The sequence below is a fragment of the Ursus arctos genome, unplaced genomic scaffold, assembly GCF_023065955.2.
Source record: "Ursus arctos isolate Adak ecotype North America unplaced genomic scaffold, UrsArc2.0 scaffold_15, whole genome shotgun sequence".
Classification (NCBI taxonomy): Eukaryota; Metazoa; Chordata; class Mammalia; order Carnivora; family Ursidae; genus Ursus; species Ursus arctos.
Genome location: NW_026622819.1, coordinates 41,411,550 through 41,530,242, shown reverse-complemented (window position 1 = coordinate 41,530,242; position 118,693 = coordinate 41,411,550). Strand labels below are relative to the sequence as shown.

Genomic DNA, 118,693 nt, shown 5'->3' with positions numbered 1-118,693 from the left:
TCAGAAAAGTGACATCCCATCACCCTTGTCACATTCTATTGGTCAGAAGCCAGAACAGATCTGACCCACACTGGAGAGGGGATATACAAGAGCACAAATGCCATATCAAGAGAGGTGGCACCTCAGAGTTTATCCACCAGGTAGATAAGTGTAGAGAGGACTGAAATTTCTACTCCTGCTAAGACAAAAAGAGAACTAAGGTTGAGCCATTGGATTTTGGAACGGGAGGTATTGTTACCCTTGACAAGAACAGTTTCAGTGAAGTAATAAGGATCAAAGTCTGCCACAGTAGATTCAGGAGAATGGAAAATGAGAAATTGGAGAGAGTGAGTAGAAATAACTTTTTCAAGGAGTTTTGCTATGAAAGAGAACAGAGATGAGAGAAAATTTACTCTGTTTATATGTTCATTAGAACAAGGCAATAGGAAGGGAAATTTTAATGGTCCGAGAGAGGGAAGGATCATGTCAAATCAAAGCTTGTGTAAGTAAAGGAAAGGGGATGAGATCAGTGTTCAAGGTAGAGACTTAAGACAGATGAGGATGGCTCTCTTATTTTCATGGGAGAAAATCCGGTATATGGATTCAGACACAGTCAGTGGATAGATTTAACGGCCAGAGGATAAGGAAGTTCTCTTCTGATTGCTTCTACTTCCTCAATGAAGTAAGAACAATGCCAACAGCTGGGAGTCATTGTGAGAAGAGATAAGAAATAGTCCTCCTGAAGAATGGGAGAGGAACATAAACAAGTTATAGATTTCCCCAGCAGTGCTAGGACCTACTTGAGGTTTGTGTTCATAAATTTGAGATGCAACCAGTTGGCAAATCTGTGTATTTTTCTCTCACCACATTCAACTGCTTGAGTACAATCTCAAAGTAGAGGCAAAGGTGCATTTAACCAGTGTTAGATGTGTCATGGCTTTGAAAGTTAGACACAATACAAGGAGAGGGACAAGATCGGTGTGAGTGTGTAGCAGAAGTGACAGCAATGACTGTCCAATCACTAGGTAAAAATGGGAGTGAGGATACGAGAGGACTAGGGGCAGATAGGTAGCAAAACAGCCCCGGCAGACTAGAGGCCCTGATGATAAAGATCTGGTACAGTCTGCAAGCTAGTGGACGTAAGATGGACCAATAGGAGTGCGTAAGCCACCCAAAGAACAGGATGCTTACAGTAGAGATTTTGAAGGTGGTCCAATCTTTGGTGACAACAAAGTCTAGGGTATGATGAGGGCAGTGGGTGTCTAAGGCAGGGTGGAGGGCAAACTATTTAGAAGCAGTGACCTGCAGAGGAAGTGGCGACCTCAGCAGAGCCACATTTTAATTAGGGCAAAGAAGTGAAAAGAATATTGCCACGCAGGGGACTTCCCTCTTCCTCAGGAAAACCTTTGCTGACCCCTTTGCAAGAGTATCTGCTTTATTACACAGAAGTCTTCAGAGCACTGACTACAGTTGAAATGTTTTACTTATTTATGAGAAGCCCTGATAAATATTCATGATGTCCAACTAAGCTCATGGAAAGCAGGCACCACACTGCCTGGAACCAGTGGGTTCTTAGCATCCAGCAAAGTGCCTGGCACATGGGTACTCAACCAGTATTGGTGGCGGGAAGGAAGAAAGAAAAGAACAACAGACTCTTAGAGCAACTGTGGGGAGTCTCCGTGTGAGTGGAGAAGTGCATTCATCCTCCCATTCATGTCTTTGGTCTTCTGTTCTTCCAAAGGAGCAGAGAGCCGGCATCACCCCAGGCCAGGGGGTGCAGCTGTATTTAGGTTCCTGAGGCTGCTAAGGCTCAAGCAGCCAAGAGCTGGGCCTTGCAGCTCCTACGTGCCAAAGCTATTCTTGCTCAAGCTTCTGCCAAAGTCGTGGAGGCTCCTAACCCCACACCCACAATAGCGTTTGGAGTTAAAGAGTGAGGTGTTCACCCGCCTGAGGCTCGGGCCACTTCCACCAGCAGCCAGTCCCTGAATGGTGCAGCCCAAGGAATGCCCCCAGGGCTCCCAGGCAGGGCTCAGCCACTCTCCCACCAGGACTCCTGTTGTCTGGAGGAGACCAGTGGGATCTCGTAAGTATCCCTTCCTCCCCAAAAGGAGCTCCTGGGTCTAGGATCTTGTACCTCGAGACTTTTGTGAGAATTCTTTCCTTCTTTTCAGTAACTCAAAGAGCGAAATCTGAGCTCTTCTCCATTTCAGACAGGCAAAGAGAGGTGTAGGGAAGTTGTGTTAGGGGCAGAAGACAATGCTTTCAATTATAAGCATAATTTTGTAGGGATCCTTTCATTCAACATTATTGAGGACCCAGGCATCATGGGGTTACAACAATGAACATGAGACACCATTATGTCCCTGCTTCTAAGGCTCTCAGAGTTCATGGAGGAAGATATAGCCAAAATCCCACAGAGAATGGCATGAGTGAAGTCAGTGTTCTACAAGGGTTCAGAAGAGTAAGGTATTCTTTCCAGATGGTGAAAGCAGGGAAAGCTTGTGTTAGAGGTAGCATCTAAGCTACTCTTTGGAGAAATGGTGTTGCCAGACAGACCAAGCCTTTCCAGCAGAATCAAAGAATCTCAGGTTTGACTTTGATCTGAGTCAGTAGAACACTGTGGAAATGAGCACCTGTTTTGGAGTCAGATGAAAATGACTCCAGATCCCAGCTCTGCCACTTACTAGCTGTGTAACCTGGGACAAGCTACTAAACCTGTCTTAGCCTCAATTTTCTGATCTGTCAAATGGGTATAACAATAGTTTCTACTTCAGATGATTGTTGTTAAGGACCAATTAAGTTAAGCCATGCAAAGCACTTAACACAGTGCCTGGCACATAGTAATCGTTTGCTGAAAAGGTTAGCTAATTCTAGCATGGGTCTGACCGGCTGCCCAGACAGTAAGTAGCCTGAGGACCATCACCAGGCCTCAATTACCTCTGAATCCTCCCAAGCCTAATCCTGGGCACAAGGAGCCAGTAAATGTTTTCAGAATGAATGATTGGACAGAGGAAATAGCCTCTTTATCAATCTCTTAAATTGCAGGTGAGGGAAGATTTTTAGGGGAATGAGTGTGGTTGAATCTTAGAAGGAGTTTTAAAGAAGGTTGTGTTAGTGCCAAAGGTTTTTAAAGAAGATAAACTATCATCTGTCCTTTAAGGCACTCGTCGGCCTAAGGTTTGTCTCTAGAGTGTTTGAGCATTGACTGTAGTAGGAGCAATTAAAGCATTTTATGTGAGGGAAGAGAACGTTGAGCTAGATGACCTCTGAGCTTGCCAGACGACCTGTGCGAAGACCATAGAAAAATGCACTCACTCCTATCCCGGCTCTGCTATTTCCAGGGTAGCTATGTGACCTTGGGCAAGCTCTCCCATCTCTGAGCTGTAAGTGGAATTGTCAGAATAAATCCTATTGCTTTTGGAGGTGTTGAATAGGTACATGACACACTGGTTATTAAGCATCATGTGGGTAGCACTTACACCTGGGATTTCTCCCTCAGAGCCTGTGCAGGGCAGGTCTGAGTCTGGTGCTGGCTTCCCATGGGTTTTCTGTCACAACCTGACCCATTTTATGAGATCACAAGGAAGGCAGAGGAAATGTTCTTTATCACCTGTCCCCAAAACACTCCAAGTTAAGATCAGGCCTCCTGTCCTGGAACCCTGGGTACAATTAGATCCAGGGTTGCCATCTGTGCCAAGGAAACAAGAATGAACAATGGATTCAGGAGAGTCAATGCACATCAAACTCACTTCTGCTTGTGCCAGCCAGAGCCTGGAGACACAGCCCAGAGAGTGAAGTAGGAGCTAGGCCACCCCCTGCTCCCACCAGCATCACCTCACCTGACTCAGGAAACTAGAGGCAGTGCCAGGATGGAGACCAGGCACTGAGTTTCCAACACAGGGTCCATTCCATTGACCCACAAGCCGCACGGGGGTGGGGGTGGGGGTGGGGGTGGGGTTACAAATCCTAGACTCACCCTCCCACTTTAAAAAAAATGGTTAACATAATTTTATTTGCAGTTACCAGAAACGCAAATGTATATAGCTGTCTAGTATCCTGTGAGTCTCCAGTGTTCTGATGGAGCCCATGACAGAGGGGTTAGGGCCCCTTCCTTATCATATTTCTGCTTTCCTCCTGGCCACTTAACTGCTCCAGATCTGGTCTACTCTCTAGTGTTTTATTTCGGTCCACGTGAGACTAATTATATACTCGTATCAATAATAATATCAAACTGTAGAATTCATAATCCCTCTGTATACATTTCTTAAATATTCAGGTTTTTTGTTTTGTTTTGTTTTCATAGACTTAATTTTTTTAGAGCAGTTTTAAGTTCATAGCCGTATTGAGCAGAAAGTACAGAGTTCCCATATACCCCCTGCCATAACACATTCTCAGTCTCTCCACTATCAGCATCCTCCACCAGAGTTACCATGTGTTACCCAAAATCCATAGTTTACATTAGTAAACTTGGTGTGGTATGTTCTATGGGTTTGAATAAATGTATGACAGGTGTCCACCACTGTGTTATCACACAAAATAATATCATTGTGTTAGAAATCCTCTGTGTTCTACCTAACCCTCCCTCCCCCTCACTCCTAGCAAACAATGATCTTTTTACTGTCCCCTTAGTTTTGCCTTTTCCAGAATGTGATATAGTTGGAATCATACAGTAACTAATCTTCTCATATTGGCTTTTTCACTTAGTAATACACATTTAAGTTTCTCCCATGTCTTTTATGGTTTGATAGCTCATTTCTTTGAAAGATTTACTTATTTTTTAGAGAGAGAGAGTGCACAGCAGGGGTTGAGGCAGAGGGAGAGAATCCCAAGCAGACTTCCTGCTAAATGGGGAGCCTGACACGGCTTAATCGCAGGACCGTGAGATCATGACCTGAGCTGAAATTACTAGCCAGATGCTCAACTGACTGAGCCATCCAGGTACCCCAAAAGCTCATTTTTTAATAGTGCTGAATAATATTCCAGTGTCTGGATGTACCACAGTTTATCTATTCACCTACTGGAGGACATAATGGTTGCTTCCAAGTTTTGACAATTAGGAATAAAGCTGCTATAAGTATCCATGTATAGATCTTTGTGTTGACAGAAGTTTGTAGCTCATTTGAGTAAATACCAAGAAACATGATTGCTGAATCATATATTAAGAATATATTTAGTTTTGTGAGAAACTCCCAAACTGTATTCCAAAGTGGCTGTACTGCTTTGCATTCCCACCAGCAATGAGAGTTCCTATTGCCTCACATCCTTGCTAAAATTTGATGTTGTCAGTGTTCTGGATTTTGGCCATTCTAATAGGTGTGTAGTGGTACCGCCATGTTTAAGTTTGCAATTCCCAGATGATAGAGGATGTGGAATATCTTTCCTATGCTTATTTGCCTGCTGTTTATCTTTCTTGGTGTGGTATCTGTTCAGGTCCTTTGCCCATTTGTTAATTGGGTTGTTCTCTTTTTTATTAAGTTTTAATGGAAATAACAGTCCTTTTTCCATTATGTCTTTTGCAAATATTTTCTCCCCATCCGTGGCTTGTCTTCCCATTCTCTTGACAAATGCATTTTGGGGACACCTCAGTGGCTCAGTCAGTCAAGTGTTCAACTCTTGATTTCAACTCAGGTCATGATCTCAGTGTCATGAGATCAAGCCCCTTATCAGACTCCATGCTGTGCATGGAGCCTGCTTGGGATTGTCTCTCTCCTTCTCCCTCCACCCCTCCCCACCCACGCAGGCTCTCTCTCTCTCAAAAAAAAAAAAAAAAAAAAATATATATATATATATATATATATATCAATTTTTGTCTTGTGTTTTCATCCTAACATACCTACTCAACTCTCTTCCTTCTGCTCACATCCCCATCTGAAGCTAGGTCCTGTCAGCCTGCTAGTAATAGGCCTTGTGGCCATGTACTGTATGGGTATCCTGGTAGCTGTGCCCATCACTTCTGCCACAAGTGAGAGCCTTCAAACCTCCTTGTGAACAAGACATCCTTTGCTACAGTTCCACTGCCATGTTTTGTCCAGTGTCCTGCCACTTTCTTTATGTGCATCCCAGAACAAGGCCACTCAGTCATGCCCCACCAGCCAAGAACTTATTTGTTTTTTCTCTTTGCAGTTTCTATCACAAAAGTAGTGTCCTTTGTCACTTTCCACACACAATTTTAAAAATAATATTAAGTATGCTTTTCAAAATTCGTTTTTACAAACCATACATACAATGTTTATAAAGTATATAATATTTACAAATACATACAAAAGGTCTGGATTTGAGCATACCACACTGTTAAAAGTAGCTACTTTAGAGGAAAGAAGTAAGGAGAATTAAAATGGGATGTGGCAGGGGAGGATATGAATAGAGATGTTCCTTTTATCTGTACCATTTAACCTTTTTATAATATGTGTTCATCACTGCTGTATTTTTTAATTAAATGGAAAGAAAGTCATATTCCTTGTTATATTTCCCTGAAATTCTGATTAGCCTATAGGAGTATGAGCCCCTGTACTCCTGGTAAAAATCACTGTACCAAGGGGTAGCATGCATGATAATCTTAATCACTAGCACAAAGACCAGCAATTTGTGTGCTCTCAAGGAAGCAGCAGGGTATAAAAGGAAAATCACTGTGGTGGGAGCCAGGATACCTGAGGTCAAGTCTTGACGCTGCCCCAGCTAGATGTGTGGCTTTGGACATGTGCCCCGCCCCCTCTGGGACTGAGTGTCCCCATGCGTTCAGTGAGTACATGTGACTCATTAATCCACTTTGGCCAACAGCTCCAGGAGGATGGTGCCCTGTGTCTCTTATTCAATAACATGTACCCTAGTGCCTTGCACAGCTGCAAACACTCAGTGGCCTCACTAAATGTTTAGTGAGTTGTAAACAATTTTTGGAACCCTTCAGGGAAAAGGAGGAGGCAGAGTGGGCACCAGTGTGTGTTGGCACCTATCATTTCTGCCATACATCTACCATTCATCTTTCCGTTCAGCCTTGTGCTAAAGAAAGACCTTGCTTTCTCCCCATAATATACTTCTGAACCCAACAAAGACCCATTTCCTGCATTCTCTCCCTTAGACTTAATGAGCCCTTTAGGAACCATGGGGGTATGATGATGCAACACTGGCGGCCAGCCCCTGTACCTGGCTCTGGGACCATGCCCCCGGGAGTGGTACATTGTCCTTTCCTTGCTTGGAATAGGATAGGATGGTGAGTCCCAATGAGGTCCCAGAGAGCCTCTGGCCCAATGTTGATATCTGTCCCTCTGGAAACATATACCTAATTAATATCAACACTTTTGGATGTCCTAAAGCAGTTCTCAAAGTTGGTCCCCAATCCAGCTGCTGTATCAGTGTCACCTGGGAACTTGTTAGAAATGCACATTTTTTGGCCCCATCCAAGACCTACTAAATCAGAAACTCTGGAGATGGGGCCCAGCAATCTGTATTTTAACAAGACCTCCAGATAGTTCTGATGCATGTAAAACTTTGCAAAACACTTCCCTAAAGAAATGACTGTGCCGTGTTGACTGTAAAAGCTTCTAGGAGCAAATTAATATATAAAAAATTGACATTTCCTGTGCTTAACTGGAGAATTTTCTTTAATCCTAAAAGGAAGACAGCAATGGAACAATAACCAAGACTCAAGGCTTGCACATGGGTCCAGATGGATTCTTACAGGGTCAGAGCCAGGAGCTTCTATAACCCAGCACCCTAAAAGAGCAGATGGAGAAACTGATCCTTCCAGACAGGGAACGACTTGCCCAAAGGTACACAGTGAATCCTAACAGGCTGAAAGTCACAACTCTGGGCAAACATGTTATATAAATGCTGTCAGCTCCTAGTGCTCCCGGAAAAAAGAATAACTGCTAGTTACTCTGAGTGTAGATGAACTGATTCTTGGTGGCTAGAGTTTGCAGTCACCTCTCCTGGCAGTCAGGGGACATTTTGATAGCAGGGCTATGGTGTCTTTGCCAGCTCTTCTTCCTCCCCCTCACCCCACTGCCCACTATTCTGTAGTCATTAGATTTCAAAAGATTAAATGATGAAGCTATTATATACTGCTTTCACAGTGTGAAATAAATCACTCTCAATTCAGTGGATATTATGCTGGGGTAAAACATTTACCGGCAATCATTTGTAAGAAATACATTTTGATATCCCATTTTGATGTAATTGTGATTTGGGGTACTCTGTGAACATCTTTACGCAAAGCTACTCGTTCTGTTAATCGTGGACTTGGTTAAACAGAAAGAGCACAGGTGCAAGGCAAGCTGGGACCAGAGTGTAGGACATGGGTGGTGGAGACCCGCAAGCTCCAGTGGCTGTGCAGTAGCCAGGGCTCAGAAAATAGAAGGTGCGTGTAAGCAGAAAGGGTCAGGCTGAGGAGGCCTTGGGCGAGTCTGAGATGGCTCATGACCCTGAACACCAGGGGATGCCAGCCAGCGTGCAGTGACTCAAAGTCAGGTGGACTCCATCTACTTTCTAGAAGATAAGTCCATTCACTGAGAAATCAGGGTCCCATTCACTCATTCATTCATTCACTCTCTCACTGAACAAGTATCAGCCGAGTACCCACTCTAGACCCAGGAAACATGCTAGGTGCTAAGGAGACGGGGATGAAGAACACAGTCGTGATCCCTACCTTGATGGAGTTTTATGACCTAGCAAAAAAGAAGTATAATTATGAATTAGGATAAGAGCTATAGTGGGTTGGGGAAAACCTGTCTAAAGAGGTAAGGTTTAAGCCAAGATCTAAAGTACAAGTAAAAGCAACCACTTGAAGAGGCGTGGGAAGAGCTTCCTTAGGGAATGGTATCACAAATGGCAGCAAAGTGGGAAGAGCTCAGAGTCCAGAAGCTGGTGAAACATTCCGAGGAGGAAGAGATATAGAGGGAAAGAATGGAAAGGCAGGCAGGAGCCAATCATGTGTTAGAATGTTATTTCAAGAACAGAGAAAAGCCCCCTCCTTAAGCAGAGGAAGGGCATGATAGAACCAAGAAATTTTATAAAGAACACTTGAGCTGCTGTGTGGAGCACAGATTGGAGGGGTAAGAATGGAAGCAGATTCATTTCATGGGGGAAGGGACGGCCCATGCTGAGCAAATCTTCAGTGTCCAAGTCAAGTCAGTTGGAATTTGCAGGGGGACAGAGCCTTCCTTCTCCAAGCACATGAGATTGGACAGCAGGTGTTGGGATAGGGAGGACAAGGCAAGTCCTCTTGACTCCATAACTATGTGGACACAAAGGTTCTGGCTGAAAACATACCTGGACAAAGGTGTAATGAGCCTGCCAGGGTCATTCCTGTCCCTTCTGGAGCTGGAGGAGAATTGAGGCTATCACAAGGCTTCCTCGCCATGGCTGCAGGGTAGCAAGGGCACCCACGTAGGAGAGGTGAGGTAGGGGAGGATAACACAGCACATTAGGTGGCCCCATATTCTCTCTGCCGTCCTTCTTTTTATAACAAATAATCTCCTCCCAACACCTGGGTACATCGTGTTCTTCTTCCTGGTTGTGGATCACCTGGGCTTCTGTGTGTTCCTTATGTTTGTGACAGATACCTGTAAGTAAGCAGAGCCCTGGAGCAAAAACACAGATGGCAGAGATAGCCCAGCTTAAGCTTTGAGCAGCTTTCTCCAAATCAACCAAGTTAGTGAAAGCTTAAACAATTCAGCCTTTGCTTTGGAACTTCCAGGTCCCTACCTCAGAGCAGCGGCAGATAAAACCAAGCACACCTTGAAAATATTCTCTCTCTTGGAGACCTTCATCTGGCTCACAAGACTCTGGGTCACCTGGCACTCACCTACCCTCCAGCCCAACCTTCCACTTCTCTTCTATATGTGTCCTATGCTCAAACACAGCTGTGCTATCTATTGTTCCCAAATATATCCTGTCTTTTCCCACCCCTGAGTAATTACTTATGCTATTCTTCCCACATGCAATATCCTTCCTCCTCCACACATCTCCAGGCATCTAAACACCCATCCTCCTCTGGGTATCATTCCCTGATCCACATAGCAGAATTGCTACCTTATTTTTCCCTTCTTAATTCAACTATATATATATATATATATATATATATATATATATATATATAACTATATATATGTATATATACACACATATATAAATATATACACATCTATATATACATATGTATGTATCTATATATACATATATGTGTGTATATATACATATATAGCTTCTTTTAAATATAGTTATGTGTCCACATTCCTTTTTTATAACTAGCTTGTGAGCTCACTGAGATTAGAATATTTCCTCTGGCACTATTAAAGCAAAGTATTTGCTTATAAATATTTGTTAGGTGTGTATTTTCAGCAATAGTTCTTCAGGCCCTGGTGCTGAAACAAACTTCAGTGATACAGCCTGCTATAACGGCAGCTACAAGGTACTGCGTACATTTAGTTCCACTTTTGTAAATATCTATGTCTGCCTGTGTGTACATACAAGTGCCTAACTATATATAGTGTCTAAAATAGTAACAGCAGTTACCTCTCTGAGATGAACCTACAGGTGTATATTTTATCTTCATTTTTATTTTTTTAAAAGATTTTATTCATTTATTTGTCAGAGAGAGAGAGCACGCAAGCAGGGCGAGTGGCAGGCAGAGGGAGAAGCAGGACCCCCGCTGAGCAAGGGGCCCAATGATGCGGGATTCAATCCCAGAACCCGGGGATCATGACCCACGCTAAAGGCAGACGCTTAACCAACTGAGCCACCCAGGCGTCCCTTATCTTCATTTTTAAATCATTATGGTTGATTTTATCCCTTCAGAACACAAAACCAGCACAGCTCTTTCTTAAACAAAATCAAATGGTAACCTAAACATTATCGAGTTAAAGATCCCTATAAATCTCTCCCCTGCAAAAACACACCATTAAAAGTTATGTGAATCGTTTTTCAAGGTTTTTTTTATGAATATTCAAGTATCCTATGTAGTAATCATTCTTTTCAAACTATGATATTGATGTACCATTTACTTTTTTTTCTTGCTTAATGATCCACTCTAAATTCATCATAGATGATTTATTTACCAAGTCGTTATTGACATTTGGGTTATGTCTATTTTAGTTTATGTTATTGCTCTTATAAACAAGACAGAGAATCTCTAGAGATAATTTTGCTTTGTTTCTTTGTTTTCTAAATTTTTAACCACAAATATTTTCTATCATCATAAAATAAAACCTTTATTTTAAAAAAGTGAAGTATCTGGGCTACCTCTCTGTCTCTGTTCAGAATTTCATTAAATGCTCTCTTTCAATTTATTCATTCATTCAACAAATAGATCTTAACTATCAACCATGTGCTGGTCACTGTGCCAACAATACAGCCCTAAGCAAACTGGACACCTACATCTAGTGGGAAAGATCAACATTTAACCATACTAAGCCAGTGTAAAATCACAGCCTGTGATAAACCCTATTGAGGAAATGGACTAGGTGCTCTTATCTAGTGGAGAGGCTTGATCGGGTTTGCGGGGCATTGTGTCTGAAGGCTGAGCAGTCACTAAGAGAAGGTTGAGAGAGAAGGGGAATGTTCTACAAAAGAAACCTCCAGTGGCTTGGCCCTTCTGAGGGCTGAAGGTTGGCGGGAAAGGCCGGAGGGCATGGGGGCGGGGACTGGCTGGTCTAGCTGAAGTTCACGTCATCCTTTCTTCTCTGTAGCTTATCAACAGCCAATGGGACCACAGGGACTGCAGGGCAGAGCGCTCTTGCCTCCCATGCCCACCGTGGCTGGACGTCCGCATCTGCGCAGTGTGGACACTCCCTTTTCCTGGTGTCCCTGGTGTTCATCCTGAACTTCCCTGGCCTTCGGACCTTCTCCATGCTGGCCAGCTCTCTCCTGCTCGGAATCCTCGTCCTCATCTTCCAGCAGCTCTCCCAGGCAGGTGCCCCACCCCAAGCCATCCTCTTAGTAGATGGGGGGTGGGGGGCGTGCGCACACGCACGCACAGGTGTGTGTGGAACAAAATTCTGGAAACATACTCTACAGACTGTAGATGATTTCCTCTCAGAAGGAAATTTCAGGTTGGGATGTGTTTTTTGTGTCTGCACTGTTTGACATATATACAGGATCGTCTCTCAGAACATTTTTTCCACTGTTTTCTTAAGAGAACACCTCTTTATTTTTTTTTAAGCCCAAACTGCATAGAATGAATGTATTTCTGCCACTCCAACTTTTCTGTACTCTGTTTATATAGGTAACAATTTACATTTATGTCCCCAAACTCAATATAGCAGATTTACCAAACAATCTGTGAGAAGTCTTGAGGCATCTCTTACAGTGTTTCATATTGCAGACACAATCAAATGTTAGAATCCCACACAGCTTAGAAAGCGGAACAAATGTCCACAAAGAGGATGTGGAAGATGTTAACTGTAAATACAGCAACTTTCTGTAACAGCCACATTAATTTGTGCTGAGTATCACATTGTAAACATTTATAGCCAAACATCATAGTTCGTTGCTTACATATAGACATTTTACTGAGTTTTACTTACGTTTCAAAAATTGGTCACGTGTTTGCTGTTGTTGTGTCATATGACATAGCTTTTCCTATTCAAAATAATAGGAACTTGATTTTTAGCATGTTTGCACAGATCATGAAATTTTAGGAGCAGATTACTGATACCAAGAAGGGGTCCCCCCCCCCCAGCAAGTAGGTATTTTGTTATCAGGGACAAACTAATAAGGACTCTTATTCAACTCAACTAAGTAACTGGGGGGAAAAGGAGAGTGTAGGAGAATGATCCTACAGGGAACTTTCATGGAATAGCCAGGCCCCAAGAAGGACCCCAAGGCAGTCAGGCTTTGGGAGTAGCACAAACCCAGGAGTCAGGCCACTCAGGGCTTCTGAGGCCTCTGCTCTGGTTGGCTCTGTGTATTGGCTTTCTTTCTCTTGATGCGAACCAGCTCTGTCCACAGGTCTTAGGTTTTAGATTTTACCATTTCTGGCACTGGAAGGAAACAAATCTGAGTTCTCGCTGATCCCAAAAATCCAGGGAAAGAATTCACTGGTTCAGCTTGGGTCAGGTGTCACCCCTGAACCAATTAACTGTAGTGGGGAGAAGCACTCATGGAAACTGTAACTGATACAAAGGGGTCAGGCCACTTCAGAGTGTGGAAGGAGGGTTGCTGAGCAGATAATCCCATAGATATCCTCGACAACCTTGAAGAAAGAAAAAGGAAATGGAGAATAAAGATTGGGCGTAGTCTGTCCCTAGCCTTCAATTTCGCTCACCCACAAGGCACAAAACCTTCCCCCAGACATCCAGCATGTGTAGAGTCAATCAAGGAAAGGCCTGAAATGTGGATTTGAGTCCTAGCTTTGCAACTCACAAGCCATGTGACCCTGAATAAAATGCTTTTTTAAAATCAAGCTAACAGTTCTTACCTTATTAGGCTGTTATGATATAAAACTACTTTGTGAAAACCCAGTGGTTCTCAGACAGGCAGCAGAGCAAGTTAAGAGGGTTCAGGTATAGACTCTAGAGCAGTGGTTCTGAAGTGGGGGCAATTTGCCCCCCAGGGACATTTGGCAGTTCATGGAGACATTTTTGGATGTCACAACTAGGACGGTTCTGTCTACTGGTAGCTAGGAGATAGAAACCAGGGGTGCTGTTAATCATCTGCCAGTACTCAGGACAGGTGACCTGAATTCTATTTATAGCTCCCCCATTTCAATTTTGAAAAGTTATCTCACTTTTTTGTGCCTCAGTTTTCCCATCTGGGAAATGGGAGTGATACTAGTACCCATCTCCTAAGGCTATTCTGAGGGTCAAACAGATTAAGAGATGTGAAGAGCTTGGGCCCCTGTCTGGAACTTAGTACCATTAAATGTAAGCTGTTACCTCCCCCAAACCTGGCTAAGCAGCAGAATCACCTTGCAATCCTGTTTAATTACAGATTCCCAGGCCCTCCTTTAGTTGTAGTGGATCTGAATCTTTGGAATTAGAGTCCAGGAATCTTTGGGACTTTTTGTTTTTTGTGTTTTGTCTTTAATTACCCAGCTGATAGTGATGATGGGCCAAGCATTGGGGTGACTGCTCTGAAGCACTGCTATGCCCATGGTCTTGGGACCAGCAGCATTAGCAGCCTCTCAGAGCAGGGCCGTGCAAACTCCAGTGTGCGTACAAACCAGCTAGGGACCTTGTGACAGTGCGGGTTCTGATTCAGGAGATCTGAGTGGGGCCTGAGAATCTGTACTCCTAACATGCTCCCTACATGAGGAGGTGAGGCCAATGCTGCTGGGCCTCTGACCACACTCTGAGTCACAAAGCTCCAAAACACCTTATATACATGCATGTTATGGGGTCTGAGCCCTATAGTAGATGCAAAGCCTGTCAAATCCCAATCGGGACTGAGCTCAGATAGCTGCCCCTGTTTCTTTTTTTCAGTAACCAAAAGCAAGATAAGGAAAGGTTACTGCATGTGAACTCCAGATGGTCTCTATCTCTTGTGGACCACCCTCCCCGCCCCCATGCCTGAGCAACAGTGAAAGCCCCTACTCACCTCTTCAGGTCGCCCTGTCTGGAAGGTCTCTCTGCTCCCAGAAAGAATAAAGTACCTTCAGAGGCTCCTGGAGACCAGTTTGCTGTAAATAACCTAGAGATCATCTTGTTTGCAATTGCATTTTTAAGGTGTTCCTTTTCATGGCTGGTGTCTCTTGAAGAGCATTGTTCTTAAGCTGTCAGGCCTCACCAGACTCCAGGATTCCGTGTTCTTACAGAGGCAGAGACAGGACTGGACGTAGAGATCATTTAATTCACTGGTTTTTTAAAACATGTTTCCATACTTCTGGTGCTGTGTGTCATGAGTTTAGGGGGGAGAGGATTAGGTGATACTTGTTCATTTTCTTAATTATGTATTTGTATTAATGCATCCTCTTCTACTCATAGCAATTTAGAATTGCATTATAATACTTTTTAAAATCAATTTTGTTTTAAAACATTGACTTATGGAGAAAAATTAAATAGGTGGAACACACGTATGATGAATGACTGAAGTTTCAGACATGCTGTTTTAGTTCAACTTCCTTGCTTAATGGAAGGAGAAACCAAAGCTAGAGAGGTGCCAAGCCTGGATTTTCTTATCTTTAAAATGAAGATAATAATCCCTAATCTGTAGGGTCATGGTGAGAATTACACAGTACATTTAAAGAATTTAGCATGTGCCTGGCACCTTATAAAGAACTAAGAAATATTAGCGGCTCACATCTGTGTTAGAGAGGAACTTCGTCATAGGATCACTTCTCGGAGCCTCAGGCTCACCATCTGTATCGTTAGGACATCAGATCAGAGGGCTTGGCATCTGTGCCCTTCCAACTCCCTCATTCTCTCACTGACCCCAGGTTATTGGTTACAGTGGCTGAGGGCAGAAGGCCAACTTCTACCCCCACTCCACCCAGTTCCCTGGCACACTTTACACATGGAGAAACTGAGTCCCAGACACTTGCCTGGTGATTTCTGCTCTAGAACTCAGCCCCCCTTGCTCTCAATTCTGTCCTGAATTTCCTACTGCCTCCGTCCTCTTAAACAAAGTCCATCCACCAAGGGTGTGGGCCAGCAGAAGGTTGAACACAGTGTAGAACTCTGCAGGCTGGCTGGCTCTCTGTGTGCTAGATTTCCATTGTGTTTTCTCAAGGACAGTTTGATCATAACCGTTATCATCCCTCCCCCCCCCCCCCGACCCCTCCTGGGTTTCTCTGCCAGGAAATCCCAGACCCCTAGTGGCAAACTGAAAGACCTACCCTTTGTTCTTCAGGACAGCCATCTTTGCTTTCCAAATTATTGGGGTGGTAAGGTTGGAGATGGAGTGAGGATCCCCACCCCGATGAGAGTGAGGAAGCAGGATAGTCTAGGTGAGGGGCACTGGCTGTGGAGTCAACACACATGGGTTTGAGGCTGGCTTCGTCTTTTCAAGCTGTGTGATCCTGGGCAAACTATTTAACACCTCTGTGAGCCTCAGTTTCCTCATCTGTAAAATGGGCTTATAATACCTGCAAAGCAAGGATGTTATAAGGGCTCAGTGAGATAATGTAGGTAAAATAGCATGTTGTTGGCACAAAGTAAGTCACCATCATTATTACCTTGTTTCACCAGTCCTTCACCAAATGTGAGTGAGAGAATACTAACATGCTAGAGAAAAACATCTGACAGAAAGCTGTGGGATGTTGGGCAAATCTTCTCTTTTCAATGAGCCTTTTTTTACCCATCTGTAAAATAAGAGAACTGAAAATCTCTTTATGACAATCCCAGCCAACAAGTCAACCTACTTAAACACATGGTCTCCATATTAAACATTTACTATTTACTTTGCTATGTCCTTCATCCACGCTTTTGGGTGCTAGAATATTTTAATGCAGCCTGAGAAAAATTACTTAAAAAGCCAGCACTACAAGGGAATTTAGCAATGGTTTTCAAATATATTTTTTATCCTCAGAACCCTGTGAATGAAATCACAAGAGGAACACAGTACTTAATACAAACCAGCTACATCATATACCTCAGAAAAAATTATACACACACACATACATACATATATCTATGTGTGGGAATATATATATCCCACACCCACATATAGAGAGAAGATGGTGATAAAGTAAAGTGCTAACCTTTGGGGAATCTGGTGAAGGGTATATGGGTAGGGTATAAGGCTATATTCTTGCAACTTTTTCATAAGCCTGAAATACTTCCAAATAAAGATACAGATCAGAATTTTATCCCCCACTTGAAGTGGTGCTCACATCCATTCAAAGATAATGAAACCAGGGACTAGAAGTGACAAGGCTTGTCTAAGCACATAAGGCACTGAAATTCCAAAGCCAAGGCTTAAGTCCTCCCCTTCCAGCCTACCGATCAATGCATTTCTCCTCTCAGATGCCACTTCTCATCTTCCTCTTTTCTTTCAAACAGTATCTCCGTTAGTTCTCCTTTGACAGGAATGTCACTGGGTCTCCCTGCTACCAACTCCTCCACTGTTCCCTCCTTCCCTACACACACACACACACACACACACACACACACACACACACACACTTCCTGAACTCTTGTCCAGGGCTTATGCCCCCATGTTGCTACTCTGAGACACAGAATCACAGGTCACAGAGAGCTGGAACTGGAATAAAGCAAGACTGTGTACTGATTTTTCTAGACACAAACACCACAAATTAGGAAACATTTCTTCAGTAAAATCTATATTCTTTTTCCATCCTTCAGTCAGGAGTTGCCTATTATGGTGTGTAAGGTAGTCTCCCCTCTACACTCCAAGCAAAAGAAATCCAAAATTATCCTGCAGGCCATACACCTGTTCTTGCTGGAAGGTCACCTTCCAGACCTGAAATTAGGGATGGTGCTCTCCCTAGTGGGCTGTGTGCAGAAGCACAACTCCTGCAAAGACACCAGCTTGTACATTCTGAGATTTTTCTGTAATGGCAATCACCATCATCATCATCATCATCATCATCATCATCATCCATGGGCCACAAAGCTGCTCAGAGGTAGAGCCTTTCCTGAGCATGGAAGAGGACACTCAAGTATGGATGGCTGGACTAGAAGACCTTTAAGGTCTTTTCAGTAACTGATACTGTTGGAATTCAGTAGTTCCTTGTACCTAGTGGTGCCATGTCTTTGAGTTTGTTTTTCTCTCTCAAGCTTTATTTTGGCTACGATGAAGGAATTTAGAATAAGAAACAGTGGGTAAATGGGTTCTCTACATAACTGGGGGCCACTGTGTAATTATGGCCCCTGTGTTCACAGGTTTTGCCTCTGGAGAACAAGATGCAGAACCATACTCAGTTCCCACTCATCCTCTGTGGAAGGATGTTCGACATCACCACCCTGGACATAGCCGTGGGCTACCTCAAGTTTGGGGCCACCACCCAGGCAAGCATCACCCTCAACCTCTCCAACTGCCGGTGAATGAGTTCAGGCTTCAGAGCCAAAAGGATGATGTGCAGGGTGGGCCTGGCCTAGCTTCCCCTTACCAGAGGGGAGTAGCAAGAGCATGAATGTGGATCCGGTCTTCAGCGTGGAGAAGAGATGCCAGGAACCTGCACCCTGGAGAGAGGTGGAATGGGTAGATCAAGAGATCTGGATTCTTGTCCAGCACAGCCATTAATTCTCTTATGTTCTGGACAGGGTATTTTCCTCTTCCTATGTACTTCAGTTTCCCCATCTACCCAACACAGGGATTAGACTAAATGCTTTCTAAGTGCCCTCCCAACTTCGACTGTTGTATTAACCCGATCTCTTTCATTTGCAAGTGACTGAAAACCAATCCAGTCTGGCCCAAGTTTTAAAAAAAGAGAAGAGAAGTCCATGCTTATAGCTAATTTCAGGCACAGCTGGATCCAGCTGTTTAAGTGGTATCAGCAGAACTCTGCCTGTCTTTTATCTCTCAGTTTGTTTTCCTCTGCATGGGCTTTATCAAGTAGACTGTTCACATTACCGTATACAGTAGCAGATAACTGCTGACAGCCTCTCGGTTATAGGCCATTCTCCCATCAGACCCATGTAAAGAGAATTTCTTCTTTTCCAAAAGGTCCATAAAGTCCTTGGAATGAATTCTGATCCCTGCAGCTGGAGTCATATGTCCGTTCTGAACCAATCCCATGGTCAGTAGATGAAATATACTGACTGGCTAGCCTGGATCCTGTGCCTTGCCAGAGTGGGTCAGGAGCACCCTGAACCTAGCGGACTGAGAGTGGGGATGGGGTGACCGCTGCTAACTGATGGGGTGCTGCCTGCTGGATCAGTTAATCCATCCAAGGCACATTAACACAGATCAGAATCACAGTCAGATCTGAGGACCACAGATTATTTGAGAGACATTCTTAAAATTTTTTAGTAAACCGAGAAGGTGATCATTACAAAGGTGGTAAATGGGATATCACTAGAGGGTGGTTAACAGCTTCTTTTCTCTTTTGCTTGCCATCTTGACTTCCCAGAAGTGCTCAGGTTCTCAGGTACTTAGACCCCGCCTTGGATTCTGCTCCCTGCTTTACCCTTGCAATAACATCCTCAGGAATATTCTATATAAATTTAATAAAGAACTTAGCACAGTGATGATCACACAGAAGCAACTCAATAAATTTTCATTATTATTATCTTCCCCTGTAAATACAATCCCATGCATGTGATTCCCTTAAAAAAAAAAAAAAAGCTAACCAAGATACATTTTTTCTTTGTGCGTGACCTCTAATTGATTTTTGGCTACTGTAAGTTATGGCCCTAAAGAACAGAAATTAAGGGACACCTGCGTGGCTCAGTCAGTTAAGTGTCCGACTATTGATTTTGGCTCAGGTCATTATCTCAGGGTCACAAGACTGAGCCTCTCCCCCACCCCTGCCTGTTGGGCTCTGTGCTGGATGTGGAGCCTACTTAAAATTCTCTCCCTCTCCCTCTGCCCCCACCCCCACTCGCACTCTCTAAAAAAAAAAAAAAAAAAAACAAAAAAAAACAGAAATTCACATGCTTAATCTAACGTATAAATAATAAAAATTTAGAAACATGTGATGCAATAGCTTGGATTTCATTTTGAATGAGTAATCACACTCATCATTAATACAATGAAAAGAAAGGATACAGGAATTTACTGAGCGTTTCCCAAGTGGTTTACAGGTATGATCTCATTTGTCCTTAACATAGCCCCATGTGCCAAGGGAGATAACAGTACCAGGTCAAGGAGTCCTGACACCATTTGGCCACATTATCTAGCCTCGTGGAAAGGCTGACACACACAACCAATTCGTGTTCCATGTGAGAGGCTTTGGGACCTGGATGAGCACCAAGTGTTATGAGAACTCAAAAGGACAGTTAATCTTGACCAGGGAGCAGAGAGGCTTCACAGGGGCCTCTGACACTTGAACGATGAGCAGGAATGTGACAGATTAGGAATGGAGGAAAAGGCATTCTTGGTGGAGGGAAGAGTGCGTGCAGAGGCACTGTTGCCAAGGGTATGTCTCACGCTCACTCAGGGGCTGGCTCTCATTGTCTGGTACGGTTGCAGTGTTGAGCATGGGGGGTGGGGACCAAGGCAGGGACTGTTTGAGATGAGGCGGTGGGAAATCGCACTTGAAATATGATGGCTTTTAATCCCAGGCTCAGTTTGACACTCTTTCTTATCGTCAATGAGATACCATTAAGGTCTTTTTGAGCATTATAATAGCATAATCACTCATCTTTTCTCTGCCTTATGTCCACTAAAAAGTAGTGTGTTTTTTTTTTCTATTCTTGATAAAAAGAAGTCCCATGTGTTTAACATTTTATGGTCAGAGACCATCAGATCCAGCCCCTGCCTTTTAGCAGGTACAGAGTATATCCCCATTTTACAGATGAGGCCAGTGAAGTTCAGAAGTAAAGTGACCTATACTTAAAAAAAAGTTTTTTTTTAAGTAGTTAATGATAGAGGATGAATTAGGTTTTAGAGCTCCTGCAACTCTACCTAGTTTTTCAAGCATCCACATCATATACTCTGACCTCATGCAAATTTGATTATGAAAGAGGGAGAGTTCTATTTTTACAAGGCTGGCCGTTTCACCCATCATCCCCACTCATTGGATAGATGGCCCTGAAGAAGGTGAGATGGGAAATATGAATCCTGCACTTTCTCTGTAGATCTCAGTCCCTTCATAGACTGAGGCTCTTGCTTCTCTTTCTTGAGTAGGACTTTAATGCCTAGATATATTTGTATTATATGGCCTCTAAACACATTGCTGTATTTTAGGGTGTTTAAGGGATTATTCAGAGCAGTTTTGACAATTCCCCATTTCTGCCCCTCAATCTGGCAAAACTGGTTTCCCTGCTGTCCGGCAGCACGCTCTCCAGAGGCTGCTGGTATCTACAGATAGATCTCTCCTGATCCCCTTTGCCTTTCAAAGGTTGTACCAGTCTGTCAGGTTCCTCTCTCTGGGGAGTATCTGCCTCATACCCCTGCAGGACACACAACCGTGGAGATCATGTGCCCTTCACTGAAGCTCTGGGCCTTCACAGTAGACCCAGGCACCCTCACTGCTGTGGTCTGTCTGACATGTGAGTAAAAGGCAGGAAGCCTTGCAGGCCCTGAAAGTTTCCAGAAGTCAGGCTCCCAGAGCTTCCCCAGGACAGTATAACATTTCAGGCAGAGAACATGTCTGTGGAATTAAGCCAAACCTAAGGGGAGCTTTGGTGGTAAGAAACAAAATACAACTCTAGATGACTTAAACTGAAACAAAGGGATTTGGAGAAGCAAACCTTGAAGAAGACAGAAACCAGGGAGAGCCTGAGATTAAAGTCAGAGGAATTAAGAGAATGCCTCTGGGATGAATTTCCTTCAACCCTTTCCTATCCTGTGCTCTCTGCTTAAGATGCAAATTCTATGGAGATAGAGTTCAATCACACAAGCCCATTCATTGGATGAGGGAGGTTGGGGCATTCTGACTGACAGTGCCTCCAAGACCCCCATGAAGTGAGAGAGGGATGGCACATCAAAGCAGAAATAGGGTTCTGATTATCCTTACAACTTTCTCTTCGATGCATGGGTTATTTAGAAGTGTGTTGTTCAATTTCCAAATATTTGGTGGTTTTTCTGCTATCTTTCTGTTATTGATTTATAATTTAATTCCATTTTTGTCAGAGAACATTCTTTCTGTGTGATTCCAATATGTGGGTTTGTTTTACAGCCGAGAATATAGTTTATCTTGGTCTGTGCTCCATGCGCACTTGACAAGAATGTGTATTCTGCCAGTGTTAAATGGAACATTCTATAAATATTAAGTAGGTCAACGTGATGGGTGGTGTTGTTCAGGTCTTGTAAATCCTTACTGATTTTCCACCTTTATTCTGTTAATTACTGGGAGAGGAGTATTGAAGTCTCCAAATACTCTTGTGGATTTGTCTGTTCTTTCAAATCCATCAGTTTTGGCTTCACATATTTGGAAGAGTCATTGTTAGATATGTGCTCATTTATATCATTTAGATTTGTCTCTTTTTTTTAAGATTTTATTTATTTATTTGACAGAGAGAGCAAGAGTGGGAGAAGGAGAAGCAGGCTCCCCGATGAGCAGGGAGCCTGATGCAGGGCTCCATCCCAGGACCCTGAGATCATGATCTGAGCCGAAGGCAGATGCTTAACTAACATAGCCACCCAGGCGCCCCGCCATTTAGATTTGTCTTGATGAACTGACACCCTCATCACTATATAATGTCTCTCTTTATCTCTGGCAATATTCTTTGTTCAGAATCTACTTTGTCTAATATTAATACAGCCACTCCAGGTTTCTTTAAATTGGTGTTTGCATGGAATACATTTTTCCCCTTAATTTTAACAGATTTCTGTCTTTACAATTAAGTGGGTTTCTTGTAGACAGCAGTTAGTTGGATCTTGCTTGTAGAGTCAGTTTGGCTATCTCTTACAATTGGTGTGTGTAGACCATTTTTATTTAATTATTGATATGGTTGGATTAAAATCCATCCTGCCATCTTGCTAATTGTTTTCTATTCCATCTGCTCTTTGTTTGCTTTTTCTTCTTTCCACTTGCTTTTGGATTGAGTATTTTTTAAGATTTCACCTTATTATATTTACCTCTTTCAACTTTTTTAGGAGTTGCCCTAGGTTTTGTAATATACATCTTTAATTAATCACAGGTTTTTTTCAAATAATATTATACCATTTCATGTGTAGTATAAGAACCTGATAATAGTGTACCACCAAGTCCTTCCTCCCATTTTTGTGCTGTTTTGTTATATATTTGTTTTTATATATGCTATAAAACCATAATATATTGCTACTGGTTTTGCTTTAAACCAGGGATAGCCAGACTTTTTTTTTTTTAAAGGCCTGATGGTAGATATTTTAGGCTTTCAGCCCATATAGCCTATACCTCAACTATTTAACTCAGCCATTGTAACTCAGAGCAGCCATAGACAATACATAAATTAATGGGCATGGCTGTGTTCCAATAAAAGTTTGTGCATGAAAATAGCCCACAGGCCATAGTTTGCTGATCCCTGCTTTAGATAATCCAGTCTCTTTAAAAATAAGGAAAAAATATCTTTTGTATTTATCTTTCCTTTAACTATTTCCAGAGATCTTTATTTCTTTTTTGTAGATCCATAACTTCCTGTCATCATATTCCTTCTTCCCGAAGAATTTCTTTTAACACTTCTTATAGCACAGATCCACTGGTAATGAATTATCTCAGTTTTTCCTTGTCCAAAAAAAAAGTCTTTATTTCTCCTTCATTTTTGAAAAATATTTTCTCTGAGTTGAGACTGTTTATGTGTTAGCACTTTCAAGATGTCATTCATTGTCTTCTGGTTTGTATGATTTCTGATGAGGATGCTACATTTCTTATATTTCATCCTCAGTAGGTACATGTCTTTTTCCCCTGGCTGCTTTCAGGTTTTCTCTTTATTTTTGGTTTTTATTAGTTAGAATATGGTGTGTCTAAGGGAGTGAGAGTGTGTGTGGAGGAGCAGGGGCTGTTGGTGTTTATCCTATTCTGTCTTGGTGATTTTCTCTGAATTTCTTGATCTGCAGTTGTATGTCTTTAATTATTTTATGAAAATTCTTGGCCATGATTTCTTCAAATATTTCTGTTGCCACATTCTTTCTTCTCCCTCTGGGATTCCAATTACTGATATGTTAGACTGTTTTATATTGTCTCATAGTTCTTTGATGTTCCAGGGTTTTTTTCACTCTTTTTTCTTTTTGTATTTCAATTTGGATAATTCTCATGGACCTATCCTCAAGTTCACAGACTCTTTCCTTGGCTCTTTTGAGTCTACTGCTAATCCTATAAAAAAAATTCTTTATATCCTATCAAAAATTCTTCATAGTATTTTTTTTACTATTTTTATAGTTTCCATCTCTCCACTGAATTCTCCATTTGTTCACACATTTTGTCCAAATCGATTTCAGAAATGCCATGAAGTACTCAGAAATAGTCATGCTCTCAATTCTTTTGGCCTTCTGGGATGGTGGAGAGCAGTCTTGGAGCTGAATCAGTTTGTGAGAGTAGCCTTTTGTAGAGGACAACCAGGATAACAACCTAGAGATTCTCTGCTAGAGTCACAGAATCTCAGAATTCTAGAAGCTTATCATCATGGAATCTTGGACACTAGGGTTCAAAAAAAATTCATAGGATTTTAGAGTTGAACTTTAGAACTTGAATACCTCCAGGGAAGGGCATTCACCAGCTCACAAGGCCGCTGAGTTCAAAGGGAAGATGCTGTCCTCCCTCAGGCGGGATGATGGTGTTAATGCACCAGTAGAGGGAGGCCAGTCCCTGATCAAAGTGTCAGTCACAAAAAAGTAGGGTCTCTCCTCTCCCTGACCTTCACCCCCACATATACCAGGAATGACATAGCCACTGATTGAAAGAAGAGAATCTAAGGAAGATCAGTAAACACTTGTCTTCTCTAAAGTGTCAGATAATGTTACTGGGTATGGAGTCTTAGTTCCTTCTCAAAAGGAAGGGATAAAAAACAAGTCTATTCCCTAACCTTCTTGAACATCTCTTTTTATTAAATTTGCTTTTCCAAGTCTTTGTTGATAGTTGGAGCCAATAATAAGGCAGATTATTATTATTAACTAGAGGTTATTTTAACCTCACTAAACCTCAGTGATCTCATCTCTGAAGTGGAATCCATTCCTGTTCTGTTTCCTTTTTAGGCTTTAAAACGCCATAATGTAAACTTTAAAAATGCTAATGATATATTAACTGAGAAAAACATATAGTAAGACAATGTATATTATGCAGTGCCATTTGTAAAAAATGAATGTGTGTGGGTGTGTGGGTGTGTGTGTGTGTGTGAATTGGTGAGTGTGTGTGTTTTGTATGTGTGTGTCCCGAGAGGAGGATAACAGTTGATCTCTAGGTGGTAGAATTGTGTATACACTTTCTACGTATATTTTCCAATTTTTCTACATTGAATAGATTTTTTAGAAAGCCAGATTACATAAAAACTCAAAAGTTCTATACAAATATAAGGAATGATTGTCATTGGTCCATGCAGAGCCCCTCCCTGAACTGAATTTATTTATCTTCCCTTTTTACTTATACCAGTGATTCTCAATCAGAGGTGATCCCTGCTCCCTTTTGCAACAAAAATAACATATATGTGTATATGTAGGGTGTGTGTGTGTGTGTGTGTGTGTATATATATATATATGTATATTTGGTATATGTTGTACGTATATAGAATAGAATATATTCAGCCATAAAAATGGAGGAAGTTCTGGCATTTATGACAATGCAGATGGACCTTGAGGACATTATGCTAAGTGAAATAAGTCAGACAGAAAAAGAAATACTCTGCGATCCCACCTATATGTGGAATCCAAACAACAACAGCAAGAACAAAAAACAAACTTATCGAAAAGAGATCAGATTTGTGGTTACCAGAAGCAGGGGGTGGGGAATTGAGTGAAGGTTGTCAAAAGGTACAGATTTCCAGTTTTAGGTAGGTGAGTACTGGGGATGTGATATACAGCATGGTGACCATAGACAACACTGCTGTGTGGTATATGTGAAAGCTGTTAAGAGAATAAATCCTAAGAGTTCTCATTATAAAGGAAAAAAATACTTTTTCTTTTTCTTTTTTTTTTTTTTGTATCTATATAAGATACAAAACCTTCATCTTTACTTATTGTGGTAATCATTTTATGATATGTAAATCAAATCATTATGTTCTTTACCTTAAACTTATGTAGTGCTATATGTCAATTATATTTCGTAAAACAAAAAAACCCCAAATATTCTGTAGTCATTTTGACTCAGAGGACATTTTGTTATTAATACATCAAAACCCACAAACATCAGCTTTTCTTTCCATGTGATGGTTGAAGAGACTTGTTTCTTTCCTCATTCCTGAGTGTGTCTCACTCCCAGGTCTACCCCAGGGAGTATAGGAGAAAAGTATGGGGAAGAGGAAATAAAGCTAAAGAACAGGGTGAGAAGTATTTTCTACATAACTTGGTAATTTTACAAAAGACCAGAAGTTTATTGATTTGTATTTCAGGCTTTATCGAATTGCAGCCTCAATATAGCCACACTGAAGTTGTCCCACGAAAATAACCTGTGCCCATAAAGTATTATAAGCAGGATGAAGAGATCCTCTCTGCGGTCCAGTGAAATGTTTTCTAACACTCTGCCACGCTAGGATTCTGTTACTATAGGTGAGTTCTCTCTAGGGACGTTGGAAATCAGGTATCTTCTTCAGCTACGGGATTCTGTGGTCATCCTGATCCCCAAGCTGGACCCAGTCAGGTCCGTGAACAGCAGTGCCCTGGTCCTCCTCATTCTACCCCTCCTAGAGATCACCACCTACTACTCAGAGAGGGTGAGCGCCTTATCATCACCAGGGACACCCTGATCAGCATCCTGGGCTTTGTGAGCTTTGTGGTAGGGACCAGCCAAGCCCCAGACAAGCTGATCCAGCCAGGAGACACTCTCACCTTTCCCAGCTCCACTGGCACTGTGGAAGAGTGACTAGTTTTCAACTTGACACTTTTCCCTTCACTCCTTAAACTGACATTCTAGACTTGTTTGAGCAAAGATCCTCCTTTCATTGCTAGTAGCTATTTTTATGAGACCTCCATGGCACTGGGCAGAAATGGGGTCAGAAGATCTGTGTTTTAATCCTCAGCTCTGTCATTTACTCCCACCTGATCTGGGCCAGGCCACATACCCTCAGGTACCTCCATTTTACAAATGTGGTTAAAGAATCCAGCATCACCCACCTCAGAATGTTGTGGAAAACAAGTGAAGGAATGTGGGCAAGCATACTTTGAAAAGATAAAGTGCTCTACCAATGTCAGTGATTCTTACTGTTTTGCTGTTTCCTCCTCCAAGGGCCAGAAAGGCAGGATGGGAACCTACTTTTCTTCGAGCCAGGCTAACTTATCTCTTGTCCTAATAGCTGACAAGACACTGAACTGTGATCCAGGAGACCTGGTTGTAGCAACCCCAGGAGCAGGCACCATTGATCCAGGCTTGCTGCGGGCCAGGCAATGTACAAAATGCATCCCACACATTATCTCATTAAGTCATCCTCAGAACCCCATAAAGTAAATGGTATCTCCTCCATTTTATAAGAGAGAACGCTTAGGTTATGGTCTAAGTCATATGGTTAGTAAGTGGCAGAGCCAGAATTTAAACACTGGCCTAATAGGCACTGAAGCCCATGCTCAGAACCATTACACCCTGAAACTACCTCAGCTGCATGACTTCAGTGATTTTTCTCTGGGACTCAATTTCCCCATCTGTAAAATGGGAGGGTTGGCTAGATCTCTGAGTACCCATTCTAAGCCCTCTTTGCTCTGCACACTTCAGTCTTCTTAACAAGAGGCTGGCCTCCACCTCTCCTGCCCCCAGTTGTTGGGGCCAGTTGGGGCCTTGTCTTCAGCCTTCAGCCTTCTGTAGCCCCCTGAACTAGTTGCTTTCCCTGAGCCTATCAAGTAGAGACAGGAATGATAATGGGTTTGCAATCATTGGTCACTTCAGCCAGATGAAGATGGAGCTGAGCACTAGCTTAACATCTAAATAACATGAGCAGCAGCTTGACTCAGGGGAACTGCACTGAGTGGAGATTCGAATAGAACTGGGTTTTTAGTTCCAGGACTACTTTCAGCTCTGTAGGGGAGTGAATATGTGGAAGGTCTGCCTACCCAGCATCCTTTCCCTCGTACTAGAAACAATGCCCTTATTTTGCCTTAAGGAACCACCCTTTCTCTCCCAGTCCATGGTGAGTTCAGAAGGACAGTCTCCACCTTGACTCCAGGAGTGGGCACATGACCCAAGCTTGGTAGTCAGTGTGGTCACTCCCCTGCCCATAGTTTTTTGTTCCAAGGTGGTCATGTGATCCAGGGGCTTTGATCAGTGATACCAGGAAAGGGGGATCTTTGTGCTGGCATTACTAAACCCAGATGCTCAGCAGAAGCACATCTCAAGCAGAAGAAAATGAAGTTTCAAGAGATGGAGAAGCCTGTTGATACCACTGGAGTGCCTTCTTCCTTGGGTGCCTGATGCAGGTGCACCTTGTACTTCCCAGTTCCCTGGGCCAGTTTTCTTTTTGTTTAAGTCACATTAGACTAGTTTTCTGACATTCACAACTAAAGAACCCTGACTGGGTCTCTCAGTAACCTTGAGCAAGTTCTTTCACTTCTTTCTGGGTTGTCTTACCTAAAATGAGAGAATTGAAACTCTAAGATCCATAATAGCATCAACAGTCTATAATTCTATATTATAATTAAAATGGAATCTCACTATCCATCCATCAGAATGACCATAATTGAAAAGACGGACAGTACCAAGTATTGATGAGGATGTGGAGAAACTGGAACTCTTGTGAACTGCTAATGGGAATGTAAAATAGTTGCAATCACTTTGAAAAACAGTTTAGTAGTTTTGATAAAGTGAAACCTATACTCACCATACAACCTAGAAATTCTACAGCTCTAAGTATTAATCCAAGGGGCACTTGGGTGCCTCAGCTGGTTAAGTGTCTGCTTTGGCTCAGGTCATGATCTCAGGGTCCTGGGATCGAGCCAGCATCAGACTCCCTCCTGCTTCTCCCTCGCCCTCTGCTGCTTATTTGTTCTCTCTCTCTGTCAAATAAATAAATTTTTAAGAAGTATTAATCCAAGAAAAATGAAAACACATGTGTCCACACAGTGATGTATTTGCAAATGTTCATAGCAGCATTACTCATAATAGACTCAAACTGGATACAGTCCAAATGTCCATCAATTGGTAAATGGATAAACCATGTGGCATGTGCATGAAACGGGGTATCATTCAACAATGCAAAGGAACAGACTATTGATACACGCTACACCATGGATAAACCTCAAAAATATTATGCTAAGTGAAAGAAGCCAAATGCAAAAGACTACATATTGTGTGAATCCATTTATGTGAGATGTCTAGAAAAGGCAAATTTATAGAGACAAAGAGCAGGTAAATAGTTGGCTAGGGCTCAGGGAGGTAGAACTGAGGATTAGCTGCAAATGGACAGGAGGAGACTTTTTGGGGTGATGGAAACGTTCCAGACTGGCTTGTGGTGATGATTGTACAACTATAGATTTACTAAAATCATTTATTTGTACACTTGCAATGGATGAATTTTATATGTAAATTATGTAAATTATAACAATGAAGCTATTTGAAAATGGGATTCCTTGGTTAGTTTCTCACAGGAACATTAGAATAGGAGAGAAAGATGCCTCCTCCAGAAATTGCCTCTTAAAAATTTCCTTTTATGGATGCATGGGTGGCTCAGTCAGTTAAGTGTTTGCCTTCAGCTCAGGTCATGATCCTGGGGTCCTGGAATTGAGCCAGACTCCCTGCTTCTCCCTCTCCTTCTGACCCTCCTCCATGCGGTGCTCTCGCTCGCACTCTCTCTGTGTCTCTCAAATGAATAAAGAAATCTTAAAAATTAAAGCTCAAAAATGTCCTTTTAAGTTTACATTTTTCTTGCAACTCTTTTTTTGCATCAGGAAACGATGCATTAGAGATGTAGGTTGAGCGGGATGGCCAGGAGAGATCTAGAACATTCAAGGATGTTGTGTCCAAGTTAACCAACTCAGGAAGGTGTGGAAATGTTTGAAGCTGAAGGCATCGTGGTTTAAACAGCTGCCATTGCTCTGGAGAAAGGAAATCATCAGTTTGACATGTGTTTTATAGCTCTAAGACTGAGTAATGTCACACATACCATCTCTCACATGACTGCATTCGAATCATTGAGGCACTTGTAAAAACGTAGCTTCCTAAATCAACATTAAGGGGTGGGCCCCGCGAATCAGTATGTTAACCAGCTTCTGAAGTGGTTGCCTGCCCATTGAAGCTTGAGGACCACAGTCACTAATGGCTATTAATTAGGTGGGAATGGCGATATTTCTCAGGGAACATGTGTTGACATCAACAGGATTCTGGATGGGTTACTTCCTGGGGAACTGCATAGTCCTGTCCCCACAGGAGCACCCTGCCTGGGTAAATACTAGCTGCTGGATCTCTCTCCTTGGACCCTAATTACCTTCCTCTTTTTTTCGTCCTTAATCCTCACCTTTGAACAAGGAATCACAAGCGGGTAGAGGGGAAAAGATACCTCTGAAGTTAAATTTGAGAAAGAAACTTGTCCCCAGTTCTGCAACACATTTTTTATTGAATTTATAGCAGAGAACTGCATCCAAGAAGACGGGTTAACCACAACCTAAAACCCAGCAGTTAACCTCACTATGGGAGGATTTTGTCGACCTGCTTCCTTCTTTGTCTGAATGGATGGGAGAGTGGCTTGAAGTTAGACTTTAGTATGTGCATTTCTCCTTGCAGAAGTGCAGGAGGAGAGCCCATCCTGAGAGGGGAACTGCAGGGAAGAGACAGTGCAGCAGAGGTATCTACTACGTGTGGGACGCGGCACTCAGAACGGAAAGGAATGCAGAGCTCACCACCAACACACAGCCCTGCTCCCCCTAGAGCTGATCGTCTCCTGCTCTGATGGGATGTGAGTATTCAGTAGACTTCTCACACCTCTTTTTCTTCCAGCACTTCATCAGAGCCACCCTGTACTTTAACATATCCTTTTCAAGTTTGGTTTTTGTTGCAAAAATAACATATATGTCTTTAAAAATTAAAGCATTGAAATTAAAACGTGAAGTTCCCACCCCTGCTTCTAGCCCTGTGTCTCCACTTACATGGCTACTATTATCAATTCTTCCAGACCTTCACCAGCACATACAAACATGGTATGGGATGTGTGGGTCTCAGTCCATGCATGCTGCTGTAACAAAAATACCACAGAGTAGGTGACTTATAAATGACAGAACTTCATTTTTCACACTTCTGGAGGCTAGAAGTCCAAGACCAGGGTAGTGGCATGATCAGCTGAGGGCCTTCGTCCAGGCTGCAGACTTCTCATTGTATCCTCATGTGGTAGAAGGGACAAGGGAGCTCTCTGGGGTGTCTATTATAAGGGCACTAATCTCACTCAGAAGGGCTCCACCCTCATGACCTAATCACCTCCCAACGGCCTCACCTCTTAACACCACCACACTGGCCATTAGGATTTCAACATATGAATTTCAGGGGGACACATACAGACCATAGCAGTGTGTGTGTATGCATGTGTGTTTTTCTATGTGTGGGTGGGTATTTGTGTTTGTATGTGTATGTGACTTCTTATTTTTAGAAAAAAGGGATTATGTTATACTTAGGTGAACATTTCCTATTTCACAATAATATACCCTGGACATCCCTCCACATTAGTATGTACAGATGTACTTGAATCTTTTTAACAGCTGCAGCAACATTTTACTTGATAGAATTACAATAGTTTATTTAATCACAATCCCCTTGATGTACATGCAGGATGTCTCTGATCTTTTGCTGGGACAGATAATGTTACAGTAAACACTGTGGTGTACAGCTGTGCATGAGTCTCTGCAGGATAGACTCTTAGAAATTGAATTGCTAAGTTAAAGGGAATGTGCTTTTCAAAGTTTCAATAAATATCACCAAGTTAACTTCCAGTGCTATGTCACTGTTATTTTAGTGAGCCTATCTTTGATCAATAGAGAGGTCTTACAACGGTGTCCCTTGCATTATGGCTCCTAATGTTCAAGTTTTATTTCTCCTGTGTGATGAGCATTTCTTTCTGCTGCCCAGCAGCCATCCTCCCTTCTTCTGGTAGTTATTTCCTGATTTTCCTTGGGAAAACCACTTCTGCCACCCCCCCCCCACGTACATAGTTCCAAGGCTGACACTGTCCCCCACTCCAGGGGTGAACAGATAACCCAATCCTGGGCCATCAGAGTTACAGGAGCTGGTTCAGGCCTGTGCATGTGTCCCAATCTGGTCAATAGCAGCTAGTGCCAGGACTATTGATAGAGTGACTGAGAAAAAAGGGAAGTAGCCCTAGAATCATCCCTCCTTCCTGTCCTCCTACCAAAGTAGAGCTCAGTCCAGTGACCTCCAACCCCAGCTGAAAGGTCGGGCCCCAGATTCAGGGCAGAATCCATCTGCCTGGGCCTGTTTCCCCGTATATAAATAAGGAGGTTGGACTCTGTGTTCTCCAAGGTCATTTTAGCTCACGTGATTATGCACAGAGAAGCACAGGGACTTGTCTGAAGTGCAGGTATTTATCTAGGTAAGAAATCATTTCCTCCAGAATAGCTGTTCCTCAAACCAGACCTAATAAAACAAGGACATCATTTCATGATGAGAGTATTTACCCAAATCAGTTGAAAACTTAGGTCCACACAAAAACATCCACACAGATGTTTATAACATCCACACAGGTGTATTCATAATTGCAAGAGCTTGGAAGCAATCAAAATGCCCTTCAGTAGGTGAATGGGTAGATAAACTGTAATTCATCCAGATAGTGCAATATTATTCAGTACTAAAAAGAAATGGTCTATCAAGCCATGAAAAGACATGGAGGAACCTTAAGTATTACTTGGGGAAAGAAGACAGTCTGTAAAGTCTATATACTGAATGATTTCAATTACATGCATTCTGGGAAAGGCAAAACTATGGAGACGGTAAAAAGATCAGTGGTTGCCAGGGGTTAGGGGGAGGGAGGGAGGAATAGGCAGAGGATCTTTAGGACAGAAAAACCCTCCTGTATGATAATATAATGGTGGCTACTTGTCATTATACATTTGTCCAAATCCACAGAATGTACAACACCAAGATTAAACTCTAATGTGAACTATGGATTTGGGGTGATAATGATGTGTCACTGTAAGTTCATCAATTGTAACAAATGTACCCCCCTGGTGGGGGATGTTGATAGTGGGGAAGGCTGGAAGCTTTGAGTGTTTGAGGTCAGGGGTTATAATGAGAACTCTGCTTTCTACTCAGTTTTACTGTGAACCTTAAACTACTTTAAAACATAAAGTGTATTAATGATAAAAAAATTATTTTCAAGACAGTATCAGGTTTGGGTAGACAGTTCCTGAACTGAGACCCATATTTTAGGTTCTTCTCTTGGCTCCATCCCAAACACAGTGTGTCTTTGTGTATGATCGTGTCCTCTCTCTGAGCCTCAGTTTCATGATCTATAGAATGAAGAAACTCGTCTGTGCTTCGGGTTCTACAAGTCTGTAACATCTAAGAATAAAAAGGGAGGAAGGACCGAAGGAAAGAGAGGGAGTGAGAAACGGGCAGAAGATGAAAGGGGAGGTAGCAAGAGGAGGGAAAGGGGAAGGAAAATGGGACAAAACAACCACAAAGTCATCAAGTGGTAGATAAGGAACTAAGGAAGAAGGCAAATTGAGCCAGATTCATCAGTAGTATCTGCTTTGGGTAGATAGACAAGGAAAATGGGTTGGCCCAGAAGCCACATCTGAGTCTTTAGTCTTACCTGAATGAGAAAAGCTCTAATGCCCCAAGGGAGACTGTTACATTTATTTGATGAGCAGTAAGTGAGAGGTAATTGTATGTACAACCCTGTGCTAGGTACACTAACCCAGCCAGGGAAAAGAAATGCCTCTATGTAAACACTACAACTTAAGGTCAACAGTTTGCTTCCGAAGTCAGACAGATCTGAATTTGGTGATTGGCTGTATAAGGTAATCAGGTGAATAATGGCCCTAAAGATATCCACCTCCAAATCCCAGAATCTGTGAATGCTCCTTTATATGGCACTTTGCAGACATGGTTAAATTAAGATACTCAAGATGAGATTATCCGGATTATCTAGGTGGCCCTAAATGAATCACAAGTATCTTTCTAAGAGGGAGGTAGGGGGAGATTTGATGACAGAAGAGAAGAAAAGCATGTGATAGAGGCTGAGTCAGAAAGAGAAGCCACCACGTGAAGATGCAGGAAGGGCCAGGAGTCCAGGAAGGCAAGCAATGCAGCTCTAGAAGCTGGGAAAGACAAGGAAATGGATTCTCCTAGACCCTCTGGAGGGTACGTGGCCCTGCTGACACCTTGACTTTAGTTCACTGAAACTAATTTTAGGCTGGCATCCAGAACTCTAAGAGCGTAAGATTGTGATGTTTTAAGCCACTAAGTTTGTTGGCAATGTCTTAAGGCAGCCAAAGGAAACTAATATAGGCAGGCGCAAGGAACTTTACCTCTGCAAGCCCTATTCCATCTGTTGAATAGGAACAATAATACATTCATTCATCAGATATTTTTTGAGAGCCTACCATGGACCAGCCCTAAGCAGTGGGGACTGCAGGGGACCAAGGCCTTCCCACTTTACAGAGCTGAAATTCTAGTGAGAGGAAGCGAGTACATAAGCAAGACAGTTGCAGATTGTGTAAAACAACATGAGGGTAAACAGTGGGTGTGGGATTCAATAACTAGGTGGCAGAGGGAGGTCAGGGGAGGCCCTTGGAGGAGAAGAAACTCCAGCTAAGACCAGCAACGCAAAATGCAGAGGATCAGTGCAGGCACAGGGAGGAGCAAGTGGAGGAAAGGACAGAGTTCTGGAGAACAGAACGGCAGTTGGTGTGTGTGTGGGGGGGTGTCCTGTTCTAGGGAGAGGGACGAACAAGGGACTTTAGGAGGGCAGCAGGGGCCTTGCGAGCCATGGTGTGGAGTCTAGATTATATTCTCAGGGCAATTCGGAGCAGTGGGAAGTTTAGGCAGGGAAGTGGTGTCATCACTAGTTACTATGAGGACGTAGATTTTTAGGTGGGAAAGAGGGAGGCAAGGAAACTCCTTAGGGTGCTCTTGCTGTCTTCCAAGTGAGAGGCGCTGCTGGCCTGGATGAGGGAGAGGGCCACGGGGGTGAAGGACTGCTATAAGCATTAAGTAACATGAGTGTTAAGTACCTGGCACGTAGGAAATGGCCAATAAGCGGAAGCTCTCATTATGGTATTATTATTACCACCACCATCACCATCATTATCATTATGAGCTACTGAAAACAAACTGGGCTGAACACACCTCACACTGGGTAGGGTAGTGTGAGCAGAGCTGACACCTGCAGCAGGGGAAAGAGGCCCCATTGTGTCCTCATTCCTGCCCACCAGAAGCCACTTGCTGAAGCCTCTGACCTTCTCCCCCTCCCTGATTCGCACGCCCCCTCAAGTTCAGAAACCTAGAAATGTGTCAGAATCCATGCCTGCTGACACAAATACATTTTTAGGCCATCTAGGAGTTCTGAGGGATAGTTTTAAATGTTCAAAATGGCATGGTAAGGCTGGTGGACCTTTGGAGATTAGACCTGATACAGTATTTTCATGAAAACTCATGGTATCATTGCCCGGGCCTTTGTCCTTATCTCTCTCTCTCTACACACACACACACACACACACACACACGTGTGCATGCGTGCGTGTTTGCACACACATGCACACTTCTCTACATCTCCACCAGCACCCCAGCAGCCCAGGCCCGGATCCAATCTCTCAGTCTGTAGTCACTTCCTCAGAGGTCTCCCTGCCTCATCTCTTGCTCTTGGGTGACCCATTCTCCACACAGATCTTGCAGAGCACACTTCAAATAACATCCAGACTCTTTACATGACCTGCATGGCCCCCGCCTGCCTCTGCCCTCCTCTGGCCTCCGTCCCCTGCACTCCGTCCTCTGGCTCCCACACTAGACCATGAGTCATCTGGCAGGTTGTCATGGACTGAATGTTTGGGTCCCCCAACATTCAGATTTTGAAACCCTAACCCCCCTCCCTCCCAGCATGGCTGTATTCGGAGATGGGGCCTCCAAGGCAGTAGTTTAGGTGAAATGGAGTCACAAGGGTGGGTCCCTGATCCAATAGGATTAATGTTCTTATTAAGAGACACTGGAGAGGGAACGCACTCTCTCTCCATGCACGCACACCAAGGAAGACCATGTGAGAACACAGGGAAAGCAGCTTTCTGCAAGCCAGCAGGAGAGCTTTCCCCAGGACCTGAGCCTGCCAGGCCTTGATCTGGGACTTCAGCGTCCAGAGCTGCGAGGAGGTAAATGTCTGTGTTGAAGCCACCCGGCCTGTCGTATTTTGTGGTGCGGCTTTCACTGAGACATAGGCGCTTGTTGTGTTTGTTCATTACCTTCTTCCCATTAGGGCCATAGCACTTGGCACATGGCAGGGGCTTGGTAAATATTGGTTAAATGAATGAATGAAACTTCTCATCTGTGCTGTGTTTCAAGGAGTCTGGGAAGTGGTGAAAGCTGCAGCACTGGGAAATCAGGAGACCTGAACTGGGTCATAGTCTTGGCCCCGCCATGGCCCCACCATTAATTCACCGTGTCCCTTCCCTCTCTGGGCCTCAGTTCCCTGAGGGGCAAGATAGTACAACTCAGCCAGATGACCTTTCGAGTTCCCTCTAGTGATAAAATGGTAGAAGAAAAGTAGCTCCCCTAGGGGCACCTGGGTGGCTCAGTCAGCGACTCTTGATTTCAGCTCAGGTCATGATCTCAGGGTTGTGGGATCGAGCCTTGCTTTGGGTTCTGCGCTCAGAGTCTGCTTAAGATTCTTTCCCTCTCTCTCTGCCCCTCCCCCAGCTCGGGCGTGTGTGTGTGTGTGTGTGTGTGTGTGTGTGTGTGTGCGCGCGCGCGCGCGCGCGCATGCGTTCTCTCTCTCTCTCTCAAAAAAAAAAAAGCTAGCTCTCCTATCTGGGGCACTGATGGTGATCTAGGCACTGTACTTGTCCCTTTTCTCACTCCTGCCTAGAGAGGTAGAGACACCCTTGTCAGCATTTCACCAAGGTCCAGAACAGTGACCCTCCAGAAAGGGGGAGGAGTGCTTTTAGCATTAAAAACATTGTCCTTTATCCTGGGATTGTATCCTTCCAGCTTTTGGGGATTGAAATATTCTTTCTTTTAAGAAATGACCTTTTTTTTTTTTAAAGATTTTATTTATTTATTTATTTATTTATTTATTTGAGAAAGAGACATAGAGAGTGAGAGAGAGAACACAAGCATCAGGCAGAGGGAGAGGTCGAGAAGCAGACTCCCCACTGAGCAGGAAGCCCGATGTGGGGCTTGATCCTGGAACTCCAGGATCATGACCTGAGCCAAAGGCAAATGCTTAACTAACTGAGCCACCCAGGTGCCCCAAGAAATGACTCTTTTGAGATACTTACAGAGAAAAATGAGAATTTGGCTATCTATGCCAGTCCCTAAAATTCATCTGGAAATTTGATAGCTGCATGAAATCCCGAAGTCTTCAACCACATAAATTATGTGCATGGAAGGATTTGTTATTGTTACTGTTTTTATTTTGGAGTTTCTGGTACACATTAAGCATCATCAAGGCACACGGGGATAAATTACAGCTCCAGAGGCACATTCCAAGAGGCCTGGATTCACATCAGAGCTCAGCCTTTAGTGCCTTAGGCAAGTCAAGTAACCTCCTTAAGCCTCATTTCCTCATCTGTAAAGTGGGGGTGATAATGGTGCCTTCCTCGTGTAATGCACTTAGTCTCGAGTTAGCACACAGAAGAGACTCACTGTAGTGAGTTATGATTATTGCCACTGTTGTGCAGAGAGAGTCATAGTAATCAGCCACAGGCTGTGAAGACCTACCCTGGGGGAACAAGGATGGGCAATGAATTCCCATCTGGGTAGGAGTTTTAGTGTTGCTTCTACAGTCTCCAACTTCCTACCTGAAGGAAAGCTTTGTGTTCGTTCCCGCCAAGTCCTACAATGTCAGGCAAAGCACTTTCCAGCCTCTAATCTATTAAAAGCGGACAATGACTTTTACCCCATAGCCCAGTGGAACTCAAACTCTGGCCAGCGTCCGAACCACCTGGGGAACTTGGTCAAAATGCAAAGGCCCAGATTACCCCCTACTTCAATGAGTCAGAGTCTCTCTGTGCCTTCTTACCTCCCCAGATGATTCTGATACACGCTAGCTTTCAAAAGGGCCGTCAGAGAGTGAAAGAAACAAGGCCCTCTGTTTACTCTAAAGGGTCATAAAAGATTATTATCATTATTTAAATCCCATTTGTTCCACCCACCAGGGCAATGCCAAGTGAGTAGGCTGTGCTCACACAAGAGCTGTGTACTCCAACCCAAGGGAGGCTGGGCCTGCAGCTCAGTGGCCAGGGGAGATGAAAAGCACAGGCCCTAGGGTCCTCAGTGCTTCTGAAGTCCCCTACAACCTAGCACCCATTTCACAAAGTTGGGGGAAAGAGAAACCATACCTTTCCCAGCTTCATGTAAGAGCCGCAGTGGAACCGAGAGCTACCGATGCCTGGGCCAGTCTTAAAGGGCTTGCTTGGGAGGCCCCCACCTGGAAGGAGCCCTCTTGCCTGCTGACAGGTGGTATGACATGTGGGATGTCTGCAGGCAGTGCTTTGCAAGTTTCCTTGTAGCTGAGGACGTCTGGGAACAGCCCTAGCAAATTCCCATATTCCAGCAGCTCCTTTCTCAAAGGTCTGAAGATTAACTCAGGCTTCTCACAACCTGGGGAGGAAAACAGGAGATAGCCCCATATCTAAACATCTCAAGCTCCTTAACAATCTTACTCATCCATCTTGTTGCCTAAGCGGGAACAAAGATCTGTTGGTGGGATGAGAGCCGAGATTAGAATTGAATTACAGAATCTCAGCGCTGCAAATGAGCAGACCGAGGATGAAGCCTGCCGCCCAACAGACCAGGAATGCTGCCACGTAATGCTGCCAGATGAGTGAAGAGAGGACATTCCTCAAACCACGCAAATGTCTCAGTCAATTCAGGGCAAGAAACTTGAAGGGTGGGGCCAGGATTCAAACCAAGAGGTCAGTGTGGTGGTCACAGCCACAGACTTCAGAGACAGAAAGATCTGGCTGGGGTAGATTTGGGTCTCTGCCAAAGATGAGCGGCGACCTCGGGCAAGCTATTCTATACCTCCCTAAGCCTCAGTTTCCACATCTGTAAAAACAGAATGACAACGCTACCCAGAGAAGGAGCCAGGCTTTTTGGAGCCTGAAGCTTGTATCACTTGGGTGGGGGTGGGGGTTACTGGTAAGGGGTGGAGAGGGCCTCTTTAAGAAAAGGAATACAAAATTACAAATTCAAAATTGCACACAGGACCTTGGAAGAGGTCCCATGTAAGGGAGGGGCCGGACAAATCTGTCTTGGATGCTAGTTAGCTGAGAGATCATTGGAGTAAAGCTCTTGGCACTCAAGATGATGGTACGGAGAGAGGTCTGGCTTGAGTAAAATGCTATAATTTTGAGGAAGGAGGAAATCTTGGCCCGTTCATCTGTCACTGAAGCAGAGATAATGACAGAGAATGAAACACTAGAGAAACCCCCGCAAGGCCTTCTTTAGCTGCGGAGTTCTATCCTGAATGTCATGTGCGACCTTAGGCAAATCACGTGCTCTCCTGGTGTCAGTATCCTACCCAGTGAAATGTGACTGGGGGTTGTACAATCTCTGCCGTTTTGCCAAAGAACTCCCACTGCTTTCTCCCTGGAGCCTCACAAAAGCTAAGAAGCAGCTGGAGGTGAGTGAGTGCTTGCTCCGTTTTCCCCCAACTTTTCCCAGGGAAGGGGATCTCCCAGAAGGATGCCTTATAACAGATGTCAGCCAGTGGGAAGTGGAGCCCCTGACTTGGGATGAATAAGGAGATGGGGTGTGGAGGTATTCTCTTGGAGACAGAAATAGGGTGTTAGTTAAAAAGCCTGCCGAGTTGGGCACCGATCCCTACTCTGTCACTTTCTAGTTGTGTGAACTTGGGCAGGTCCCTTTAGTACAGAATCTGATTTTTTCATTATTTAATTTATAGGATTAAATGAGAAAATACAGGTAAAGCACTCAGGAGAATGTCTGTTCCTTAGTGAAGTGCTTCATACGTGTTAGTTATGAAAATGAGGGGTATGGCAGTCACTGCTATGAGGTGAGGTGGGTGACTCCCCTCTCAAATCCCTTCCTGCCTCTTCTGCTCCCCCTTCTCTTGCACCGAGCTGCTTCTTTGGGCAGGAGGAGCATACTCTGGGGGAGGTAGGCGGGGCCTCATTCCAGCTCGGCCAGAGCATGCTGCGGCATGGGCTGCTGATCTGGGCTTTGCACCTGACGGACACCTTCCTGCTTGCCTCCTTCCAGAGCAGACCTCCTCAACACCCAGGGCCTTTTCTCGGAAGCAGTCATGCCTGTGACAAAGAGTGCCAGGGAACCCCAGGGCACTGTTGACCTCAAACTGGACCTCAGGTCCCCTCCCAAAAGTGCCAAGAAGCTGCAGAGCAAGGACTCCAGTTTCTGGGATGGACGCCCTTCCGAGTCACCAGGCTTAGAGAAGACCAAGGGCATAACGTGAGTGTTTTTTTCTGCCACCCCAATTTCTGCCTCCGAGCCTGCAAGCTTGCACTGACAAAACCCTGGCGTGGCTGTGTCTGACCTCCAACCCATTATGCAGAGGGGAAAACCAAGGTTAAGAAAAGTGCAGGCAGAGACTGAGTCAGGCTGAGAGCTTACAGAGGCAGGAGCGGTGACTCAGAAAGTCCTAGGCTCTCATGGTCCTGCACTCAACAGGCGCGGATGGGAACACTAAGGCCCAGTTACCCCAGGCCACGCACTGGGTCATTGGCAGGATGGGTGCTGGAATCCAGTGCTGGCCCTAAGTCAGTTTTGTTCCTGGGCAATCCTGATCATTGGCAGAATCCCTACCTTCTCCAAGCAGGTGAGATCTGAGCTTAAAACTGGACCTCACTGACAACCAGGCATTGACTCCTCTCTGCCTCCTTCCTCCAGTTACTCTGGCCTCTACTTTGGCCTGTACTTCAGTTGTGAGGACATCAAAAGCACAGCATGTGGAAGACTTTCTTCCACCTCCCTGGGGTGTGGGGGGGTGGGAGAGGCTTGCAAACCATGAGCAGGAAGGGTCTGCAGAAGGAGTTTAGGTGGGGAAGCCACGCTACAGGGCTCAGCAACCTCCACCTCGACCCCTTAAGCAGAGTGGCCGATTCACTTAGGAAATGTGGGTGAGTGGCCTGCTGGAGAGTCCTGCTGCTTTAAGAAGAAAATGTTGACAGCACTGGTAGAGAGAACACCTGCACTCAACTAGTGATTCTGCACCTTCCCTTCCCCCAGCCTCGGTGTCCCCCATATGCAAAACAGGGGGAAACAGGTGGCAGTGTGAATTTAAAGAGGCCGCCTGTGGGAATTACATCTGTCAGGAGGGGTGTGCAGCAAGGAGGGAGAAGTTACCACAAGGGCTGGCGAAGTCCCTTTCCATTGTCAGCACACCTAACAGGGTTCAGTTGCCCTCGGGAGCTAGTCCTGGGGGCTGTGAATTCCTGACGCTGAGAATGAACTCTCCAGGCCTTGGGGCCATCCACTAAGGAGCAGGGATATTTCTCAATCAGAGGCCTTGGGGGAACCAACTAGCTCTTGTGTCCTAAACTGACACGTGATTTGGTGGCAATTTCAACTACTGAAGAATCAAAGACATAAAGCATGAGAGAACTAGAAGGGCCCTCCCAGTTTGGCGCTGAAGAGAAACAAGTTGGGCAAGCATGGAACTCAGGTCAGCTCACCCGGGTTCAGAAGCCCACTTAGCGGCTAACCGGCTCAAGCAAGTAGCAGAACTGTCTGCCCCAGTTTCTCCTCTGTGAAATGATATTTCACTCCTCCCAGGATGGCCGCAAAGGTGATTTGCGCATAAAGCCCCCAAACACAGCACCCTTACAAGCTGGCCACTGCGAATACCTTGAAGGTCCAAGGTCACCAAAGGAGTTGGGGCTAAAATATGGGTCTCCTGCCTCCCAGCCCAGTGCTCTGCCCAGCTCCCCACACTAAGTTTTTAAGTTGGCTGTATGGCCCAAAGTTAAATTCTGATTTCCTGAGTCCTTTGTTTAGAAATTTCTAAAGTGACCTGTTGACCCTCTCCTTGTTGCAAAACAAGCCCATTATTGGAGGGCTGTAGGGCACAAGTGCTCTGTCAGTGATGTTGACACCCACAGGGAGAGAGAAGGGCCCGGGAGTCTCCACCCACTTTCTCCCTCAATTGTTCTCTTTAACCCATAACAAATTGATGGGCAGATCCTCAGAAAGCTAGAGGATCTAGGGATTAACATAAAGATAAGGGTGGTTGGGGCAATCCTCAAAATATCATTCCTCCCAACATTTACAGAGGCTCAGAAAAGTAGACCTGTTGCCCAAGATGACACAGCTAGTTAAGTAGTGGCCTTGGGATTTAATCCCTGGTTCGTCCAACCTCAGAGACCAGGCTCCTTCCAGAATACCTCTGGTGCCCCTCATAGTCAGTGTCCTCACTGAAAGGCTCTCCCAGGGAATTTCTGATGTGTCTAAAGTTGTGGATATAAACCCAACACTCACCTTGCTTGAACCCGGTCCAGGTACAAAGAGGTATAGTAATAGATTGTTCTGGGATTCATCAACACAGAGGGTACCTCCCTGGAACTTGTCCCTGAAGGTGTCCTTCTGACCACCTTCCCATCTGTCTTAAAGAGGGGGTCTAAGTTTTTATTTTTGTTTTTGTTGGGAGAAGACATGCCTTTCCCCAGCTTGAGGTCCTGGCCTGAGGGCCAAAAAATTCCTCTGGAGCCAATCCCCAAATGACCCTGTCTCAACAGACCCCATCAGGGGACCCAAGTCATCTGACCTTTTTAATTCAGAATCACCATGAAGTCTCTTTGCTGCTGGCCCTTTCTCTTTTCTTTGAGTTCAATCCTGTCTCAGCTACTAGTTTTATGATCTTGGGCCATCCCCTTTCTGAGTTTCCATTTCCTTCGTTACAAAATGGGATTTTTCCCCTTTATGTATCTCTCTGGGCCTATTTCTGGGAGGTGGTCCCATAGACGTGGGGTGAAGAACAGGGTCTGTGAGGCATTTCTGAGTTCAAATCATGACACCCCAGTATATCTTTGGACAAGTCATTTAAAAAAAAATCTCTATGCCTCAGTTTTCTCATCAGCAAAATAAAGGCAATAAGCTACTTCCTAGTCTTGACAAGAGGATTAAATGAGGTAATACAGGTAAAGTACTTAGCATAGTATCTATTATATAGTAAATACTAGCATGGCATACGTCGAGTGTTAGCTGCTAAAACCGGGACAGTTTTGGCAAACTGAGATGGTTGGTCACCCTATAGGAGACCCAGAGGTTCTGGGTGTCAGTCAAGGCTACGAGGACTGAGAGATGGCCAGGAGCCCAGTTATCCAGCTGAACTCAGGTGCAAAACCCCATCACTGGCATGCCGTGAGGGAATGCCTATTGGACCTCCTCACCTTCATGCACCTACACCCTCGTGTCTCCTTCCTCTCCTTTAGAGCATTCCAGACCTTGGTTCACCTGGTGAAAGGCAACATGGGTACAGGGATCCTGGGACTACCCCTGGCTGTGAAGAATGCAGGCATCCTGGTAAGAGGGGCTGCCGCAGGTGGGGCCAGCATGACTGGGTTGTAGCAGGGGAAGTGGGAGGAGAAGCTCTCAGAGTTTATAATGACTAGCAAGAAGCAGTCGTTCTGGGAGGCAGCTTGGTCCAGACTTGAAGTCTAGACATCTAGCCACGGTTTGAGTTCTGGCTCGGCCACAGACTTTGAGTGGTCCTGGTGAGTCATTTGTCCCTTCTCTGGGGCTCAGTTTTCTCCCTTGTAGAACGCAGGGGTTGGATGATGACGAGTTTTCCGGTTGTGCCCAATGAAGTACTAGTTCTCAGGGGCACCTCAGAGGCCACCAGGGGTCAGAATCCCTAGTCCTCCACTCCCACCACAATACCCATTGTAACTGCTTTATGTACTTTACTGGCATACTACTTGACATTATATTTGAAAGAATAGTTGCTGCTGCCAAAAAGGACTTGCAAACCAGTTTGCCAGAAAGTTCCTTGAGTGCTAAATGGTATCTGTGCTACCAAATCTCTCCTTGAAGTGTTCTTCATAAACCCATTCTCTTCTCTCTTCCCATTTCCCTTGGCTCCCCCTGCCTTCAGATGGGCCCGCTCAGTTTGCTGGCCATGGGGTTCATCTCCTGCCACTGTATGCACATCCTGGTCCGGTGTGCCCAGCGCTTCTGCCACAGGTGAGGAAAATAGCATCTTCATGTCGATTGTTTTGGTACTCAGTTCTCAGGGATGTCCCAGAAACATCCTACATAAAACAAGAGTGTACTTCTTTCTTCCAACAAGGCTAAGAAAAAGAGAAAATCATTTGGGACAGAGACCTAAGGTGAGGCTCTGCCACGTGACTCATTAGGTGATCTCAATCAGGCCACTGTGATTATCTGCTTGGCTCATCTGTAAATCGGCCACAAACAATCCATGCCTCACCTTGTCTCAGATAATTGTGATGAGAATCCATTGGGGATCATGGATGTGAAAAGTACTGTAGCCATGCAAAGTGTGCTTTATTACCCTGGTTATGTAGTAACCACCCCACTTGACAGGTAAGGAAAACAAGCCATCCGGGAAATACTGCCAGGTGTCTAAGTCTGAACCAGAACTTGGGTCTCTGCCCAGTGTTTTTTCTACTCCAGCTGGGTCCTGCCTTGCTGTGTGTCTCCTGACTTTTTAGTACAGGACCTGAAGTTAAACCCCATCTTGGTAACTATGTATGAACTTTCTCCTACAGGCTTAACAAGCCCTTCATGGACTATGGCGACACGGTGATGTACGGACTGGAAGCCAGCCCCAGCACCTGGCTGCGGACCCATGCCCACTGGGGAAGGTACCTTGTTCTTGCTCTGCCCGAAGAGGAGTGAGCGACAGGAGGAGGAAATGCGGCTGGCAGGGATGCCTTCTTCCCTGGAAAGCTGGCTCAGGTGGCACAGAATGTTGGGCTTTCCACATGGAAGGGGTTCACTGGCAAACTTCCTGATCCAGTCCCCCTCCTTGTATCCTCCCAGTGACAGCGTGCTCATTCCTTTGTTATGCAGCTTTAATAGTATTCACTTACTTATTAAACTATATTTATCCTGTCGTACTATGGACCAGGCCCTGGAAATACTGTGGGGAGCAAGGCAAACAGGCTTTGTTCTCACAGCACACATAATCCAGGGGGAAAGACAAGCATTACACGGTTTAGGAGACAGTCACTTAATAACCACTGGGATGAGTGTGATGAAGGAAGGAATTACTAGCTGCTATCGAGCAGGTAAGGCTACGTGTGTGGGCTCATGTGGGCTTCCTAGGACACGACAGTTGAGATGAGCCCTGAGAGAAGGAATTCTTAAGGGTAAGGAATGACCCAGGGGAAAGTGGGCAGGAGCCTGGACAGCCTTCCAGGAATATGAAAGAGCAGAGCGTGAAGGTCTGAAGCAAGACAGAAGGCATGACAGTTTCAAGATAGAGTGACGGGGAGCTTGAGGGCAGAGTCAAGGAGATGAAGCTGAAGAAGGATCCAGGGGTCCATGCAACCTGTACATTTTAGACCCTCCTAAAAGTTTTTGTTTCTTTCTTTAAAACAAAGAAGAAGCCACTGAGGGTTTTAATCAGGCAAGTGATCATATTTGCATTGTTTAAAGATCTTTCCGGCTTCTGTTAGGAGAATACATTGTAAGCGAGCAATCGTAGATTAAGTCAGACCCATGGGGGCTATTGGCAACGTCCACGCAGATAGCAATGACAGCTGGGACCAAACTGGTAGCAGTGGTAATGGAGACAAGCAAATTTGGTTATGCTTTGGGTCCCAGGACGGTGGGAAAAAGGAAAGTCAAGGTTGACTCAGATTTCTGATGACTTTTAGTTTAGACAAATTGGGTTTGAGGTTCAAGTGGAGATGTCAAGTGGGTAGTGATATGTATAGGTTTGAACCTGTCTTCATGCAGGGCATACAGACCTGAAGTCATCAGCCACGAAGCCAGGGGGCAGAAGACGTTCCTTAGGGAGAGAGTTTATAGTAAGAAGAAAAGTGTAAAAATAACACAAGATGTTTAGGACCCTTTGCTGAGCTGACGTCCTCCTCCCGCGACTCCTGCCTTTTGCTTTCAGGGCTGACACAGAACAAGTCAAGCCCCTCCATCCTCGGTACTTGGGACTAAATCTGCTCTTCGTTTTCAGGCCTGGGCCCACCCCATCTATATACTTTTTTCTGAGTACCATCTAGGTCAAAGTCTCTCTTGAATTGTGATACTCTAAACCATTACAGCCCTGCTGTGTGCCCTCTCATGAAATATAGTCTGCAGAGCAGTGTGGCTCTGACACCTCCCTTGGCCCAAAGCCCATTCATGTACTGAATCAATAAATACAGCCTCTGAGCAGACTAGGAAGCCTTTGGGACAATAACCAGAATTTTCCCAGTGTGTGCCTGTCTCTTACTCTTTGAATCCTTCTACCCATCATTCGACATATAAAGCAGCTTTTCCTGCTCTTTTTAGGGACCTAGCTCCACTAATCATCTCCTCTCCTATAACTTGAACTTCTTTTGGGATCTATGGGCTCTTCCTCTTAACATTTAAATTGTTCACATATCTCTATCTTGAAAATAGTAAAATAAACTCATAAAATTTCCTGGACCTTGCACTGTCCTCTAGCCACCATCCTATCTCCTGTTCAGCAGCTGCTTATTCAGCAGCTAGCCACTGAACACCCGCAGTGTGTCAGGACAGGTTGTGACAATGGCTCTATGATGATGAACAGAATGGGCACCATCAAGACTGGAGCTCACACTGAACTCTGTGAAAGAACAGCACACCCTCTGACTTGACTTCTGTTCATCTGGTTCACACCTCTTCCGTGGGTCACCTGGCTTTTCTGTCCTTAGACTTCTGTTGAAGTTCTTTCCACCAGTGTCCTAAAAGACCTCCTTATTGCACCTTCTTTGCCCTGGAGAACCTCTCAACAGTGTGGGTACAATTGACTATTCTCTTCTTCCGATGTTTTCTCCTCCCTTGGCTCCAATTAAACCCTTCCCCACCCCTGGTTTCCCACCTACCTTTGTGGCCAGCCCTTTGCTTTCATTGCAGGCTCCTTTGTTCCTGTCTGCCCTTTAAACATTGGTGTTCTCTAGGGTTTGGAACATGGCCTTCTCTTCTTCTCCCTCTGCACACTCCCCAACACTGACCTGCCTTCTCAAGGCTTTCTCCATTACTGACAAACCAACAGTTCTTGACCCTCATACATAGTCATCTCCTGTAGGTGCCTCAGGCTCAACAATTCAGATACTAAATGTGTCAGTTCTTCCCCTTCCCCTAAAACCTGTTCCTTCCCTCCGGTTCATTTCATTGTCCGAGCCAAAGCCTATCAGGAACCTTCGATCATTTCTTTTCCTTTCCCAAGTTATGTTAAGTTCTAGCTTCCTAGTACCTCTTAAAGTGCTTTAATTCTCTCCTCCTAATGACCATGTCTTTGTCCAGGCTGCTGGACACCTCTGTTATTGTAGGAATCTGCTATGCGGTCTACCCATCCTGAGTCTTGCCCCTTCAGTGGATTCCCCACAGCCAGAGAAATCTGCCGAATCCTCCTCTGCTGAAATGCCTTCCTCACTCCTTCCTCTCCATCTCCTCCTCCTCGTCTTTTAAAAAATGTCTCTGTTTCTTCCCCTTCCCAAGGGACTCCTGCTCGGGTACCTGTTTTTCTATGAAGGCTATCTGTTCTCTAATTAGGATAAAATGTCCTTTTCACCATGGCCCTTAGTGCCATATTCTTGTTTGGTCACTAATCTATGAACCACTCAAGGAGGGGACTATATGTTATTTGTGTTTCCTCAGAGCCTAATATGGTGTCTGGCAGATGGTAGAAAAAATTTTCATGTTAATGATAGCTAATGATAGTGCCTACTTCCCTCCATCAATTAGTATCAATTATGAGGAATGCCACAGAGCCAGGTGTAGGGGGAAGTTCCCGACCATGAAGAATTCCTCCACTTGCTGAGCTGGGAGTGTGAGGGTGGTTGAGAAACATTTTTTTTTTTTTAAAGAACTACTGTTACCTCGCTTCTTACTGCCCCATTGTCGATTGCGTTAGCAGAAGCCAGGATGCTGGTACAGGGTCACCAACCCCTGGGGACAGAAATAGAAATGACAAACCAACTCTTCTTTTATAACATGTTTTCTTTCTCTCTCCTCTCTTCCAGGAGTATCGTGAGCTTCTTCCTTATAGTCACCCAGCTGGGCTTCTGCTGTGTGTACGTTGTGTTTCTGGCTGATAATTTAAAACAGGTAGAGTCTTCTAGAGAAGGTGGAAGGGGAAAGGATGTGGAAAAGGAGGGTCCTCTGTTCGTTGTTCAGCAAATCTGGCTCCTTCTTTTGGGCTCCTAGAGTCCTCATCAGTACAACAAAGGAAGTTAAACTAGATGTTATGAAAGAATCCAGACTTCCCCAGTTCACTTATCTGTTCTACAAGTGGTTACTTTTTCCCAGTATCTTGGACCTGTTCTCAAAGCCCGTCACTAAAACTGAGCTGAAAGAAACCTTGGATTTTGTCAGTTGTCTTGCCTTGCGTCCTAATCATCCTTAACTCTCCTAAGACTGATATGGGCTCTTTTGGGATGATACCTAATCTTGGACCATCTTTATCTACCTTTAGCTGCTTAACCTCTGGTTTAACAGTTGTGGTCTCCAGGAAGTTGTTTTGATCTAGCCCAGAAGTTATCTTGTAGCAATTTAAGCAAAATATTGTGGGTAATAACAAAGGCCATCCTTAGTCAATCAGTAAGCTTAAAAAAGAAATTATTTTTTAGAGCTCTTTTTTTTTTTTTGCTTATAGTAATACCAGAAATTTAGAAATGTAAAGAAATGAGAAAAAAGGGAAAAAACATGCATTCAGAGTTAGCTGCTATTGTGTGTCAGAAACAGGGAGCATTACATAATGCTTTCCCCCATTTATTTCTCTCCGTGGCCGTATCACTGTAGGCACTGTGGCTATTCCTGTTTTGCAGATGAGAAAACTGAAGCTATAAACTTTGTAATGTATAGAAGATCACAGAGCCAAGGTTAAAAATCCAGGCCTTTTGACATCAGAGCTCAAGTTCTTGAACACTATGCTATATTACTTTTCAAAATGAAACAAAATTGGGGCACCTGGGTGGCTCAGTTAGATAAACATCTGACTCTTGATCTCAGCTCATGTCTTGATCTCAGGGTTGCGAGTTCAAGCCCCTGTTGGACTCCATGCTGGGCACGGAGCCTACTTAAAAAAATATGGAAGGAAGGAAGGAAGGAAGGAAGGAAGGGAGGAAGGAAGGAAATTATTATTAATTCAACCACTCATGGTTATTGTTTTAAGTTAGAATTAGCTGGTTAGCATTTTATAATGTCCTTACATTTTTTTTGTCCTTACATTTTTTAATGTAATTTTTACCAGTTTCATAATATTTCATCACACAGACTGGCCAGGACGTAGTCTCCAACGTTGGATATTTTATTGGTTTCCCTTTGTTTTTCTACTATAATCTGTGGAAGTCTTTGTACACCCCTTTATTTCTTTGGCATATATTCCTTAAAGTAAAATTACTGGGTCAAAGAGTGATTGTTTAAAAGCTCTAAAAACATGTCACCAGATTGCCGCTTGGAAATCAATCTACTATCAGTAGAACGTTGTCATCTGTCTAGAGACAAGGCAAGCATTCTCTCCAAGAGTTCGCAGGCTAAGTAGGATGTGTTCTAAAGCAAACGAGTTAGCTCTGAATATATTTTGGTGCTGGGTCAGGACACCACTAACAACACTCTGAAGGCAAGACCGCTTCATGGTGAACTTAAGGGACAGAAATGTGTGGGGGCCGGGAAAGATCATTGCAGCAAGGGAAGGCTCCCTTGCAGAGGTTTGTCCAAGCTGGGTGTTGAAGGACAGGTTGGAGAAGAAGGGGTGGCAGCCAGGAAGGGAGGAGTGAACACATGGAGATAGGAATGTACAGGCCTGGCTCAGGAGAGGCAATAAAATTGGTTGTAGAAGAAGGTGTGGACTTTGGGAGAGGAAGAGCCTTCAAGGTTGAATGGGGCCCATGATGGAGGGCCATGAATGCCGGCTAATGTTTCAAGTACTTTTCCTATTGCAAGGAATCAGAAGGTAAGGAATCAGAAAGAAATAAGACTTAATGGTTCATTTAAGTAATCGTGGTGTGTTCTTAAGTGAAAAGGAGATTTCAAAATAAGAGCATATGCTGTAGTTGCAGTCTTGTGTAAAAAAGAAAAGGATGAGTATAATACATGTAATTTGTAATATGGTACAGAAAACGCATAGATGAATATATTCCAGGACATTACCCTGGCTACCAATGTGTACTGAGATCATCACTGTTTTTATATCATCTTCTTGCCCAATTCTAGTGTCTAATTGTTCTGCGGTGTTCTGCAGTATTGCTTGCACAGTAAGACTGTACCCATTAAGTCAGGCTGATTCTAAATAAGGGTAGTACCATCCCTCTCCTACCCCATCCCGCCTGACTTTGCCAGGGGGTGTTTGTACTGTGTGCAGAGGGGTGTTTCTTGTTTATCACAAAGATTGGGGGATGCAAATAGCTCTTACTAGGGGGTCCAGGGATGCTAAATACCCTTCACTGAATGGTCCAGTCCTCACAAGGAATAATTCTCCCACTCAAATGCCAGCATCAGTCCAATTAAGGAACAGTAAGTGATGGGTTTTTTGGTTATAACCAAAAGAAAGTCTAACTAACTCACTGTGAGGCCCTGGCATGTGAGACAAGCTTTTTGTGAGGGAGTTTGATTATGGGCCAGGCACTAAGCTAATCAAGTCGCCGGTAGATGTATTGAATGTTCCCCTTGCTTTTCCCATTCCTTCCTCAGGTAGTGGAAGCAGTTAATGGGACCACCAACAACTGCCATTATAACGAGACAGTGATTCTGACGCCCACCATGGACTCTCGACTCTACATGCTGTCCTTCCTGCCCTTCCTGGTGCTGCTGGTCCTCATCCGGAACCTCAGGGTCTTGACCATCTTCTCCATGTTGGCCAACATCAGCATGCTGGTCAGCTTGATGATCATCACCCAGTACATCGTCCAGGTTAGTGCACACCACACACCTGACTCCCCCACTGGGCAGAGCCTTTTATCAAGAATAGCCTGATACCTCCCTAGGGCCAGTCCCGAGGGTAGGTGTGTACCTCACTCTTCGGTCTCCTACCCTCGTACCACTATTTCCACAAAGATGTCTCTGTGCAATCTCATTCTTCTGGATAGGTCCTCTTTTATGTTGCTCCTCCAACCCTTGTCAAATTCTGACCTTTGAAAGAAATTTTGCTTTGCAAGGAAAACATCTCAGTTGGTGAACCACAGACCATTCCTATAATGGTTGGATAGCAGCAAAAGGCAAATGAAAAGCAGGATCTCCTACTAAAGCTGAAACTTACCAAGTTACCCGTAGTCTCACATCCTCTAGGCTACAATTTCAGGTGTCCAAAATTACCCATAGGAACTCAAGAGAGAACAATAATAATACTTAGTCACAGAGGCATAGTCTCAGAGGAAAGCAAACCTATCATAATGCAAATTACAACACCTTCAAGGTTGAGTTGTGGATTTTGATTTTCTCTCAATTTCCTACTTTTGTATCCTTTCTAATGTTTGTTTGCTGGACAAGACTACACAGAAATTAAACCCAGAAGGCCCTTAGCATATCTCTCATACCATTCAGATGTTTTTATCTTTCAGAAGTCACAAGAAAAAAGTTATCTTGTCCATGGAATTTAGTAAAAATAACAAATTAGTCAAATATTTTATGGTAACTACAAATAGGTCTTATCTTCCTTAAGGCAACATCGATAAATTCTACAAAATTGAATTTCCTAATAAGACAGCTACCTTCGATTCATTTTTGGACCATTCCTGAAGTCGCCCAGTTAGAGAAATGGCTCGGTAATTACTGTCCCATTCAGGTCACAGGGTATATAACATATTTATTCCACACACTTTCTTTCCCTTCAGTTTATAGCTCATTGAAGAAAAGGGGACTTTCATATCTAATTACTTTGGACTCCCAAGAATATGACTAACTACAGTCACAGCAGTTTCTGTCACCCATAACCACTGGTACATTCCAAGTGTCCATGGGCACTTTAGGCTGGTACCAACCTGTGGTGTGTAAGGTTTTCTTCTGGAGGATTCTGGTAATCCCCCCATGAGGTACTGACCCTTCAGTACTTTGACAATACCTCAATGTTTCTGTCCTCTGGCTCTTCCATGTTGTACGTGTTCAAATCAACTTTGATGCCTACTTCATTTTGAAGTTTTCTGAATTCTTGGCATTCCTTTTGTTTTGTTTTGTTTTAATTTAGGTCTACTCTTGGAATACTCTCCTCTTAAATGAACCAAAGCACCCTTTGAGAGTTAAGGTCTTATTTCACTTCTCTTTCCTGTAGGAAATTCCAGACCCCAGCCAGTTGCCGCTGATAGCAAGTTGGAAGACCTACCCTCTCTTCTTTGGAACAGCCATTTTTTCATTTGAAAGCATTGGTGTGGTAAGGTTTGAATTGGGTAATCTTTCCCCTGTGCTGTGGGTGGCCTTCTGAACAGGAGCCGGGAACTCTGGGTTTCTTTGTTTCCGTGTGCACACAGGAGAAAGTAACCTCTTGTCCCAATACATCTATTAGACATTTATCTTCATACCAACATGTGTTTCCTAATCTTTTAAATTCAAGGCAAATGGAGGTATACAATTTACAGGATTTAATGAAACAAACAAAAGGAGTTTTAAGCTGGGAAGTACGATATATTTACGATGGTTTATTACATAGTTTGTGTTTCACACTTGAGGAAGGATAGTGCTGTGTATGTAATTTTGTTTACTTTTAATTTGCATATAGTACAATTCACTTTGGTGGGGGGGAGTGTGTACATTTCTGTAAGTTTTTGAAATGAGTAAAGTCACAGATGTGCCACAGTCAGGACACAGAACAGCTCCCTCACCAACAAAAATTCCCTCGTGCTGTCCCGTTGTAGTCAGTTTCTCACCTCCCACTAACCCCTGGGAACCACCTTCTGTTCTGTCTCTATCGTTCTGTCTTTTCCAGAACGTCACATACCTGGGATCATGCAGTATGTAACCTTTTGAGACCGCGTGTAAGATCACCTGTGTTGTTGCATGCATCGGTAGCTCCTTGCTTTCTATTGCTGAGTGCCCGCCTTACCGGCAACACCATGATTTGCTTATCAGCTCACCTGCTGAAGAACAGTTAGGTTGTTTCTAGTTTTTGACAATTATGAATAATGCTTATAAGCAAGCATTTGTGTACAGGATTTTGTGTGAACCTATGTTTTCATTTCTAGGAGTAGGTTTGCTAGTCACATATTAATGTGTGTTGTTTAACTTTATAACACACTGCCACACAGGGTTTCATAATGGCTGTACCATTTTGCTTTCCCGCTGGAATGGATGAACATTCTACTTGTTCTGCATCATTGCTAGTTCTTCAATGTCCTGTCAGCGTTTTTTTTATTCTGCTATTCTAATAGGTTCATAGTAGTATTTGATTGTGATCTTAATTTGCATTTTATTAATGACCAATGATTTTGATCATCATTTTGTGGGCTTGTCATCTGTATATCCTCTTTGGTGAAGTATCTGTTCCAATCTCTTGCACACTTTTAAAAAACTGAGCTGTTGAGTTTTAAGAATTCTTTATATATTACAAACGCAAGTCCTTTATTGGATATATAATTGCAAATATTTTCTGTAGTCTGTAGCTTGTCTTTTTGTTCTCTTAACAGTGCCTTTCATGGAGCAAATGTTTTAAATTTGATGAAGTCCAATATATCAAAATTTTCATTTTATGGATCCTGCTTTTAGTGTTTTATCTAAAAACACTTTGCCTGACCCAAGTTCACAAAGATTTTCTCCTATGTTTTCTTCTAAATATTTTGTAGTTTTCATTGTACTTTTAGATCTATGATCCATTCTGAGTTAATTTTTGATAAAGGTGTTTGTATGTTGTAGTTCTTTTTTTAATAGGTTGCCCAATTGTTCCAGCATCATCTGTTGAAGAGACTGTCTATTTTCTGTTGAATTGCCTTTGCATCTTTGTAAAAACTTTAACAGTGTTGTCTTTCAATCCATGAACATGGAATGTCTTTCCATTTATTTGGGTCTTCTTTCATTTCTTTATTTTTTTTAATTATTATGATATGTTAGTCACCATACAGTACATCATTAGCTTTTGATGTAATGTTCCATGATTCATTGCTTGTGTATAACACCCAGTGCTGCATATAGTACGTGCGCTTCTTAATACCCTTCACGGGGCTAGCCCATCCCCCCACTCCCCTCCCCTCTAAAACCCTCAGTTTGTTTCCCAAAGTCCATAGTCTCTCGTGGTTCATCTCCCCCTCTGAATTCCCCCCCTTCATTTTTCCCTTCCTTCTCCGAATGATCTCCCTGCTATTCCTTATGTTCCACAAATAAGTGAAACCATATGATAATTGTCTTTCTCTGCTTGACTTATTTCACTTAGTGTAATCTCCTCCAGTCCCATCCACATTGATGCAAATGTTGTGTAATCATCCTTTCTGATGGCTGAGTAATATTCCATTGTATATATGGACCACATCTTCTTTATCCATTCCTCTGTTGAAGGGCATCTTGGCTCCTTCCACAATTTGGCTATTGTGGACATTGCTGCTGTAAACATTGGAGTGCATATGGCCCTTCTTTTCACTATATCTGTATCTTTGGGGTAAATACCCAGTAGTACAATTGCTGGGTCATAGGGTAGCTCTATTTTTTAACTTTTTGAGGAACCTCCACATTTTTTTCCAAAGTGGCTGTACCAGCTTGCATTCCCACCAACATTGTAAGAGCGTTCCCCTTTCTCCACATCCTCTCCAACATTTGTTGTTTCTTGCCTTGTCCATTTTTGCCATTCTAACTGGTGTAAGGTGGTAACTCAATGCGGTTTTAAACAATGCTTTGATGCTTCACATCACTCCCACACATTCACAACTTAGGGCAGAGCCCAGGACTTCACTCACAGATTTAGGGGACCACTTTCTCCAGCATCCTCTTATCCATGTTTTCCTGTATACTCACCAGCTTCCAGGGGCTTCTAGTTTTCTGGTTTTCTGGCTAGAAAGCCAGAGTTATAGCCTCCCTATAGTGCTATGCACTTCCTGTGACTGAGTCTGACTGGGGTTAAGCACTGAGAGGAAAGAGAGAGGGAAAAACTAAAATAAAAATAAATGAATGAATGAATTAATGAATGAGTGAATGAACAGCGATTCCTTCCAGGGCCTGCTTCATAGATATGCAACCTATGCAGTCACAAAGAGACCTGCCTTTGGAAGGGTCCCACAAGGTTTAATACTCTGCTTTCATCATATTGAAATTCTTAATTTTTGAACGAGAGGCCCTGCATTTTCATTTTGCATTGGATCCTGAAAATTATGTACCAGAGCTGATTTAGCCCCACATTCTTTGGACTCCCAAAGCCCCCTTTGCTAGTTCTTTTGCTCAAAGAGAAAAATTTGTGTTGGATTTTTAGGTGCCTGTGTGACCACCACAGTCACTGATATACCAGGATGCTGCTTTGTGACTGGGACTTGCCTTGGGAGTGTGGTCTTGAGAGTAAGAAAGGAAACAAAAAAACTAGGGGCCCCCTCCGTACTGTCTCTCTCACAGGGGCCTCTATTCTATGTCCTCTGGCCAGAAAGAGGGTTTCTCTTGGACTTTTTTCTGTCTCCATCCACTGCATAGGATTCTAGGATTTGAGGTCCTCTTGAGTCTAAATTGGGAGATACAGGAAGAAAAAAAATCAAGAAACCCGGTACCATAATGGTCATTTTTACTGGTTTTGATCAATCCACATGCTATCATATACTTTTCAGAGTCCATAGCTAGTTGTTTTATGTATTCTTCCCAGGGCTTTTAATTTTAATCAGTAAGAGAGCTATGGTGGAATGTGCCTACACCATCTTAATGAAAGTGCAAGCTCTTTATATTTAGAATTCCGGATAGTCATGGCAAAAAGCAGAGTGCAGTGGTTGAGCAAATGACTTTGGAAGCAGGATATGTTGGAATCTTATTTTGGCCATGAGTTACTCTCTGAACTCTAATTCCCCAACTAAATGATGGTAGTAATTGTTCAGTAAGTATTGAACACCTACTATGTACTAATGATGATTAGTATCAGTTCACATTAGCTCTAGAAATCTTCTAGCCCAGTCTCCCAACTTTACAGAAGAAGAGCCTAAGCCCTGAGGAGGAAAGGGACTCGAGCCAGGTCACCAGCTGGTAACAGCAGCAGTTGTGGCTAAAACCAGGTGCTCCTTACTCCCACTCCAGGGACTTTAGCACTTTTTGTAAATGGCCATTTATCAATTTGATTGACTGTGGGAGGAGAAAAGGAGAAAGCCAACTACCGGGTAAAAAAGGTAATTTTTAGCCTAGAGAATTTATGCAGTGAAAATGTATTGCAGGGTAGGAAAGCTCAGGTTGGATTTTTCACTCTCCACATAATCCCCTGGACGTTTTCCTGAGCACCAACTGCTACTAGGAAATTGCCCTTAATCTGGAGGAAAGTCGAAAGGCACAATGATGACCTTGACATGGCATTCCCTTCAAGTATTTTCCATTTGCATGGGGGTTGACATGCATATAGGACAAAAAAGGAGTTAACGGTACAAGGGAGTAGACGCTCAGGTCCAACTGAGTAATAAATATATCCAATGCTGGAGATTGGGAAGAAGCAAGTACTTGAACTTCGGAGGACAGCCCCAGTCTGCAGCCTCACTCTGCAACTTTCAAGCTGTGTAACTTGGGGCAAGTTACTCCATCTTCAGAGTCTTGTTTTCCTTGTCTGTAAAATAAGAATTATACAAGCACCATCTTCATAGAGATGTAGTCTTCACAGTATTAAAAAATAGGAATGGTTGACATTTACTAAGCCCTTACTGTATGCCATTGGTGCTCATATAAATCTCAAAAAAATTCCAATAGCTAAATTTTCAGATAAAGAAACTGAGGCACAGATCAGCCTAATGATGCATGCAAAGTGTGCTTTAGCCCATGGCCTGATCAAGGAGAAGGAGAAGGTGGAGGGGGGCTGTCAGCCAATAGAAGCCTAAGGAGGAATTTATGGTATGAGAAGCCAAAAGGTTGGTTCCAAAAACAGAAGTGACCTTGGGATGCCCAGCAGGCTCCTGGTAGTCTGTCTCAACTTGGATTCTCTCAGAGCCAGGTATACATCTGGGGAAGAAGGAACCCGAGAACATGTTGTATAGGGAAATGTCCTACTGGGGAACCAGGAACCTCCAGTCCCAGCTCTGCCACAGTCCGCTGTGTAACCTGAGTCGCAGCCTTCCTATCTGAGCAGAGAGCAGCGAATGCACTAGAATTGGAAGTCTCAAACTCAAATGCCTTTAGAAGGCAATGTGAGTGAAGAAACCAGGTGTATGTCCGTATGAGGGGGAGATGTGGGCCCGGTGAATGGGGTAAGAATAGTTTGCCCAAAGGCATTCACCTTCAATTGTCTAAAAGCCTATGCTGGCCAAACAAAATGCATCTGCTGGCCAGATCAGGCTGTGTCAGGGGCTGAGCTCCTTGGTCTGCACAACCTGAAGAAGGGCCCTTCCAGCTCTGATGGTCCAGGGCTCATCTTGTGATTCCAGGTCTTCCTTCCTTTCTTCCCTTTTTTCTCATCTATTGTGGTAAAATATACCTAACATAAAATTTACCATCTCAACCATTTTTAAGCATACAGTTCAGTGACGTTAAGTACACGCCCATTATTGTGCAACCATCACCACCATCCATCTTTTGGTCCTGCAAAACTCTGTACCCATTGAACAATAACTGTTCATTTGCCCCTCCCTGAGTCCCTGGAAACCACCATGCTCCTCTTTGACTCTCTGAATTTGACAACTTCAGGTACCTCATGTAAATGGGATCATGCAGTACGTGTCATTTTGTGACTGGCTTATTTCACTGAGTGTAATGACCTCAGTGTTCATCCATGTTATGGCATGTGTCAGAATTTCCTTCTTTTTAAAGGCTGGTTAATATCTATTATAAGTATATACCATCTTCGTGTATCCATTTATCCATCAGTGGACACTTGGGTTGCTTCTGCCTTTTGGCTATTGTAAATGATGCTGCTATGAACATAGTTGTACAAATACCTATTCAAGTCCCTACTTCCAATTCTTTTATGATATACTCAGAAGTGGCATGCCTTTCTTTTGTTCATGTTCCTCTTTCTCCTTCTCTCTTTTTACACTATGATCCTTCTGTAGGTTCTGCCCCTAGAAAACAAGATGAAGGATGCCCGCCGCTTCCCAGCCATCCTGTCACTGGGAATGTCCATCATCACTGCCCTATACATCGGCATTGGGTCTCTGGGCTACCTGCGGTTTGGAGATGACATCAAGGCCAGCATAACCCTTAACCTACCCAACTGCTGGTAACTTCACAGGCTCCCATGTGGTGGGGACTCAGGGCTTGGTGGGAATGTGTGGGTGACTCCCTCCTCCCTTCCATAGATGGCAAACTAAGGTCTAGAGGGCCTTCACAGTGAGAAGCAGAGCTGTCTTTAAAACCCTGGGCTCTGGTTTCTCTGTCCAAGGAGCTTCTCCTTCAATAGCCTGCCATTTTGAGTGAGGCCTTGATAGCTCAGTATGAAGAAGGACATGATTTAGGAAGAGAGAGAAGTGACAGTTCTTGGTCACCTAAGGAGAGAAGGGAGGGGCCCTCAGGGAGAACAAGAGACAGAAAGAGGAGTTGGTGGGTGGCAACACTCATCTCCGATTACATTTCCCAAGGCCTGTGCTACAAGCCTTGCTTGCCACAGCCAAGGGTTCACATCTTCCGAGTTAGAGTAGCTAGGATGAAAAAGTAGTAAAGCAAGAAACAATTTGGGAAGACCACTGTAAAAATTCTATGTTCAAATGCACCTAATTCATGCAACAGTGAGCTGACCCAGACTTCAACAGTACCACATTCAAATGGACACATGAACCCATATTGCATTGTGCAGCACTGTCTCCCACATCGAGGCATGTCATTAATTACAGGATGCCTGTCTTTTTAACGGTCACTTGGAGGCTTAATTTGCCTAAATGGGGCTCCTTTCCCAAGGTGGTAGATGTCATTCATCAAGCATGCAGTCCACCTCAAAAGATGGGACAGAAATGGAGTGAAGTGGTGTTTCAGGCAGCAGGACTAGTGTGAGCAAGGAACTCAGAAATGTGGAAGTTAATCTTTCTAAGGAATGGCTCCCCAGCCCCCATACACACACACACACACAGGTTTACTAAACATGTGAGATGCAGCTACCACATTAATGGAATAAAGGAAAAAGTCCTAACTCCATAAGTCAAAAAAGGCTTTGATAAAACTCAACACCCCCCATCACACCCTGTCTCTGCCCCTAGTCCAAGGCCTGCAAGTAACCCGGCCTCTCCTTTTACCTCCCAACCCCCACCCAACCCTATTTGTAGACTGCTTCTTCCCCCCAAGGATTCAGGACTCTGCAGTTCTCTCAACCTACTAGAAGCATGTGCTGAAGGCCTGTTATGTGCCAAGAGCCTTGGGGGAATCCAGAGAATTGCTAAGGACTGACATTAGATCACAAGGGACTGCTATGTTTTAGAGCCAGGTTTTTTGGTCTTCACTACTTACCACTTGTGTCTCCCTGGGCAAAGTAGCTGGCCTGAGCCTCTAGTTCCTCAAATCTAAAATTGACCATCAAGTGATAAGTGGTTTGTGAAGGTGTCACATGTAGCCACACTCAAGATTGTTTTTCTTTAGAGATGACCCTCTGTTGCCATTCGAATCCATGATACCTTACTCTGTTTTCACCTGGTGCTCTGCAGTGACTCCCTCTTGGCTCTGGGAAATCCCTGCCCATTGTTTTCGGACAAGGAAACTGGAGACCAAGGGATGATCCTGAGGTCAAAGGTTAATGTTCCAAGGAGGCCAGGTGCCTGAGCGTGATGGCCTTAGCGAGCATTGCTCTGGTTTGTCCTGCAGGCTGTACCAGTCGGTCAAGCTCCTGTATGTCGTTGGGATCCTGTGCACCTACGCCCTGCAGTTCTATGTCCCTGCAGAAATCATCATCCCCTTTGCCACCTCACAGGTGTCAAAGCGCTGGGCACTGCCTCTGGACTTGTCTATCCGCCTCGCCATGGTCTGCCTGACATGTGAGTACACAGCTGAGCCAAATGTTGCTCTTTTGCTGAGGGCTGTCAGGAATCCGCCAGATGGTGACGGGTAGTCCTGATAACCAGCATTGATTGAGCACTAATTGTATTTCAAGAACTCTACTAAAGCTTTACAAGTATTAATTCATGTAAGCCTCTGGGACAACCTAATTCTTCCATGTACCTAATTAGTCAGATTCACAGGTGTCCAGCCTGAGGGAGTGACACAGCTGGTTGAATAATAATCATAAGGATAAGACCTGATATTTATTAAATACCTACTGTGTACCAGCCCCTGTGCTCTTTTTAGACTGAATTTCATAGTATTTCCTTCAGCCCTGCAGGAACTCTTATGAGGTAGGACTATGATAAGCTTCCCTTTACAAATGAGAAAACTGAAGCAGGGAGCGATAAGTAATTGGCCAGGAAGTGCCAGATCTTGGATTTGAACCCACATCATCTGAGTCTGGAGTCAGCACCCTTCACCCCTGAGACAGAGGTCAGTGGCCATTTAGTCTAATCTGATAGTAGAGGTGTGTTTCCGAGCCTCAGAGTGTTGTATAAACTTGTGCCAACATTTAAAATGTTCGAGATCTCACATACAAATCCAAATTTCTAATGTTTTGCAGTGGGGGGGAGCAATTAAAATGGTTTGGCAAGCCTAGGATCACATTCCCCACCGGCAGCAGTGAGCCGGACTTGCCCCCTGGGCTTCAGCTGGCCCCGCTCACCCCTCACAGTCCTCCTCATGCCCCAGGCCCCATGATCCAGGGTGCCCCGCTTCTGCAAGTGTTATAGCAGCGGTGAAAGAGGATAGAGATTCCTGTACAGAGTGTGGTGTTCCCTGACTCTCCCTAAGGCTCCTTTCAATTGTGATCCTAAGACTCCTCCTTAGGGAGATTCTTGCTTCTTGCTGGACCAGACCAACCCATGCAGTTCAGTGGACACCAGTTTTCCTTCTTTGAAATGATTTGTTCCCAGTTTACCCCAGGAAGCAGGGACACTGCCATTCGGAACCTTAGAGACTCCAGAGAGATCGAGGCATTTGTCCTAAATATGAAGATAATAATTCCTGAAGCCTATAGCTTCTGCATGCATTGCCCCAATCCAGACAAATGAGGAAATAAATTGAAATAACAATAAAGATAACTTTTCTGAGTTATAGTGCGTTTAAAACTTGAACACCATTTGCAATGTGAACCATAACACCTAAAAGGATAAATATAGCATTTATGCCCATTTTGCAGAGGAGGAAACAAGCTGAGGAAGATGTAGGGACCTAACCCAAGGCCACACAAGGGGAAGCCAGAATCCTGCCTCCCAGACCTGTTTTGGTTCTGATATACCACACTTCTCCTCCACAGGAAGCCTGGAGAGGCTTCCAAGGCTTTCTTGGTGAAAATCTTCCAACAAGTCAAATAAAAAATATGGAAGCCCAGGCCTATAAAGCATCCTATGAAAAAATAGATAATTTCAAAATCTTTAGCTTCTGGTGTTTGTTTGTTTTCTGACATGTACTAAAACCTGGAGAAGACATTCTTTTAATGAGACCCTGCAATCTTGTTCCAACTGAAGACCCTTCTCCTATAAATAATTTCACAGTCTAATCATTTGCAAGTAAGAGGTGCGTGTCGTCGTGTTAATCACTAAAGTGTTAACTCTATGAAGGCGTTTTTAAAAAGTTTTGCATCTTTTGTACGTTGATATGTCCCAAACAGATGGGACAGTTCCCAGAACTGTTATTTAATGTTATTTATTAAGAGCTTAATCATTGTCTTTTGAAAAATATTCTATTTATTTATTTGAGAGAAAGAGTGGGGGGAAGATCAGAGGGAGAGGGACAAGCAGACTCCTGCTGAGCAGGGAGGCCGATATGGGGCTGGATCCCACCACCCCGAGACCACAACCTGAGCTGAAACTAAGAGTTGGACACTCAACCGACTGAGCCCCCCAGGTGCCCCTTAATCATTATTGAATAATGTGGGGATTTGAAGTGTGCCCCAGAGGCATAAAAATTACTTTAAGCTAAAAACATTTGAACAAACAGCAGCTACAGGGAGGGGAAAAGCAAATCCTTACCTGAACTTCCTTTGCTGAATTAAGCAAGACCTTCTGACAAAGTACAGCCTCCATAAATCCCCTCTCTGGAAGGTTTTCGGCCAGAAAGGAGACTAACCATCATCACAGACCGAGTAATTCCCTAAATAAACTATCTGAACCAGTCATAACTTCCACTTGTTCTTACATATGCTGTTTCTGCCTCCGCCTTTCCCCTTATGTAATGGGCATGTGAACCCCTATCTTTGGCTGTTCTGGGAGCCAACTCCTCTGAAGGCTCCCTAGCCCTAAGTAAACTCTGTCTTTTGTCCTGTTAATTTTGTCTACTGTCAATAAATCCCCAGTCCCCGCTCCTCCAATCATTGAACCTAAAAGTAGGGAGAGGGAAGATTTCTCTTCCCAACAATATGAATGCATATTTTGGAGAATTTATTAGGAGACACACCAAATTTTTAATGCATAGCCTCTAGTGAACATGATTGGAGTATTATAGGACTTACAGTTTTTCCTTACGTAACTAAAAATGAGAAACAACTCATTTATGTTTTAAGAAAAGGATTCTAAAACCAAGCTTGGAAAGCTTGACTAAGTCTCGAAGATCCATGTGTCCCATATCATCTTCCACAGGTGCCTTGGCCATCCTCATCCCCCGCCTGGACCTGGTCCTCTCCCTGGTAGGCTCCGTGAGCAGCAGTGCCCTGGCCCTCATCATCCCGCCCCTCCTAGAGATCACCACCTACTACTCGGAGGGCATGAGCCCCCTCACCATCGCCAAGGACACCCTGATCAGCATCCTGGGCTTCGTGGGCTTTGTGACGGGGACCTACCAGGCCCTGGACGAGCTGATCCTCTCGGGACACCCCCTCACCTTTTCCAACTCCACCGCTTTTATTCAGTGAGAATGGCACTGCTCCTAACCCGCCAGCACCTGACTTTTACTGATATGGATATCTTTTGTATGCTTTACCTTTATTTTGCCTCTTTATCTTTTTTCTGGGCCAAGTCACGGTGAAGCAAGCAAGGACTCACCAGCTACAGGGTCTAGATGATCATTTACAAATTTGTTTTATTACTTTTCTTTCCATCTTTAGCTTTCCCTTAAGTTGGGAGTCTCCCATGGAAGGCTCTTGATTCATCCAATTTCTTGGCAATTCAGAAGGTGGACTTTGTACCTTGGGTGGTGCTATGCAAGAAGGGGCCACCAGGGGGAAAGCAAGTGACAGCAACTGGCAGAAGGAGGTGCAGCTGGCTAATGCTGACTAGGATCTGGTAGACAAAGCGTTTCTTCTTTTCCAGATCTATTCGGAGAACATAGACTAGGGGACATAACCTATAATCCAACAAGGTATACACAACTCCTATGACAAAATAGATAGGGCAAAGAGGTCCAGTGTGAGCTGCAACTCTCAGAAAGGAGCCATCATATTTAAGTCAAGGGCAATAAACTTTCTAAACACTGGATAAAGTTTTGGCCCAGTTCAAAGATGCCAACAGTAAATAGATGTGGAAGTAGATGTGTCAGTGGCAGAGGGGAGGGGAGTGGGCAATACTATTACAGTATCTGACATTACTTACCTCTTAATTCTTGCAACAAGCATTCTGCCTACTGTTTGTCAAGCATAGTTCAAGGTTCTTAGAGTGGGTTGCAAAAATGGCCACAAATTCCTCTTGACAACATGACTTTGCATCTCCTCTCAGCAAGAGGTGAAACCTGTGTCTCTGCCCCTTGAATCTGGTCTTGCCCTTGTGACTTATTTGGGCCAACTGTGATGCAAGCAGAGGTTTGGTGATAGCTTGTGCATCAGGACTTTCGTTTCTCACTGTGCTGAGGAGCCATGACCACCAGGTGAAGAAGCCTGAGCTAGCCTCCTGGAGGACGAGAGGCCACGTGGAGCAGAAGTGAATCATCCCGGTTGAACCCATCCCTCAGATCAAACAGCCTGCCCACTTCAAGACACACGAGGGAAGCCGCGTAGACTACACCCAGCCCCAGCCAGGCTGACCCAGCTCATAAGAATTGCCCAGATGATCCACAGAATTGTGAGAAATAATAAATGTGGTTTTAAGCCAAAAAGTGTGGGAGTTTTTATGCAGGAAAAGTTAACCGATACTCACTCTAAAGGAGATAAACCAATGAGACAAGCATCCCTGCCCTCAAAAAGCTAGTTCACTATCCACTGGGGAAGAATTACAGGTAATCTACTAAGCTGATAGCATCATTGGTCCTTATAAGGGCAGAGGGACACTAATTGCTCTGGAGTACTAAGTATGGCTTTCCACAGGTGGCGCCATTGACCTGGATGTCGAGTAGAACTTGGGTCTCCTGACACTGAATCTTGCCCTCCTTCCACTCCGACCTGCTTCCTTGACAGTCCTGGGCCTTTTCTCATGTCTGAGCTTGGCTGGTAGCTGGAGCCAGCCAACCTGAAACACCATCTCAACCTTCCAGGTAGTGTTTCTCCTTCCTCCCTAAAATCACTAGAATTAGGAAAACGCCCCCAAATAACCGAGTAGATATTATAGGCAGATCTATATTCCCAGGGGAGAGAGTTTCTCATCATACTTCCTGTAATTTATGGGAATGTCCCATGCTTGTCTCTACCTTCATTTTAAGAGAATATTTGAAAAAGCCCTTTTCCTCCTTATTTTCAACCATGATCCTTCCTGTATGGCCTAGGGAAGATGTTGGGGGAGAGTGTCTGCCCTAATTCCTAAATCCTGGTCTGCTCCTTTTGTGTTTTACTTTCTACCTGCTAGACTTCAAAAAGGTACTTCATGCATATCAGCCCCACTCAGGTAAGTGAAGGGCCAGCAGACCACACCCAGATCCCATAGACTGCAGAGTACCTGCTGGGATGCAGGGCATTCATAGCCTATTCCACCATCACCTCAACCAGCCTTGCTCAGTTTAAGATTGTCCTCTGTTATTAAAAAATGGTCACACTCATTGGCCAGGGACAAGCCCCTACTGTGTAAGATGCTCAGGTCAGTCTTATCATTTAGACTAATCTGGCTAAAGTTCAATTTTGAAAAGAAAAAATAAATTTAGTAATATAGGTGTGACCAAGAAAAGTAAGCTGGGGAGACTCATTAGTAATTATCAGCAACACTAAAGAAATACCAATTGCTAGAATTGTGCTTGAGTGGTAAGGATATTAAATTTTTTTTTTGTTTGGCACTGGTTTATACACACACACACACACACACACACACACACACACACGCCCTCCACCCCCACCCCATCCCATCTGATTCTTTAACTTGTGGAGCTTGCTCTTGAATCAAGAATTGGAAAATCCTTTCTTCCTTCCCTCACCGAGCACTTACTGTGTTTTGCATGGGATTATCTCACTTAATCCTTCCAACCACACTAGGAGATATGTACTGTCATTGTCCCTATTTTCAGATAAGGAAACAGGCTGAAAGATAGGAAATAAGTTGCTGATGATTAAACATATAGTTGGGTTCAAGACTCACACAGTTGTGCACCAACACCCCTCACTTTGTAGGGCCCAAGAGGGACCTCGAATGGTATGGTCAAAGTGAAAAAGAGGAAAAATGTGTCCAGTGAAATAAGCCAGTCACAAAAAGACAAATAATGCATTATTCCAGTTTTATGAGGTACCTGGGGTAGTCAGACTCCTAGAAACATAGAATGGTGGGAGTGAGAGAGGGGAGCAGGCTGCAGTTTAATGGAGACAGAGGTTCAGTTTTGCAAGAAGAAAAGAGGGCTGGAGATTGGTTGCCCAACATTGGGGATTATTTAATATTACTGAACTGCACATTTAAAAATGGTTAAGATGATCAATTTTATGTTATGTGTAACACAATTATTTTTATTACACGGTAATTCAGTGGTGGGATGTGTGCAAATACGGAAGCACGTCCAAATGTTCACAGTTGTCCTCCCTGGGTGATTGGGGACTCATTACCATCTCTCACTGTCTAGCTTACATGTGCAGTATCGTCTTCCTACTTTCCACTCAAGTGTAGACTCCCTGAAAGTGTTTGTTGCTAAGCCTGCAGTGCCTAATGTGGAGTAGACATTTCACTAGAAAGTATTAAGGCAGTGACTAAATGCAGCAGGGGAGGGGAAACTCTTTCCAACTTGAGAAAAAGCCTTTGGGGCATCAGAGGAAGGAGAGGTCTCATTGGACATTCAGAGGAAGGAGGCGACTCTGGGAGCAGATTTTGCAGCAGTACTGAGTTAACATGGGCAGCACATGGCTCCCATAATCTTCATAAGTAGTAGCCTGTCTAGATCCCAAATGAACATGCAGGCCAAGTACGGTGTACCCGGGCTTTCTCTGCAAAGACATCTTCAAGACAAGGCTTGTGTGCGCCAGCACCATCCTTCCCTTTATGTCTAAATTCTTGGCATCATCTTGACCCCTCCATCTCTTCTATACCCTGCCTCACGTCCATCCCTCAGCACATCCTCTTGGCTTTACCTTTTAAAGTACCCAGACTTTAGGCGCTTCTCACCATCTCTTTAGCTACCACCCCAGTCTAAACCACTGTTGACGGGCACCTGGCTCATCGCAGTAGTCTCCTGATTATCTCCCTGCATTGGCCCTTGCCCTCCTTCAGTCTGCTCCCAACCCAATGGCCCTGAGAGATCCTGTTAAAATGCAAGTCATGTCACTTCTCTTCTCAACCCTTCCATGATTCCTCATCTCAGGGTAAAAATTAAAGGCATTATAGTGACCTATAAGATCCTACCCATCCCGTTCCATCCATCTTCCTTTTACTTCTTCTTACATTAACTGCATCTCTAGTGTGACCATGTAATTTATCATCTGAACGAGGACACTTTCGATAACGAAAAGAGGCACTGTTGGTAATTATGCCAGGGCAATAAACACACCAGCACAGTCCTGGGCAAACCAGACATATGTCCACTCTACTCATCTCCCCTCTCCTTTGCGCATGCTGAGCCAGCCACATGGCCTTTTACCATTCCCAAAATTCGCAAGCCCTCTTCTACCTCAGGACCTTTGCACTTACTGTTTCCTCTGCTTTAAGTTTCTTACCCAAGACATACACAAGACATGTCCCTCATTCCATTCAGCCTTTTACTCAGAAGTCACTTTCTCAGTGAGGCTCTCTCTGACTACCCCATCTAGGATTGCAACCCTCCCCCCAGCCAACACTTCCCATTCCCCTTTATTCCTTTATTTTTCTCTGTAGTACTTACTACCAACTAACACAACTTGACATATTTGTTTATTGTCTGTCTCCTCACTAAACTGTAGTTCCATGAGATTGTAATAAGTTCCTACCCTAACGTATTCCCATCAGGGAGAACAGTGCCAAGGGTATCTTAGGTGCTCAATAGATATTTGTTGAACCAATGATTTTTTTAAAAGTTTGCTTGTACTCCCTTCCAAGTAGGTACAGAACATACACCCTTTCTGTACAGAAATTCTGAGCAAGCAGCATTTGAACTGGGCCTTAAAAGCTGCTCTTCATTCCCACCGAGGGAAGGTGGTGGATGGGTCAGTCTTGGTTGGGCCACACCTGCATCCTGAGATTCTGCAGCACCTTATTGGCCGGGCAGCCTTCATTGTGAGGTAGCTCTGGCTTCCTCCTCGCAGAGGTAGACAAGCGCTGAGCCTGGCCCCACATCCAGGCACCAGGACCTGCAGTCCAATGGTGACTTCCTCCTCCCAGTCACACTGTTCACTTTGCCCTGTAGCCCTGGGAGGGCTTTGCCCTGACCTGGGAGGAACTGGAAGCCCAGGTGAGTCCTGGCGTGTGGTCGTCCAATTGTGAGGGGCACTGAGGGTCATGCTGAGATGAGACTCTCTTAAGTCCCCCAAAAGCCAGGTGAGGCATAGTCAACATCAGCTTGCCCTGCCACCAGCGCTCCACTGATCTGCACATTTGGGCTTCAGTCTGGATCAGGCAGCCTCGGGAAACAGGAACCAGCATCTTGGGCCTGCAGCCCTGATTTCTCTGGAGAAAAACCCATGGGAGGCTGGTTCAGGGCTGTTACAGGCCTTCGCCCTGAGCTGCCACCCCCTACCCACCATGTTGAAGACGTCACTGCTTGGAAAGGACTTCAGCAGTGGTCCCAGCTCCTTGGACAATGGGTCCAAGTCACTCTCGGAGAGTAGGGGCCGTGTTGCTTCAGAGAACATCCATCCTGCTGAGGAAGCCAATGGATTGTCGTAAGTGGCCGCATTGTCCTTCCAGACCTGAGGTCAGGTGCTGCTGCCATCACAGCTCTGGGCCACATCTGCCTACTTCTCTCTTCCTTACACCCTTAGCCCCACTGAACAGGAGATGCATGGAGGAAAGATGAAAGCCGAATCTAAGAAGGTTGATCATGTGGCTATGGGCTTATCTCCTAGTTTTTGCAGAGAACCCAAATAGAGTAGCCATCCCAACATGAGCTTGATTCTAGGGACAATTTTTATCATAGGCTGGCTGCTTGCCCTTTCATAGTTTTAGACTGCTGTCCTCTCTCTCTGCATCTGCTATTATTCATCTTCCCTCCCTCCCTCCTTCCTACAAACCTACCCAGGGAACAAAAGGTCACCACCTAGGCCCATGTCCTCACTTTTACTGCTATAAACTCAGACACATGGAACTTTTTCTTAGAACTTTATTGCCAATAAGACTATTATCCAGTAATCAGATCAGATAATAACCTTGGGTGTAATGAGATTGTAAATGGCAATAGCCAGTGTGGATAAGGACATCATGAAATGCCCTCGCTTGTCCTTCTAGGAAGAATTAAACTGGTACCTTTCCAAATGGCGATGTTGTAATGTATGTCAAATCCGAACACCTATTTATATAAAATACACAAATACTTACTTGGCATATGCTTCCTTTGAAAGTATACACATATACACACACAGAGCTGTAAGCAGTGGCGGTTTGGGGGTAAGAGAATTGGGAGACCGAGAGGCAGAGAGATTTATATTCACTGATATGGTTTTTGGTTCTTGTTTTTGTTTTACCTTTTGAATTTCATACTGTGTGTTACTTAGGTATTTCTTAAGCACAGATACAAATACGTATATCCTTTGATCAATAAATACCACTTCTAGGAATTTTTCCTAATGAGAGAATAACACAGGTATGCATGCATGACAATTTTACTGAAGCATGGGTTATACTATTGACAATTTGGAAATGATAAGACATTATTTAAATAAAGTATGGTACACATACAGTAGAATGCAATACGGTCATTGCAAGTGATGAAGGAAATCTGTTTGTGGAAAATGTGTAGGACATACTATTCATAAAGAAAATTAATTTAGGATACAGTATTATAATGGTTCTGCATGTGTCAAAGTGTGTACCTTTAAAAACAAATGCCCAGAGGAATGCTAGTCAAAATGCTAACAGTGGTTATTTCCAATTAGTGAAATTTTGGTATTTTGTTTTATGATGGCAATGTGTCATTTCTCAAGGAAAAAAAAGTTATTTTTTTTTTAAATCCTAACCTGTGTTTTACTCTCCAAGGCCCTGATCTATAATGCAATTAGCTAGTGCACCTGGCTTCTCCAAAAGTTGGTCTCATCTTTTCCAGGAGCTCTGATCCAACTTGGACAAGACACTGCTGTGGGCAAGAAGTAAGGAATGGAAGGACAGAGGGCAGGAAAGGGGGAGAAGAGCACATCTGTTGGAGAAATCACTACCAAGAAATTGACAAAACATAAAAAGTAGTGTTTTGTTTTGTTTTTTGCTTTGAGATATTTTCCAGTAATTGCAGTTACAAAGAAATAAAGCCATAAAAATGGCCTCTTGGAGTGAAGGGAAAACAGGTGCCCCTCCCGCCATCCTCAGGTGAATAGACCAAAATAATGAAGATTCGGGAAGTCAGGGGGTCCTAACAGCCTACCCTGTTCTCTTAGCCCCAACCCTCTTCCAGGTCGGTTTTGAACAGTAAAATTGGACACAGCCCTAACTCCCTAACCGATGGGACAAAGGCCTGGAGACATGAGCACGGTCTCTAAGGGACTCGCTCTGTGACCAAAGGTAGGCTTCCTCTAGACAGTTTTAAGACTGCACAAGGAGGTACCTTCAATGGCCTCCTCAAGGTCCCTTTTATTCCAGGAGGAGGGGACACCTCTACCTGCTTAAACCAGCCCTTACTTGCCTTTTTTCTATCAACCCAGCTCAGCTTCCCCTTCAAGGGAGTCATTCTAGGAGGTGAGCACCATAAGGTCAGACCGAAGGTGGTAGTGATGCAGATGGTGAAGAGGATGGTGATGATGGTGGTGGTGGTGGTGATTGCCTCACATCTTAGAAGTACTTCATGATTCCAAGATTTAGCATGTCATTACCTCTTCAGATTCTTAACCACTTCCCTGGAAGTAAGGGCAAGAATTATTCCTTTCTTCTCTCTCTCTTTTGGCAGATGAAGAGACAGAAGATGTAAGCAGCTAAGGGTCTTTCCAAAGAAGTGACCAAACTTCATAGGTTAATGGCAGAGCTAGAACTCGGAACTCAGGGCTCCTTACCCTGAGTTCATTGCTCTTGCACTCAGATTTTCATTTTTTTCAGTTCCTTCTTGAATATTTTTTCCTGATCCTGTCCCACCTTCCCCCTTCCCAGTGGATGGGTGGTGCCTGGGCAGGAGCACAGGCATGGAGAGTGTTTAGAACCCTGGTACCCAGCACCCTGCCAGGCACATAATAAGCATTCTGTAGGCACAGTAACAATTCTTATTAAGTTGTATCCAATGCAGAGCATGGAAATAGTTCATGGAATGTTGGTTGAGTAAATGGATGAAGTGAACTAAAACCAGTGAGTGAAATTAATAAATGACCTGGCATCAAGAATTACTCTAGAAATTGAGAAAATTACTATTAATTTTGTTCACTGTTCATCTAAAATCCAAGCAGCTAGTAGGTCTCAATAAATATTATGTGAGTGAATGAGTTATGAAAGAGATCATTGGATGAATTAATGCATAAACGGCTCCTAGGGAGTTATCCAGAATGGTAGCAATTGTTAATCTTTTCATTAGAGTCTATTGTGTGTTAAATATTTGGTAGGTCACCTAAACTAGCACCAGCCCTGGATCAGATGTTCCAGGGTCCACTTCATTTGGTTTTGTCCCTCTTCCCAACAGAGTGTGCTGGAGATGCTGGAAGGACCTGAGCTTTGGGTCACTTTTCCTGTCCACTAACATACCCTCTTGTCTCCCTACTCTCCCCCTATAGGATCATGCAAACATTGATCCATTTATTGAAATGCAACATCGGCACAGGGCTCCTGGGGCTTCCGTTGGCCATGAAAAATGCCGGCTTATTGGTAAGAGGGACCTGTACAATGGAAACTAGGTTTACCCATTTGGGGGAAAGAGGGAAAGAGGTAGTGGGCCCCTAAGACCTCTGCACTGTTTATCAATGAGCAATTTGGGGGTACCCTCTGCAATAAGAAACGTGCCTCTTGGCATCAATTTACTGGAGCCAGCCTGGAGCCAAAGGGAGTGTTCCTAGAGGAGACAGGTCATTACTCTTATTCCCATCCCCAGTTTTATTGAGATATAAATGACATACAGTACCATATAAGCTTAAGGTGTACCACATAATGACTTGGTATACATATATTGCAAAATGATTACCACAATAAGTTTGGTTAACATCCATCTCTTCACCTACATGTATATATACTATTTATCATGTACTTTGCAACTTTCAGGCATACCATACAGCAGTATTAACTATGGTCATCACGTTGTACCTGTTTATCTCATAACCAGAAGTTTGTACCTCTTGACCCTCTTCATCCAGTTCCCCCACATCAGCACTATTCTTAAAGATCCACCATACTCACATACTGGTATGCAATCCACTTCGCCATAGTCCACCCCAGTCCCTAGAACTGTACCCGTCCCATTTCATTCATTTACCTTAGCAGCCTGGTCCCTGCAGACATGTGAGCACTGGCTCTTGTTTCAAACCATGAGGTTAACCAAGAAAGTGGCTGGGAGAGGAGGAGAAACAGAGAAGAGGAGGGTAGTGAAGGCCTTTCCAGTCCCCTGACACCCTGTGTCATCCCGCCTCTCTCTCGGCTTCTGTTCCTTCTCCCTTGTTTCTGTCTTTTGAAATCTGCCTCCTTTGTGAAACTTTAACTGTTTCCTATTAAAATTAATCCCACCTTCCCCTTGTGTTTTTCTAGAACTTATATCTACCTCACCCAGAATTCTTACAGAATTCTTACAAAGAGACACAATTTTTTGAATACCAACCTTCCTCACTTACCTGAAAGCCCTGAGGGCAGGAACTCTCTGATGTATTTTTACACCTCCTCACAGTATGTGCTATAGAGACTGACACACAGGAAGTCCCAATTCATGTCTATGGAATTGACTTGATGCCAAATATATGATTTCCATTTAGATGATGCTAATTTCTCCTTCTCTCCAGGCCTGGTAAGTGGCCCGCATGTCAAAAGAAGGCATGACAAGACTCTGGCTTCTCCTGACGAGACTTGCAATCTGTGGCAGTTACGACCCCACTAGATGAGACTCTCCCCTTTTGAAATCCTCAGGGTTCTAGAACCTCTGAAGAGTATTATTACCACATGGCCCTCAGCCAAACTGTCTTTGCCACTGTGGAATTAGCTGTTGAAGATAGCTCTGTTGTCCTCTCATTTTTGCTTCCTAAGAATCATTCAATGATTTCTCTGCCCTTCATCTCCCACCAGAACTTCTGACCATAATTTATTTGAGAAATACATACTGAGCACCTACTATGTGCATTCTTAGGCCTTGGGAATGTAGAAGTAACAAGGTCAGAAGTCTCTGTTATATGGAGGCTATGGTCTAGCAAAATCTAGGGGTGCTCTTGATCTCTCATTTGTAACTTTGTGATAATGTTACATCGGGTCACATCTATAAAGGCACAAGTGTCCAGCACAGAGGAGATGAGGGAGTCCCTCTTTCCTCTATGTTCCTCTGATCATATCTGAGAGATTAGGATTAATAATGAGTTCTGTTTTTTAATCTCATCACACAAAAAATGGAAACTATGTGAGGATAAGATAGTTTTATTAGCTTGACAGCAGTAAGCATTTCACTATGTATATGTATGTCAAATTGTCATGTTGTACACCTTAAATATGTACAATCTTTAAATAATAATAGGGCTAATGACAAATTAGACATACTAGAGCAATGATTCTCAACGGGAATTTTGCACACACACCTCCCAAGACATTTACAGTGTCTAGAGGCATTCTCAGTTGTCACAACTCATGGGGAAAGGGATTGCTGCTGACCCTTGAATAAAGGCCAACGAATATGCTGAACATCCTACAATGCACAAGAAGGCCTCCGCAACAAAGAATCATCTGGTCCAAAATATCACTAATGTCCCCGTTGGCAACTCTATGCTAGAGGAAGAGAACCAAGTCCTAAGAGAAACCTTGGTCTTCAAGTATCTTGGAGGAGGTGAGGATTGGAGTGTGAAAAAGGAAAGAAGCATCTAGAAGGCAGAACCCAAGGCAGATGAGGAAAGGCATGGGCTGTCTGTGGAGGTGGTGGGGTAGTCATGGGAAGCACCCTAGCAGAGATTGGCCAACTACTTTGCAGTGATGTTAAGAAGGGCATTCGAACTAGAGTGTTTAGGGGCACAAGGACATTCAGGCAAGGACCTCCATCCCAGAGGCAGCTTTATGATGAGAGGGGCCCTAGCTCTCAGACTGGGAGAGGGCCAGTTATGGGAAGGACCAGTGTATGGCTCACTGTCCCTACGTCTCTTTCCCTCCAGGTGGGTCCTATCAGCCTGCTGGCCATCGGGATCCTCACTGTGCACTGCATGGTCATCCTGTTGAACTGCGCCCATCACCTCAGTCAGAGGTGAGAATCCCGCCTCTCTCTCCCCCCAATGCCAGGTCCCATCTGTGTTGAGTTTCCTTTGGCCACTGACCCAATTAACCAGCCACTTCTCCAGCCACCGCACTTACTGCTCTAGGTTCTGTAGAGGTGGTGGAGAGGGTGTTACAATCCCAACTGGAAACTCCTAGGTCCCAGCTCAACTCTGCTAACCTGCTGGATGACTGTCAAGTTCCTGCACCCTCTGACCCTAAATGGCTGTACCTGGAAAGATCAATAACGATAAAAGATGGAAGCATGCTCTATAAACTACTGTGAATATGCGAGATACTTAGGATGCCCTTCTTTCCCTCTTATCTCCCCACGCCCACCCTCCCCCCAACTCCAAGACACACACCTTGTAAGGGTAATTTGTTCCAGGTAAGCCCTTTCTGGAACCACTCGGTAACAGCAAAAAACATAGTTGAAATGAATAATTCACAATGACTCCAGTCATTAATAAAGCATACATACAATACTCAGTGTTTCCATATCGGAAACTTAAACGCAAAAAAAAAAAAAAATCCTGAAAGAGAAGACAAAATCCAATGAAGACAAACATTGCTGAGAGTTTCGTATTTACAAACCAACAATTCATGGGTGATTAGTAATACCTTACAATGAACTGCCTGGTGGCTCTCTATCTGCAACACTTAGCTGCTCCGGAAGCACGCAAATCGAAAGGGGTCCTTGTAGATATGCAGGAACTCCCCATAGGTCAAAGTAGAGATAGTAATTGAAATTCCTCATAAAGCCAAATTATCAAACCCAAACAGGTGTACCTGGAATATACATCAGTCACACCTAACTTGTAAGGCACTTTCCAGCTTGCAAAACACTTTTAAGAGCATTTACTTATTCAACAATTAAATGTATTGCACGATTACATGTGCGAGGTGCATGGCCAGAGCTTTACAAGCCTTCTTTTATTTACTCCTTACAGTAAAATTTTATGGCAGGCACTATTATTATCCCAATCTTACACATGAGTAAACTGAGACCTAGGTGGATTAAATGCCTTGCTCAGGGTCACACAGCTAGGAAGTGGCCGAGCCAGTATTCTAAGGCCTGTGGGATCCATTCCAACCATTCTGCAAATCTTCTCTCCCTTCACATTTGCTGGGACAATTATATCACCTTGTATGTTTCTGATGCCTAAGCCATTCTTGATAAGTCTTTTCCTGATTTTTTTTAAAGATTTTATTTATTCAGGAGAGAGAGAGCATGAGGGGTTGGAGGGGAGCAGAGGGAGAAGCAGACTCCCCACTGAGCAAGGAACCTGATGCAGGACTCAATCCCAGGACCCCAAAATCATGACCTGAGCTGAAGGCAGATGCTTAACTGGCTGAGCCACCCAGGTGCCCCCTGATTTTTTTTTTTTGATGCCTTGTTTTTGTTTTTGTTTTTTTCTAATGTAGAGGTTACCGACTGATGACCCAAGAGCTTCGCAATTTTTGTTTTGTTTTTGTTCTAGCCTATGTTTAAAAACCTGGAGGTTTCACATTAGGAAAAAAACCAAACTCCACCTTCTCCTTGCCAATTAGACAATCTGGCATCTTTGGGATCTCATTCCTTCATTGCTCAGGGGGAACCGAGTCCTGGTCGATCCCTCTTACAACAGGATGTGTGCCAGGGGCTTGCCATGGTCTCTACTCCTCCCCCTTCTGTGGTACACCAGCCCTTCTCCCCATATCACTGATACCTCACTGGCCCCATATCTTTTGAATTTGTAACCCTCAGACTAATGAATTTGCCACTCCTATGCAATGTGACCTCATTTGTATGGGAATGTCAAGCACAATGAACAATAATAAAAATAGAATTATGCCATGTTTCCAGCATGTCTCCATATTCATTGCTCACCGTCTCCTCCCCCAAACCCAGACTGTGTGTGAAAAATGCTGAGGCTCAGAAGTCTAAAGAGACTTGCTCAAGGTCTCTCAGCCTTTTAAGGTGGGGGGGGCGGTTTGGGATTTAAAACCAAGACCCAAGTCTGGGTCTCTTTCCCTCTCCCAACTACTCCCCTCAAGCACGCAGTTAGCAGTGGGGATCCATCCCTCAGCCACCTGCTGCTGCTCCCACTGTTCACAGACGGTTCCTCAGTAGGGCCTTCCCCACCCTTAGGAAGGGCCATCTAAGGCAGAGGGACAAGACAGAATGCAACTTGGGTGTCACTTCCTATGGGAGGGCTAGGCAGGAGCCTATGTACCATGTTTGCATGGGACCTGGTCTGAGGCAGGCATCTCAAATGTTCCAACACCCTCAGCAGTGGGAAGGAGGGAATAAAGTCCAAGAACAACCATCACTAGCTTGGCAATACCCATTCCCTTTCTTCTACTTCCTCCTCCCCCTGACTAAGTTTGCACACCTCACACCTTTCATGACCACTCTTTCTTGGTTTGTAGACTAAAGTCAATGCAAAGCTACTGTGTCCTTAAAAATCTTTTTTCACTTAAATACTGGTGTTTAAGAAAGCAACTACAAAAAAGAAAAAAAGGCAGTCTCCTGAAAGTTGTAAAAGTGTGTTATAAAATATTATCTTGTTAATACCATTGCTAGAAAATTTCCAGAATGTTCCGTGCTAACACACGGAATATATAATAATGACTCACTTTGGTAGTAAAGTAACCTTTAACAAAAATGTTTTAAGTTATACATTGTTTGCACTTTCCCTAGATTGCAAAAGACGTTTGTGAACTACGGAGAGGCCATGATGTACAGCCTGGAAACCTGCCCAAACGCCTGGCTGAGGACCCACTCGGTGTGGGGCAGGTAGTATTCATAGATGTTGTAGTAGTAGTGGTGGGAGTAGTAAGAACAATAATAATCCTCACCTGATCTTCCTTTGTTCCTAGTTACACAGGGTTAAGGGTGTGTGTTGTTATTACAAACCATCGAACAATACAGAGAATCTTCTCTGATAACTCCATCCCCATCCCACTCTTCACCCAATAAGTAACCACCGATACCTAGTTAGTAAATACTCTTTGTCTCTGCATTTATGTGAAAATATGTGTGTGAGTGGAAATACAGACTTCATTTTGCATTTTCTTGTACACTAATTATAATTTTGTTTTTGAAATTTGCCCTTTCATCTAACAATATGTCTCTAATTTCTCTCCACACTGGGACATAGAAATCTACCTGATTATTTTTTTTGTCATTTAATAAGAATATGGGATTTATTAGTCAACTACGGTCACAATGCAATCACTATAGATCTCCCCTTCTGTATTCATCCCACCAAATGCAAAACAGAGCTGTGTGAGTCTGACTTTCTTCATGCGAGTCACCACCTTGGGTCATTCCTTTGTCAGCGGAAGCCCCTTTCTCAGTATCACAGTTCAGAGTGAGAGAATTTGAATCTTCTTTCTCAGAAGTACACATCACTGGCCATGGAATGACACACATAGAATGATCGGAACATCCAGGTGGTAGAAAAGTTTCAAATTTAAGCAAGGTTCATCCAGTGCTGCTTCCCTACGTGATACTGGTACATAGTGTCCAGTGCCCCTAGGGGCATCACCTCTCCAAAGATATACAGGTGTTTCCCCACAACCTCAGCTGAGTGGGCAGCACAGCCTATGGGAGGTGCCCCAGTGGGACTTAGCTTCTGCCACTTCATGTCACTTATATCAGTACAATGGACGTTGTCATAGAATTTGTCCCCTGCCAAGCCTCCATGGATGAAGAGCTTTGTCCCCTGCTGCCTCCATCACATGACCATGCCACAGGGATGGAGGTTTTCCAAGTGTGTCTGCCTGTGACCAGGTCAGAGTGTCTGTGTGAAACACATACTTCACAGCTCGCATGGGCTGGGCACCTCTCTCTCCACCCACAAAGACATACAACTGGTTTCTAATGGCTGCAGATGATGTGTGGAATGTTCTTGGGGATGGTGCAGGGGAGGGGGTTGCTGCTTTCCTCCGACACGGTCCCAAAGTCCTAGTTTCAGGATTCAGAACTTGTAGGCAATTTCAGTCTCCTGACTAGTCAACACCTCCAAACACTCAGATGCTATGAGGTGCATAAGCTGGCATGCTTATAATGGGGCAAGAGGCCCTCCAGGGTGGCTACATCCCACTGGTGTGTTCCTGGACCTGTGCTGTGCACATCTGAGAAGCTCTTGCTTGGATCTGCTCCCCCAACAATGAAGAGCTTCCCTCTTCTGGCATCACTAACTGGGGGTAAATATGAGTGACTGTGGCCAACCTGAGCACAGGAGCTGTCTCGGGGTTGGGGGCAGGGGTTGGTCAAGGTGTATCATGTTGCTTCCTTGGACTTGTCTCTAGGCTCCAAGACTGGCAGCAGCTTCATGGTGTCCTGTGGCAGCTAAGGATGGTGCTGGGCTTACCTGATTATTTTTTAAGGCTCACGATGTTCCTCAGTGGGGACATGTGCCATAGTTTCATTTAAGCCTTCCTCTAATGGTGAACATTCAGGCTTGCTCCCTTGCTTGATAAAAAGTGTCTCATATACAAGATGCTTTCTGTGTCTTAGCTCCTCTAATCATCTCCTTGACTTTGTAGATAGGCAGGGAGGGTCTTCATTGTCCTGGAAATATGAGATGACCAAGGCTCATAAGGAAAAAAAAAATAACATGTACACAAACAAGTATAGATAGTGGTTGCACAGAAATTTGACCCAAACCTAACATTTCAGCCTTTCCCAGCAGAGCCCTTCAGGTGGTAGTGAGTCAGTATTGTGGCTGCCAAAATCCCTTCTGCAGCTCCTCTCTTGGGACTCTGAGTAGGTCATCACTCTCTTGATCAGGAGACACTGATTATCAGACAGGTGAGGTCATGGGGCAGTAATAATGAATGACTCACAAGCGCTCATCCTTTCTCACCAAGGTTTATGTTTCTATGACCCCCTGAATAAAACTTTTGGGTAAGAAGGGTCCTTAGAGGCCACTATATCCACGCCTATTCAATGGAGAAATATAAAGCCCAGATAGGGCAATAAAACTGCCCAACGTTACATGGGAATTTAGTGGCAGAGCAAGAACTAGAATCCTGAGCATCTAGCTCCCACCCATTACATTGTACCATTTCTTGGGAGGCCCAGTAACTGAAAAAGAGTTGGGAACATATTTTAAACAATGACTTGTAATTTTTAGCATGCTAAGGGATACCTGGGAGCTTGATATAGGCAACAATCATCAACGGATGTTCAAGCCAGTAAGTGAAAAGTCACTGGGAAACTTTATAAAGGAAGACAACACTGACACCACCTGACCGCGGGTAATCATAGCATCTCATGTCTAGACATGCGATTGCCAGACACAGTGTGTCTTTTAATGGGATACAGTACGGAGTACAGAGTGTCATCACGGAAATATCCTTGCCAGAGAGATAAATAAAGAACTTCAACCTAGTCAAGATGCTAGATCTAATATCAGTTTACAGGCAACACGGGGGATAGAGAAACACATTAACTGACATTATGAAGAAGTCATCAACCAAATCCAGGAAGTGGAACATACTATAGGATAAATTATCTGGTATCATCAACACCCCCTAAAAAGTTAAAAGCTGCAAGGGAAAAAAAGAAAGCAGAGCAAGGGGAATGTAGCAGTTTTAAAAACTTAAGAGATACAGCAGTAATAACAAAATGCAATGTATAGACTTGTTTAGAAACCAGCAGTAAAAGAGATATTTTTAAGACAATTAGAGAAATCTGAATATGGACTATTATTAAATGATATAAAGAAATTATTACTAATTTTGCAAGGGGTGATAATGGCATGCTGTATACATAATATATATATGTCCTTATCTATTAGAGTTGCGTATGGAGTTATTTACAGATGAAGTGCTTTTAATTCTCTAGTTTGCTACCAATACTCCAACAAATAAGCATGTGTGTGGTAGGGGTAAAGGAATAGAAGAGGACTGGCAAAAAGTTAATAATTGTTGAAGCTGGGATTGGCAGATGAGGAGTCATGGATTATTGTCATTTCTTTTGTATATGTTTGAAAAATTCCATAATAAAGAGAGAAAACATCTCTATCCTGGTCTCACATGATACCACCGAGCCTCTGATTTGATAGGTTCCTGACGAGAATCAGGAATCTGTATTTTTTGCATAAACCTCAGGTAATTCTGATGCAAGTGGTACTGCTACCCAACTTTGAAAACCACTGATCTAAGGCCATACTACCCTGAACGCACCCAATCTCGTCTAAACCAATCTAAGTAGAGGAACATATTTTTGTTCTCTTAAACAACAAATGCATCTCCAAATTTGGGACAATTGAAGAACACAAAACAATAATGACAATAATAGAGTATAATATGCTAAATTTTAAAAATTAATGTGAGATTTTTTTTGTGATACCAAAAAAGAGGAAGAATGTATCTTTCTTAAATGCCAACTGATAAATTTAGAAAAAATGTCAGATAGAATAAGAAAACCATCACCCTGTCACCGATGAAATAACTGATTCAGACAAGGATCACCAAGGAATGTTAAAACCCTTGGTTGGAGAGGAACAGGATATTCATGCCATCTCAAAGTTTACTTCCAAATTATAATGAGGGGAATGTGCATTTGCAATAGAGATGTCTGACACTTGTCATCGCAGTGGAGCCACAGGACACCATGGGCATCCCAATATGATGGGAAAAGTACCAAAAATCACCTATGTGGTATGCTTGCCAAATATACTTACCTGAATCTAATCATGAGGAAGCAATCACCAAGTCCACGGTGTGGGACATTCTACAAGACAATTGGCCTGAATTCTTGCCCAAAAAACCAATGTCATGGAAAACCAAAGAATGTGGATGTTCACAGGGCTTGTCTACATGGATAAAGACTAGAGACATAGCTACATGCAATATATAAACCTCGATTAAATCCTGATCCAAAAAATAAATAACACCTTAAAAGATATTTTGGAGACAATTGGGTCATTTAAAATATGGACTATATATTTGAGGACATTAAAGTTGATTTTCTGGATATCATAGCCTCAAGAGGGATATGCTGAGGGAGTTAAGGTTGAAGTATTATAATATCTGCAATTGACCTTCAGGTGGGTCTGAAAAAGAATGGATGTGTGTGTGGATGAATACATGCATTCACATACACGTACGTATTTATATAATCAGGGCCAAAAGTTAACAATTAGCATATTTAGTTAAAGGACATATGGATGTTAATTATACCAGTCTTTCAATTGTTTCTGTAGGCTTGAAAATTTTCAAAATAAGAAAATGTAGCTAAGTATTAAAAATAATAACAACAGAAATAATCATTTCAAAAAATAAAAAGAAATACATTTAAAAAACTAATTTGTTTTCTCCCTCTGGCTGTCTCTTCTTTTCCTGTTCAGGTACACTGTCAGCTTCTTACTAATCACCACCCAGCTGGGATTCTGCAGTGTTTATTTTATGTTTATGGCAGACAACTTACAACAGGTGAAGAGGACTCTTCTGGGCAGAGTGGGAGAAAAGCAGACATTCCGCTGCTAGGGCTGCATTAGCAAAATCATAGCATTCAGATCTTGGGAGGAGATGGTTTCATTTGTCATTCCGCATCAGACTACTTGGGAGTTCTCTCAGTCCTGGAAATCACTTATTAAGAGGATTATTGAGAAGCCAAAGCAACATCTGAGGAGGGTAGCCAGGATGGAAAGAGAGGCTTGTAATCATGTCCAATCAGAAATAATTGAGAATTTTTAGCCTGAAAAGTGTTGGTGAGATTCACTTTTGGTATCTCAGGTTGTCACATAGAAGACAACCAACTAAATATGAGACAAACAAGCTGCAATCTTGCCCTCATTGCATTCCCAAGAGGCATTATGAATCAATCATAGCGTTCTTTCTCGGCTTCATGGAATAAAGGGAGCATAATTGGTTTTGTGCATTCAAACAGCCAGAACTATGACAAGTGTTGTGGATGAAATATTCAAGCAGATAGATTTTGCTCAGTATTCAGAGCTTTCTAACTTTAAGGGCTATCTAAAGTTAGAGAAGATATTCTTGTGTAATCAACTTCCATTCTCTGAGTATATGAAAGGAAATCATCTGACAGGGAAGAAGAGGTTGGGTAAGATGACAAAAGGAGATTTTAAGATTCTGAGGGTTTCTTATTGTCACAGTCATGGGCACCACAGTTGGGGTCACCAGATTTGGCAAAAAAAAAACAAAAAAAAAAAAACAAAAAATACACACACACACACAATGCCCAGTTAAATTGGAATTTCAGGTACACAACAATTTTTTTTTAACTATGAGTATGTCTTATGGAATATTTGGGACGTACTTTACTAAAAAGTTACTTGTTAATTATCTGAGATAGAAACTTAACTGGGCTTTTTGTATTTAATCTGACAACTCTAACTCCACTGCCCCTCATTATGTCTACATCAGATGGTGGAAGAAGCCCACATGACCTCCAACAACTGCCAACCCAGGAAGATCCTGGTGCTGACCCCCATCCTGGACATTCGCTTCTACATGCTGACAATCTTGCCCTTCCTGGTCCTGTTGGTGTTTATCCAGAACCTCAGGATGCTGTCCATCTTCTCGACGCTGGCCAACGTCACCACCCTGGGGAGCATGGCTCTCATCTTTGAGTATATTATACAGGTCTGTGCCTGAAACCGACTACAGAAGGGGTTCTAAGACACCTGGGGAAGGTTAGTATCATTATGGGCAGGTGAAGGTGAGGAAGGTGACCAGCTCTGAGGAGCACCTGCTAAAGTGACATCCGTGAACGCTTTGGCCCCACAAGCTATAAGAGCTAATTGACATCATCATCATTGTCGTCACGCTGGATAACAGTGAGTCATTTGACAATTAGTTATTGAATACCTTCTGTGATCCAGGCATGGTGCAAGGCCCTGGGATTCGGCGGTAGGTGAAACTGGTGGCATATCTGCTCTCATAGAGGTCACATTCACTCGGGGAAATAAACCTCAACTAATAACCAACACAAGTTGTAACAGTGGTAGGTTGACAAGGGATGCATGTATGATAAAGAAATTTTATTTACTTGGTGTCAAGTTCTTAACATACATTAACTCATTGAATCTTTCCAGTGATACTATTTTATGTTTTATATTTTGTAAGTACTCAGCTTATAGACAAGGAAACTGATAAGCAGAAATTAATTTTTTCACTAATTCCCATCAGTTTGCCTCCCAAGCCCGTGCTTTGCTATTATCACAGGCCCTGAAATTCCACCATTATAGCTTCATTTCTTTGAATCTGAAAGTCTTAGGGGCTATATTAGTTTCCTATTGCTGCTGTAACAAATTATCACAAATCTAGCCATTTAAAACAACACAAATTTATCTTACAGTTCTGGAGGTCTCACTGGGATAAAGTTGAGGTGTCAGCAGGGCTGGGTTTCTTTCTGGAAGCTTATGGGGGAATCTGTTTTCTTGCCTGTTCCAGGTTCTAGAGGCCGATCACATGCTTTGGCTTATGGCGACTTTCCATCTCCAAAGTCAGCAATACAAGGCTGAGTCTTTCCCATGCCACCATCTCTCTAGTTCTCTCTTTTGATCCCCTCTTCCACTTTTAAAGACCCTTGTTAATACATTGGACCCACCCAGATGACCCAAGATAATCTCCTTCTTTTAAGGTCAGCTGATTAGCAACCTGAATTCAGTCTGAAAACTTAATTCTCCCTTGCCATGTAACATAACAGATTCACAGGTTCCAGGGGCTAGGACACTGACATCTCTGGGAAAGAGCCATTATTTTGCCCACCACAGGAGTCTATTAAAAGAACCATTCTCTCTGCATGCACATTGCTGCTGTAGTAGAAGTAATGAGAAAGAGGCATTGGAGAATGGGAAGACAGGAGACCTGAATTCTCATCTGGGCTGGGCCACTACCTTGCAGAGTAGCCTCAAGCAACTCCCTTCTCCTCCCTGGGTTCCACTTGGCCTACATGTAAAAATGTGGCAAATCAAAATGTGGTAAATACATGCCATGGTTTCCTTAAGAAGGAATGAACTTCTGGTCTACACTCGAGAGTTGGATGCTTGGGAACCTGGGTAGCTCAGCTGGTTGGCCACCTGCCTTTGGCTCAGGTCATGATCCCAGAGTCCAGGGATGGAGCCCCACATCAGGCTTCCAGCTTGGCGGGGAGCCTGCTTCTCCCTCTCCTGCTGCTGCTCCCCATTCTCATGCGCGCGCTCTCTCTCTCTCGCTCTCTCTCTCTCTGTCAAATAAATAAATAAATAAAATCTTTGGATGCTTAACCGACTGAGCCACCCAGGCGCCCCAAGAACTTTTTTAAAGATAAGAAGGTTGATTCAGCTCTAGCTATCTCACAGGTGCTCATGACTGTCTCTGCTGATGGCAGGTGTGGGCCAACTTTCTACCAGGAAAAGTTAGAGGACAAATCTAAAACTATGGCAAAACCAATGCCCTTCTACTTCCTTTTAGGAGATTCCAGATCCCAGCAGCCTCCCCTTGATGGCAAGCTGGAAGACCTTCTTGCTGTTTTTTGGTACAGCCATCTTCACATTTGAAGGCGTTGGTACGGTAAGATGGATATGGGGTTTGGTGAATGGTCCCTGGTGCCCTCTGGGGAAGCCAGTGGTTCCAGATGTCTGAAAGTATTTATGAAAAGTGCAGCATATGATCTTTTCCTGGTAGAAGGGAAAATCAGGACCCGTCCTGGGCACCAACCACTCCATGCACCACTCAGCCTTGAAGACTGAGTGCAAATGTACTCATTAGTCCAGCCAGAGTAGGGCACTCCTGGCAATAGAGAGTGAAAGAAAATAAAAAGGAGTGTGGCCCTTCCTGACCCTGGGCCACCTGGACAAGGACATCTGTGCCCACAGGGGAAGCCTTCTCCTTCACGAGGGGCCACATCTCTGACTACCTTTTCTTTCTCAACCTCCTTTTTACCTTTAGGTTCTGCCTCTCAAAAATCAGATGAAGCATCCACAACAGTTTTCTTTTGTTCTGTACTTGGGGATGTCCGTTGTCATCATCCTCTACATCTGCCTGGGGACACTGGGCTACATGAAGTTTGGGTCCAACACCCAGGCCAGCATCACCCTCAACTTGCCCAATTGCTGGTATGTCCCTGCCTGCCTGGGGTGATGAGGGGAGTAGAGTCATGGGATCTGAGCGTTAGCAACAGAATGTGGCTTTCCTTTGCATTGTCACTAGCACCATATATTAACTGCCAGTATTAGTAGGATGATTATTAGTAGGTTTACTAATCCAGGCATTGTGCATTATCTGGTTAAGCCCTCACAATAGCCCTATGAGTTAGCATAATTATTATCAAGTCCATTCACTAGATGAAGAAGTTGCTATTTGGAGAGGCTGTATGGAGCTTTCCCAGCTCACATTGTTTGTGAGAAGCTGAAACTTAATACTGAACCTGTCTGACTCTATGGTTCAAATACCCTAAAACAGAATGATCTGGGAGTGTTTGGGAAACATAAACAGCAACAACAAAAAGTATAACTCCAGAATAATGATCGAGGGTCCTGCAGATGGACCACTACTCAGGCCCCCAGTTCCAGAAATGGACCTAGGCTGCCATTGTTATGCCCCAGTTGGAATTTAGTTTGGAGTTCTTACATTTGATCACTCATTCATTTACTCATCCACTCATTCATCCAGCTAACATCTGGGGGGCTGGCACGCAGCATTCATCGAGTGTTAGCTATTATCGTTATTCTGTCAGGATAGTGAGTGCATTGCGACTAAGCAGTCAGTAGTGCCAAGTGTTGAAGAGCACAGGTTCTAAAGCTAAATAAAGGCATTCACATCCTGGTTCTTACGTGACCTTGGACAAGCTACCTAATCTTGCAGACCTCATTTCCATCGTCAGGAAAATGGAGATTATACTAACGCCTATGTGTATAGGGTTGGTTATGCTTCAGTAATAAACGACTCCAAAATCTCAATGGCTGAACACACACAAATGCTTAATCCTGTGCTACATGCCCATTATGGGGTGGATGGGGCTCGGCTCTGCACCATCCCCACTCAAGGACACAGAATGATGAGACAGCCACTCCCTCAAATGTTGCCATGGCAGAGAGCGCAGTGAATCATGCCCCTCACCGTGAAGCTGCTAATGGTTTCCCTGGGAAGTGACATACATCTCCTCTGCTTGCAATTCATCGGTCAGAGGAAGTCCATGGCCACATCTCATCCAAAGGGCAAGGAAGTAAAATTCTACCACTGCCTGGAAGAACGGGAAGTATTAATGAAGAGCATAAATAAATGACTGTCGAGTTATCTCGGGGAGTGACTGTGAGGATTAACTGGCTTAATATATACATATTGCTTAGAAAAGTGTTCGGCACAGGGGCAACTAGGTGGCTCAGTTGGTTAAGCGTCCAACTGTTGATCTCAGCTTAGGTCTTGATCTCAGGGTCATGAGTTCAAGACCCACATTGGGCTCCATGCTGGGTTTGGAGCCTGCTTAAAAAAAAAAAAGAAAAGAAAAATGCCTGGCACATAGTAAGTACTTGTCAAGTATTAGCTATTGTCATTGTTATGTCTCCCCACAGCCTGGTTCTTTCAGAGGTGAGTAGAGTGGTAGGGTATTCATTTCCCACAAGTCCACAGCTATAAAATAAGAAAAATACCACCAGCCCAACCCACCTCATTGTGTTGTGGTAATGACTAGGTGGGGTAATAATGTGGAATTTCTTTGAAGTCATAATTTACTTTATGCAAGTAGGATATCATTCTAATATGCTGTTCCTATTCTGGGCCATTCAAGCTGCCATTGGCTACCTTGGACAGGGCACTTTCCTTGTGGGGGACATCAGCTGGAAAACCTGGGCATCAGGTAGCATGAGAACTTCACATCTGCTCTGAACCTGGCTGGCCACCAGATTCCCCAGAGGAGCCTTAGACAAATACCCCTTCCCAATAAGAAAAAGACCAACAACCCAAGAAAAAAATGGGCATGAGCACACAGTTCACAAGCAGATTTTTTAAATGCCATTTTATATATTTGAAAAAATACTTTGTTTCCCTCACAATAAAATGCCAGAAAAAACAGAATGGCAAAGACCAACACGCGTTCACACATTGTGTTTTGACAAGGACACGGGGAAGCAAGCATTCCAATATGCTATGACAACAAAGGGGAAATATGTCAATAGCTATCCAAAGTTTAAATCACAGATACTTTTAGCCAGCATTTTTACCTCTCAGGTTGTATGTTTAATGTGCATAGATATCTATGTAACAGAATGTATTTTGCAGCATTGTTTACTAGCAAAAGACTGGGAATAATCTAAATACCCATTAATTGGGGACTGGTCAAAAAAAATTATAGACTATCTATGCAATTGGAATACCAAGCGGCTAATAAATAGAAGAGCCAAATCTCTGTGTGTGTAAGCCCATTTTTCAGGTGGAAAGTTGAGGTTCAGGGAGGTGAAGTATCTTGGCCAAGGTCACTGATAAGAAACAATCTCCAAGAAATATTGAATGAACAAAAATGGAGCTTAGTAGTGTGTAGAGGATGTTATGGTGTGTGTGTAGGTCTACCTACATTCGGTATAAGCTTTTATATACACTGATTCTTTCTGAAAGCGCTACAAGAAAATTATTAGAGGAGCTGCCTATGGAAAGAAGAATGGGAATCAAGGGTGGGAGGGAAGATTTTCACTATGACTTTTGAACTAGGAATTTTACTCTATGTAGATAGAACTTTTTAAGAAAGTTAAAGACTAAAAGTAAAAGTAAAAAAAATAAAGTAAAAGAATAAGGTAAATAAAGAATAAAGTAAAAGAATAAATACCCAGAAAGTAAAAGAATAATAGGCCTGTACAGGCCTATTGGATCCAAATCTCCGGGAATGTGTACTTTTAATGAGCTTCCCAGGTGGCTCTGATGGCAGGTCAGGCCTGAGCCAGTTCTGTAACTCAGTGGCAGGTACCAGCTTCTGAGCATTGAATGAGTCCTGAATGGCCCTGCCCAGGAGCCACATCAAATTTCACGTCCTATCCATCTGCCTGCAGGCTGTACCAGTCGGTCAAGCTGATGTACTCCATCGGCATCTTCTTCACCTACGCCCTCCAGTTCCAGGTGCCAGCCGAGATCATCATCCCCTTTGTCATCTCCCAGGTGTCAGAGAGCTGGACACTGTTTATAGACCTGTCTGTCCGCACAGCCTTGGTCTGTCTGACCTGTGAGTAGGATAAAAGGGCACTCTTCGGGGCGCCTGGGTGGCACAGCGGTTAAGCGTCTGCCTTCGGCTCAGGGTGTGATCCCGGCGTTCTGGGATCGAGCCCCACATCAGGCTCCTCCGCTATGAGCCTGCTTCTTCCTCTCCCACTCCCCCTGCTTGTGTTCCCTCTCTCGCTGGCTGTCTCTATCTCTGTCGAATAAATAAATAAAATCTTTAAAAAAAAAAAAAAGGGCACTCTTCGCTCCAAGCTGTGGCTGCTAGTCACATTGGCATCTACTCCCCTATCACTGGCTCTGCCACTTATCTTCTTTGTGACCTTGGCCAAGATACTTCACCTCCCTGAACCTCAACTTTCCACCTGAAAAATGGGCTTACACATGGAAGTATCCATTGGCTGGTTTATAGGAGAAAGAAGTACCATTCATTCAACTATATTCTTATGTGCCTGCTGGATGCCAGGCACCATACTGACATTGCTCATGGCAGCCTAGCAACATAATATTACCAACTTGAGGAAAAATGGCCTAGAGAGTTTAGGTAACACACTCAAATCATATAGCTGCTAAGTGACAGAGCTGGGAATTGAGCACAAGTTGTATAGCACCTAAGCCTGTTTTCCATCGTGTGCCGTATTCCTTCCTGTCATAAATTAAGATCAAGTCCCTTATCATAAAGTGGCCTTGAACTGTAGGAGAAAACAAGGGGCTGATTGTTAAAGTCTTGGAGATCATTTTTTGGGTGCAATCTTTTTTCCTCTCCTCCTCCCATCTTCCTTCCTTAACGCTTTCTTCATTCATTGATTCACTCATTCATTCTACATTAGGCACTGTTGTAGATGTTTGGGAAACATCATGAACAGGGCTGGGGACTTTTTTCTCTGAAGCATGTCCAGAGAAAGAACATCAGAAAAGGTGCCCCATGAGGAAAGAGGGAAAGAACTAGGGACGTTCTGCCTGGAGAAGCAAAGGCTTGGGGAACTTCTTTATCTGTCCTCAAACACCTGTGGTATATTGTGCAAGAGAGAGAGAAAATTTAGTCTTAAAGATTCCAGGAGTTGGAGTTTAAAGTTGAGGAAATGCAGTTTCGGTTCAAGGTCAGGAGAAACCGTGTGATTGTTGGAGCCTGCATCAGGAGAATATGCTATCAGATGTTATGCTGCACGTCAGTGGATTTCTAGAAGCAGAAACAACACACCTGCTGGCTTAAGGTATTACAGAGTTTCCGGTCTGTACCAAGACATTAAGGACCTGTAGCTCTATTGTTTTGAGATCATTCCTAATAGGAAGGGTCTGATTTGAAGAGAAAACCTGAGTAGTTCAGGCCACCTGAGATCAGGAAAGGCAGTGCTAGACAGAGCTGACCGTCTAATGACAGGCCCTGCTTCTGTTATATGCCGGATGACCCCTTCCTCCTCCTTTATTTGGCTGTCAATTCCATTATCCTTCCTTCATTCAACAGTCATTTGCTGAGCACCTACTGTATGTCTGGCATTGTGCCAGGCACTGGGGATACCATAATGAATAATAAAGAAGACATGTTGAGTAAGAAATATATGCAAGGAAATAATTAAACACATTGTGATGAATGTTAAGATGGTACCTAATGATGTACCCTATGATGGTTAAGATAAGAAGAGGGTGCTCTGAGAACACATTAGAAGGTCCTATACTTTAGCTGAGGCCAGGTCAGGGAGTCCTCTCCAGTGGAGAGATATCTCAGTTAAGACCTAAGAGATAGGGGCCCCTGGTGGCTCAGTTGGTTGAGCGTCTGCCTTCAGTTTAGCTCATGATCCCAGGTTTCTGGGATGGAGCCCCGCATCAGGCTACCTCCTCAGCAGTGGGTCTGTTTCTCTCTCTCCCTCTGCCCCTCCACCTGCTTGTGCTCTCTCTCTCTCTCTTTCCCTCTCTCTCAAATAAATAAAATAAAATAAAATAAAATAAAATAAAATAAAATAAAATAAAATAAACCTTAGACATAAGTAGAAGGTAGAAGGAAGAATGAAGAATGTACCACGTGTAGGAAGTAGGCTGTGCACAGATCTGAGGCAAGTACTTACATATGGCCTCTTTGGAGAACTAAAAACAGTGGGCAGTGATAAAACATGAAGCCAGAGGACCTGGCAGTGCCCAAGTTGTCAGAGACCTTGTGCTAAGGAGATCAGGAAATGGAGAGCCATGGAAAGTCTGTGAGCAGTGAGTTGGCATGACCAAATAGGATCTTGATAGAGAACTCCTCCAGTCTACCTTGCATTATAGCTTTCCTTTAAAATATTTTCTCTGCCCTGTCAGTGTGAGATCTCCTGGAGAACAGATTCTTCTCTGTGCCTCCTCCAGGCACAATTTATTAAATATCTGAGAAGGGAAAGCTGTAGATGGAACCATCCCATCAGAGGGGGTGACAAATTCTCAACTGCGAGAGTTGATGAGTTTCTCTCATTCTCTGATTGGATTTGTTGCAGCAATTTCAGAAAGAGGTGAGGTTTTCTTCAAATCCAGCGAGCTACTATAAGTGCTTTCCAGGACAGTTTTTCCCTAATTTGTTCATAGGAAAATCATACAGTTATGCAAAGTGAAATCACAGAAGTAGTATAGTTATTCATTCATACATTATTGAAATTGGACGCCCCTGGAAAATTCATGATGTATGTTCATCATCTGTATAAAAGATTTAAGAAGATGGTGTTTTAGAAGAGATGCGGAGGGGGCAGCTATTGCTGTCTTCATGTTTTATGTTCTTTTTAATTACCAGAATCATTCTAGGAGTAAGAAAACAAGTAGCTGAGATTCTGACAACAAAGCCATCTCTCGTTTTTTATTCATTCTTGCTTCTAGACAGTGTTTGTATTTTGTAGAGTAGTACAAATTCACAGTAGATTCCGTGTCTGGGTGAGAGCGCCTATGATGTACAAGTTCTTTCATATACAAGGGATGCAGCATAGGAGAGTGGAAAGAGCCTTAGACAGGCGTTCGATGGATTCCCATCTCAGAGAATGTGTGACCTTGGCCACATCCCATTCCCTCCAGAACTCTAGATTCTCCCATCTTTTTAATGAGAAGGTGATAATAGGTGGTAGAGGAGCCTTTCTAATAACCATTATATGTGAAAAACCCAATAGATAAAACATAAAAGGAGAGCATCTATATTGGCTTTTATTTTTTTTTAAAGATTTTATTTATTTATTTGACACAGAGAGAGACAGCCAGTGAGAGAGGGAACACAAGCAGGGGGAGTGGGAGAGGAAGAAGCAGGCTCCCAGCGAAGGAGCCTGATGTGGGGCTCGATCCCAGGACTCTGGTATCACGCCCTGAGCCGAACGCACACGCTTAACGACTGAGCCACCCAGGCGCCCCTATATTGGCTTTTAAAACAGAGGGGGGAGTCCAGAACCACAGTGCCTGACCTACTGCTCATATCTGCAATGGGACTCTTTCCCACATTTCCAAAATGGTCTGGCATCCGTGGGATTATAAGGCTCCAAAGAAATGGTTGGTTTCTGAACTTCTTTCTTGCAGGAACAATCAGTGATTCTAAATTTCTTCTCTCTCTGCAGGTGTCTCAGCCATCCTCATCCCCCGCCTGGACCTGGTCATCTCCTTTGTGGGCTCCGTGAGCAGCAGTGCCCTGGCCCTCATCATCCCACCCCTTCTGGAGCTCATCACCTTTTATGCTGAAGACATGAGCTGCGTCACCATTGCAAAGGACATCATAATCAGCATCCTGGGCCTTTTGGGGTGTGTATTTGGAACATACCAAGCCCTCTATGAGTTGATCCAACCCATCAACCATTCCATAACCAACTCCACAGGTGTCTATGCATAATTATATATTTTTATTCTAATAACGCTCCCTTCCCTCCCCAACTTTACTTCCATTGTGGGTGTTATATACATTCATCAAACCCCAACATCTCTATATTAATTAGCGACTTCTTCGTCTTTCTAAGAGAAATGTACGTGACACACGTCAGTACTCATTCCTCTCAGACCATGCCTTTTTTGGTTTTGGCTTTCCTCAGAGGTCTTTTGTACCTATGAACCAAAACCACATTCAACCATTTGTATCATCAGCCTCATTTACTAGGAAAAGTGATGTCATTTGCCCATGATATCCCTGGAAACAGACCAAGCATAAATGTAAATGCAAAAGCAATTGTTTTCTACCTTCTGCAGTTGCTTCCCTTAGAGTGCAAGAGTTAGAGAAGTGGATGTTGGGGGAAGTAGGGTTTTCTATTTGAATGTTCTTCTAAGTGGAAGAGTCACAGACAGAACAAAAACAGAACTTAGCAGTAATTTTATCCAACCATTTGGCTCTGCCACTAATTCCCTATGGGATCCTGGGCAAGTTCTTCCCTCTCTGTCTCAGTTTTCGCATCTATGAAATGAGGGACTGGACTAATTGGTTGTTAAGGGTTCATCTAGATCTAACATTCTGAAAGTGAAAAAAAGAAATTAATTTATCCTTCAACCACATGTGTGAAAATCAAAATGTTTGCCATCTAGCAAGCCATACTATTGCCCTGGAGATGTGGGCCTACCAGAAGTAGGGTAAAGGATACCAACATATTTCTTAGCAATCTGTCATTATGGTGACTTCCCTACCTAGAAGGACATTATCTCTTTCTCTCTCTTTTTTCTCTCATATCTGAAGGCCACTTAGAACTGTTTAGGCTGAAGAGGCTGTGCAATTTGTGTGAGAGAGAAGGATTTCATCGTGTGCAAGGACTACTGACCTACTTAAAAAAAATTATACCTAGTTTTAGAAAGGGTTTTGAAAAACAGACAACCTCGTACTCTGCAGTTGGGAGTATACATTGTTATGGCTTTTCTGAGGGACAATTTTATAATACATAAGTTTTTACATATGTGGCGCTCTGACCCACTAATCCTGGGAATTTATCCTAAGTATGTTTTGTGTTTGCAAAAATTTATGCAAAAGGAGAGCTTGTATTTTTTATAATATTAAAAAGTTGGAAACACAAATCCAACGTTAGGTTAAATTATGACTCATCCAAAATAAAATGGTGCGATGTCCCCACACATTGCAAAAATATATCCATTGATAGGCAAATATATTTGTTATTGATCAGTGGGAAAAGGCTGGTTTATTAAAAACAGTATGCAAACTAAAACTAGACAAAGACATTAGGAGAAAATAAAGTTACAGATCAAAATGTTTCATGGACATACATGTAAAAATTGCAAATGAAATTTTAGCAAATCAAATTCAACAATATATTAAAAGGGTAATGCATCAGGGCAGAATTGGATTTGTCCTAGGAATAAAGGGTTGGTTTAATATTTGAAATCAGTGTAATTCACCATTATTAACAAACTAAAAAAGAGAAATAAATAATTATCTCAATAGACACAGAAAAGAATTTGGCAAAATCCAACATCTATTCTTAATATAAAACTCCCAGCACCTAGGAATAGAAGGGAACTTTCACAACTGGTAAAAAGCATCTATGAAAACCTACAGCTAATGTCATACTTGATGGAAAAAATTGAATGCTTTCCCTGTAAGAAAGATCAGAAGCAAATCAGAGACATCTACTCTCACCGCTTCTATTCAATATTGTGCCAGATATCTAGACAATGAAATTAGGCAAGAAAATGAAATAAATGGCATCCAGATCAAAGAAAGAAAGAACTGTCTTTATGTCTTTATGAAGATGGCATGATACCAATATAGAAAACCCAATGGAATCTACAAAAGAAGCTACTACTAATTGGTTTGCAAAGCTTCAGGACACAGGGTCAATATACAAAATCCAGTTGTATTTCTCTGTACTAGCTGAGAGCAATCAGAAATTGCACTTATAATCACATCAAAAATGTGCAATAATGGGGGATAAATCTGATGAAAGATATGAAACATCTGTTAAAGACTATACAATCTTCATAAAGACAATAATATATTGCTAAAGGAAATTAAATAAATGGAGAGGTACACTTTGTTAATGACTCAGAAGACTCTTTGTGGTTAAGATCAATTCTCACCAAATTCAGCAGGCTTTTTTTTTTTTTTAAGTTGACAAACTGATTCTAAAATTCACATGAAAATGTAAAGGACCTAGAATAGCCAAAATATCTTTGAAAAAAAGAACAAAGATCAAGATCAGCAGGCTTTTTTTTTTTTTTTAAGTTGACGAACTGGTTCTAAAATTCACATGAAAATGTAAAGGACCTAGAATAGCCAAAATATCTTTGAAAAAAAGAACAAAGATCAAGGAGCTAACACTGTCTGATTTCAAGAATTATAACAAAGCTATAGTAAGCAAAACTGCATAGTGTTGGTGCCAAGACAGACAAATAGATGAATAGACCAGAATAGAGCCCAGAATAAATTCTACCCATATGTGGGCAACTGATTTTTGACAAAGGTGCAGAGGCAAAGTAGTAGGAAAGGACTGCCTTTTCAAGAAATGGAACTACAAAAATTGGATATCAATATGCCAAAAAAATCCATACTTTACATTATATATATTAATCAACTCAAAATAGACCTATGGATATTAGGCCTAAATATAAAACCTAAAACTATAGAATTTTTAGAAGAAATCATAGGAGAAAAATTTTGTGACCTTGGGTTAAGCAAAGATTTCTTAGCTACAACACCCAAAGCACAATCCATTAAAGAACAAATCACTAAAGTGGACTTCATCAAAATTAAAACTTTTGCTCTTCAAAAAACACTGTTGAAAGGATGGAAGGAAAAGCCACAGTCTGAGAGAAAATTGTTGCAAAGTTATGTCTATTGAAACACTCATACCCAGAATACATGAAGAACTCTCAAAGCCCAGTGATAAGGAAACAACTTATTTTTTTTAATAGGCAAAGGTTTGAATAGACCCATTACCAAAGGAGATATATGGATGGGAAATACGCATATGAGAATATTTTCAACATGATTAGTAATTAGGGAAATCCAAATAAAAGCCATGATGAGATACCACTGTATACATAAAATTTAAAAGATTGACCATACTAGTGTTGGCAAAGATGTGGAGGAACTGGAACTCCCATAAAAGGAAGCAAATACCTATAAAAAGACTTGTACATAAATGTTCATGGTAGCTTTAGCATAGTAGAAAATGCAACCTGTTCTGTAGCGACAGAAAGCAAATCTGGTTTCTGAAAGGGGAAGGGGTGGGTAGAGTGAGTGGGAGGTATTACAGAGGGGCATGAGGAAACTATTGAATGTTATGGATAATGTGTTCATAATTTTGATTGTGAGGATGGTTTCCCAGGGGTGTGTATATATTTCAAAACTTACCAATTATACACTTTAGATATGTGCAGTCTAATATTAACTGTACCCCAATACAGCTGCTAAAAATGTGAAGCATGATTCAATTTTGGTTCTTTTTTAAAAAGAAGTCATTTGCATATATAGTCAAGCACTTTTGAAGGGTATGCAGAACATAAAACGTTATTTTCACCAAGTTGATTGAGTTAGGAGTGAAATTCAATGCTTTTTTTTTTTTTTTGCTTGCCTGTGTTACTGTATTTTTAACAGTAATGTATTAATTCACAATTAAAGAAACTTCATGTGAGGAGAAATTGTAATGATTTGTTTCACTATTATGGAAATACAATGTTAACAAAATTTATTTTTAACTCATATGGGAAAGTACATAAAGCACAAATGTACAGTATAATGAATACTTCTAGGTGTCACTTTTCAGCCCCCCCTTCTATAACATGATTGATGCTATGAAACACCAGGAATCCCAGCTGGAGTTAGCAGAGTTCTCATTCACAGTGCATCATCATCCATTTACCAATGGTCAGATGTCAAGCAACAAGCTCTTGGAGAAGATGTTAAGTGGCTATGAAAGAAAGGGAGGTAGAGCGGATCATCCTATTACTAGATAAGAAAGCTTTAACCCAATAATAAAATCTTTGCTCTTTGGAGACCCAGACCACAAGCGTGGAAAAAGTGAGGCTTTGAGAAATACATGAAGCCTTCTTATAGAATATAGAGCGATAAAATACAGATAAGACAGTATGGTTTATGACTTTAGGGTAGGGGATGGTCATACACCTTGTTGAGATTCTAATGGAAGCCATAGATCCTCCTTCATAAAATTCACATATATACACACGTACTAAGTTTTATGTGCAATTTCGGGAGCAATCACAAAGTCCATGAAGTTAATAGACCCTGGATTGCAAAAGAAGCTCTGGAAAAAGGAATGCAAGAATCTCCGCTTCTCATAGCATTGAACAATCTACAGATAGTGGATAACCTACTTTGGCACTAAGGTTTGCATGCAAAATAAAGCAATGCAAAATCAGATTAGGGAAGTAAGCCACCAGACAATGAACGTCAGGCACCATATGACTGGCGCGACACACACTATCTGATTGCACCTTACGTTCTGAAGATCACTGATAGGACCCAAACTGGCCATTCCAGTTGCAACGATGTAGGCTGAATTCTCTGCGGCTACGTGCTTCTTTGGCAAAAACTGGGACCCAGGAGCTGGAATAGAGATATTTTAGAGGATACTGAGGATGGAGGGGGATTCCTGCCCCTGCCCAGGACCTTCAGAAATATTTCCCATTGCAGTTCTCTGCTGGACAAATGTGATCGGCCTTAAAATGATAGAGCTGGACTACGGTTGGGGTGTAGAGTGGAATGATACACAAAATCATTTTAAAGAGAGGTTTCTTTGGTCTTCAGCAAGCCCACTGAAAGAAGGAGCAATAAGAGAACTGGGGTTGCTACAGAACTCATGTTGAGATTGCTCAGGCAACACAAGCCCTGCCTGGGCGGGGGGCTGTTGGGCAACAGAAGTCACCCACGTGAAATGGAGGCATTCAGAGTCACTTGACTCCAAGTGTACATTAGTGACACAAGTGCAACGGTTTATAAGTCACAGTGTCCCTGGCAACGAAACTGAAAGGCAAATTCCTAGGGACGCACAAAATTTGTTCTTGACAAACAATGTCCAGGCTGACTCAAACCTACACAGGAGAGCCTCAAGCAAGTCCCTGAGTTCAAAGATAAAGAAAATGGGTGAGGGGGCAGAACTTCTGCCTGGTATGCCAATACCACTTGAAAGTGAAATTGAGGTGATAGGACTCTTAGAAGGGAAGATCTTCAGGAGGACTCCAACTTAAGAAGCTGGACTTACAGGTCAGGCTGTTAAGCTACCAGACAAGGAACCTCAGGCACCAGGTGACCGGTACTGCTTACACTCTCTGATGGCAATCAGCACTCTGAAGATCACCGACAGGACCCAAACTGATCAGTCTAGTTGCAACAATGGAGGATAAATTCTCCACTGTCTGTGCCACTTTGGCAAAAACTGGCAAAAACCCAATTGCAAGGCCCTGGGTGATCTGGTGCCTCTCCACCTCTCCAGCTTCTTCCTGCAGCAGCAGCACCTTTTCCTTCCAGTCTTAACAGCCCTTGTCGAGTTCCCTAAAACACCATGTTCCCCCTAGCTGCGGAGCTTCCACATACACTATTCCTCTCTTTCCCTGATTCATTCCTCCTCATTTCTCAGATGTCAGCTACCACTTCCTCAAGAAAACCCTCTCTGACTTCACGCACCCACCCAGACTCTGCAGTCCCCAGGAACTTCTATTTTGTAACACATCACAGTTGCGGTATTTATTTGTTTGTCTCCCTTCCTGGACTGAAGTTGCATGAGAGCTAGCGCATAACCTTTTTGTCCCTCCAAATGGGAACTTCAGCAATATATTTTTACAACTTTTTCCTTTGAAAAAAATTCAAGGTGGCAAAAATAATACAAAGTTCCCAATATACCTTTCACCTAGCTTTCACTAATGTTAACATCTTACAGAACCCCAATACAAGGGTCAAAGCCAAGTAAGTAACATAGGTGAAATCCTGTTTCTGGGCCTTTTTCTAATCCAGCATCCAATTCAAGAGCCCACAGTTTCTTTATTCTCTCTAATCTGTGACTGTTCCTCAGTCTTTCCTTACTGTTCATGGCCCCGCACTTTTGAAGAACACTGCCATTCACTTTGTAGTGTCTCTCAATTTGGGTTTGTCTCCTCTTTTCTTCTCACTGAGGTTAACCTATTTTTGACAAGACCACAGCAGTTTCATTGTGCTTCATCAGTGCACCATATCAGGAGGTGCACACGGTCAATGTCTTATTACTAGTGATGTTAACTTAGTGATGTACATTTGGTTAAGATGGCGTCTGCCAGTTTTCTCACTAAAAAGTGACTGTTTTCCCCTTTGCACTTCGTATCTTGTAAGGAAACACCTTGAAACCATGAAAATCCTTTTTTGTTTTGTTTTAGAGAGAAAGAGAGGGCATGAACACACGAGCTGGGATGGGGAGAGTGGGAGGAGATGGGGAGAGAGAGAATCTCAAGCACATCCCTGCTGAGTGTGGAGCCCAATGGGGAGCTCGATTTGACCCTGAGATCATGACCTGAGCCCAAATAAGGGTCGGTTGCTTAACCAACTGAGCCACCCAGGCACCCTGCAAAATCCTGTTTTTAATCATACTTTGACCCAATAATTTTAGTATCCATAGGTATTCCTTGTTATTACAATGTTATTTGCCTAACGGTGATTTTTTTTTTCTTTTCCTGACATTCCTTCTACATTTAACTGTGATTCTATTGTGAATAGACTCATGGATTTTTCTTTAATTCAATGGATTAGAATGCATTACTGTCATTATTTATTTTATTGCTCAAAATGTCCAAGATTTGACCATTGAAAACTCCTTCAAGTTGGCTCCCGTGCCCTTTCAGTATGCCCTGATGCTCTCATTACCCACAATATATTTATTTTTTCAATCCTAACATACACATATTTTCAGAATTGCTGACCCCTACTCCTGTGAAAAACAGATTGACTAATTCGAGCCCAATATTTGTGTGCAGATCCATTGGTCTTTAGCTTTATAGTATCCCATTGAAATACTATAACTTCAGTTAGTTACCTTTCTTACTCACCTCCTTCAATGCAGTTGCGTTCATTTGAAATACAATTCGTTTGTTATTGTTTGTATTCCATATTGAATTTCCCTCATCTCCTGGATGATCTTAATCATGTTCTGGGTGTGAGGAACATTGTTATGGTTCTAAGAGTCACAGTTACACAAAACAATCTCATTGGTCCTGGCTCATATTTACTAATGAGCAAATGCACATATATTTATTTATATCCACCCCTTCTGTCTTACGTGAAAAGTAGCACATTACACTTCTCTGAACTTTGCACGTAACACTATATCCTGGAAATAACTCCATATCAATTCAAAGATCTTCCTCATTCTTTTGTTTTATTAACATATAATGTATTTTTTGCTCCAGGGGTCCAGGTCTGTGATTTCTCAGTCTTACACAATACACAGCACTCATCACAACACATACCCTCCTCAATGTCCATCACCCAGCCACCCCATCCCTCCCGTCTCCTCCACTCCAACATCCCTCAGTTTGTTTCCCGAGATTAAGAGTCTCTTATGGTTTGTCTCCCTCTCCGATTTCTTCTTGTTTCATTTTTTCCTCTCTTCCCCTATGATCCTCTGCCTTGTTTCTCAAATTCCACATACCAGAGAGATCATATGATAATTGTCTTTCTCTAATTGACTTATTTCGCTTAGCATAATACCCTCTAGTTCCATCCATGTCATTGCAAATGGTTAGACTTCATTTTTGATGGCAGCATAATATTCCATTGTGTATACAGTTCATTTTTACCCTTGCTTCCCTTGCCTTTGGTGATGTGTCCAGGAAGAAGTTGCTGTGGCCAAGGTCAAAGAGGTTGCTGCTTGAGTTCTCCTCAAGGATTTTGATGGATTCCTGTCTCACAATAGGTCTTTCATCCATTTTGAGTATATTTTTGTGTATGATGTAAGGAAATGGTCCAGTTTCATTCTTCCGCATGTGGCTGTCCAATTTTCCCAATACCATTTGTTGAAGAGACTGTCTTTTCCCCATTGGATATTCTTTACTGCTTTGTCAAAGATTAGTTGACCATAGAGTTTAGGGTCCATTTCTGGGCTCTCTATGCTGTTCCATTGATCTATGTGTCTGTTTTTGTCCCAGTACCATATTGTCTAGATGATTACAGCTTTGTAATAGAGCTTGAAGTCTGGCATTGTGATGCCACAGCTTGGTTTTCTTTTTCAACATTCCTCTGCTATTCGGGGTCTTTTCTGGTTCCATACAAATTTTAGGATTATTTGTTTCAGCTCTGTGAAAAAAAAATGATGGTATTTTGATAGGGATTGCATTGAATGTGCAGATTGCTCCAGGTAACATACACATTTTCACAATATTTGTTCTTCCAATCTGTGAGCATGGAACGTTTTTCCACTTCTTTGTGTCTTCCTCAATTTCTTTCATGAGTATTCTATAGTTTTCTGAGTACAGATTCTTCGCCTCTTTGGTTAGATTTATTCTTAGGTATCTTATGGTTTTTGGTGCAAATGTAAATGGGATCAACTCCTTAATTTCTCGTTCTTCTGTCTCATTGTTGGTGTATAGAAATGCAACTGATTTCTGTGCATTGATTTTATATCCTGCCACTTTGCTGAATTCCTGTATGAGTTCTAGCAATTTTGGGGTGGAGTCTTTTGTGTTTTCCACATAGAGTATCATATCCTCTGCAAAGAGTGAGAGTTTGACGACTTCTTTGCTGATTTCAATGTCTTTTATTTCTTTTTGTTGTTTGATTGCTGAGGCTAAGACTTCCAGTACTATGTTGAACAAAAGTGGTGATAGTGGACATCCCGGCCATGTTCCTGACTTTAGGGGAAAAGCTCTCAGTTTTTCCCCATTGAGAATTATATTTGCTGTGGGTTTTTTATACATGGCTTTCATGATATTGAGGTATATACCCTCTATCCCTACACTGTGAAGAGTTTTAATCAAGAAAGGATGCTGTACTTTGTCAAATGTTTTTTCTGCATCTATTGAGAGGATCATATGGTTCTTGTACTTTCTTTTATTAATGTAGTGTATCACATTGATTGATTTGCGGATGTTGAGCCAACCTTGCAGCCCAGGCATAAATCCCACTTGGTCATGGTGAATAATCCTTTTAATGTACTGCTGGGTCCTATTGGCTAGAATCTTGGTGAGAATATTTGCATCCACGTTCATCAAGGATATTGGTCTGTAATTCTCCTTTTTGGTGGGGTCTTTGTCTGGTTTGGGGATCAAGGTAATACTGCTCTCATAAAATGAGTTTGAAAGTTTTCCTTCCGTTTCTATTTTTTGGAACAGTTTCGGAAGAATAGGTATTAATTCGTCTGTCAATATTTGGTAGAATTCCCCTGGGAAGCCATCTGGCCCTGTGCTCTTGTTTGTTGGGAGATTTTTGATTACTGCTTTAATTTCCTTGCTGGTTATGGGTCCGCTCAGGTTTTCTTTTCCTTCCTGCTTCAGTTTTGGTAGTTTATACATCTCTAGAAACGCTCCCGTTCCTTCTAGATTGTCTAATTTATTGGCATATAATTTCTCATAATATGTTCTTATAATTGTTTGTATTTCTTTGGCATTGGTTGTGATCTCTCCTCTTTCATTCATGATTTTGTTTATTTGGGTCCTTTCTCTTTTCATTTTGATAACTCTGGCCAGGGGTTCATCAATCTTATTAATTCTTTCAAAGAACCAGCTCCTACTTTTGTAGATCTGTTCTATTATTCTTTTGGTTTCTGTTTCATTGATTTCTGCCCTGATCTTTATTATTTCTCTACTACTACTAGGTTTAGGCCTTATTTGCTGTTCTTTCTCCAGCTCCTTTAGGTGTAGGGTTAGGTTACATATTTGAGATCTTTATTGTTTCTTGAGAAAGGCTTGTATTACTATATACTTCCCTCTTAGGACTGCCTTTGTGCATCCCAAAGATTTTGAACAGTTGTATTTTCAGTTTCATTTGTTTCCATGAATTTTTTAAATTCTTCTTTAATTTCTTGGTTGACCCATTCATTCTTTAGTAGGATGCTCTTTAGCCTCGACGTATTTGAGTTCTTTCCAACTTTCCTCTTGTGATTGAGTTCCAGTTTCAAAGCATCGTTGTCCAAAAATATGCAGGGAATGATGCCAATCTTTTGGTAACAATTGAGACCTGATTTGTGACCCAGGATGTGGTCTATTCTGGAGAATGTTCCATGTGCAGTGGAGAAGAATTTGTATTCTGTAGCTTTGGGATAGAATGTTCTGAATATATCTGTGAGGTCCATCTCAACCAGTGTGTTATTTAAAGCCCTTATTTCCTTGTTGATCTTTTGCTTAGATGACCTGTCCATTGCACCGAGGGGGGTGTTAAAGTCCCCTACTATTATCATATTATTATCGATGTGTTTCTTTGATTTTGTTATTAATTGGCTTATATATTTGGGTGCTCCCATGTTAGGGCCATAAATATTTACACTTATTAGATCTTCTTGTTGGATAGACCCTTTAAGTATGATATCATGTCCTTCCTCATCTCTTATTGCAGTCTTTGGTTTAAAATCTAATTTGTCTGATGTAAGGATTGCCACCCCCAGCTTTCTTTTGATATTCATTAGCGTGACAAATGATTTTCCACCCCCTCACTTTAAATCTGGAGGTGTCTTTGGGTCTAAAATGAGTGACTTGCAGACAGCATATGGATGGGTCTTGCTTTTTTATCCAATCTGATACCCTGTGTCTTTTGATTGGGGCATTTAGCCCATTTACATTCAAGGTAACTTTTGAAAGATATGAATTTAGTGCCATCGTATTGCCTGTAAGGTGACTGTTACTGTATATTTCTGGTCTATGTTACCCTGGGGCTCTCTGTTTAGAGGACCCCTTTCAATATTATTGTAGGGCTGGTTTGGTGATTGCAAATTCTTTTAGTTTGTTTATCCTGGAAGCTTTTTATCTCTCCTCCTATTTTCAATGACAGCCTAGCTGGATAAAGCATTCTTGGCTGCATATTTTTCTTGTTATTGTACCCTGAATATATCATGCCAGTCCTTTCTGGTCTGCCAGGTCTCTGTGGATAGGTCTGCTACCAATCTAATGCTTCTACCGTTGTAGGTTACAGACCTCTTGTCTCGAGCTGCTTTCAGGATTTTCTCTTTGTGTCTGAGATTTGTAAGTTTTACTATTAGATGTTGGGGTGTTGACTTATTTTTATTGATTTTGAGGGGGGTTCTCTGAGCCTCTTCCGCATTCTTTTTTATAGCTAAAGTACTCAGTGTGGACATACTGTGGTTTATTCACTCACTTTCTTATAGACATTTACATTTCCAGTCTTTGTGGTCACAGTGCTGCAATGAATAATCATGTGCGGGCGTATTTTTGTATTGCTGGAAGTGTGTCTTCAGAGGGAATTCCCAGTGGTGCAATGTTGGGTCAAAGAGTAAGCGTTTTTGAAGTTTGGTTAGGTACTGACAAAATCCTGTCAAGAATTGTACCACTTTGCATTCCCACCAGCGGTGTAGGGATGTCTGTCTCCCTATAGCCTTGCCTAGCTGTGTGGTTGTACTTCCATTGTTCACCAGTCTGAGATGTGACATTCTCTCTATTGTTTCAATTGACATTTCTCTAATCATGGGTAAGTTTGTACATTTTTCATGTTGAAGGGCCATTTTTACATGTTAGTGTGAGTGTGTGTGAGAGAGAGGAGAGTTGTCTACTCATGTTTTTTCTCAGTTTTTCTATTAGGTTTTTATTCCCTTGAATGTTTCATTCTTTTATAATTTAGAAATATTAACGCTTTGTCTATGATATGTGCTGTAAATGTTTTCTTCCAGTCTTTCGACTTTATGGTATTTCTTAAGCAGCAACTTTTTTTCTTTTAATGTAGTCAAATGTATCAATCTTTTATCACCTCTGGGTTTTTCACCTGTTTTCTTTTAGTACTTGTATGGTTTCATTTTCTGACATTTAGACCCTGGATCCATTTGGAGTTTACTCTGCATATGGTGTGAAGTATGAATCTATTTTCAACTTTTTCTAAATGGCTTTGAGTTGGCTCAGTACCATTCCTTAAAGTCTATTTTGCCTGTGAATTGAGATTTTTTTTTTGTCCCCTCCCCAATGAGACCTGGGGGAACATTTGACCCAAGAGCCTGGCATGACATGGAAAGATACACTGAGCTAATGAGATTCCATTCTAGGATATGAACTGAGAACAACTCTGAGAATCAAGCCAAAAAAGCCAAAAGGGGTAAAGACTGGCATGGTCACAGAGTAATAGGAAAGCAAAAAAGCAAACCCAGGACACCGGACAGTGGCGAGGCCGAATGAAGCAGGGATAACAAGCAGCTCACAAGGTGGATACAGAAGAGACAGTCCCTGGAATCACCTCGGCTCATCTGTGCCGCCATAACCAACCCTTCCAGCAGGAACAGCCCACCGCAAACAAGCTCCTAAAATCCCAAGACGGACAAATAGGCAGCCAAGACAAGGAGGAATTCTCAGGAAGTTAAAAAGCTTTATTGCCATTCCAGGCTTCAAATGAGCCCAGAAGCTGGGAGCGATCCATGGGTCAGTAGGCTGTCGTGGAGGACGGGATGATGGACAAACCCAGGCACCTGATGTGAGTTTACCCCTTTTCGTGGGATCCTTGCTCCACAGAGCAGCTGCTGGTGGGTTCCAACTCTTCAGTGGTTACCCCATTCACCCCGACAACATTCCTAGGCTGGGGCAGCTCACATCTCTGAGAGGCTGCCTCCCCCTCCCCGAGCCCTGGAAGAGCCTGCTCTGTGGGTCAGACACTATGGATTTGGCCCTAGGGAGGAAGAAACGGCATTGGAGGAGTTGTCTCAAGACCGAAAGGAGAAGAAATGCACGTTCTTACATCAGAGGTGGCAAACTGGCCACACTGGGCCAGATTTCCCCCCTGACAAGTCTGTTTGGCCCTTTTGGCCTGCATAGTGTTTTAAAAAATAATTAGTTGTCAATATCTAAAAACTGTAAGATTTCATATAAAAGTCTCGATTTCTGGCTTCTCCAAGGAAAAAAAGTTGAGACTATTTGGTAATACTGGGCCCACAGCATTCTCATGTGGCACCAGCTGCCACCACTACATAGCAGCTGCCCCTAAGGGCTGAATGCAGGCACCCTCTCTATTCAACTCAGGCCCCATCATCCCTGATAATAGCCCAAGCTCAAGACTGGACCTCAGCTGCCTAGTAACAGTGGATAAGAGCTGCTACACAAAGGGGGAAAAGGACATGCCTGGAAGTAATATGTTCCTTGTGGTCATCCTCACTCGTTTAGGTCTCATGCTTGGCCCAGGAAGCATGAGAGTTTGTAAACTATCTTAAATACATAGAGCATTCTTTTTTTTTTTTTTTTTTTGATCTACACTTTTATTAATTTGGTGTCATTTGTCTTCTGGTTATTTTAAAGATTCCTTATTTTTTTTAAATATTTTTTTATTATATTATGTTAGTAACCATACAGTACATCCCTGGTTTTTTATGTAAAGTTCAATGATTCATTAGTTGCAATACATAGAGCATTATTAAATACCTCTCCCAGTGAAGCCCTCCACCACGTGCCCTACCTCCCCAGGATACGCTATGCCTCACTGTTCATTGGGCAAATCTAGAAAAGAAAACTGAATTAATCACAGACGTTAATGGAGGAAGAGACTAAGGTGAATTACTTCAGTCCCTTCATTGTAAGAGGGGACTGGAGTAAAACAAAAACTGTTAATACTCTCATTCTGCTTTTAACTCCATGACCAAAAAAAAAAAAAAAAAAAAAAAAAAGAATTTAAGAAAATCATGAAGGTACTTCAGGAAACCAAGACTGGGTCAGTCTGAACTTGGGGTCTCAAAATATATTAGTCCCATTCCTCGATTATTCAGAAAACAAGTTAAGGTGTTAAGACAGAAAATCATAGGTTGGAGGAGGAAAATGAAGCGGCCGGCCTGGCAGGTGTAGTGGGCCATCTAGAACTGCCGAGCTCCTCCTGAGGCTAGGGCTGCCTGCCCATGCCTAAAACATCGGTGGCACAAAATGATTTTCAGTGAGGGAAGTGACATCATTGTAGAAAGGGGCTTGAAGGGGGACAGAATTTCACCTTGGCAAATGCAAGACAGAAGAAGAGGGACATCTTCCTCATACCCCTTCATTCTGCTGTGGCTGGTGCCACCACATTATTTGCCCTTCAGAGAGGCAAAGATCTTGACACAGCCCAGACGTTCCCCATCACGGCTGAGGATGCTCTTGATGCGGTAGGACCCGGAGCTGAGCCAGCTGGGCAGCTCCATCTTGGGCAGGGTGAACTCGGTCCGGGGCAGTGAATAGATGCCCTGCGGGAAAACCAATGGATCACAGGTCAGTGGGAGCCTACTGATGGGACTCTCCTGGAACTCTCCTGTAAGACGGCAGCCATGAACTGCCCCTCTTCCCACTCTCCTGAGAGCCACAGGAGATTAGAGATTGCCAGAGTACTACAGAGCATGGAATGTTACAGCTCATGGGCACTGGAGGTCACAATGCAGTTCAAGTCTCCCAATTCACAGATGGATAAACCAAGGCCCCCCGACATAAGCAATTCGGGATAGATCACACCAATGTACACCCACAGACATCCAGATCTGCAGGAGGAGAATGCAAGAACCCTTCTCTCCAAACCCCATGTCTTTACGCCAGCCACAGAAATAATACTCTCCTTTCCTAAGTACTTACTGCTTGGATGCCACAGTGGCAGGGAAGCCCATAGGTGTGCAGGGGCTCTGGGCAGGACTGTCCAGGGGGAATTAAAGAATCAAGTGTTTGGCAGAAGTCTTCATAGCTGCAGCTACCAAGTTGTTCCACACATGGGACTTTGGCCCAGAAGCCGCCCACTTCCTTCTCTATATGTAATTCCAGCTAGTGAGAAAAAGTTTGAATCAGTATGAATTCCAAGGCAAACATCACAGCCCTTCTACCTCTTAAAAGATCAGCATTTTGTTTTAATCACAGAATTTTTCATCGGATGGGGTCTTGGAGATACTCTGATCCAGAAGTGACAATAAGGTGGCACGTATCCCAATGGTAACTTTCCCTGTGACCGTGGCAGGTATTAATCATTGCTGTGATTTTTTTTTTCCCCTTCACTGAACCACAGTCTTGGAATTCTTTATGGTGTTACTACCATCAGTGGAAGGTAACACTGGATTTGAAATGAACTTGTCATCTAACTGCTAATTGGCTAACTAGCATCACTTCCTAGACTTCCCTTCTCAGCCCAGTCTTGGCTTCAGAGCCCTTGTCTGTGTAGGATCTCAGCTCCTGCCAGCCGATTGGAACAGAAACCTATTTTCTATCTTTGGATCAAATTTTCTCTGTATAGCCATCAAGCACAGAATTTATTTTTTTTAAGATTTTTTAATTTATTTACTTGAGAGAGAGTGAGAGCAAGAAAGATTACAGAGAGAGAGGGAGCAGCAGACTCACCACTGAGCAGGGAGCCTGATGTGGGGCTCAATTCCAGGACCCTGAGATCATGACCTGAGCCAAAGGCAGACGCTTAACTGACTGAGCCACTCAGGCGCCCCAAGACAGAATTCAAAACAATAGGAATTTATAGGGAGATCACTTTGGGATTGATATAAAGGAAGGTCTTCTTAACCATTACAGATAGCTAGGTTGCCACAGACAGAACTACTCCAAGAAGTTGTGGGCTCCCTGGACTCAGTCGGGGAAGCCACCAAAGGAGCCCTACATCCAGAGAGAAGCTGGACGAGAAGATCTATGATGTGCTTCACACCTCCATGCCATCATGATGCTATTCCTGTTCTAGAAGTTGCAGCCGACCCAGAAGTGGCCAGGACTTCAAGGCAGACAGTCCCAGTTGTGCCTGGTGTGTGCCAGGCATTCACTAAGTGAGTTGTCTCTCTCGACCATGTTCGTGCCCTCAACTCCCCAAAATGTATCAAGGGAAAACAGTAAGGAAAGGGCAGGAGGAAGTTAGCTCACTCAAGCATCTGATTCCTTGTGGATGTTATGGCAGGGAAACCACAATGTTAAGATCCCTTTCAGTTCTGACATCTTAGCAATTCCATGTTTCCCAGCCTCCAGGCTCACTTGATTTAGGACTTTTGTGTTTAAGAGACAAATCCTGGATAGGTGCTTATTCCCCCCTAGAGCCTGCTGGGCTCGGGCTGGCTCCCCAGGTTGTGGACTCAGTCTTCCAACTGCCCTAGATGTCAGGATCCAGGTCCAGGAGGAAGGGAGACTTTAGTATACTCTGGATCCTGGGTGGACAAACTCAAATGGCCTCCCTTGCTGACCTCATCTCGCTCTGCTGACACACACAGCATCCCTCACCCCTACTCACACACAGTCCCCTCCCAGGCATCCTCTCTGCTCTCCTGCCAAGCCTGCTCCAGCCCCTTTGGCTAGGAAGAATCACAGGGCCTGGGTTGGAAAGCTAATCCTGTCACATCCTAGTACTGCCCCTTTGCCTGGAGCTCCTTCTCTCAGTTTCCGTTCCCTTATCTCCAAAAGCAGGACATGCCTATCTCTCTCACAAGATCCCATCAAGTGAGACAGTGCCCATGAAACACTTGGCACAGTGCCTGAAATCCAAACATTAATTCCTGCAGGACCTTCTGTCCTACCTTCTCCCTCAGCCAATACCGTCTCCCCTCCCCTCGTTTCACCAATATCCCAAGAAAAATGGTTGAGTCAGTTATGCCCTGAGCAGAAACGCCCAGATGAGGGGACCAGTGGGGGTCAAGTCCTGCCTAGGGTCCTCCCATCAGGCTAGAAGCCTGTGGGGCTGTATCTACCAGGAGCCATGCCTCCCCCACTTAGGACAAGCACAGCATCAGAGGTACTCAGTGGGGGTGCACGGAATGTAAGGCAACAGACACTTTTGAGGCAACAGCCATGCCTACCATTTGGGGACTGCAAACCATGGCTCATTTCCCAGCCCTTGTTTTCAACCTACTTGGTCCTATGGCTCAGGAAAGCAAGCAAGGCTAGATAATAAGGTACTGTCAATATCTCTAGCCCAAGACTTCTGTGGCAATTAGGTAGCTCGATCTAAATAAACTTCTGTCACGGGACCTGTCCCCACAACAAGACAGACAGAAGCACTGACAGGTAATCAGGACAGGAGCCCTGCACCTGCCAGGGCCCGTAAGCAAGTCCCTTCCCCATCAGGTCTCCACTCCTCCATCCTGACAATGGAATATTTGGACCTCATGATCTCCAAGACACCTACCCATTCTGACATCCTAAGAGTTAAAATTTCTTACAGGTTGAAATGACCTCTTGGCCTCTCCCACATGGATAGGCACACAGGGCCTCTAGATAAAGACACACTGATAGCAACTGAAGGGGAGCCATGTGAGGCATTGGGAAGGGGGCAGTTATAAAGGCCACAGACCTCAGGCAGGGGCACTGCAGGTACATGATTTTAGAGGGGGGAAGTCCAAACCATCAGGCCTGAAAGCCACGTCTAAAAGCCCCAAATAAGCGTATATGCCGAATAAAGCAGCGATTTAGGATTCCTGAGGATGGGAAAACCAGGGTCCCAGAGACTGGAACTTGAGAGAGTGCCTGCAAAAGGGAGTTATAAATTATGCCGAATCCTACAAAACAAGTGAAAAGAGGAAAAGAGGAGCTCCTGGGTGGCCCCAGTCTTGCCCATGGCTCATGGAATCCAGGGCATCCAGCTTCTCAACATTGCAGCTGGGATTAAGTCCATCCAGGTCCGAGATGAGATCTGGATTTAAAAAAATTCCACTTCAGCAAGGTCAGAGGAAGAGAGAATGGGCTGGCTCTCTTGCTAACAGGCTGTGGGCCTGGACCACTCACTCTGCTCTCTGGGCCTCAGTAACAAGAGTTGGAACCATTGAGGCCTCCAGGCTCGTATGGGGGCTGGAGTCCGGGCACTCTCCCGAGGGGTCTCTGCTGAGCAAGGGAAAGTTCTGGAGCACTCTCCTACAAACACACCAAGCACTAAGTCCACCTCCCTGCCTGAAAGAGTTCAGGAACAGGGGACAACACAACATAAAGACACCCAGCCTTGAATGTGCTAATAACCATGGGACCTGGGGCAAACTGCACCCTTCTATGAGCCTCAGTGTCCTTTATCTGTAAAACGAGGCTAATCATCTCTTCTCCTACAGTGTTCAGAGGCTTTCATTTAATAGCTAATACGCACATTACCTGAGAAGTAAAAGAACTAAACCAAAAATATAGAAGAGAATTGTAGGGGGAAGGGAATGAACAGAGGGAATCGGAGCGCAGTTTTTAAAAAGTGCAATGGCCCAAATTTATGACAGGTAATTAAATAATAGGAAAGGGGGGGTGTCCATCTTAATGGCCTTCAAAGAAGCCAAGAAAAGCAGGCTGAGGGCAGGAGATCGCCAGTTTTTTCCTTCCAAGACAGATGCACGGTGTCATGGAAATGCCAGCGTTTTGCGTAACAGTGGCAGGAGAGCACCTGTCAGAGAGTCCTGCACCCTGGGCTCAGCAGAAGGAGCACGGAAATGGCATTTGTGGGACCCTGCTACATTATCAGTTGAAGTTCAGCTAAACAAAATGCAAGGATCTCGTCTGGAGAAGACTTGGAAGGAGGTACCGAGGAAGGCAGGGCCCGAGAGCAGTCCACATATATCCGGGGCTTCTGTCCGGGTCCCAGGGGCTGCAGGGAAAGACTGACAGTAATTGAACTATTAACAAGAGTTAATGTGTTCTGAGCAGGTCTTGTGGGCCAGGTCCTGTGCACAGCACTTTCCACATTATTAACTCAGTAATTGTCCACAAGCAACCTATGCGGTAGAGGCTGTGATTTGACCAGGTGGAAGGGTAGTTACAGGGATAGATTCCAAACCAGAAACCTTGTAAAGAATCAGAATAAAACTCGTGCCAGAATAGATCTGCACCAAGACAAGCTGAAGGGCATATAAGAATATGTTATAAGGCAGCAATTCAAAGTAGTGAGAAGGACTACAATGCATGGTGTTACAATAGATAAGTGGAAAGCCTTTATGGTTCTGTTGAAAAGCATGTAAATAGCCACCCCCAAAAGAGGAAACAGACATGATCGAACTGGCCAATCCCAAAGTAAATACAAAAGGCAACAGAATTAATGAAAAGACATCGAACCTCACTAGGGATGACATAAAATAGTGGAAAACATTATTAGAAAATGCTCAGAATCAACAAATTTATGGAAAAAGGCAAACCTGTTGCTGGCCAATCTGTTGGAGAGGATACATGGGTTCAAACATCTGAAGGCACTCTGGCAATCTGTATCTAAAGACCTAAAAAGTCTGTGTCTAGATAGTCAGAGAAGGACAAAAAGATACACTGCAAGGATAATTTCAGCAAAGGTATTTCTAACAGCCAAAAAATAAACAAAGCCAAACAGACAAAAAGCTACCACAGAAACAAACTAAATGTCTGACAATAGATTTGTTAAGTACACGAGGACAGATCTACAACAGAATATTTCCGCCATTAAAAAGAATTAGGTAGGGGCGCCTGGGTGGTTTAGTAGGTTAAGTGTCCACCTTTGGCTCAGGTCATGATCCCAGGGTCCTGGGATGGAGCCCAGTGTCGTGTCAGGCTCTGTGCTCAGCGGGGAGCCTGCTTCTCCCTCTCCCTCTGCCTGCCACTCTCCCTGCTTGTGCTCTCTCTCTGTCAAATAAATAAATGAAATCTTAAAAAAAAAAAAAATTAGGTAGATTGATGCCAAATGCCATAGAAAGAGGTATAGAACCTATAGGATGATGCCAAAAGAAGTAAGTTTAATAGCACATGCCATAAAAACCCACAAGTATAAATGTACATATATTTACAAATGTAGAAAACATTCTGACAATCATGTAAATAGCTAACCATGACTATCTCCTGAGAAGTGACATTGCAGGACATTTACAAGGAGCACTGCTTCTTTTTTTCATACATATCCATTCAAAAATTAATATGTGTGTTATATGTGATTATATGGGGGACAGTTCCAAAGCCTCACCTACCAAATGTTAAAAGTGCTTACCCCTTATCACTGGGTAGTGAGATTTCAGGTGATATATTTCTCCCCGCCTTTTGACAATTTGTGATTTCTAAAGTGACTATACGATACTTACTAAGTGATGTGTCTGTTTTATAATTAACAACAGCACCACAACAACATTGCCCAACTGGAGCTCTTAGACAGTCTATGAATCTATCTGGGAAATCCAGGATTGCAAAATTACTCACAGGTGCCCGAACATACATCCCACAGGGCCCCTGCCAGCTGGCCCCCGGCACCTCCCCTCCAGCACCTCCCCAACCCTGCCCACACCCAGGCTCACCTTCTGAGGACTTCTGAGGGGGACACCGATCTGGATCTCGGAGCTGACGGTTATGTTCCCAGGAAGGGCAATAGGGTCAGGTTCCAGAGTCAAGCTTCTGAGCACCACAGGGTCCTTCTCAACATCGCAGTTCTCCCAGGAAAAGCTACCCAGCTGGGATGGCCAAGGAAAAATCCGGCAGAAAGAAAAGAAACATTGACAAAAGGAACCCTCACAGGTCAGAAGCATCAACAGAACAGGCTACTGATGGTGTGATATTGGGCAAGGTACCTCCCCTCCCTGAGCTTTATCTGCAACTCCGTATCTGTAAGCCCAGGATAACCCTTGTGGTACCCTTTTCCTAGGTAGTACTATACTAAAAGACCCAAAAGATACAATCTCCCCAAAGTGTGCTGTAATCTATAAAGCACAATATACCAGACCTTGAGCTTTAAAACAGGTGACTAGCCACATCTGCCCTTGGTGTGTACCTTCTCTGACCTCCCACTCCCAGCCCCCAACCCCTCTCCAGCCAGTTCTGGTATCTCCTTAGAGAGAAGCTCCTGGAGGATTCACCTTTGCAGCTCCACACCCAGGACCTTATTCATGTCACACCCCATGCCCAATCCAGGGCCAGGAACAATAGGAAACTTAACACAGTGGAAAACCCCACTGTTAAGGGGTATGCAATCAGCCCAGGGAGGGAATAGGACACCCTTAGAGAGACCCCCAGAGGGGACTTGTTGATGAACCCTAGTGAACAAGCTTCCCCAATCCTAACCAGTGCTTCCTGCCTCCCAGCCTATTGTCCATGCCCTGCCCCATCTGAATCACCTTCCTCACCTCTGCTGAGCCACTCCCTCTTCTTCATCCACATCCCCCAGAGGTCTCCGGATTCCACCATCTTGTCCGGCTACACAATACCACTTACTCCCCACTCCCACAGAACCCTGCCTACTTGTCTATGATCTTTAACAACTTGGTATATTGTGCAGACTCTGCCCGCCCACTCACCCCTTTCCCAGCCCCCCTGAAGGCCATCTAAGAGACACTTTAGGCATTCCCACCATGCACATCCCATCTTAGAAGGAAAACCAGCCAGCCCTACACCCCCAAGCTGACCCCATCATCAACATAGCTAACTGGGCTGAAAGAAAACACCTAACCCAAGCTAGGCTGACAGATTCTCTCTGCCTCTGCGAAATGGAGGTTGAAGCAAAAATCACTTAGAGGACTTTGTGCTGTCACTGAGTCATAACCTTTGGGATGAGGCCACAACACCTAGACCTGTGACCCACGACCAAGCCAAAGTTTGGGAAGAGGCAAGAACTACGGGCTCTGCTGGTCTCTGGAAGAGAGAACAGAAGTGTCCCCTCCCCACCCCCACTCCCGTCTAAATAGGCAGTATGAGGTAGCAGTGAAAGGCATGACTCTGGAGTGAGACAGAGGGTAAATCAGAACTTGAGTCAACAAGCGTGGCACAGCCACCATATCACATGATTCTATAGGTCAGTTTCCCCTTGGCACATCTTTGAAGTGAAGGCTTTATACTTTCCTCTTAGGGCGATTGTGAGGATGAGAGCGTGCATGTGAAGCTCTTCGCACGATGCCAGGCCCAAAGCATGGGCTGGCTCACAGAATGAAAGCCATTATATGGCCCAGCCTCCACTTCCTGCCATTAGTTCCATGAGATTCCTTGTATACCTGGAGTAAACTTCCCTTTACTTGAGCTTCTTGGAATGGGTTTCTGTCCCTTGGAATGAAATGTCATGACATGAGTAAGAAAAACAAGACAGGGTCTGATTCATGCCCTCATGCCCCACAGCCCCTTACCCAGGGTAGGTACCAATAAATGTTTCCTTCAGTATTCATCCCACAAATATTTAGGGAGCAATGATGGCAAGCCCTGGGTTAAGTCTGTGTTAGTAGTGGTAAACAATTAGAAATGTTCTTGCCCTGCCTTGAGGAGCTTAGAGTCTAATGCCAATAAGTATTACGCACCATGATTTCTGAGTGCCAGAAAAGAAATGCACAGAGGTCATGTTGACAGTAACAAAGGGCTTGCTTAAATAAGGTGGTAAGGAAACGATACTTAAGCTGGACTCCTGCAGGATGAGGAGTTAGCCATGTAAGCACAGAGAGAAAGAATGTTCTCTCCAGGCAGAGACAACATGGGCAAAGGCCCTGTGGTAGGAAGCTTAGCTGGTCTGGGCACTACAAGGCCATTGGGCTAGGTGTAGCAGATGACTGACACGGATGAGGCTGGAGGCGTGGCAAGGTCATTTAATGTATGACCTCGCAGGTCATAATTGGGACCCTGGATTTACTATAATGCAATGGAACCCCACTGCAAGAGAGTGCCATGCTCCGGTTTATGGTTGAGAATGGATTGGAGAGGGACAAGTCTGGAAGGGGGAGACCAGTTCAGAGGCCACTGTCAAATGAAAGAATGCCTGGACTTAAGAGGTGGGCTGGAGGGTTGGTAGGAGGACTAGCCATTTTCTGGGGCTGCTTTCACAGGTGCTGAGGCAACCTGCTTCACATCGAGGACTCATTCCAGGCTGGGGCAGCTCTCTTGAATGTCCTGTTGGAGATGAAGAATTCCCTCCCTTCCCCCAAGCTCCCTTTCCTTCAGGCCCTGAGGGAGGCAAAACAACATGGTTTCCCATTGCCTGACTAGAGGTTTCTGTGGCAATGATTTCTGCAGCTGGGTCCAGTCTCATCTGGAAAAGGAGGCATGAAGGATTAGCAATGCCCAGTAGGGGCCAGACCTGGCAGAGCAGTTATTCTTATCTGTGCAGGATATGTCCCAAGATCCCCAGTGTATGCCTGAAACCAGAGATAGCACTGAACCCTATATATTCTATGTTTGTTTTCTATGCATACTTTCTTTTTATACATACCTATGATCAAGTTTAGTTTATAAATTGGGCACAGTGAGAGATTAAGAACCATAACTAATATAAAGTAGAACAATTATAACGTACTGTAATAAAAGTTATGTGAATGTGGCCTCTCTAAGTATCCACTATACTGCACTCACCCTTTTTCTTGTTGATGACGTGAGACGAGAAAGTGCCTGTCTGTTGAGATGAGGGGAGGGGAATGACACAGGCATTGTGATATAACATTAGGCTACTACTAACCTTCCGATGATGTCAGAAGGAGGATCCTCCGCTTCCATACTGGGCTTCCAGGCCACAGAGAGCAAAACCACAGAAAAGGGGGAGACTACTGTATTTACCATCCCCAGTATAGGCCAACACGTGGGAAGAGGCAACATAGGGCAGAGGGGAAAGGCAGAACTCTGGAGGCAAAAATATGGGTATACGTCACAGACCTGGGTTCCAATCATACCTCAGCTGCTCATACCAGCTGAAAACATTGGGTGAAGTTACCCTCTTGAGGTTCAGTTTCCTCAATCTATTAAATGGGCATAATTATATCTTCTCACAGGGCTACTGGGAAAAAGAGAAGTCTGTACAGAAAGTACAGGTCACCACTCCTCAAGACTGTCAAACCATGAAAACACAAGACTGAGAAGCTGCCACAGACCAGAGGAACCTGGAGAGACCTGATGACAAAGGCACTGTGGCACCCTGGACTGGATCCTGGAACAGAAAGAGGACATTCATGGGAAAACTGGTAAAATCCAAATGAAGTCTAGAGTTTAGTTCATGGTGATGAACCAATGTTAGTTTCTCAGTTCGAACAAACGCACAACGGTAATAGGAGATGTTAACGCTAGGGGAAACTGGGTGAGGCGTATATGAGAACTCTACACTATCTCCACAACTTTTCTGTAAATCTAAAATTATTCCCCCAGGGACGCCTGGGTGGCTTGGTCAGTTAAGCATCTGCCTTCAGCTCAGGTCATGATCTCAGGGTCCTGGGATGGAGTCTTGCATTGGGCTCCTTGCTCAGCGGGGAGTCTGCTTCTCCCTCTGCCTGATACTCCCCCCGCTTGTGCTCTCTCTCTTGTTCTTTCTCTGACAAATAAATAAATAAAATCTTAAAAATAAATAAATAAAAGTATTCCCCCAAAAAAGCTTATTAGAAAAAAGAGCACACAACTCAACACAAAGCACAGAGTATGTGCACAATAAATGACAGTCATTACACAGTGTCACAGAGTCTATTAAGCACCTACTGTATGCCTAGCACGGGATTAGACATTCTCCCCACTGTCTAATGCTGGCCACAGCCCAGTGACAAGAGACTGGTTAATGCTAGAAAAGGAAAGAAAACTCAAGTTTCTAGATGCTTAAATGATCACTATCACCCCACTGCCTTTATCTGGCCCATGGTCCCAGAGGAAACAAAGTGCCTCTTGCTATACAATGGTAGGAAAGCCCATATCCTCTAGGGGCCTGAGCGAGGTGGGTGAACTCTATGATGTCTCAGGGCCTCCCCAAAACTGCTGATCTATCTAAAGCCCTCTGGTCTGGGATAGTATCCATGGCCAAGACATATAAGAGAAAGGGGCCTGAGCGAGGTGGGTGAACTCTATGATGTCTCAGGGCCTCCCCAAAACTGCTGATCTATCTAAAGCCCTCTGGTCTGGGATAGTATCCATGGCCAAGACATATAAGAGAAAGGGGCCTGAGCGAGGTGGGTGAACTCTATGATGTCTCAGGGCCTCCCCAAAACTGCTGATCTATCTAAAGCCCTCTGGTCTGGGATAGTATCCATGGCCAAGACATATAAGAGAATGGGGATGTAGAGCTCTAGCCAGACTCCACCTCATAGCGGGCAGCCCTGGAACCAAGAGAAACATTCTCAACCTCCACTCAGGGACAAACTGGGAATTCTCTGAGCAAATAAGGCCAAGAGGTTCTTATGCCTTCATTCAACAGGAAAAATAAAATGGACCCCTTGCCCCTGGGGCAGGGTAAGGCCAAGCCTACTGGCTTGTATCACTTGACTTGTTTAAAATTTTAGAGCCTTTCTACCCATAAAAGCATTTCCCTTCACCCACACCCATCTGAGAAAGGCAGGTTGGTATCATCATGCCCATTTTACAGATGAAGAGACCATCTGTGTCTTGCCCACAGCTATGCAGCAAAAAGGCAGTGGAAGTAGGCTTTTCCAGGTCTCAGGCAACAGAACTTCCCTTTTCCAAGCATCTGGAGCGTGGGGTGAGTGAAAAGTGAAGGAAGAAGCTGGAGACTCTTCGTGACCTTTAACTAGAAGCACTAGGTCACAGGGCTGGATCTCTATCACCAGAAGAACAAGCCTCTCAAACCGGCCCACCCATCAGGACGAGCTGAGCCACAGAGCAGTACAGAAGGGGAAGAGACAGGTGTCAGGCCTTCTTATAGGGGGTGTAAGGGGGGGCAGGTAAACAAGGTTGAGTCTCTGGGCCTGGGAGCAGTTCCTTAGCCTTGCAGTGCCGCCAGATCTCACTCATGTTCAGAAAGACGAGGCCAAGAGAGACCTGAGGGAGATCACCCCTGCCCCGAAAGTCTGGAGCAGACAAGGCCTAACGCCCACCTTCGCTGTACAGATGACTTAACCGAAACTCAGACAGAGAAAAGGACCCACTCAGAGTCCCACAGTTAGTGACTCTGGGAGGCTCTGTTGAGGAGAAGGAATTCTAGAAACCGGAGTAGCCGCCCCCATAATCCCACCCCAACTGGGCCGGTAAGCTGGAAGCCGACGGCCGAAAGGAGACGGGGGCTCACCTGGTTAAAGACGACGTATGCCTGGGCCGCAGGGCCGGCGAGCAGCAGGCCCAAGGCCATCAGGAGCAGAGCCTGCATCTGTGGGATCATCGCGAACAGTGGGTCTGCGCGAGACTACCAGGTCTGTGGCAGCGGCGGCGCCTTTAAATGCTTGCCTTCACTGGTTATGCAAAGCTGGTCATTGCTATGCAAAACTGAGCGCGGCCGCTTCCGGGTTTGCTCCGCCCGGCGGGGGCTGTGAGATTTTGGGGCCTGGTGTCGGACAGACCTCTCGGGACTCCAGCCCGGCTGTCCCTCCGGATTCAGCCCCTCCCTCTGGGCGTGGGCATCAAGCCCCAGCTTCTGACCCGCGACGGCGGAGCCTGAGGCCGAAAGGGGCGGGGCCGGAGCGCAGGGGCGGAGCGTGGGGGCGGGGAGGAGCTGCCCTGTCTAAAGTCACGCGGCCCGTCGCTGCCTGAAAAGCTTTTTTGTTTTAAACCCGGGCGCATTCTTTGACCAAATGTCACGCTCCCTGTTCATATTATGCTCTCCTGTATCCATGCTACGAATCACTGTGTCTTTTTAATGATTGCAATCATAATTGTAATAACCGAGAGTAAGTGCTTTAATGCATGCTAAGCGCTGTTAAACACCTATGAGGAAATCTATTTTTTTTTTTTGCCCCATCTTAACACTGAGGAAAACGCAGGCGGTGAGGTTAGCTTTGCCAAGGTCACAAAGCTAGGGAGTGATAGAGCAAGGGTTCTGCTTATATAGCCCACAACCAAGATTTTGTTAAGCTCTAATGCTTTGTAGTTGAGTTTTGCTTTTTAAAAAAGCCATAGGGATATATTATTCCCGCCAAAT

The 118,693-nt window shown here is 43.7% G+C and overlaps 3 protein-coding genes and 1 pseudogene across 3 annotated transcripts; 2 read left to right on the top strand and 2 right to left on the bottom strand.

Moving 5' to 3' along the window:
- Positions 1–38,956: 38,956 nt before the first annotated feature.
- On the top strand, positions 38,957–64,030 carry SLC36A2 (solute carrier family 36 member 2). Its single transcript, XM_026510815.4, has 11 exons — positions 38,957–39,365; positions 39,965–40,171; positions 43,150–43,240; positions 43,812–43,900; positions 44,449–44,544; positions 47,890–47,974; positions 50,558–50,776; positions 52,131–52,229; positions 57,994–58,160; positions 59,729–59,898; positions 62,584–64,030. Exons 2-11 carry the CDS (start codon positions 40,008–40,010, stop codon positions 62,853–62,855), a joined length of 1,452 nt encoding a protein of 483 aa, XP_026366600.1. The 5' UTR covers positions 38,957–39,365; positions 39,965–40,007; the 3' UTR covers positions 62,856–64,030.
- Positions 64,031–67,989: 3,959 nt separating this feature from the next.
- Positions 67,990–91,765, top strand: SLC36A3 (solute carrier family 36 member 3). Its single transcript, XM_026510813.2, has 10 exons — positions 67,990–68,129; positions 71,145–71,235; positions 73,698–73,786; positions 76,478–76,573; positions 81,141–81,225; positions 82,180–82,398; positions 84,211–84,309; positions 84,688–84,854; positions 87,777–87,946; positions 91,497–91,765. Exons 1-10 carry the CDS (start codon positions 67,990–67,992, stop codon positions 91,763–91,765), a joined length of 1,425 nt encoding a protein of 474 aa, XP_026366598.2.
- On the bottom strand, positions 76,972–78,118 carry LOC113263975 (rab9 effector protein with kelch motifs-like; annotated as a pseudogene).
- Positions 91,766–104,345: 12,580 nt separating the features above from the next.
- On the bottom strand, positions 104,346–118,217 carry GM2A (ganglioside GM2 activator). Its single transcript, XM_026510811.4, has 4 exons — positions 117,848–118,217; positions 112,185–112,337; positions 106,576–106,758; positions 104,346–106,196 (listed from the first exon to the last, which is right to left on the bottom strand). The coding sequence occupies exons 1-4, from the start codon at positions 117,935–117,937 to the stop codon at positions 106,041–106,043; spliced, it is 582 nt and encodes a 193-aa protein (XP_026366596.1). The 5' UTR covers positions 117,938–118,217; the 3' UTR covers positions 104,346–106,040.
- Between the last annotated feature and the right edge of the window lie 476 nt (positions 118,218–118,693).

Bases quoted from the DNA above. Each gene is read 5' to 3' on its own strand.
- SLC36A2 (XM_026510815.4), top strand. From the start codon at position 40,008: ATGCCTGTGACAAAGAGTGCCAGGGAACCCCAGGGCACTGTTGACCTC. The intron at 43,901-44,448 runs GTGAGGAAAATA...TTTCTCCTACAG, and splicing joins GCCCAGCGCTTCTGCCACAG to GCTTAACAAGCCCTTCATGG. The intron at 50,777-52,130 runs GTTAGTGCACAC...TCTTTCCTGTAG, and splicing joins TCACCCAGTACATCGTCCAG to GAAATTCCAGACCCCAGCCA.
- SLC36A3 (XM_026510813.2), top strand. From the start codon at position 67,990: ATGTTGAAGACGTCACTGCTTGGAAAGGACTTCAGCAGTGGTCCCAGC. The intron at 68,130-71,144 runs GTAAGTGGCCGC...CTCCCCCTATAG, and splicing joins GAGGAAGCCAATGGATTGTC to GATCATGCAAACATTGATCC. The intron at 73,787-76,477 runs GTGAGAATCCCG...CACTTTCCCTAG, and splicing joins GCCCATCACCTCAGTCAGAG to ATTGCAAAAGACGTTTGTGA.
- GM2A (XM_026510811.4), bottom strand. From the start codon at position 117,937: ATGATCCCACAGATGCAGGCTCTGCTCCTGATGGCCTTGGGCCTGCTG. The intron at 106,759-112,184 runs GTGAGCCTGGGT...TTTTCTCACTAG, and splicing joins CCCTCAGAAGTCCTCAGAAG to CTGGAATTACATATAGAGAA. The intron at 106,197-106,575 runs GTAAGTACTTAG...GTTTTCCCGCAG, and splicing joins GCCACTGTGGCATCCAAGCA to GGCATCTATTCACTGCCCCG.